Source organism: Empidonax traillii, unplaced genomic scaffold (assembly GCF_003031625.1).
Source record: "Empidonax traillii isolate 1590-97213 ecotype Southwest subspecies unplaced genomic scaffold, ASM303162v1 scaffold998:size213616, whole genome shotgun sequence".
NCBI lineage: Eukaryota > Metazoa > Chordata > Aves > Passeriformes > Tyrannidae > Empidonax > Empidonax traillii.
The window spans coordinates 5,118-145,611 of NW_020956191.1; the positions used below are offsets into that span (position 1 = coordinate 5,118).

Sequence of the window (140,494 nt, forward strand, 5' to 3'; positions counted from 1 at the left end):
AAAAGCTGAACTGAAACTGCCAAACGATTCTTCCTCAAATTCAGAAAAGTTGGAATCCTGATGTTTGTGAATGCCTTGGGGTCACGTCAGCTCTCTAAACCAACATGTAACTTTGTCTCTGAGGGAATGAATGTTCAAACTTTTCAACTGTAACAAGATTGGTGAGCCTTTCTGTTCAATTTTCAAGCCAGTTCCTTAAATATTTCACCCTATGGCCTGGAGAACACTCTCAGTTCAGGAACTCCAGGCACAAAGGATTTTAAGGCCAAGAAACCTGTCCTTGTGAAATGCCTTGTTACACAAAGGGCTCTTTTAGCACTATAAGTGTCCCTGTGAAAGTGTTGAAGACCTGGGGGGGGGGTTGTGTTCATGGACTGACAAGAAATATGTACTAGAAAATCACACTGCTTTGGTGGCATAGAACCAGGAAATGTCTCCCTTGGGAGTTTCCTGCAATGAACGACATGATCGAGGTGGTGGGTTTTTCAGGAGAAAATTTTAAATTTTTTTTTTTTTTTAAAAACAAGTTAAGACAAGAAAAGTGTTTAAAATCAGTGCTGTTTGCAACTCCTTGCAAGTGAAGAGATACTTGATTTGTGGCTGATGTAATAATAATCCTTTTTTTAATAAGAGCTCCTCACTAATACATTTATTTAGAGTAAACAGTACCTTTGAACCTTCTATTAATGTGTGAATAATGGCTGAAGTAAAGCCTAAAATCAACCTGTAGTAGAATCAGAGTACTAAAGTCTGGCTAAATGTCTTACCACCTTTCGTATTGTTTCTTACAAACTTTCCAAGAGCAATAAACAAAACAAAAATCTGGATTATGGAATCCTTGCCTATATATTCTACTTAGAGCTACCATTTGGTGTAGGGAGCACTGCAGAGCTTTGCCTTATGGTAGTCACCAACAGACAAGGGCAGATGCAGTTTTACAAAGCTTTTATTTTTCTTTTTTTTTTTTTTTTTTTCAAAGTAAAGGAATTGAAAAGTTTCTGGAAAAGCATGTAGTTTGACAAAAAACAGAAGGTTCATGAAATATTCATTCAGTACCGAAGGATAAAGGGTAAGGGGTGGGAGATGTTACACAGAAGGGATTTTTTTCTTCATATTTTTCCCACTGGCAACCTACATTGGAGAGACAAAAAGGAGTATTTGGTAAAATGGCAGCATACTGGTAGTACTTCAACTTTTTGTGTCCTGTGCAACGGCAGGTGGTAAACACCCATCAGAGAAAGCAAAGGCGGTGGTGAAAGGGAAGCTGGATGCTTTCTGGGGCTAGAGGAGTTAGGTGGGTGGCAGGGTGGGCAGGGAGGGGCAGACAGACAAAGCCAACGTGCATTATTGCTGCCACCTACCTTGGGTTAAGCACCAATTCCCAATATGGCTCTGCTCTGGACTATTAGGGCTGCACCCTAGAGAAAGGAACACACAGTTATGAGAGAGAAATCAAGAGCAGGAACTCCTATAAACTTAAACTTGTGTCTGAATTATGGTTCAAAGGATAATTCTAATGGTACTTCCTGACCCTATAATCTATGTGCTCCTGGATGCTGGGTATCTTTCAGTTTTGCCAAGGTAGAAAAAAACCTTTTGGAGTGGACTAGAAACAAAATAATTCTTTCCTGAGTCTTCCTAATATGTTTACCTATGCAATACTTGGATATAAATAAAAGAGGATTCAATCAATAAGCAGTTTAAGATATTAGTAGTAGAGTTCTATGCCTTACATGACAATGAGGGGTGCTATTGGAAACTGTCACTTATACTTCCTGGGAACACAATATGGCTCCATATAAAACTTTTTCTGTGGCATAATCAGCTGAACTCCCCCTGACAATATATCTGTATTTGCTAAGCAGTTCTGTTAATTGATGCAGATGCACTTTTTACTGGTAATCCCAGAGTTCTGCAAGGATCTGCAGCACAAAAGGAAGTTTACATATGCTAGAGGTCAAGTTTAAATTGAATGGATATTTAAATTTAAAGAGATCTTTTTCAACTGTAGCTTGTAAATACTCAACTCTTCTGACAAGGTCCTGAAGAACTTCATTTAACCTAAGATTTAGATGTGCTTTGAGCAGGTGACTGGACTAGATTACCTTTAGACAACCTTTCCAATGAAATTCTTTAATGACTACAATCTGTGCAGCCAAGATATATGTTGTGCTCTGCACATGCATTGCAAGGGCACATGGATGAGCGACCAGAGCAGTCTGCAGAACTACTTTCCCAGTGCACAGTTTCCAGCTTCCTGTATGTGTTTTTGGGTTGGAGTTTTTTTGTGGTTTGTTTGTTTTTTTTTTTTTTTTAAAAGAAGATAGGAATTACCTCTTCCCCGAGGCATGTGTCAATATCTGCTGCCTTGCAGCACTTGTCCACCATGGCAGTGAAACCCCCAGCAATTGTCTTTATTTGGTCTTCTGTCATCTGGGGCTTGCGCTTGATGAGGTTGACAAGCAATCTGGAAGCAAAGCCACAAGACACAGTTAATGCTGCCTGTTGTAGCTGGGTGCCCCATTTCAAAAGACACCATTCTAACCAGGTACACCTCATTTAGGGGGTTTTTTTTGGTCATGCCTAGAGGAGCCTGTGCCTATTGGTGACTCCAAACTCCCAGTCTTGCACAACCATCTTTTGTGTTGTGTTAAGCCAGTTACAGGTGGGGAAAAACTTAAGGAAATGATCTGTATGTTGTCTTATCTAAGTACATCTTCAGATTTCCCCTGGCAGAGGACCTACCTGAAACTCGCCAGTTAAGAGACTGATTTTATTTGAAGAGAAATGCCTATTTCGTCCCTTCCAAACTGCATGATGTTACACACTGACCAGTCAGTGCAAACACATAGTTCCATCTGCTTTTCTCTGTCACCAGGGGAGCCCCAGCGTGTTTGTAGCTTCCTTCTGCACCCCCCCCAAAGAGCTACGCTTCCCAAGTTTTCCCACAAGCTATTTCTTGGAGCTTACTTCAGCTGGCCTTCTTCCCGCTCGGCAGCAGGAGCGCTGCACAGCTTGTCATCAAAATTGAACATCATTGGGTCAAACGGGGGAGGCACATATTTGGTGTCTACGCCCATGGCAGTGAAACATGGTCTTTTGTAAGAGTACAGCTCGTTGCAGCAGTGTGTAACCTGGTCATTTATGGGTGTGCTCTCCTGCTTCTTGCACATTTTTTCAATCACGATGCTCAGCTGAAAAGAAAAGGACAAAAGCGAGTTACACTTTCTCCAGAAACAGAAAAAGTAGGTGATGTTTGTGTCACAATAGCATCACCGAAAGTGGAAGCTGTCGGATCTAACACCTGCTGGGAAATGGCATTGGTTTAAACTTTAAAATAACTAGATATTCCTGGAGTTGGGCATTTCTTATCTGCAAACAGTCTGGGCATTGGGCTACAACCACTAACTCTGGGGTTTTTAAGAAACTAGCTTTTCCAAATAGAACCTGCCACAGACTCAAGCACGGAGCTCTGAGCAATATGGTCCAGTGGAAGATGCTCCTGCCCATGGCAGGGGGTTGGAACTCGATGATCTTTAAGGTTCCTTTCAACCCAGGCCATTCGATGGGTTCATGTTCTGTGACTCATGATTCTATGATTTTATGAATGTACTTTTGCTTTCTGAGGGAGAGCAAAGTTGAGGTAAAATTTTCCTAAGCTACCATCAGACAGCTATTGAGGCTCTCACATGCATGAAAAATGAACAGACTTGGAATTTGTTAGGTAGATACTTAGTACGGTGCTGATGAAAAATCACTTTGCATTTGCTCTCTCAACCAGAACTCAGTATTTTTGAGAACTGAAATCTCCAAGAGAAGGGAGAAGAATAAATCCATGTACTCACGTAGTGCTCAGAACAAGACAAGCGCTTCTCCTCGGGCAGACTGCAGCACTTGGTGCCCACGGCCGTCATTTTCTTCCCAATTTCAAGCAAGGTGTCCGTTGATACTTGGGGCATTTTCTTAGTGTAGCGGACCAGAATTCTGACGAAGTCAAATCAAAATGACTGTCAGTAGAGCATTCTTCAAATGTGAGCAGAGCTAACCTCTGAAGACAAATCAATTTGCCCAAAGCAGCCAGCATAGTTGATTCCACTCCAGAATATTTATCAGGAAGCGCTCACCCTTTAAGGAAGTCTGCCTCGCCGTGGGTATTGTAGAGGTCACAGTTTGTCTTCACAAGCTCCTGAGTTTCCTTGATGTGCTTGTTCAGTTCCTCTTCCTGCAAACAAGCACAAATACATCAGTAACACTGGAGCAGGACTTGTTGGTAAAAGTCACACAAACACCTCTTCTAAACCTTATTAACTACAAAATACTCATTTTGCATGGTTGATCACTTCTGTATAGCCAGGATAGTGTAGGAAGGACTTGATTCCCTTAGGGGTTCTTAAGTTCTAACAGAACTTCCCTTCAAGAAGGCAGACACATTTTTGAAATTTAATTTACATAATCATCTGTTGGACTTACTTTCTAAGCAGTGGGGTTTTATGCTTGTTTAAATCAAGATAACATGTTTCAAGTACAGGATTATCAGCCATGAGGGGAACTCTTTCTATCTGTTAGCCAAAGTTGTCAGGGGCTCAACTTGTGCTGTGTCTTGTGTGTGATTGAGTTGAAGATTAGGAGACCAGCTCTGTGTGAGCTGGCCCTGCACATTCCCATCACAATCCATGAGCAGCCATGTATAAGCACTACAGGCCATGGAGCCCATAGAATAATTCAGCTATCAGTTGTTGCCTTCATGACCAGTAGAATCACTTTTGAGAGACAGAGGCATCATGTTACTCTGTGATTTGAGAAAAACCCTGGGTTCTTGCCACTGGCCCTGGTCCGCTTCATGTCCTATCAGAGCACTTAACTTCCCCTGGGATTAGACACTCCAAAGCTTTCTGTCTGCTCTTCCATACGAGCTTCTCAACCCCAGTGTTCCATGGCAGGTACCAAGCGAGCATTCTAGTAATCTGCAAACAAAGCTTTGCACTTACAGCATTTGCGTAGCACTCAGCAGGGTTGTCTGTCTTGCAGCACTTGTCCAGGAGTGTTTCATAGCCCTTAGCAACCCTCAGAATCACTGTTGTGGAGAGCTCAGGGTGTCTCCGTGAATATTCATAGACAAACCTGCAAGGCACACGAGCAAACAGAATTAGAGCTCCTGAATAACAGGGTGCTTTCATCAAGCACGACGCAGTAATGACAGGGACAGCTCCTCAGCTGAGATCCACTCGGGTGGACAGTGAGCTTGGAATGCTCTTGGCACTACTTACTCTGACAGGAATGCATCGTGGCCTGCCTCATAGCTTTTACACACTTCCTTATCCTGAATGTATTTTTCAACCAGTGAAGGAAGATTGTCAGGCTTTTCATCAAAATCTGCTTCCATGATGCACTTGGTCCGTTCCACGACTGGCTTCTCGCAGCAGGGTTTGAGTTTACTTGAGAAAACATCTTGTTTAGAGCACAAAGATTTCACGAGCTCTGACTGTAAAATTAAAACATAGTATCAGACAAGCTATAAAATAAAAAATTTAAAGACAGATTAATTAATCAATCAATCTCCTCTCTCTGCTTTGGACTCTTCCATTTTCATTCAGGTCACCTATTTACTTGGCACTTTCCTAAAGAAGTGCTGTCTCTGTACAAGAGGGATGAGCGTGTCCTGTTTATGCTGAACACGATGTTCACAGGCTCCAGGTGAATGGTTCCATCCCTGATCCTAGAAACTCTGAGAATCCAAACTCTGGAAAGCCAAGGCAAGTCACTGAGTGCTCTGGCACAAGGATGCCTGATGGATCTTGTTGGTCCTGTCAGATGCCTAGCTCTGACAGAAGACAAAACCTGATAAAACCCCAGAGCACTGGACCCCACCTGGTTCAAGTGTGCCCAAGTTTCAGTCAGCCAGGATATATTGAAATCATGTCACTATTGCACAGATTTATTAATCTGTTCTCTAGTATTCATTGGCACTACAGGAAAGCTGGATTAATGGCAGTGCATTTGACAGGATAGGAAAAAAAATTGTGGCCCTTTTGCCTCTGTTGCCTTTTCTTTTGCTTATGATTGATTTAAAGGGAGTAACTACCATCAAACAACCTCCCTGATAAATGTTTTGATTTCTGCCAAACACATTTGCAGCATGCAACAGCTCCTTGCCCTCGTGATCCTTAAGAGCTAGATCCAGAACTGGGCCAAAAACCTACTTCCAGCAACAGCTGAGTTGACCCTGAGTTTTTCAGTGCCTGAGGAACCTTCCAGTAGCACTGAGTACAAGTGTGAGTTCCCTGCACTGTGAGTGCCTGCACAACTAACTATCTTTCTGAACATTTTTCAAGTACGTAAGCATTTGTCTGAATTAGTGAGCTTACCCAGTCATCCACGCACTCGATCATGTCCCCTTCGCAGCACTCTTTGTAGACATCCTTCACATCGTGGACCATCTTGACGAGTTCTGCAAATGGAGACTGGGGGTACTTCTGGCTCAAGCGAGCAAGTTTGCTGGGTAGAAAAGGAGAAAAATACCCTTGTTTTAAAGCAGTGAGGGGAACAGAAACCTTGGAAGTGGATTGTTCCAGTGAAATATTCATTCTTCTTATCTAATTTCTGGTGGCTAAAAAAAAGGGGATTGACAGCTGCACCAGTAAACCAGAGCTCCCTTAAAATAGCCAGAAAGAAACAGGTTTCTGGTGGTTCTTGCCTATGTAAGAATCATACCCTAGAATTCCCCACCACTCTTGAGTGATTGGAAAGCACTCCAGATTACTTGGCATGGATGGATATAGTCCTGATTAAACCTTTATATCAAAGCTGACTACATCTGCAAGGTAATCCTAGTCAATGTTAGTGTATCAGGCTGGTCACAGAAGCAGTTCTCTGTGCTCAGGCAGGGGATCTACTTCTTAATTGTAAAAGCTTTTCTTAATCTTTTAACAACTGTGATTCTGCCAAGCTTGACTTTTTCATTGCTTTAAGATTCAAACTAGCAGCCTACTTTGCTGATTAGCGATGTGCCCATCACTAAAAGCTGTGGGCACTGGATTGGGGCATAGCTTTGGAACAAATATGGATTAAACACACTGGAATCTCTGGCTCAGAGTGACATTCCAACATTCAACACTGCCTCTCCTGGATTCATTCCAGAGACCATTTCATTACTCTGCAACTCCCAGAGTTGAGCTTTTTACTAGTCCTCTCTCTCAGGCTGACTCTTTATAAAGAGCTGAAAAGTGACTTGAACTTACTTTGCCTGGAAGGTTCTCTCGCCGTACTTCTCGAGGATGCGGCACCCGTGCTGCTGCTGCACCCCTATCAGCTTGGCTCTCTCCTTGATGACAGATGCCTGTGGTGACAGGGGGCACATTGTCACATTCAACTGATTGCATCCATCGCACGGGATCACTCCTGACCCGCCTCTGCAACTTCTTCATGCCAAGATGTGCATGAATAGCAAAATCCTGCCTGTCTCTCACTCAGTTGCTTAGTGTTCATTCATGGAGACAAATTTGCCGTACCTTTTCATCCAAGCAAGCACCAACATCGCTCTCTGGGCAGCAGCTTTTAAGGGCATTTTCATACTCAGCAGCCAGACCCAGGATTGCTGGGGCGTGCAGGAAGGGGTTTCTCCTTGCAACAGTGTAGACGAAACTAGAAGGAAAAGGAAAACCTAAGTTCCATGTTCCAATGACAACAGCAAACAGCCTTACATCTCATGCAGCTTCTCTAACTTTTTTTTCCAGTGTAGAAATGCAATCTACTTTCCTGACATAAAACCTACAGAAATGCTCTGCTAAAACCCACAGGACTCAGTAACAGTGAGGGAAGGGTGAACTCCTGATGTTGTCTGCCACCTGGCTTGAGGTACGTCTGCTTTTTAAAAAAATGCATTGCCAAATATTTGAGAATTCTGATTTTCACTGTGAAAAATTCATCTATGGCCCTTTCACCAAGATTTTACTGCCAATTGTTATTCTATGTACTGTTATCTTTCTTCATTCTTGCCAATTACAACAAGGTTAGTGGGAAGCTGGAGCAGCTAAGTTAGCAAATTAATGTTGAAAGGCTGTGGGCTTTCAGGTGTTTGGGGGAAGAAAAGTCACCCAAGATGTATAAAATGTGATCCCTTAACCCCCACTCTGAATGGAAAAGCTTGCATGCAATGAGAAAATGTGGTAAGTGTAAGGAAGCAGAAGTGGCCATTTTCCTTACTTTCCCAGCAGTGCCACCCGGTTGTCCTGGTACTGGGTGCAAATCACATCGGCAGCAGGTCTCTCGTATGGAGGAATGAAGTCTGGCTGGTGAACTTTGAAGGACAGGAAGCACTGGTTTCTCTCGGGATCAGCCTTCTCACAGCAGTCAGCCATGTTACCGTAGGAGTCACGGAGCTGCTCAACTTGGCAGATTCTGTCCAGGAAGATGGTGGGCTGTAAGGGAGATGCCAAGGGTCAGAATTAGTGTTTACAGACAGGGGGTTGCATTTGCTATTTATCTGCATAAGAAAACCCAGGCTGGATAGCAAATATGTTTTTACTGTTTAAGATTCAGACCATAAATCAAAATAATCTACTGTTTTTCACACAATCTTATAAAGCTTTATTTTATGTGATCTGCTGTCAAAACTGTTCCAAGGCTTTACTGAAAAAACATTAATTATAATTTAAAATACTCTGTGCAAGATGATGATCTCCTTTTACTCATAATCCTACTAAAAAGAATTTTCAGATTAATCAAAGAAAGATTTGATATTCTACATAATGAGCAGCTTGGGAAGCCTTTAGGGAGAACTAATGTCTAGGTGAGCCCCACACTTGGGTCACTTTAATACCTAGAATTAGGCCTGTACTTTACAGCTGGGATTTTGTACTTACTGCCAACACTTCCTTCCAGGCAGAGCTAAAGTTAATGTGCCAAAGTGTGGTGTTTGGTCTCCAATATAAAGTCCCACAGATCATTTAGGCACTTCTGAAAGGCAGAGTTTCGGGACCCGACAAAACCAAGCTCTTTGTTTGAGCACTAAAAGCTGAGCGCTGGCTGATGACAGCAGCCACACCTGGAAGGTTCAGGTGTAAATCCTCAGCAAGGGGGATCCCGGCAGCTGCACAGAGCGAGGAGAAACACAGCATCAAAGGATTCAGAGCCTACCAGTGGCTTTGTGCACTCGGGAGCATCCTCGTTGGCCACACACTTGTGTGCCAAATCGACAACATCCTTCACCAGCTTAGACAGTCCATCGTAGGAACACTTCTGCAGGTACTGGGCAAATGTGATCATGGCACTGAAATACAAAACACAGTTATGAATATGAAGCTGAGAAACATCTCAGTCAGTATTTTCAAAGGTGCTTCGATTGAAACTTGTTTTTTGAATGGCATGCACAAAGGTTAAGCAGGGTACCAGGAAGAACATCCTGCCAGATCCCACATCCTTCCTCTTCTCACCTCCCTTCTGAACATGTTTTTAACCTTACTTCCCAAAACCAGAATCCTGAATAATAGACTAGGAATAAACCAGAAAAGACAGTTGATTGGAGTCTTCTGCCACTTTTGCCAGCATATTCAAAAAAAACATCATGTGAACTGGATTTGGCCACTGCTACAAATTACAATCTTCAGGCTGCCTTCTCTCACTACTTATGTTCCTGTCAGAGCCCTCTGCCTTTCCCAAATCCAGTTTGAAACAAAAATCACAGAACTGTCTCAGAAAACCCATTGCAGGTTTGGTTGTTGAGGCTGGTGGTTTGTTTGTGGCAATGTCTCAATCCAGCATAATTTCTCTTCATTCTAAGGATATCAAACCTGTATTCCTCATGCCTATTTTATTTTCACATAAGGAACAGAGGTTTTTTCCCAAGGTTTGCAGGGAGTTCTTTTCCCAGAGAGCAAGAAAGTCATTATGACTTGTGCAGGTCTTAGAATATTCACAGGCTTTGCACAGTAACAGTAAGAGGCTAACTCAGTGTTTGAGTGAGACATCCACACTCCTCACGAGTTCATACTGTGTCTTAGTTTCCCTTTTCAGTACAATATCAACAGAGACAAAAAACCAAGCAGAAAATGGAAGCTGAACATTCACTTACACTGCCTTAAACGTCTCTTCCTTCAGGTCATTGTAGCGATGGGCAATGTGACTCTTGTGGTCTAGGAAGGAAAGCAAAGAGGACAGTGATGCTCTGCCACTCAGGCTGTGCTGCACATTCTGGGCACCACGGGCCAGACTTTCACAACAGTTCAGCATTCACCCAACTTTTACACTTAAGAGCAAAAGAACTTCCACTCTGAGGCGACCTTTCTTGTCTGTCTGCAGATACCCAACTCTTATTTGTGAAACTACATTAAAGGCATTAAATTGATAGGACAAAGACTCCCAAGACAACTAATTAGTCCTATCTTACCTGCATCTCGTGCAGCTCTGTGCAGATTCCTGGATGTGGCAGAATTTAGGAGGAAAATAAATGAAATCAACGCTAACCACTTCATGGTTACGGATTATGACGTGAGCAAAACTGCTCAAAACTGCTAGGAAGATTGAAGGGAGAGCATGAGCTTATATACCCTTTACTAGCTGTGCCTGTAAAATATTAACCCTCGAGCTGGCATTTGTACATTTCCACTTGGCCTGAAGAAGATTACAAAACCTGGGCTGCCCTTGCCAAAAATGAATTTGATATTAGTTATTTATTATGTGTTGTTGCTTTGGGCCTTTTCAACCTTTCAGCACCCAAACAGATAAAGTTTTGCGTAAATTTCCTTATCAAATGACAAACAAGGAGTTCAAGGCATCAGACAAAAAAGTCATCAGGGCTAATACTATAGGCTTTTTTTTTTTTTTGCTGGTATTTGTTCAGAAGCAAAGCAGGTTGGTATTGTACAGTAACAACTCACTCAGATAGGACTTTGTCCACTTGAAATTAGAGAATTTTAATTTAAAATCACTTTACAAAGATGAGATGGTTCATCTAGACATCTAGGGCTGATCTGAGCCCCTGATTTGTTAGGTCATGTTCTGGTTTTCTGTGGGTACTGCTGCTCACCCGGGTCCATGAAAATAGCCAGACACATGGGTAAACATGTGCAAGGGCTGTCATTTCAGAATTTCTGCAATTCCTCATTTGTACTGACATCCTCCCGAGAGTAATCTCTTAATTAAGCCCCACTCTCCTCTCTGAAGATGTCCTATTGATCAGTCAGTAACTTAGGAGATCAGACACAGGAAGAATTGTGCCGTTTGCACAGAGCCCCAGGATGTGGAATAAAACTGAAATGATTTTTCTAAAACACTCAGTGAGAGGCTTCAAAAAACCCCAGCAGGTATAAGGTTGGATCCTCACTGAGTGTGAAGTGATGCAGTTCTGCAGTGAGGAACACTAGGATTTATTTTAATGAATTGAGCTCCCCAGTGTCTGGATGTCAACCCACACAACTGGAGGTTGTGTTCTGCCTTGCAGCTCCTTGCTTTGTCCTTAAGGTTCCCTTTTCTACTCTGTTTCTCTCCTCAGATGGGCATTTTTGCTGTAACCCTGTTTTATTCCCAATGGAAGTAGCAAGAACAAATCAATTTTCAGTTTTCTGGAAATTTGAAAAAGTAAATTAAAAAAAATACTTCACTTTGTTCCTGAGAGCAAGCTTTTAAACACGCCTGAAATAAATCAACTGACATGTCTAAGCATAAAATACCTGAAGGCAACTTTCACTGAGGAAAATGCCAGGGCAATGCATCTTGTGTCTCAGAAAGGCCGTCCTGTTCTCCAGGAATAACCGCATGAACGTTAGATGAGTTCACGGAACAGCCTGATCCACTGAAATTTCTACTGGCTGCTGCTGTTCCAAAAGAGGTTTGTATTTTCCCAAGTCTGCTCCTGAGATTTTTGCAGGGAAAGGACAGCATTCCTGTTCGTGGTTTAAAGGAACAAGGCTCTGTTTTGGGAAGTAAAGGTTATCTGGATACCTCTTCCATGAAGGATGGTGGAGGGAAAGCCAGGTTGGCAGAAAAGCAATGTTAAAAATGTCATAAGACATTGGGATTACTTTCAGGTAGTTGTAGCAAAATCCCACATTTCTGCAGAATGATGGGAATTATGATGAACAATTTGGACTTTTCAGGCCTATGCTGGTTTAACCTAACAAAAACCCCCTGAAAAAGCTGGTTAAATGATTCAGTCTGTAATTATTTTATTGGTCATATATCAAAGAACCATCTCCTTTCATACCTTAACAGAGCACTCAGTGGGGCAGAAACACACGTTTAGGAGTCTTTTGGATACCTGTGAAGTGACACAAAACTGTGGCAGTGGCAAGTGATTACTTAGAACAGCTCTTGAGATGCTCTCGGGCTGCACCAAAGCACTCTCCAGAAAACTACAGTCAAGGGCTGGAGGGGAAAGCTGAAATTCAGGACAAGAAAAAGCCTCAATATGAAATGTTGCATCTTGAAAGCTCTCTGGAATTTTCCCCTGCAGCATTATGCAGTGTTAGCAAGAACACTCCTGGTCCCCTAGAGTTAATATGTAAGTTTGGAATACAGGGTCCATGTTTATTTCTAGATATCTTCTGTTGTCTGTCCTGTACTTCATGCCAATGGTTCATATAACTGCTGAGAGGGAGCTGAACTCCACTGCTCATGTTTGTTTAACAATATTAAATATTCTACTGAGCTTCCTGTTACACAATTCTTCCATACTGTGTGGTGTACGCTCCACCAAAGCTGTCCAGACAGTAGAGAAAGGAATATATCAATGGCATTTTAAGATGACTCCATTTTCACACACATTTATGTCTAAAGTTACAGGTGGTAACTAGTGCTATTCCAGGTGTGGGGGATCAAAGAACGGCAATTCCAAGAGTATGTGACCTGGGACAAAAAAGGATGCACAGTTTTTAAACATTCCATCATACCAGCCTGTGCTAAGTGAATGAGTAGATAAGAAGTGGACCAAAATGTACTAAAATGGCTCAAGTTACAAATGTGATATATCATCATAGGAACAAGTGCCAGAGCCCTTTTGAAAATTAAGTCCTTTTTAAAGTGATGTCTCAAAACCAAAGGAATGTCAAGTAACCTCGATTTTATTTACTGCTGTTTCTTCTTTGTTTTCAAGCCCAAAGTTTTGTTTGTGGGAGTGGGCCACGAGACACACAGCAAACCCAGAGGCACTCCAGACGTACTGTGCCAGTAACCACAGCTCTGTTTTGGAGGGGGGTTTGTTCCTTGCTTTGCTTTTTACATATCTCATGATAACAAGGAAGGCAGCCAGCTAGTGATCTTTTATCTTCCTCAAAATGTAAAACTTTCTTCTGCCAAAGCAGAAGGAACCAGCAAAAACGAATGTTCCTTTTCACCTGTCTGCAGGTGGAGGTGAGGGAATGCTGAAAAAGGTGTTGCCAGCTCACATCTCCAGCTCTGTGCCTACAGACATGTGGCTTGCCTGTTTCCTTTTTTCCACTGGACAGTAGCTCATTTTTTCTTAACTTTTTTGTAATGATCAGCATTTTCTAAAGAAATGCCTGTAGCTCTGGACACCTGGACAGGTATCAGGTATCATGTTTTCTCCCTGCTCTGGTGCATGATGTCTGCTATTCTTATCACCGATGTGCGACTCCCACGCAGAATGAGTCAGAGATCTCAGATGTATGGCTTTTATTTGAACAGAGGTGGACTCAGCAATGTAAAACAAGCAAAGAGAAAGATGGAAAGGGTTTGATCACTGTGGCAGAACACAAAGAGCCCTGCTCAGGTGTAGCTAACAGCCCTCCAGGACAGGTGTATCTCCTGGGCACATCCTCAGTCCTGATGCTAAACTGTTCATCTTGGGGCATCAGCCACTCATCTGCAGTTTTACAGAGCTCTTGGTCACTAAAATAAGGATTTTTGAATCAAGCAGAACGACTGCTCTCGCTAATCCTATACATTTGATCCCTAGGGAGTTCTACCATCCCTACCCATTTGTCTCACGAGTCAACAGTGTGGTGATGTGGCTTTTTCCTTACCAAGTACCAGATGCCAACATCATCCTTTGGCAGCAGGTACAAGTACAGCTTTGCTTTGCCTACTGAGCACCCGCTTGCTTGAATCTACCCGAATTTAGAGTCTTTGGTGCTCTGGGAGGGTGTCAGCTGGCATGTTCTGGGACTTGTCAGAATATCTCTCTTCTTTCCATGTCCCCATGACTCCTTTTCTGTCAGTACAAGTAAGAATTCTGCAAAGTAGGTGAGTACTGACTTGAATCTTTTTCTCCATCTCTAGTTACAGAGCCCCTCAAACAAAACTAGTGTGATGTCTTGGTATGGGTGTATCCAAATACCGCATCTAAACACAGAGCAGGAGAGGCAAAGAAACCTCCAAGGTGCAGCTTTGCTCAGTTCAGCAGGTCCTCCTCAGGGAGGCCTTCTGCTCCAGAGTTCCTTCTGAAGCCTTTGATCTGCTCTCTGGAACAGAAATGGCTGTGCTGCTGTGACTGATGTTTGGTTCATGATACCACTGGTGCTGGGGATCTTTTTTTTTCCTCTTACATAATTGCCCAGAGGCCTTTGGAGTCCAGTGCATTCACTTGTGCCCTAGAAACTTTTTGGCACTCGGTTTCCAATTTCTTTGCTGCTCTGCTGTGCTGCCTGATGGCCTTTGGCAGGAGAGAAGAGCCACGGGACGTGGTTCAGTCAAGAGCCAAGGCTGAAAGCTTTTGTTTGGCAGGAGATTGTTAATATTTCTTCCCTAGGTCCGAAGCACTTCAGGTTTAACAATAAAGGAGATACTGGAAACTTTTGAGGAACAGCAGGAAATGTTGGGAGGTTTGGTTTTTTTTTTTTTTTTTTTGGAATAGTTTTAAGTCATTTATCCAGGATCTCCAATCTATTTAAAAACATGGCTACAAACTTTTCCTCTAAGTGTGGGTATTTGCTAAAATCAGAAGCAAAGCAGGTTGAAAATGAACCAACGGTTTTGGGAGCCCCACTGGGTTTGCTCCCAACTTGAAACACTTGAAGAGTAGAAAACATCGCTGTATGTCTAGAGGGGCTGTAGGACTTATGGAAAATTTGTGCTACTGCGCAGCTGCCCCCCTGGTGTTACTGCATCACTGACAGTGCTGACACTCTTATTTTGTCCTATTTTTCACTTACTTTCATTGTAAACTCTCAGTTTTCCCACTCTGGCCTAAAAACTGCCAAGCTAAATAAATATTTTCTCTTTCATGTCCATCTCCATAGAAACAGAATCTGTGTTACTGCTATAATTGTTCTCTTGTGCTGGTTTTTTCTGTTATGGCCTTGGGTTTTTTAATATTGCTTTCTTTCTTGGGAAGAGACCAGTTCATCTATTTAAGACAACTTGTAAATGCTCAAGCATTAAGGAGAAAAGAGAGTGATTCTTTTCTTATTCTTTCCTCTCTTCCTGAGCAAACAATTCCTGAAGATAAAGCCCTCACAACTTTGAAAAATGGAAAGATAGTTATTTTAAATGAAGTCCTGGAGCAAGAATAACATTTTCTACCTCAAATATTCCCTAATGCCTTCAGTATTTCTTTAGCTGAGAGTCACGGACTCAAGTGGCACCTTAGCAGGAGAATAGAAGTTTGTAAAGCCACTTTAAGTTCTTGTTACTGGAGCAGGAGATTAAGACATTTTAAAATTGGCACTGTCATTCACTTATACCGAGATAGAAAGATAATTAGAAGAGAACTGGACTTGCAGCAGCAGCAGCAAAATGTTCTCTTTCTTCCAGTTGCTGTTTTCCTTCCTATGCTCTCCTTTACCTGCATTTGTTACACTATGACATGTCACACCGGAAGCCTGGGATTCCCAGAGTTAGGGAAATGACTAAAAATAGCACAAAACAGGGGAAATGTTGCTCGGTTAGTTAGTTTGTTTTTCTTTAGAGTAGTGCTTGCAAACTCTGGTTTTCAAAGGAGACAAGTGATCAGGATTTGAAATTCAAGCTCTCTGAATTTGAAAGCCTCCAGGAAGACCTGATTTAAAAAGATGAGTTCCTCAGTACGTTCCCAGAATCAGGACCCATCCGAGACCAAAAGCTGTGACTGAGGTTAGCAATGATCTGTATGGTCCCTGTGGTTCTCTTAAATAAGCAATAGAAACACGGGCCCACACATGCAGGGAACTATGAAGAGGCAGCAGGCACAGTGGCTGTGCAGAGCCTGGCCAGCTGTGATGTTTGGTTTTTAAAATTTGAACACTAACCTGAGAATCCTTCTCAAGCCATGCAAAGAAATATTAACAAGCTCTTTGCCCACGCAGCTTTTGGTGTTGTCTCTCGGATCAATTAGGCCGAGGCCATTCCTCTGTAGTGCCCTCCAACCCCACTGCCTGTCCTTGACATCTGCTCTCTGCCCAAAGGTGTCCCCTGCTCATACCAGCTGCACTGCAATTCTGCCAGCCAGGCATATCCACAACCTGTCCTCAGGCCTCAGAAACAACTCAGGAAATTCAACTGCATCAATTCATTTGGAACTGCCCTTATCTGGCACCTTCACTTTTGAGTGAACTCAGGTTTCTGACTTTTCTCCTTGACTCTGAGTGCAGGAAACACAGAGTAGGGGTCTACAGTACAGGTACAGGAGCTATTCCACGAAAACGGGATTGAGACTTCCCTTAAAACCTAGGCAGGTTGTCTAGGACTGCCAGACTCCTGGCTCCCTGGGCAGGGAAGTTGGAAGTTGTGCGAATTATGCATTGAACCAAATTTCTCACTGGCAGAAGGGAGAGCCCAGCACTGTGCTAAGAGTCAGGACTCTGTTCCCGGTCAATCCAGCAAGGCTGAAGATGCTGAAAGCCTGACCTGAACACAAGTCTCAGTCACCAAGGCCCTGCTGCACAACTGGGTACTGCAACCTCATTGCTATTAGCACTGAAAGAGTTTTGGGATGGATCCTTTGACATTCCAGAACACAGATGTTCTAGGATCACTTGACAGAATTCCCTAAAGCAGAGGGCCTGTTTCCCTGGGGGTTTGTCAGAGCCAATATGGAAATATAACCATGGATTTCATCAAAGTTTATCAGAACTCTAATGTTTTCAGTGAAACATTTTGGATACAGCTAACTGACATGGTTTATTGGTATAACTGCCAGTCAGTTAATGGTTGGACTTGATTTTAAAGAGACCAGGCTAGTCAGGTACGATTTGCCCTTAGCTAAAGCCATGTTGGCTGTCCCAGATCACCTCCTTGTCTCACATATGCCTTAACATTACTTCCATGAGGATCCACTCCACGATCTTCCCCAGCACAGAGGAGAGGCCCACTGGCCTGTAGTTCCCTGGCTCTTCCCTTCTTTCCTTTTTATAAACTAGAGTGATGTTTCCCTTTTTCCAGTCACTGGGGCTTTCCCCTGATGGCTGTGACTTTTCCAGTCTGATGGAGAGTGGCTCAGAGACCACACCAGCCAGTTCCCTCAGAACCTTGGGATGCATGTCATCAGGCCCCAGAGACTTGTGGCTATAGAATGTTCCATGCCATTCCCAGTATCACAAAAGAGAACCTCCACTGACACGGGCTCAGGTTATTTTATCTGGTCACCCACCACAGGAAAACTTCACATTTAAGATGGTCACAAATTTCAATCCAGAACGATGCAACATCAGAACTAAAAATTATTGTGTGGAGGTGGTGAAACTGAGACTCGGCTTCAGGTCCTCGGTGTAGGATTCTGAAATACATTCAGCATTGGCCTAATTCTGTTCACGTCAAAGTCAGTGCCAAAACTCGCCTGATGTCACTGGAAAGCGAGCTCAGTAAAAGGGAGGTTGGATCTTGGTTTTTTTCATAAGGATTTTTAACCCTCTCTACAGTATTTTAAGGAAGTTATTTCTCACCAAATCACGCAAATCTTTTTAGACTGGTGAGTGGAAGAGTAGAAATGTACCTGCTAAAAGCAGATCTAGCTCAGGTTATACTGAGATGACTCTAAAACTGATGTTCAAGCCTAATCCTTTCCTAAAAGAGAGCTCTAGCAGGGAAAGCTGGGGCCTGTCCTGAGTAAACAGGTACCAGCATTCCATAAGAACTAGCCTGATGGAGCCTTTTCCAAGCTCTCACGTGGGATATGTCTGCCACCTACTGTTAACAAAACTATCTGCACAGGGAGGCCGTGGACCTCGAAACTGAAAAAAATTTCATGTTCCTGTGGGCAAAGAAAGAGCCAGTTTTGGAGAATTTGCCATAATGATGTGTCTAAAAACGAGACCAGCTCTTGCTGGGGTTTGATTAATGATGGGAGAGAAAACTTGACTTGTTGATTAACAACAATTAATGTGTCATTTATTTGATGCTCCTGTTGCAAAGTATTTGTGTAAGGCTTTTAGAAGTACTCTTGTTGAGAAACATTTTCATTGTCCCTACATGGGTCTTTTTAAATTAACGAAAGATATTTGAAACAGAGAAGGTGAGAAGTTCCTTAAGATACTAGGTAATGCTGATAAAGAATTCCAGAAATTCTCAACAGCTCTTTTCTGGCTAGTGACCGTCACTGTTTAACAAAGAGGTCTGCAGGATTTGGAATTAAGATGCCTAAAGGCTACATGTGAAGTGCTTTGCCGAATCCAAGGTGGTTTAAAACTCACTGAAGTTAAGTGGCACTTCAGAGCTTTGGTGAACATGGAGAGACTGTAGCAATGTCTGAAGATAAACTTGGGAATTTGTGTTCAAACCGAGCTCTGGAACACAATGTTAAGTACTGGAAATTAATACCTTGTCTATAATTGCAAATGACACACTTGAGAAAACAAATCAGATGTTTCAGGCTGAGTCTGTGCATCAGAATTTGTGAATGAGAATAAAAGATCCAGACCTACCTTTCAACATACTCACAGGTTCACTCACCAGACAGCTACAGGTAAATGCAGATCTGGCTGACTTTTAGAAATATAAATGAATTCATATTCATGAAGGAGAAGACAAGTGACAAAAAGGAAAATTCACCCCACCAGCATTTTTTCTCCTTATTGAAAAGGTCACTCATTCAGGAACACAAAGCTATTCAAGGCAGCTCCTAACTTTGCAATTATCTTGCATTAAAGTCAATGGCATTGTAAATGTCACACAAGAAAAAATATCTGTGTATAGGCTGCTGAAATAAATCACACGAGAAGAATCGCTTTATTTTTACTGTAGAATGAAAAAATCCATATCTATTTTAGGACACATATGTTTAAGACTCAAATGCTTTAGTAAAATTTCTTTTCCATAGTGTTGGGAAGGGACACTAGTTTTAGCTGCGGGTGGATTGCCGGCTCCTAGCTCCATCTACTGAGTCCAACTGAAATAACAGAAACGCCGAGCTTTCATCTTTCTCTGCAAAAATGTATCCCAAGTGCCCCCTAACAGAGATCAGGAACCAGCAATATGGAGCATGAGCCAATAAGTAGCACAGCACACGGTAAACAAGGCAGGGCAGGCTCTGTTCGAAAACCAGAGGCTCCGTGGGACCCTGGGGGTTATGGAATTATGGACCACTGAAAGCTTGTAGACAGTTTTTCTAGTTCTAATTTGAACTCTGCAAAAAAATGTTCTTATTTCCACTTGATGTGCCTTTTTGAGATACCACAGGCATTTCTTACGTTGCTTTCCCTGAATTCAAGGTCTTACCATGTTTTACATGAAGATTCTCACTCCCTTCCTTGTCCAGAGATAAACTACTCTGGGAGGATAAATATTTTCAAGGCACACTTTATATGAAGATAGTAAAAAACAGCTTGAACCTCGTTGTTCTGCATGTCAGCAGAAGCCTGCTTGCACTGAGATCTCCCAGGCTGATCCAAGAGAAGCCATTTCAAGGACTAATTTCAGAACTAATCAATTGTTTACTTAAAAAGTGGTTACTATAGAAATTATCATTATGGACTGGTAGAACTCGGGCAAACCACGAAGTGTAAGAAATGTTTAACTTCCTAGCTGACTCCTGTGCAGTCCACAGTTGATGCTGCCTTAAATGCCAGTAATAAAACAAACTTCAAAGAGCAAAATATTAATTTGACACATAAACTTTGATATTCAAATACAGGCAAGGTGGCTTTGGCTTGAGAGGTCTCATTTACACTTTTGGATTACAGACCCATTATGCATAAAATGCACCAAAAAAATCACTTTATCTTACGATTTGTCTTGTCTTTACTTTTACCTCTGATGGCATTTGAAGAGAATAAGAATCCAGAAGCTCACCCACATGCCCTTTGCCTCAATTTGACATGGTGTTTTTCAATTTTATACTCACAAAGGATAAACATTTTGAAACCTCTGTAGCAAATTAGGAGCCTGAAGTACACTTTGAAAAATCATTTGTGCATGTTAAAATACAAGTCTCACTGAACACTAATGCATTTTAGGATTTCAAGTGCTCGAGCCCCTTCTTAACTAAGACTACTAAAGAACTAAATATATTACAGAACAAATGCTTTATTTTTTAAAACAGCACTTGCAAATATCTTCAGCGAATCAATTGTTAAAAGTGTTGATTTCTGGACTTGTTTTTGCTATCCCAGTTCTCCCCGTGAGGAAGTGGTCAAAGCTGGCATGATGTTTTAAGGGCAACTATCAGAACATGTAAACCTGGTGTCTGAGATGGAATACAAATGGTTCTCAAGACACTGGAGCAGGACATTTACGGCTATTTCCAAGTGGCATTTATGATGGATAAGTACAACAAAAGGCAGTTCACCTGGTTTACCACACCGAACTGCAGGCAGAGGTGATCCAGAAGTGGCTTTTAGACTGGGAGTGTTTGAGCATTACTTGGAATGTAAATGCACATTTTGAGTGGTAACAGTGATGTAAATTTACCTGTAATTCCAGGCACTTCTCCCCAGTCAGCACCACTGTTCTTAAATTCTCAGTCTGTCTGGATTGTCTTCATTTTCTTTACTCTCAAGGCCACGCCACTTGAGACATTCACAGGAACCTTGATGTAATGCAGAATTAGAGATGATTACAAAATGGAATTTAAAGCAAATGTCATGGCTACATAAAATCAGCTTTTAATCATTCTTTTCCACATGTAATTTACAGGTATTAGAACAGAGTGTTTTAGACAAATCTTAAAACATACATCACAGAAAACAGTACTTTTCTGAAGTAGAGACATTTGTGCTTTTTTCCTTCTTTCTCCCTTTGCCTTGGACAGCAGTCCATTATTGCTAAACAACTTGGATTTTATTATGTCCATTCAAAATAATTCAGGATGGTCTAACTTTAGTTTATTTTGCCTCCCATTTCAGATGGATCTCCCTTTTTTATTTTTTTTTTTGGAGACAATGCTATGCACCAAGGAGGTGCAGCGAGCCTGTTGCTTTGGTATGCGTGCTGAAACAATACAGTCTGGGCTTCACAATTCCCAGAGCGAGATGAACAAAAACAACAGCTGCAAAACAGTACGTATCAAAGATAACCAACGCATTTACTCATTCCATCACTAGTGAGAAAGGCAGGCTTTAGGTCTTGCAATAATTTTATAGCTCATTTGATTAATAATCTTGGTAGCCTTGTGGCAGATGTAGCAGCCATGAGTTTGGGTTAAAAATGCTAGAAGTTACAAACTTTTTTCAGTTCCTATATTAACTGCAAACAAATTCACTCCCCCTGCTTCCTGACCTTGATGATGACACTGCTTCCAGCAGCTATAAACGAAACTGAAAGCAGATCCGTACGGATAATTACACCACAGAGGAGGTTTTCAGTGTGTCGGCTGTTCCACAGAGCCTTTTTTACAGGCTGAGCTCCCCCAGCTCCCTCAGCCACTCCTCATGACTTATGTTCTAGACCCTTCCTCAGGCCCTTCTCTGGACACATTCCAGCACAGAAGGCTCAAAGGAGAGTGGCAAGGAGAGCAGGGATAAACTTATAAAAACGGAGGAAAAGGCCTTGCTCTGCAGTGCAGGGTGAGGAGGTGCCACTCTTTGAACGGGACAGAGGTCACCCCATAAAAGAAACTGAACAAACAGCCTCCGACGGGCCACGCTGCCCGTGCCAACACAGGTGGTGCTGGTAATAACTCCTCCATCTCATCCGGGGCTTGGGAGTACCCCGCGGAGAGATCAAATACTACCCTTGCTTTCATTAGCAAGAAACTGGACCCTTTCCAAGCCTCACACCTTGAAGGGATACCTGCAATCAGGCGCCAATGTCCCCAGTATGAAAGGCACATTTGTGATACAGCGTAACAGAGCTTAACGCGGCACAAGGACCTTCAGCCATTTCCACCTTACCCTACCCTGCAAACACACACAGAGGGCAACTAACAGCTCAAAGGGTAAAACCCAGCCCTGCAACCGCCCTCCCCAAATCCAGCTGGCTCAACTTGGTGCATTTGGACAACTTGTTTGGCTGCTTGTACAGCCAAAGGAATCCAAGCTGTGTGATCTGCTCAAATAAGTCAGTTCACCTCTGAGACTAAACAAGGAGGACGAGGTCACTTTTCCGGGCTCATCCTTATCACACCACATGGTGAATCTCAGCTGCTAGGGCTGAGTTACCTATACCCACTCACACTACAACATAATTCATGTACCTCTATGTACAACATAAATGCTAAATAACATATAATGTCTTACATATAATGATACCAAATCTGTGCTTGTACCTCAATAGAAGCCAGTAAATATCAATGCATTTACATTATTTTTAATGGGAAAAAAAAAAAAAAGAGTGGTGCTCTCCAACACCAGCCAAATAAAAAAGGTAACAAGTAATCAAATAACTACAATCTCTATGCATTTCTGTAAATTAGAACTGGAATAGTTATAATATAACTGGAATTGGTGTTTCTGGCTTGAAACACTGATTCCAAACCATCTGTAGTGTAACACTGCATTGGAGCTATGACTGACCTTTCCAACATGTTTGTGCTTAGCATAATTTTTATTTCCGATAGGTCTAAAAAAAATAAATTGGAAAAAAGCTCATTTCTCCAATGAGCATGCATAAACTGCCCAAATTTAAATACCTGATGTATTTAAATTAACTATATATTATATATATGTATTTAACTTACATTTATACTTAACACATTTAACTTTCATATTGTAGAACTTGATATGCCCCAATGGAGGTGATGGCATTAACATTCCGAGGACATCTTAGGGATGGAAAGTCTGGGGTGGGGGCCTGAGGGAGGAAATGGGATGTAGCGATACAGTTAACAGGTGTCATTAAAGGAACACGGTCTAATTGACACAGGAATCTTGATGTTTCTGCCATTTTCAGTGGTGTTGTTTTAAAACAACAGTGGGTTTGGGGGTTACCTTTGAATGCACAGTCTCCAGTGAGAACGAACTGTATGGAAGAGCACAGAACCCCCGAATTATTTAGGTTGGAAAAGACCTCAAAGATCATCAAATCCAACCTTTGACCGACCACCACCTTGCCAGCTACAGCAGGGCACGAAGTGCCACGTTCGGTCATTCCCTGAACATCACCTTTAACTGGAATTCCACACGTCGCGGTTTCAGCACCTCACTCGGACTAATTTATTTTACAACATTTTCAGCGACGCCCCAACAGTTTCTTTTTTTAAAAAAGGGGTTGGGAGGTTATCTTTTAATGCATATTGGCCGCACTGTGTGAGGGAACACCGCTTTTAACCGCAATTGTGCGTGTTGTGGGGTGTCCCTGCCGGCCGCTCCCTCAGGAGGGCTTCCCGCCCTGGGCGCGCGCTCCCTCCCTCACGCCCGGGGGACAGCGCTGGCCCCACAGACCGCTCTGACCGGGCAGCTCGGCACCGCCGCACCCACGGAAGCCTCCCGGGGGACACTCCCGGGGGCGGTGGGGTTCCCGGGGTGGGTGGCTTAGCTGGGGGTCCCGTTCCCCTCACCGAGGCGTGGCAGGCTGAAGGCTGAAGGCTGAGGGGTGAGGGCTGAGGGTGATGACGCGCGCGGCGGTTCCGGCGCCGGGGCGGTGACCGAGGCGGCGGCGCGGGCGGAAGGAAAGGAAGGAAGCGGAGGGTGGTCTCGCCGCCGCCGCCGCCGCGCTCCGGTTGCCTGGAAGGGGAGAGGGGCGTGAGGGGCCTGAGGGGCGCGAGCGCGCGGCCTGAGGGCAGAGCGGGAGCACGAGCGGCGAGCGCGCGCGGCGAGCGGGAGCGGCGCGAGCGGCCGCCTCAGGAAGTATCGCGAGAGTTGGCGCGGCGGCGGCGCCGGCGCTAGAGGTGACCGAGGCAGCGGCGGCCGCGGGCGCCTCCTCCTCCTTCTCCTCCTCCTTCTCCTCCTCCTTTTCCTTCCTCTCCGGCCATGGAGAAGGCGGTCGGCGCGGTGGTAGCGGCGGCGGTGACGGCGGAGGAGGGAGGCGGTGAGGGCGGCGGCGGTGAGGCCGGCAGCGCCACGGCGGGGCCCGGTCCCCCGGAGGGGCCGAGCGGCCCCGCCGCGCCCCCCTCGCCGTGTGGGCCCGGGGCGGCGGGGCTGGTGCGGGTGTGCGATCTCCTGCTGAAGAAGAAGGCGGCGCCGGGCAAGGCGAAGCGCGGCGGGCGGGCGGCCCGGCCGGCCAGCAGCAGCGAGAGCGGCGGCGGCGGCAGCGAGAGCAGCAACAACGGCAGCGACGACGACGACGACGACGAGGAGGAGGAAGACGAGGAGGAGGAGGAGGAGGAGGAAGAGGAGGTTTCCGAGGTACGGCGGGGGGGAGGCCCCGGGGGTTTCCCCGATGATCCGGTTTCATAATTCCAGCCCGCTGCCGGCTCCCCCCGCCCGCGGCCCTGCGGCACCGCCGGGGAGAAGGGGCAGCACCTCGTGGCCAGGGCACGGCCGATGCCGGCCCCCGGGCACCCCCGCCGCGGGGAGCGGCCCCCCCTGTCCCTCACGGTTTTCCTCAGGGGTTGGAGGCTTCCCGGGAGCGGCAGCCAGCGGCCGCCTTCCAGCCTGGTGTGGCTTTATCCCGAAGGGAAAGGCCCGGGAGCTGCAGCAGGTGCCCTCTGCCGCCGTGCTGCGTGCCATGTGCCATATCGCGATGGGTACGGGAGCCCGGAGAGCGAGGGCTGGGCGATGGAAATGCTGCTGGCACGCCCGGGATGGGGCTCCGGGGATAGGCCGGAGCACTGGCTGCGTGTCTGGGAAGGTGTAGGTGCTCCCAGCCGTGGGAATAGGTCGTCTTGGAGAGAGCGTGCAGGGAAAGCGGGTGAAGGTGCAGGGAAAGCGGGTGAAGGTGCAGCCGAGGCGAAGGCTGTTGGACAGTCCGGCGTGTCCCGCTGTCGTTCAACGCCCTGTCCAGAGCTGCCAGCAGCCCTGATTCCGTGTAAAGCAGAGCCGAGCCCAGAGAAACATTAATAACTGGGTTTTGTCTAATGTTCGGTTTTTCAGGTAGGTGTCTCCGGGGAAGGCCAGGCGAGGCTGGAAGGTCCTGATTTACATCCGTGCTCGCACACAGATCTTTGCTGGGTGGTTTTAATTCTGTAACCCCCTCAGCTGGACCTGCACTTCCGCCTTTCTTTTTTTTTTTTCCTTTTTTTTTTTTTTTTTTAAGTAACGTCCTCAAAAAACGTCCACTTGAAGTTTGTTGGCTTTTCTTTGAACTCGGTTTCGGAGGGGTTTGACTTTCAAGTGGTACATCTGCATTTCTGTTAGAAATTGAGCAGGAAGGAAGAGTCTGATAGGTTCGAGGAAGGGCTGGGTCAAGATGCTGATAGGTTTTTCCCTGGTCAAGCAGCACTCTGCATTTTATCCCTGCTAAAGTTGATACAAGAAGCATTTTATCCACGTGCTCCGAGATAAACTGCACACAAGAAACGCGTCACAACAAGTCCTCACACCCGGCATTTTGTTTCTGTAGTGCTGAGTTTCAGGAAGGTGAACATCATTGTGTAGGTAGAAGTTTTTGAGGTGTAAAACTTGTAGGATGACTGTCCTGGTGCCAAACCGTGGTGTCCAGCAGTCCTACAGATGCTTGGAGAGCTCTCTCTTGAGCAGAATCCTCTGAGCTTTGCTGTGGTGGTGTGTGGCCCTTCAGTGACTTCGATGTATCAGTTGACAAGCCCTGAGATTAGCTGTGTGTGATGGAAGCAGAATTTGTGTCGAGTGAGACTTACTGGTAAAATCATAAGTTTGTGTAGTGGTCCGTGGCTGTTCTTCCCACTGGCTCCTTATCCTGGGAGCTTTCAGGTGCAATCGTGTGTGCAGCATGACCAGGGCAGAGACAGCCAAGGGGTACAGGTAGTTGCTGAGGAATTCCCTACATGAGGTGAGCCTCTGTCTACCTTACAGAACCTTAGGCACCTACTTCACATGCTTTGAGACCTGCAGAGAGACGGAAAAAAGCAAATTATTAAATATCATGAGGCAGAATGCTTGGCTCTATTTTTGTTTCATTTTGACAGTATGACATGTGCTATAGGTGCTGATAGCTGGAAAGGCAGTTGGGGCGTCTGGAAGCTTCCCTGATGGTTTCATCATACAGTAAGTGGAGGCTCTGCCAGACTGGGTGGTCTGGGATGAAATATTAAGCAGTGCTAAGGAAGCAAGTGGGTAATGCTGAGTTTATGAAGTTCAGGATTCATGGCAAAGTGTACGCCATCGGCGTCATTTGTAATCGTTCCTTTTCTTGATCGTGCAGGTTGCTTGCAAAAATTTGTTCTAGTCTTTCTCCCACTGACTTCAGGATAAAATGGTGCAGCTTGCAGAACATGCACAGCTGGAGTCACAGTTTTTGGGATTGTGAACATGGGGATGGCCTGATTAATGGAGCTGAGCATCCAACTTCAAAGTCATTCCCAGCAGCTCCTGGGGAGGAAATGTGTTTTGGAGTGTTCTCAGCAAAAGGGAGGTTTCCTTGTCTGAAAGAAACCTCATGGTTGGTTTTGGCTTTTAGAAGCCTAAAAAAAAAAACCCACAGTAGAGACAAAGAGTTTTTTAGTTGTTTGGGGGTTAATTTTTTTCTTAATTTCAGATTTCCTTGAGTTGTGCCCAGCTCTGCAGTTGGATTGTGGTCTTCTGACCACTGTCCGTCTGGAAGGCACATGGAATGAAAAACACAAAAGAAATATAAGTTTCTGGTTTTGCCGTAACTGGAAACTACTGTGGGAACACTGCAGACGCTGGTGTTCCCTCCCAGCCGTTCCCTTCATTATCTCTGTAAACTTAAGACAGTTTGTCTTAGGCTATTTTTTGCCCTTCCCATGCCTAATACATTAAGACTTCTCTAATCTCTGAAGCAAAGTGCTTCTAGATTTGACTGCTAGCGAGGCAGCTTCAAAAAATCAGGAGTAGCAACAAGTACGAGGTTTTCTGAGGGGAAACCTGGCAGATCTGAAGTCCCAGAAACCCCAGGAGTGGGAAGACATTGTTTGGCTCACGTGTTGCTGGGCTGATGGAACGGAATAAGGAGTTGTAACTGGATGTTTTCAGCTGTGTGTCTGAACTCTGTCGGATCTCCATGTGGAAGCACAGGCACTGGAGAGAGCTTTGGCACAAGTGAAATGGAAATTTAGAACCAGCAACGTAATGAGCTCCTACGACGCTGTTCACGGCCACCCTCAAGGTTGATTTTTCTTTTTAAACTGCAGCAAATTACTGCAAAACCCCAAGATCTTAGGTAGCGTGGTCTGGTGCTGTCTGCAAATGGCAAATTGCCTTTTCCCTAAAAATGAGTTAGTAAAAAATGGCAGCTTTTCTCAGCACACGGGAGAAGGAATCTTTAGGTACAGGAAAAATGGCAGTAGGAGTTACACAGCAGGGGAGGTCAAGGTGCAGGTTCCTTGAAAGTGTTCTTGTGTGTAGTGATTTTGTTCCATATTTGTCTTCAACAAATAGTGAAAAATATTAATAATTTCTGGTAGCAAGTTGCTGCTTGAAAATGTGATGTCCAGAGCGCGTTAGGGCTTCTCTTGTTTAAGACAGAAAGGTTGGGTTGTATAATAAAAACTGTTCCCAAGCTGATTTCTAGTCTTTGAACTTAGAGGTTTGCTGCTGGCAGTCAGGTTTCTAATTGCTCTTCCCAATATTTTATCCATCTCAAGAATTTGTAAGTTCGGTTTTCTCCCTGAGTTTCATGATGATCCAAGGTGTAGCTCCATCTTGGGTTTGTGTTTGTTTCTGTACTCTCTTCCATTTTTTTCCTGTCACTGGATCCTTCCATGAAGTGCAAATTAGCTTCCCAGGACACAGTCCTCCATTATCTGTACCTCGAAGTGCTGTCCTAGGCAAAGGCTGCTTTTTGAGATGCTGTGGCAGTTTTTTAAGCATTCTTGGTTTCACTTGGGCCTGCTGTAAAAACGAGTTCATGCAATCGAATTAGTAATTGAACTGAGCTAGTAAGATGAAGTGAGTAGAACAGCAAAACAGCACAGGTCCTCTAAAACTTTTTCATACAGGAGAAACTACTGTTAATCCTTTGGGTTCAGATGTGAGGTGTTAATCTGAAAACTCGGCCTTCCTGGTGTGGTTTGAGGAGCGTTACCCGCACAGGGGTGTCATACTCACATTGCAAAAGGCTCGCAGAGCACAAGTGCTCAAGTGAGCTGGTTGGAAACACAGAACTCATTTTACAAATCCAGCTGTCTTAGTCCTGGAATAAGGCCTTTGGGTGGTGCAGGGCCTGGCTGAGCTGGGCCATGTGCTCGCTCTGCTGCCGTTACTTTGGTGTCCTTGGGTGTCGGGGACGTGACGGAGAGTGTGGCTGGTGTGGCCCTGGCCTTGGGAGTGGGTGACATCCCGAGCTGCGCCTCAGCCTTGGGCTCTGCCACGCTGTTTACAGTGCAATTCTCTTTTTTTCTCTCTGTTTTGGCTGGTTTTGCCGGCACTGCTTTGTTTCCTCCCTTCAAAAGCAGTGAAATAATGGTGAAATCCCTTAGGATGGTTCTTAAAAATCCGTGAAGTATCAGGGCTGTGGAAAGGTGAATGCCACTGACCCCGGGAAGCATTAGGCAAAAATGGTTAGCATGCCTTCCTGTTCAGGCTGCAGCCCAATCAGTGTGATTACACCTAGCACATAAGTTTTTGAAGAAATCATAAATATTATTCATTTTCTTTTGTCTGCTCTACTTAATTGAAGTAATTAACTGAATATCTGGGTTGAAAGAGAAGCCCCTACATAAAGTGACCACTTCAGAAGGTGGAGTTCAGTATTGGTGGCACCATGTGAATTTGTTTACTTCCTTGGATATTTCTGCAGGAAATGTCCCTATAAACATAATTCTACTGTGCAGGCTGGAGCCAAACACCCCATATTTTAAACCAGTAATTCAGTTCTTTAAAGAGAATAGTTTCTCTGGAAGAGATTTAGCTGAGAGAATTTCCTCATCTGTCAAGGTTGAAAGCAAATGGGATTATGTGTGTTTGGTTTTCCCCCCCTCTGTCTGTGTTTTAAAACCGAAACTGTTGGTGCTTATTTAGAATATAGCTGATTTGGCAGTTAGATTTGGGAATTGAAAAATCAATGCTGCAGATCTAAGGCAAGTAAGAAGCCTTTGTTTCTGGGGTTGAAGGCAACAAGCCCTTTTAACTTGGTGTCAAATAAAAATTGCCCAAACTCGATACTAGTGGTTTTAGGCTATTTGAGCAGAATCCTTGCTGGGTTCTGCCTTGGTGTTTTTTTTTTTTTTTTCTGAAATGGTGTTCTCCTGGTTTGGTGATGGGGGGTCTTTGTAGGTGACTAAACTGCAAGTGCTGTGTCTGTAGAGCTTCTGCACCAATGTGCAGCTTTGTTGTGTCCGTAACCTTTGGTCTGTTAAGAAAGGAAACTCTGTTAACAGAAGAAATCCTGGGGAAGGATTAATGCTGGCAAATGTTTGGGGCAGGGGCATTTAGCTAACACGTGTACTTAGGGAAAAAGTCTTCCTTAACGTGAGGTTACCTTTGCCAGGGAATATCAGTATGTCCTGGTGTTTGTGTGGGAATTCTGGTGACCTCCTTCCAGTCGTTTTGCAGCATCCACAGGACTTCTGGGGGGAAAAAAATCCCATCTTGACCAATGAAGGGCAGCATTTCCTCTCTGTTTTCACCAAGCAGTGCTTTGTGGAACTGCTTAAAGAGGTTATTGACGTATTCCAGATGTTTGTCAGCCACATTTACCCCCCTATGCCATCCAAAGCCTCGGGAAGGTGTTACTTAAGTGTTGTGTCACCTCATTTTCACATGAGGTAATAGCTGGACACCGGGCTAAAAATCAGCCATTGAGCCAGGCATTCCTTTAATACATCTTTGGGTGTGCTTGTCGTGTTTTCTTCTAGGCTGCACGTTGTCATTAGGGTGATTTTGTTGGCGTTGCCCAAAGCAGCTTTTGACAAATGCACATTACCGGTGTTTGATGTACAACTGGTTTTCCTCTGCTCTGCTTCAGCTGCATCCTCAAGTCTTAGGAGTATAATGGTGTATTCTAGGAAATGAGCTGAAATGAACCTTGATTTTATGTCTTCCCTGCCCCACCCCAATAGTTTATGTGGTGTTAATCATCAAGAATGGGGAATATGTGCAAATAGGCAGCTGCTCAGATGCTAGAAAAATGTTAGAATATTAAAAAATATGATGAAATATTGCTATTTAGAATATCAGTTTGGGGTTTTGGCCTCCATTCTCCTCAAGTGCAAGTTGCAACAGTCAAAAAGTAAGTGTCTAGGTTTTTTTTTTTTTTGCTTCTTTTTTAAGTAAAAAAAGAAGGCATCCTGCACACAGTGATATGAGTTCTTACTGCTGCTAGGGGGGCTGCCTTGTGTTTGGGCTCAGGTTGGATTGCCCTTGCCCTGATAAACAAGGAATGCTTATTTCTAAGCCTGCACATCTGTCCAGCTGTGCGGGAGCAGTCGTGGGGGTTGCAGCCCCAGCAGTGGGAATATCTGAAAGCTCTCTGGAGGGCAGGGAGTGATTCAGAGATAAGAGGAGGAAGGTCATTTTTATCCTGCCGGCTTTTCCTCCCAGTTCTTCCCACACATGGGAGCAGAACTTAACACTTTAGGGAGAAGCTCCCTCGTGCATCTGTGTCTGGCAGGTGACTCACATGTTTTGCTGTCCCTCAGCTTTATCATTCCCAAAACTTCAGCTGTTTCTTGCCTTTGGTTCAGTCTTGTCCTGAAGTGCTTTGCCAGTGGAATTTTCCTCTGGATGCTGCTCTGCAGGTGTGAGTTGTTCTCCTCCACAGAGTGGGGAACAATGCTTTCATGAAGTTGAACATTTCAAGTCATGATGTGATTTTAGTGGGGTTTTTTCCCTGAAGTGCTCAGCGTTGTTCAGCCCCTGTGTCAGCGTGGGTACTAATCCCACTGAAGTTGGGGGAGTTGAGCTTGAAGGAAGGGAGGAAAAAAAAAAAAAAGGCATTCATTGCTCCTCCCAACCCCTTGGGAAATGATCTCGTTTAAAAAAAAAAAAAAACCCTCAGCAACAGAAAAACCACGTTTCCAGTTGATCAGTTCCTGGATCCAGTTTGTCAGGCACAAGAGCTTGTGCTGACACAGCGAAGAGCCAGGAACAGGCAGGGAGGAGGATGAGCACAGCCTCTTTCGGGGGATAATTCATTTAAAGGCCTGTCAGAGGAACACTTGCATTGTCTCCGAGGGCTCCAGTTGGTAAGAACGGAACAGATCAGGGAGAATTTTTGTCTTCAAGGGCAAACTAGTACTCTTGATGCTTCCTCTGGATCTTCTGTTTGGAAGTGGCTGGCACAGATAAATCACACAGAATTCTTTTGCACGTAGCTCAAAAACTTAAAGCTTCATGAGATAAAATCAGCACTGACTTTTTGTCTCTGGTATTTGTTCAAGTTCTTGAAGGCAGTGCATTAAGAACAGGGAGAAAGGGAAGAACAAAGCAGGATTTTGTTCAAATGTTGCAGCATTTTGGTTTATGGCCATCACTTAGTGCAGTGCAGCAAAGGAGTCACTTTGGACACTGACTGAAAAAGTCACAAAGCGCAATTGCGATGGTAACCGTAAGACAAGAAACAAGCTGGTTTAGAGGGAAAAAGCACTTTGAACATAGCAGTCTGCTCCCTGGATGAACATATGCCTTCTGTCCATCTCTGCCACTAACAGAAGTGAAAGTTGGCATAACAGCGCTCTGGTATTTTTGTGAAGCATCATCTTGATCCAGGATCTCCTCAGGGATAAATATAGTGGCCAACTTTCTGTGCTGAACTCGGGAAGAGAGCTTTTCTGGAGCTCGTGTGCAGGGGAAACGCCTGCAGTTCTGTGGAAAATCACTCCGTAAATGCACTTGTGTCCTGGAGTTGAGAAACTTGTGTCTTTGAGTTGGGGTGGGTTTGAGAAACATTGCAGTCCCTGCAGCACCACTGGGTTCTGCAGAATTGCTAAGGATAGGGGATGGATGGCACGATGTGCCGAGTCGATGGAACAGCTTCCTCTGTGCCTCTTCAGCCGAGCGCTGGCCGAACAGCTGTGCCAAGTGTGGCGTTTGTTATGAAAGCTGATATGGATGCTAATTCCTGCCTGCTCTGGAACACTTGTGGTGTGTCCCAGCACCGCTTACTTATGTCAGAGTATGGCCAAGGCCTCCCCTGTGCCTCCAGTGATTTGGCTGTTTTGGAGAAGCGTGTGAAGCTGTGGCACCCAGTGACATGCACTCACTCGGCTCTTCCTGGAGTGAGAATCACACTTGAAGTAAGGTGGCTAGTAGAACTCTAAATTAATTTAAAATATATATTTTACATTGAAATCCCCCCCCCCCTAAAAAGGATTTCAAGAAAGGGCTATGTCTTAGGTGGTGGCTTTTGTTGTAATCCAGAGTTGGCTGTTATGGATTATGCAGCCTTCACAAACCATTGGAATACTTGTCAATAGAAGTAACTGAAGCAATTGATTTGTAACCAAAGTATTGTGCACCCACTCTCATTTTTCTTTACTGTTTGTGAACTTCCAAAGCATTTCTGAAGTTTTGTCATAGTGCAGTAATTGTTTAGGCTCTGTGTGTGTGATGTGATTTAAATGTGGTGGAGGGGAAGAGGTGCTGCTGTGGGAAGGGGGTGCACATGTGTTGGGTGACAGGGGACCTCAGCCTCACCTGAGGGCACTGAGGGGGTTAGTTATGCCTTTGAAGACCCCTGGAGATTTTTTTGGGTTCAGACTCTGGAAAGTCTTTAGGATTGGTCTTGGAAAAAAAACAGGCTCTTGCTGCAAGCACATCTTGGATTGAGGGCAGACTTTTGCAGGGTAATTGTTGTATCTGCTGGTAATCTGAGATAAACCAAACCTGTGATTTTTATTTCTGAGGACCCAACACGGAAGAGATGGGGGAACAGGAGGTGTTGAACTCCAGTGTTCAACTGGGAGCGTTTCCATCTGGCAGCTGGTGCAGCTACACCGACAGGAAATGCTGGGAGTTGTGCTGTGGTCCCCAGGTAACCTCAGATGAAACCAAAGTGAACAACCATATTAAAAGAAAATAGAGATCACAGTAGTATCTCCTTTTTTTTTATTCAGTTTCTGTATTTTTCCTTCTTTAGCCTTATCTAACGGCATGCTCTCTGTTAAAGCCCAGGCTTGGTATTACTGCCAGTGAATGGAGTAAGGTTTCCAGCCATTTTAGTCAGGGAAGTTGAAGATGCCAGCCAAGTAACTCTGATTATTGAGTGCTTTGGAAAGGAAGGAAACATAAAGTATGTTGTTAGGGGTCTTGCCTTGGGGACAGGTTTCAAAATCTGGTATTAACCAAGTGTGAATTCATTGCAGACAGCATATCTGAATGTAGAGCTGCTGAAACAACCACCCGGTTCACAGCCAGGAGAAGGAAGGCAGAGACATCCCAATCCAGCAGATCTTGGATTAGAATTTGACATGGGAATACTTGATACAATGTTCACTTTGTTGGAATTCATGCATAGAAGTAAATTATGGACGAGGGCGCTTGAAGAGGAGGAGGAGGAGACTTTGTTCTAAAAAGTGGCTTTTTCTGATTGAAGGGGTTTTTAACTCTTAGCAAGGAATGTGTCTGCACTTAAACTACTCGAGAGCTTGCACTCCAATTTCCACGTGCTAATGTGGAGATCTCTTGGGTTGGTACCTGCCCTAGGATTGCAGAGGTGTTACTGTGAATGTTTCTGAGCTGTACGTGGTGCTTACATTGTACACGACTTTTCTGTCACCAGTATTTCATGTGTGGAATGAGAAAGGGATATATATTCATTTGTTTGAAGAAGGATTTTCCCTGTCCCAGGTTGGTTTTTCTGAACGTGTTTCCAGTCTTTCTTGTGTTTTGCCCAAGCCCAGAGTTCTTTAGTGTGTTCAGAGTCCTTGGACTAAAGACTTGTGCATGGATTACTTAAAGGAAGATCTCTTACAGAAACCTCCCCTTAGACAAAAATTTGTGGCAGTAATCTCACGCTTCTGCAAATGCTTATATAATTTTGTCTCCCTTTTTCACCTTTGTGCCAGGCACGTTTGGATTTGCATTGGGCAGTTGCTCTGTACAGCAAAATTGTAGGGGCTCCTTGAAGAGGAGAGAGAAGCCACTGGACAGATGGGAACCACAGGAATGTATCTTCACACGGTTGCTTTTTCATGATGTTCTAGTCCAGTTCATCTTCAGGGCAGTGCAATGGATGAGTAGAGATATTTTGTTTCCTCCTTTTTCCACGCTTTGATTTTTCTTTGGGAATTGAAATCCGAAAGAGTAGGGCTGATCCAAGCACTGAGGAAGGGTCTGGCTGATGAGCATGGCCTGTTTCTCTCTGGGCCAGCGTACTGCTTGCCTGCTGGGCTATAAAACTGCTCAGGTGTCAGCTCCATTTAGGCACAGATAAACACTTATTTCAGCACTGGCTTTGTGTTGTGCATCCAGCCTCTGTTTGGAGATGGATGGTGTAAGAATAAGAGGCTGCTGATAGAATTGAAGATGATTAGCTTATGACTCTTGACTGGAGTGTTGCAATCTCAGTCCAGACAGAGCTTGCTTTTGACGTTCCTTGTCTTCCAGTTCCTGGGAAAAGTGCTGTAAGCTGAGTGCTTTTGTTTTGAGCTTGTATAATCCGCTGGTGAATCCCTACATTTCCCTTCACTTCCTGCCATGATGGTGCTGACTCTTAATTCAGTTGTGGAATGGGTCACCTTTTTTTACTGAAACCTGAATGAGAAGTCTTCTGTGAAATGGTAATGCAGTTTGGATGCTGAAATTCCCAGTTCTCCAGCTATTATTGGAAGGACATAACAGCTATCTGAGAAGACTTCTCTGAACATGAAGTCCTCACCTTCCCCAGTCCCACCACAACCAGGCAGTGCGTGCCAGCTTTGCTAGTGTAGCGCTTTGTCAGGGGAGAACAGATCTGTGGGGGGGTTTATGAAGGGAATTGGGCAGGTTGTTCCATCAGACAGGTCACGATCATACAAGTGCCTTGTAAACAGTCAGTGTGAAACCTTTGTAGTGCTTTGCAGTCTTTCAAATGGACACAAGAACCCCAGGATGTGTTAATCCTGGCACTTTCGAAGCTGGTTAAGTCAGACACATTTCAAAGATCCTACTTTTCCCTGGAGCTGTGGAAAACCTAGATCTCAAGGATACCATAAGGAATAGAATTTCATCCTCTCCAGCTTTGTCTCCTTCTTGAAATGAGTAACAGCAACTGAACAGAAAACACGGAATGTGTCTGAAGGGTCTGGAATGCCTTGCTGCTGCCCTAGGCCAAGGGAAGAATAGGCTGGAGAGAAATGAAAGATCTGTCTTGGCAGAGAAATGTGGTTTTGAGTGGGAAATCGTCTTGGATGGTCAAAAAAGTTGTTACATGGTTGTTAGAGAAGGAAAAGTATGTGGATCTGTTATCGGAGTTTCCTTGTCTGTGGGAGGTAACGGAGCTGAAGCCAGCGTGGTGTGATAGTGAGAATGGGCAGCAAGGATCATCTCGTGACTGGGAAACTCACGTGAAAGCTCTGCTGCAGCTTCTGGCAGGGAAGTCAGAATGGCTCAGAAAGAGCTACAAGGATAAGGGAATAAAAAGAAAACAGAATAAAAGTATGTGTTAAAGGGGGTACATTTTGATCAGGTCAAAGCCCATCATCCCCGTACACCCCCCACCCCACTAATGAAAATAAAGGAAGAAAGTAGGTTTCTTTTATTTGAAATTCACTGAATAGAAAAAACAGATGAGGGTCGTGACTTCAGACTTGAGCTGACTGGTTTTTATATAGTCACTAAGCACTGAGGATCTAGAGGAAGGAGCTGGGTGAATCTCTCTGCAGAGGGGAGCTGGAACAGTAGGTTTAAAGCTCTTTTTGGTTTGTGTTGACAGAGAACTAAGCGACCTTACAAACTGCACAAGTGGTGACTGATGCAAACTTCTACAAAGCAGAGGTCATACTTTTGGGGTGTCACGTGATTTTTCTACTTAAAAAAGAAAAGATGATCCGAGAAGTAGCAGAGAAGAACGTTTACAGTGTCTTAGTGGTTACAGTGATAGAATGGAGTGCTGAAAGCTCTAGGCTGTAGTTCCTAATGAAGGCTGATAAATCCTAGTGCGTTTATCTGGAGCAGTGAGTACCCTTAGGGGGGTGTGTTTGGGAAAACATTCAGTTCTGACTTAGTTGCAGAGGGTTTTGAAAAACTGTTTTTATTCTAGGAGCAGATAGGAAGAACTGGTCTTGGTCCAGCAAAATGAGCGTGGGTGGGAGTATCATCACTCTAAAAAGGGAAGAACTGGGCCCAGCACAAGATTGAAGCAGCCTTTGAAAAATATCTCTGGATATTCCTTGCACCATCCAGCGTTTTCTTGCATATAAACAACTGTTCCCGTATCTTTTAATGGGTTTTTATTTCATGTTCGAAGAAGAAATTTGGTCATTTGAACGTTTTAATGATGGAAATGTCCCCTTTAGGGATTAATAATTTCAAGGGTATTTCTAATCCGTGTGAAATGTCAGTCTTCTCTTCGCAAGTGTTTCCCGCCTGGGGTTTTTATGGTGATAGGTACCTGAGTTCTCAAGGTATTCCACATGACAGTGGTGGGAAGTTTGCCTCTTTGTGCTCTACACTTAGCAGATAAACAGAATGTCACAAAATTGGGGCTGGAAACCCACCCTGATTTTTGGTCTCAACTGCCTCGGGAACTTTTGGATTCTATGTGGACTTCCTGCCTGCTGCTGGAAAGGGAAATACTTGGAAAAGCCATGCTGGAGGGGATAACTGAGTGATAATTTGTCCTCTATTGAAGGGCTGCTTCCAACTCTTTATGTTTTCCATCTTAAAATGATTTGTTTTTTTAGTAATTAATGCACTTCATGATTTTGCTGAATAAGGTGTTACCAGCTGTGTGGGGCAGGGTTTAAACATCTCAACCTTGACAGTGTGCTCTGTGGCTCTGAAAACACACAAAAAAGTGTGTTTATATGCTTTGGGACAGTTGGTGACCAGTACTGCTCAATCAGCTGGAAATAGATAACAATGTGCTTTTGTGATATAAGAGTGGGAATTGTCTGATCAATTGTTCAATGCTCACATTTCTGGGTGCCAGAATCTGTCTCGGATCAATGGTTGAAATGCTTGTGCTTCAGGGTGACGTGATGCCAGTTCAGAATTCCTGGTGGCCTGTGTGGTACTGGAAGATGGAATGAAGATTCCGTTTAAAAACTGTCTGAGCTGTTGAGCACATACAGCTCCACTCTGCCTAAACAACTGTGTCCTTCTGGAGGTTTTTATTCTCCCTTTGGTCAAATACTGTGCTTTTCATTTTATTTTAGTTTCCAGTGCTGTTTGGGTAGTTCAGAGTAAACTCACCTTAATTTGTACCCATCCCTGGCTTTGCCTTTCCCAGAACACTCTCAGGATTCCCTCTGGTCTAACACTTCAGTGTAGCGTGAAATGGGACTTCCTTCCCTCTCTTTTTAAGGCTAAGATTGGCTCCTCAAGCTGCACTTCAGATGTTGCCTCTGCCACCTTCTGCATGGAGAACAGAAGGGTTTGTGTGGTTTAGGCTCACAGGCTGTAGGGGACATGATGGACGGGCACAGCTCAGACAGCTGTGTGGGTTTGAGGTACCTCTTGGTCGGGAGAAAAGGCTGATTTTTGGTAGTGGATGGTAATAAATGAGGGCACAGGCTGGATCACGCCCTTCAGAGTAAAGCTGAGATGGTTCAGACAGATAGTGTGTTTTATCTTTTCTAATCATACACTTCAAGTAATTCCTAGAGCTGGACTCGAAAGTGAGGAAGAAATGGGTTTGTGTTTACCTGTGCAGAACTTGGAGATGTATTTCCTGGCCTGTGTGTAAAACCCAGAAGCACACAATAGATACAGGAAAGAACTTAATCACAGACATCTAAATATGTTTTGGTTTTTCCTCTACAATGTTCTTTTTTTGTTTCACCTCTTTATTTTTCAGGAACAGAATGGAAGCCTGCATTAAAGGCTTTACTTAGCACCACTGTGAGTTGTTCAGTAGAACACGGCGTTGGGAATGGGCTTTTTTTGGAATTCGGTATTCCATACTGTAAATATTTTTATGGAAGCACAAGGGGAAGTACGAGGAGTCATTTGGCAAACAAATGCTTCTCTAAACCAGGACCAGAGAGCTGCGGGTTAAGGTGGGCCAGGAGAGGGGGATGAGGTGAGGGAACAACAGGGTCACAGAGTGGGTTGGGGCACGGGGCATTTGGAGTGTGGAATGTGGAGTGCTTTGTTTGCTGCCCTCAAGCAGACACTGAGGCTGCCGTGCCCTCATGGCTGGCGTGTAGAACCGGAGTGCCCGTGGTGTTTGTCACGGTGTGAGACAAGGTCTGAGCTCTTCCCTGGGCTAGGGGCTTGTTAGGTGATGCTAGGTTAGGTGATGCTGCTGCAAACAGGACTCTAGTTATCCACGTGGGATGGGAACTGGCTCAGCTCTTGAGGGGAGCTTGTTCCTCCTCCTCCTCCTGAAAGTCTTGGGTTGTTTTGTGGAGCTGAAGGAGCCCGTGCCATCAGCTGGCCCTGTGCGGAGCAGACAGCTGCTTTTGTTCCTGTCTTATGCTGTCTTTGCATCTGAAAGTGTTTTCAGTGGTGTCCTGTGAAGTGGCTCAATTTCAGCACTAAGATTATGCTTTTTTTCGGTGTGATATAAGGTATCTGTTAATTCTTTCTGAGGCTCAGAAGACTGAATAACTAGTCTTTTGAGACATGAGTGTTATGTGGGAGGTGGTGGCTGGTTTTTCTCTTTTCTTTTTTTTATATAGATACAAAGAAACCCTTCAGGCTGGCAGGGACAGCTTTGTGCTTGGGCTAACGTTGGTGTGTAATTGCTGGGTTTTGTGTACACAGGAGCTGTTTCAAGGGGCTGCTGGGGATATTAGAAATGCTGCCCTAAAAGCAGGACTCCAGGAGGAATCACAAAATATTATCTTGTGATTCTTCCTTGAATTAATTCTAGTAAACAGGGACAAATCTGGGGTGTTCCTTAAAGTGGAAAAACAGTATGAGCAGCCTGAGCAGGTGCTGAATTTGTATAAAATGAGGTACTTTGTGATGGGTCAATAGGATGTAATTCCCATTTTAGATGATTAAATAACATTTTTTAACAGAAGAACGTGTCTATGCCTAAAATTTAGGCTGATAACTAGAATTTCTCTTTAGGATGTTACTAGCCAATCTGGTCAGCTTTCTAGGAATTAGGTAAGAATATTCTTGTTGTTCAGGGAGTGTTTGTTGAAATTAGAATGTTTTTTGGGAAAAGATGATGTTGATTAAACCAAGTGATTACTATGAGCATTTCTTCAAGTCAGAATGTGAATTTAATTCCTGTGGCCATTAGACCCCTTAGTGCTCTGCTAAAATGAGATCACAAGAGAGGAGATTTTTGTGGGGTTGATAAGATTTTTTGCGCTGCATGTTTTGAACTGGAAAATGAATTACTTTGACAGCCGCAAATCTGATCGCTCAGTGATTTTGACCTGCTGTGTGCAAAATGGGTATCACTGTCACCTCTGTTGATGGAACGTGTAAAATTTCATTTTTTTGGTCCAGTTGATGTTTTGGGTGAAGCAGAGACATGTGTCACTAAGAAGCGGATGCCCATCTTGCTGGATAGATGATGGTCCTCAAAGCTACACTGTGGAGATGGGGTCAGTACCTTTAATATTGGCGTCACGGCCTGCTTCTGGAATTCCTGCCACCCTGGAGCAGCAAAGGCGGAAAGCACGGGGCGGTTGGAAGCGCAGCACTTGGTGGAGCCGCATGTAAAAAAGCAGGTTAGTTAGATTAGGTTTTGCTGTATTGGGAAGGCGGGTGGTAGCACAGAAATAGATGTGCCACGGCACGGATCTGCTTCATCCGAGGGCCGGGGTTTCTGCGAGTTCACGGCGGGGAGGGAGGTGAAGTGGTCCGTGATCAACGCGAAAGGGCTCCGGTCCCGTTCCGGTTCTGGCCGCCTGGGGTGTATTTGGCCGTGGCCGAGGCGGCGGCGGAGGGGCGCGGGGCGGCCGTTGTGGCGCGGGGCCGAGCGGAGCGGAGCGGAGCGCGGTCCCCCCCGCGCGCGGGTGGTACGCGCCGGGCGCGCACGGGGTGGAACGGTCCATTTCCTGTTCCCGTGCCGCCGCCGGGGGGGGGCCGGCCGTGAGGGAGGGGGCGGCGGGGCATGGCGGCGGCGCGCTGAGGCGGGGCGGCCGCGATGGAGGCGTACGTGCTGGAGGACATCCTGGAGGTACGGCCGGGCCGCGAACAAAGGGGCGCGGGGGGCCCGGGGCCGCCCCCCGGCCGTTGGGGCTGCGGCGCTCGCTGGGGCCCGGGCGGGAACGCGGCCGAACGGGGCCGAGCACCGGCGCTGCCCCCGGGAGGGCTCCGGGGCGCGCACCCCCGGCGGTGACATTGTGGGCACGGTACCGGGGATTTCAGCCGCTGCCTGCCGTAACTCGCGCTTTTTTAATCTTCGTTTGTGCCAGCGTTTCATTTTCACGGACTGGAGTCTGGGAATGGTTTGGGTGGGAAGGGACCTTCCAGATCATCTAGTTCCAGATACCTGCCATGGGCAGGGACACCTTCCACTAGCCCAACTTGCTCCAAGCATCGTCCAACCTGGCCTTGGACACTTCCAGGGATGGGGCAGCCACAGCTTCTCTGGGCAACCTGTGCCAGGGCCTGCCCACCCTCACAGGGAAGGATTCCTTCCTAATATTTAATCTAAACCTCCCCTTTTTCAATTTAAAGCTTTTCCCCCTTGTCCTGTCGCTCCGGGTCCTTGTAAATAGTCTTGCCCCATCATTCCTATAAGTTTCCTTCAGGGATTGGAAGGCCGCAGTTATGTCATACTGAAGCCTTTTCTTTTCCAGGCTGAACAATCTCAATTCTCTCAGCTTTTCCTCACAGCAGAGCTGCTCAATTCCTCTGATCATCTGGGTGGCCTTCTCTGGACTCACTCCAACAGGTCCGTGTCCTTTCTATGCTGGGACCCCAGAGCTGGATGTAACACTGCAGGTGGGGTCTCACCAGAGCAGAGGGGCACATTTTTGCACCATGTAATTTCTCTTACTGCATTTCCAGTTGTCTAAAGCATAGCCTGCTCTTGCTTCCCCTGCAGAAGCAGATCTCCTGCTGCAGCAGTGATTTATTATGAAATAAATGACATTATCCCTTCCTGTGAGGCTGAGTTAGAAATGCCCTTTCAGCCAAATGGAGAGACCAGCCTAGAAATCATAAAGTGAAACGCCTATTCCAATTGACACAAGTCTCTATTCCAGGTTATATTCACTGTAATAGTTCAAATAAGTGTTCACTGGCACAGGCTGCCCAGAGGAGCTGTGGCTGCCCCATCCCTTGCAGTGTCCAAGGCCAGGTTGGACCGGGCTTGGAGCAACCTGGGCTAGTGGGAGGTGTCCCTGCCCATGGGAGTTGTAACTAAAATGAGCTTTAAGGTCCCTTCCAACCCAGACTATTCTATGAAATACCTTTTTCTTGTTCCTGTGGTTTTTCAGGTTTTGCAAGCAAAAACATGATTTCTTTGCCAGGCGACTTGTCAAAATATTTGCATATATTCTCTATTATAACAAGAAGCTACTACCTTATTGACTGCTGTCAGAATTTACACAAAGCAGTTCTTCCAGTGATGCTTAGCTTGTAGGCTTTTTCTCTTAGTGGCCACACTTAGGTTGCTCTAAAATTTTAAATCAGCAGGAATGCTTGGTGTTAACTTCCGTATGACCCTTGGAACTGTTTGACATAATTGCATCCAGAATATTAACTCAGCTGTTCACTTTGTGCTGAGGAAACCAGCGCAGGTGTATGAGCAAGGCATTTCCACCAGTGTCTGTTGGTGTGGCTGGGCTCGTGTGGGGAGGTAGGAAGAGCAAGAGTGAACTGGGCTTTGTGCCACCAAACAAATATTTCAGTACTTCACTTGTCTCATTGCACGCTGAAAGCTTTTTTTTTTTTTTTTTGTTCTTTGTTTTAACCACAATTGTCATGTGCAGCTTCATTGTATGTCAGATTAATAAGGTACGTGGTGCTTATTAATAGTCCTGTTTGGAAAGGCAGCTGGGAAGTTAATTTTGTCAGTACAGCAGAATTTTGGGGTTGTTGTGTGACTCGAACAATTCCGTCTTGCTTCTCAGAGTGGATGTGGTGGCTTTTCTTTTGAGAATTTCGTCACATTCTCTTCCTGGTCACAAGACCAACCGGATCCAGGTAAAACGTCCTCAGGAATCAAGCATGGCTTGTCTGGCCTTGGTTGTGTGGGAACGAATGGTTGAATCAGTCCATGAATCCCTGGTAGCAGTGGAAGCTGTTCATCATTTCTTAGCACATCAGTGAGGCAAAGTAATTGTCCTGCATTCCAGGACGTGTCCAGAAGTACAACTGCATTCCCTCAGAACTTGTTTCTGTTGTAACTTAGAGCAACGTGTTTAAGGTGTGTGTCTTATTTTCCCATTTCAGGGCTTTTTATCTCCCGTGGAGCAGTTTCTGGTGCTCATTCCAAGAGAGCAGCGTGAAGGTTGAGAGAACTGCTCTTGCTTATGCAGCAGGACCTGTCACCTCTGTTGCATTGAACATATCAGGAACTACGTAGTATGTGTTTAAATTTGGAGTGATCAGACCTTGCCTCCGCACAAAATCTTCAAGAATGGTTTCCCTCTAAGTTGGCTGTAATTTAAAATGAGGAAAAAAGATGTTTTCTGTAGAGTGCTAGTTCTGTTGAGTTAGTGCAGAGACTGAGGTTTGAATGTTGTTGAGGTCCTTACTGCAAGAGGGGTGTGAGTGCTTCTGGGGCCAAAATCCCTTCTGAGTGATGAAACAGAACTAAGTCTTCAGCAAATTTAATGCAGCTGCAGGCAGGCATGGCTGTCAGCCCAGAGGGTTTCATGCAGCGTCCTGGCCACCCTGTGCTTGGGCCACCTTCAGAGAAGGTGCACTTGGTACAGAACTGGAGCTGGCTTTGCTGCTCTCAACTGAAGGTGAACATTGTCTCGGCTCTGGCACTCGAATCTGGCATTGAAAACTTTGTGTGGGAATACAGCTGATTAAAATGACAGCACCGTGGGGTAAATGTGCAGTCAGCTTCTGTTCACTTGGTTCTTCTGCTCCTGTATCTTGGCCACTACTTGTTTGTTGGGGTGTGACCTTACTGACACAAGGCTTTTTTTGTTAGCGTAACCTTTCAGGTTTTGGCTGCTGTGTGCCAGTGAAGGAATAATTACGTTACTGGAGACCTCAGTATGGTATGCAGAGTAGGTGTAAACCCGTAGTTGTGCTTTTGCTGCTTGAGTTAGTCAGCAGAAACGTTTTCTGGGCTGGGATAAAAGGTTCTATCCTGACAGATGAGGATGTGCTCTGCATTGTTGTGTGCTGAACTTGGGCCGCCAGCTCAGAAACCCACTTAGGAAGCTTAGGACGGTGGAGGCGTAAATTTACATTTGCTGTGTTGATTTGAGACTTGTCAAGAGAGCGGCCACGTGCTCTGACCTTCAGGTTCTTTGCAAGCTGCTTTGGGCTCGGCTTTAGGCAGGCAGACTGGAGTCCAGCGCAAGCCCGTATGTGGCACTTCCTTTGTGTCCTTACTAACTGCTTTTATGTCCTTCAGCTTTGGAGTGTAAGGTAAATACCTTCCACCTGCCTTGAACTGAAACACAAAATCAGAGCAAAAAAAATCTTCATTTGTTACGGTCATATTGGGAGTATTTCCTGACTGCTCCATGGAACGCTGATGGAAGGGAGAGCAAACATGGAATAGCAGAGTCATGACTACAGTGCACGTTCAGAGATCAGGGAGGCCTCTGCAATGCAATTTTTCTTTTCTTTAACAGGCCAAGGCTTTTAATATTTATAAACATTGTAGTCTCTTAGTCTGAAGATTAAAATCAGCATTATATTGCAGTATTTGGGCATTAGTAGCTTTCCCACGTTCCAGCTCTTAAACAGGCTAATCCTTTCCCTGTTTTCTTTCTCACAGTTTCTCATGGTAATCTTGTCTGGTTTACTTTTTACCTGTTTTCCTGTCTGGTTAAAGAGTTTGCCCCTATGAGGTTGGTATCAGCCGCTAATGTGCTCCAGCGTTCCCCGATGATCTCAGTCATAGAATATCCCGAGTGATTCCCTGTCCCTTGGAGCTGTTCTCCTCCTCACACTGCCTCATCTGCCCATTTCTGCTGTGATGTGAGACACGGGGCTTGGCACGAGCATGCGTTGAATCTTCTGGAAAACCAGATCCTCTCTTGGATTTCTGTGACTTGCCCCCTCGCAGCTGATCTGCTCAGGGCAGGGAGTGGGAGCTGGGTTCCCTTGTACAGCAAACGGGAAGTGAAATCTGGGAGATGCAGTTTCTCTGGGTCTTAAGCTGTTTCCCCTTGACTCGCAGGGAAAGGACACAAGCTTGATGGTGTAATTTGGAACCATCCTTGTTATTTATGCTTTATTGCTTTATCTTTTTCGGTAATGGTTTGTTCTTGGTGCAGTAGTGTGAAAAGGCAATTATTGTGCGAGAAACCTCTAAGGCGGTAAGGCAACTTCATACTTGGTAACTGCTGTTGAAAGGTCAGTGTTATTCACTGGTTGTGTCTGCCAGGGAGGGCCTTGCTAATTGGGAAAGCTTAACCAAGGCCTAGACAAGTGGGTGGGTCTACGTGATTTGCAAAGGTCTCTTTGCACCCAGGCTGTTCATCTTTTAAGCTGTTTGTTCAGATTGAGTCGTTAGTGCAAAACATGAAGAGAATTGAGAGAGGTGTTTCAGGCAGGTCGATTTATTTAGGGATTTTTTTCCCATTTTTTACACCCTCTGTATATCCTGTCTTTAAACTTCCATGGAAATGGGTAAAAAGGTTATTTTCAAGGCTAAGGTACTCATTCCTTTTTTCCTGCATGTGCCTGAAATCTCTTCAGATCTTTGCCTTGCTGGAATTTGCTGGCTGTGTTGACTGATAGGAAGTCACATGCTCTAAAGCTGGAACCCACACTCAAAACAACCTGTTGTACTGCCTCAGCATCAAAATCCTGTGGGAAGGAAACCCAGGGAACTGCCTGGTGTAAATAGTGCTTCTCTGTCACTTTATGGCCGTGTAAACATGGAATAAATATGGGAAAATACCTTTGTGGAACAGATGTGATTGGGAGCAGTAAGAGGAGCGTAGAAATCAAAATTGTGGTGATTTGAAGGAACTTGGCACATGATGTTTATATCTAACATGGGAAACCAACAGTGAAAAGGAAGGACTCTACTTAAATTACTATCTTTGCCCTAAACCTTGACTTACTTTTTTTTAGTAGAGCCTGCTTTTGATATGATGGGGAAAATAGGTACATTTGGACTTTGTCGTACTTGTGCCTTGCTTTAGCTACCTTCACAAGTCTGTTCATTTACCAGATGTAAAAACTGTTCAAATCTATTTAATATGCAGCAGCTTTCAGTTGGGTGTGCCAAATAGAGAAAAAAAAAAAATTAATTTATTAGGTATGCCTAACAGTAGTTTGTATTGGTGGAAGAATTCAATGACTGTCAGGCTTGTCAGAATTTTAACCAAATGAGTCGAAATTATTAGAAATAATTCCTTTTGTGCTGGGTTCCCCGGTGGTAACAATAGGAATTCTAATCAGATACTGAATCCAACTGTCTCCTGCTGTAACCTTATCCTCTTGCTTCTCTTCGGAAGAGGAGGTTGGTGAACTAGGCCATACTGGTTCCGTCATTGAAAAAAATCCTTCCTTTGTAAACGCCAAAAAAGGGAAGGAAATGCGCGTTCCGTTTCAGCTGGTTCATTGCACTGCTTTGCTGGGCTCCGTTCGGGGCAGTGGCAGTGTGGTCTGTGGTTTGGGACGGTGGCACAGCTGTTTATCCGGTGAACTTTATGGGGCAGGAAGAAATACCAATGAATTAAATGGGAATTACTCGAGCTAACGTCAAACTCTTGGCCTAACGAGTCATGTCTTCCCAAACTGCTTTTGGTTAACTTTATAAATACCTCTGCATAATACTTTGACTTGGTTATGCTGCATGAGGAGAGATACCAGCAATTATTACTAACAGTGATTATTTCAGCAGGAGAATTACATGGAGAAATGTTGATGTCCTCTAAGGACCTCTGGTTTCTGCTGTCCCCTCCATGGTCCTGGTGGAGGAAATGGAATGTGGGCTGCAGAACTTCTGGAGGCAGGATACAAGCAAATTCTTGTCATCTGCACGGGGGGGATGGATAAAAGGATTTCTATAGCTTGCTCTGCAGTTGGCACTTGGCATTTGGTTTTCTTAGGATGAACCTTTTTTCTGATCTTCATTTAAAACACTTTCCTTACGGAACCAGTCTTGAATCTCCAGGCTCCACTGCATGGTGAATTTTGGGCAGTAGCAGCTTTGCTGGGGTCTTTGCTGTTTCCTGCCTTGGGAAGTTAAGGTGAGGGGAATGGGAACTAAACCTGCATGAACTAAACAGTATGGCCATCTCACTTACAATTTGGGCAGGCTGGAAGCAAAATGCACATCTGTTGAGTCTCCATCTTTTTTTTATCAGTAGAGAAATGTTTGATATCTCTGTCCTTCCAGGAACAATCATTTCCTCTGCATTGTGTAGTTTTTCTTGTTTCTGATGTGCTTTAATGTCCACATCTCCTGTCCATCGGTCACTTAGTGTAGCATGGCTCGGGTACGGGAGGTACCACCTGCCATCAAGAAAGACGAGTTGTGGGACAAAGAAACCGCATTTCTTTGGTTCGTCGGGACCCTGGAATAGTGTTTTGCACTGGGACTGTGAAGAGAGGGGTGGAGTTGTCTCGTGGGGTGCCGTGTCAGTGGACTGACTGATGCTCTAATTGCTCTGGTGGTGGGAAGGCAAAACTGTGACTAAGCCAAACTACTCATGGCATTGCTTGAAGACAAAATTTGTTCTCACACTGCTGCTTTTTGCTCTACATATGTGCTCCCCAGTAGATCCTGTATTGCTGTGAAGAAGCCCGTGCACATGTCAGTGTTCCATTCATGCCAGAGGGAATTCTGAGTTGGACTGGAACAGAGTAGCTGTTTGTGTGTTCATCCTGTCCCTCCTCCACATGTCCTCCTTCCCTTCTGCTGCCTCATCCCTCAGTGCAGAGCACTTGCTGTTGCGAAGAGCAGCCGACCAAAACTACTTACAGAAGGGAAAGATTTCCTGCCAAATTTGTGTAAGAAAACATGTGGGCAGCTTAAAACTATTTCTGATTCGAGCCCAGCTGCTGGTGTGCAGTTCAGGCCACTCACTCACTACATTTTCTGCTCAGTAGCCGCAGTGAGTGAATGAGTAAATTCGTGTGTCCTTTGGGTGACTGCTGCCTGAAATGCACGTGGCAGAGTATGGACAAGAGTGGTCAGAACTGAGAGTCTGAGAGGATTTCCTTTTAGCAGGAACACTGAGGAAGAAATAGGCAGCTTAGGTGCATTTTAAGTCATTTTTTTCAAGACTTTTATTCTGCAGTGTTGTCTTGGAGGAGAGAAATGGTTCTGGAGGGAGATTGGTTATACATAGTGGGCAAAACAGGCAGACCGGAGTGGGAGGAGAACAGCTTTTCTTCCTTGCAGCGGTGGGAGAGATGGATGTCTGTCAGGGACGTGTCTTTCCCTCCAGAGTAGATCTCCACTTTGCTGAGCACAGGCAAAGAGGCAGTGTGCTGCCATGGAGGGGACAGGGGAGGGCTGAGGGTTGGGTGCCAACACCTTTTGTAGAGCACAGCAAGGTTACTTCAATCCCTGCTGCTATTTTGGACTCTGTTTTGGTTCGTACCCTTCCCAACAAGGTGGTGGAGAGGGCTGGGAGGTGCAGTGGGGTGCATGTGTTGCACCACAGCTGGGTTATTCCCTCAGTGCTCTGAGGAAAACTCTCCAGGTGTTTTTTGGACGTGAGAAGGTGTTGGAGGTGCTGCTGCAGCAGTAAAGGTGGAGTTGTTTGTGCAACAGGGAAATTGGTTTCCCTTAGTTTTGCTGGTAACTGAAGGGCTTTGTGGTTGGGAAGGGGAAGTCCCCTAAGCATCAGGTTTGTGTGCGGCCCAGATGCAGTTGAGCAGTAAATTGGTGGGATGCACAGAGCCTTTCAAGCAGCTGTTGGATTCACAAAGGTTGATCGTGTTTCCACGGAATGGTGGCATTGTGGGCTCCTTTTCCCACGACAGGAATGCGTGGGAGCCGTCATCGCTGCGGAGCCGAGGACAGCTGGTCCTGCTGGGTGGGTGGCTGTGGGTGCTGGTGGTGGGTTCCGGTTCCTACAGACACTGTCGTGGGGGCTGCACTCCAGGAAAAAAACAGAGCTGTTATCTGGAAAGCTTTGGGTAAGGCAAGGAGTTTCCTAGAGACAGGGGACGTGGTGTTTGAGTCAAAGGAGAGCATTAGGAATTAGAGTAACTTGTGACATAATACAGGGTTTTTAATCCTTTATTTCTGTTCCCATTATTTCTCCTGTCCAGTCTGTATATCTCAGCATCTGCATTTGGGGATGAAAATATGTGGACAAACGTGGACCACTTACCTTCTGATATTGTTGAAGGAAATTACTGTTGGCTTGGTAGCTTGTCTGCATGCCAAAACTTCCATGGAATTGAGGTCTGTCTACTGCTGGGAAGCTCTGGGATGTAAATGAGCACGTGAGCTGCCCTCTGTTTTGGAGGCAAATTTGGCTTTTATATCAGAGTTGGGAAACAGAGAAATAAGTCATTTGACAACAGTTAGGGCCAAGGAGTATGCTCCTGGTGGGAATCCTAGCTGCTGTCCCACTGCTGTAGTCATTGCAGCCGCAGGAGGAACGTGGCCAAGCTGACTAGGCTGATTGCTGAAAGTGTGCTGGCTGAGAAATGCTTTCTGGCACATGTAGTGTAAAAATCTAAAGCATCTCTTGGTGGAGACTGGGAAAATCCGTGGTTTGTCTCTGCTTAACCTTAGAAATGTCAGGGAAAATGCACCGCATGGAGGCTTCCTTCGGGGAAATGTATTCGGAATGGAGAGAGGGGATTCTGATTGAAGGCTAGGGGGGTGGTCTTGCCTGTGACTGACACGATGAGCTAGAAATCCTCTGGATCTGCGTGGTTTGCAGAGTTCAGCAGCTTCCTTGGCATGGACTCCCAGGCAGAGGAGCTGCTCTGGGTCATCTGAGGGCTGGCTGCACCGCGAGGAGTGAGCGAGGAGTGAGCATGCCGTGGGGTGGGAGTGCTCCTGCATGGACACACTGCAGCTCTCTCTTAGGCAGTCTGGGGGAGGGCAAGGCCCCGCAGCTCTCTCTGCCCGGGGCTTTATTGCTGCTGGCTTTGTCCACAGACAAGTTCGGATGTCGTGTTCCCATTGTTCAGCTGGGCTGAGCTACAATCCTTAGAAAAACAACTTGTTTCAACTGGAAATGGATGGGTGTGCACAGTTCTGAGCTCAAACTTCAGCACAGTGTGTCGGGCCAGGGAAAGGGAAGAAGGGAAAAATACTCCAGAAAAAACCATTTGTGAGAAGCTGGGCCGCCTTTAGTTGGGCAAAACTGCTGTAAACTCCCTTCTCGAAGGATTAGTGAAGGGTCTTGGTGTGTTACAGCAAAGCCCGAGAGTGACAGAGAAATGGCTGCTTATTGAGCTGTGAAAAGAAAGCTCAAGGTACTTCTCCTTGAAGAATCCACAGGCAACCAATGTGTAGACAAGCTCCCTGAAGTTAATCAGTGATAAAGATAATAGATTATCATTGGGATTTCACCCTTGGCTCCTGTAGAGATAGCACTGAAACAATGCATTTGTGCTTTTAACAGCGCAGGGGTTTGGGGGTTTTTCTTAGGTCTTCACCCTTGGCTTAGTTGTCACTTTAAAGGAAGATACTCCAAGGATCCAAGTCAGTCGCTGTGGATCTGTCAGTGCAGCAAGGTGCTTCACTGCAGGCTTAGAAGTGCTTGTATTGAGAATTAATTAAATCTATCCTTGGAATATACAGTCAAGGCAAAAGGTGAGTCCGGTGGAAAAGGAACGTGACCAACTGTTAGAGAAGGATTTTCTCTTTCTTGGGAGCTCACCTTCCTTAAACAAGGCTTAAGAGAATAATTAGTCCCTTGAAAGTAGGGCAGTGAGGAATAGGATGTAGCAGTGCACAGCAGGACTCCTCAGTCCCTTTTTAGCAGTGCACTCGCTGTGTGGAGATGCCGGTGTTGCTGTAAACCAGGTGTGCTCTGGGTGGACGCCCAAAATCTTCCCTTAGGAGCAGAGTCATGCTGAATGTACTTCCCAGTTTTGTGTTCTTTACAGCCCTTAGTTCTTACTGTCCATCAGAGCTGGCTGTGTCATGATTAAGGATCTGTCTGAGTCTGTGGTGGTGGGTCCTCAGGATGTGCTTATCCAGGGAGGTTGAGAGTCCTTGAGCTGTCCTTCAGGAAAACTCTAAAATGCCGTTTCTGTAGCTGTTATTACCAAGCCCATGGCACAGCCCGGGGGGTCAGAGGGAGCGTAACCCCCCTAAGCTTTTCACACCTGTGGTGAGGAGACTGGGTGGAGTGGCCCTATAAGTAACTTGGTAAGTAGCTTAAGTGATGCTTAACTCAGGTACTTGAGAGAGAGTCTTAGGGGGCTGCAGTTGCTGTTCAGGTGTGACATTGGAGGATTTTGGCGTGGAAGGGAGGGGCTGACTCTGGGAAGCTCGGTTGGGCCATCTCCTTCATGGTTCTGTGCTCCCTTTGCTTTGTCTCTGCTGAAGACACTTAGCAGTGAGGAAGATGTGACAGGTGACTTGCTAAGGGTGGCAAAAACTGCCTGCATAGCTCAAGCTGTCCCTTGAGTATCCCTCAGTTGTCAGGGGTACTTTGCAGAGAGCAGTTTCCGTTCTGGTTCTGCACCAGCATGGGCAGAGCCTTTATTCAAGGTGTTAACCTGTTTGTCTGTGGCTCTGAGGCACGGCACCACATCTCGGCTGGTATATATAGTTGTGTAGGAGTTATTTATACACTGTCAGAGCTTTGCTGCTCTGCTCACTTCTTTCCAAACCCCCTCCAAAAGAGATGGTTTCTCTCAAAAGTTCAGCTTTCGTGGGGTTTGGAGGGAGAGGGAAGGTGCAAACCTGTGTTGGTGGGGTTGGATCGGTAATGTGGCAGCTTTTTCTTTTTGATGTAACAGTGTTGCCTGAAGCTGAGCTTTCGGAAGCACGAGTATGTGTTTCAATGGGTTTTTTAATTGTGATTTTTGTATCTCCTTGTTCATGTCAGACACTAAAACGTGTATATTCCCCTCCCCATCGATGTGAAATTGGGGCAGGGAACTTGAAACCGTGGTGAGACGAGGTGTTGTTATTTTTACATTGGCATGAAATTTTTCTCGCACGAATGGTTGCAGCTGAATACCAGCTAATGCATGAATTTGCTTGATGTGGAAGTGTGCCAAGTGCTTGGAATTAGGATTTGAGACGGAAAAAAGAATATTATTGCTTGTAGTTTCACAGCCTTCTCACAGCCACAGCTTTCAGCCTGCCTGCCTCTGTTTTCCTGGCTGTGTGTGCTGCCGGGGATGCAGCGTGCAGAGGAGAGAGGGAATTTTCCTGTGAATACCTCAGCACCTGTCTCGTCATCAGAAGCACACTGCAGTCCTAATGCAGGTGTCCCTGCAGCAGAGACTCCGCTGGTGCCAGTCTGGGGACTCTGTTATGCCATTTCAGCATCAAGGACTGTTACTCCTCTCACCTCCCTCCTCCTCGCTATTTTTTTTTGGCAGCACCGAGAGAAATGGAACGTATAGTCGAAGGAATAAAATGAAAGAAGATACTGTTGAGATGTTCCAGCTGCCAGACTTCAATTTCTGCTGAACGAGGCGTTTTGGTTTGGGGAGGGTCAGTCCACATTGGGAAGACAACAGATGTGATTGTGCATCCCAGATAAATGGGAGTGATCCTCACTGTGCAGGGAAGAGATGGTGCTGTCAGACGGAGTCTGTGGTGACAGTGCTGCTGTAGTAGCAGGGTAGGGCAAGTGAGAACCACACAGCTTGTTCCTCATGGAAAAGAGATTGGAGGAAAACCCACATAATCTGCAAGGCTGAAATAGAGCGGGCAGGATGATCTGCTACACTTGGCTTCTGTGTCTGCTTTCCCTTGCAGTGACCAGGGAGCTGGACTTTAGATAAAGAAAATGGTGTCTTAAGGAGCCAGGAAACCATCCCTTTCATTTCAGAGCTATGTCATCTAAATTGGCTGGTGGCGATGCTCTCGTTTGATCCACAGAAATAGCAGGCACTGCCAGAGCCTTGGCTTCAGTAAAGCTTGGATGGAATTTTTTCTATAATACATTATTAATGCTGGGAAGATCTGCGTCTTAAAATGCCTTGAAACCTGTGTGGCTAAGTGGTAATTTCACCTGGAAACATGTAGGTGAAAAGGCACAGCCATAGCCTTTGCCTTGATATTTAGTTTGAGAAAGCCCAAATACATCCCCGCTGTTTTATTGGAAGACATGTTAAGTTGATTTCTCTGTCCTGATGTTTCAAATCGGAGTATTTTTTTCTGCTGAGCTGTGTTGAGACTGAGATGGGTTCATGTATTTTGAAAGCATCAGAGGTGATATTCTGAGGGCTTAAAGGTAGCAGGCCGAGGGAGAGCAGGCATGAGGTTCTTGCTTTTAGTATGGTGTCTTACACATCACAATTTGCAGGTTTTGGGTTGCCTATTTGCCTGATGGGTTTTGGATCCTGAGGGGAAAAATGCTTGGCCCGGTTTGCCATGTTCCAGATATATCATAGCTCTGTTTTAATCCACTTTTGCCTCAGGAATCCCTTGATGTGCATCAAATGGTTAGACATAAGACATTAAAAATACTTAGCAGTGTTGTGCAAAAGGAGCTTCGTTATCAGTCAGAGCTGGACTTTGTTCTTGCTCTGGGAAGGGGTTTATTTCCTCCTGTGTGTTCTCGTTGCAGGGTAATAGTATAAACGTTGCTTTTTCTGGGTGAAACAGTCACAGGGTGCATTCATGAACAGCGAAAAATATGTTGTTGTAAAGAAATGCTCAGCAAAGTTGTATGAAAGACTGAAATATATATAAGTACTTTTTTTGGTGCAGTGTCTTGGAGGTGTGAGAGCTAAAACTGTTCCGGAGTGAAAGCTGAGATTGTCTTGGCCAGGAGCTGCTGGAGCACCAGGGAAAGCAGTGTGGCTGGGGGTCAGGCATGAGGAGTTCCTCATGGAAATCAGGATTAAAGCTGCTCACCCTAAGGGAGTCACTATTAGCTCTATTAGTAAGGGAAGAATCTGGAGTGGGACTAAAGTCAGTGTAGGAGGGCTAAAGTTTATGAACTGACCTGGCAGTGGTGGTGGTTTTGGTCTGAGGTGGCTTTGCAACACCTGCCAGACTCAAAATCCTTACTAAATTTCATGTTTTCTTTAAAAACCTTTTAGTGCTCTACAAAAATTTGGGAGCTGGGAAAAATCGACTGTTCCAGCCCTTGCTAACTGGCAGTAAGTACCTCATGAAGAACTAATCCAAAAGCAGTGTCAAGTAGGGTGCATTTGGGGGGGTGCAGTTAGCTACCTGGCAATAACCACTGGCTGTTCCTTGTCCACAAGGTTGTTTGGAAAGGCTTTGTACTGGTGCTTGTAGAATCCATTTGGCACCCTGTGGGTGTCAAACACCAAAGGCCTGAGAGCCAAGGTAAAAATTTAGCAAATTCTGCATTGTATTCAGTGTCTAATATAAGGCAGAAGTTATGGGAGTCATCTGAGTTGGATTGTAAACCTGGAAAATAGGGACCAGCCCCAGGAATAAGGATAAAACCTGCAGAGAAAAAAAATGTTCATGAAAGCTGGGGTTTTTTGTCTTTTAAAATACTCTGTCTGGGCTAGTGTGATTCCTCCAAATGGAGTTTCAGTGTCCTTGTATGTTATGGTGCTTAAAAACACTGAAGGTTAAAAAATAAATCCTGTTATGTTAATGAACCCGAGTTGCTGTTTCACAGCCTGTGGAGAGCTGTTGGGAGCCTGACTGCCAGACACCTCACTGCAGTGCTCTGCTGCCGTGGGGCTGCCTCAGCAACTGCTTAGTGCTGCTGTGGAGCATGTCTGCAAGACAGAAAAATATTACCTTGTCTTTTTCTTACTACAAATGGCCAAAATCCAGGAAGATGTCGCTGGACGTTTGGCCGGAGGTGCCTTTCAGGTTCTTCAGAGCAAGTGTTTGGGCTGGGTCATGACGCTGTGTGCCCAAATGTACCCTTTAAGCAACTCTTTGCTGCTCTGCACGCGTTCCAGCAAGGTTATTTTAGGGTTTGGAGTTTGTACGTGATGTGGGGCCTTGAAGGATTGCTCTGTGTTCATTTCTGGCTAGGTGCTGGAGAGCAGGAGCACGGCAATACTGGCTGCCTGCAGGATGGACTGAAGGAGAGGAGCAGGAAATGGGACTGGCAAAATGGGCACTTGGAATCAGGCAGGGGGCCTGAGATGGGAAGCAGAAAATGACTTTACAGCTTTGGCTTGATGCCTCTGGGTTGTCCTTATAGCACAGCTGTGATTGAGCAAAACTATAAATCGGTCATAACCTGACACCAGAGATGCTCTGTAAATTAATGAGCAGAGCCATGTGTTTATTAGATGGATAAATAATAGGCTTGTGGCATTTGAAGTGAGAGTGGTGGGTGCTGGAATCCAAGTGTTTTCTGCCATTAGTCATAAAGGACTTGAAAGAGTTGATTTTATTGTTCTTTCCCATCGATAAAGTTCAGCTCATCATAAAGCTCTGTGCTAATGGTGGCAGGTTCTTCTCCTGATAATAAGATTAGAGTTGCTGTCATTTTAAGCTTGAGATGTTAATTTAGGCGTTGTATACCCATTTTGGTATTTAGGAGACTTGCCTAGCTTGATAGCTTAGTTGGTGTGGTTCTGGAGGAGCTGCTTGGTGTTGGGGACTGGATTTCTATCTCCAGTGTGAAGAGAGAGTTGTTGGAGTGTTTCTTCCCTCCTCCCTCCCTGGTGTGATGTAAAATTAGGAAAATGCTAATCCATGTTTAGCATTATAAGTAATAAATTTGGACTCAATAGGTAACTCAGAGGTTTTCTTCAAGTCCTCAGTGCATGGGTGTTCCTGTTGTTGTGTTTGTTTCTGTTTTGGGGGGGGGGGTTGTGTATGGAGTTATTTGGGATTTTGTTGGGGTTTATATTGTGAGGGAAGCTACGGGAGGAAGATTCTTGTTTGACCTTAGTTCACATCTCTGTGAGATGATGTGGAAGCTTCTGTATGGACTTGTGTCCAGGGTGGGATCTGTGCTGATGGCAGTTTTCTCTAACTGGCTTGATGGAGAGAGATGGCTGAGGGTGGAGTTACCATCAGGAACTCAGTTGTGTCCCTGTTGGACTGAGCATTGTGTGGCAAGAGCCACGTCAGAGCAGCTCAGGTGTGCTTTGTCCCTGTGCCCTAACCTGGCATTTCTTAAAGGCACGTTCAGGAGTTTGTATTTGGCAGTCAAAATATAAAATTACTGACCTCTTACAGGGCTGTCTTCAGGGTGTACAGACATGAGTCCTGTTTGAGAGCAGCCAGAACTTGGGAATTTTGTTCTGCTTGATTGTGGAAGCATCGAGTACATTAGAAATGATTATGAGCCAAGTAAACTTATGCAAGCACAGAACATGAGATTTTTATTGCAGGATGAGAGAGGAGGAGAAGTCTTGTAAAAGGGCTTGTGTTGGACCTGTCTGAACAATTGGGTTATGTCAGAGTGTTGTTGGATCGGAGCAATACTGATGGAGAACACAGATGAAACATTCTGATATGTGAGGTGGAGAATTGGTGTGCTAGCCTACCCTTTTTTTTTAGTTAGGGGAAATAAAATACGTCTGAAGCCCTTTAAAGGAAATGTCTGTTTACTTGGCTTGGTACATGGAAATGCTTTGTCTTCAGTCTGTAGCTTCTGTGGAGAAGGCAGGATTTTCTGAGAAACCAAAGAAGAGTTTTCTACCAAAACACATTTATGTTCCCCCACTGTCAGACACTGTGTCTTTTATCTCTATCCCCTGGATGGTATTTGGTGTTGTGTCAAAAAGGTGTAAATGTAATGAAACTCTGAATCTAAATGGCAATTTTGAGACTGCAGGGGAGTGTAACTGGACACTGCGTGAGAAGTCTGCGAGCTGCAGGTTGAAGGTGGATCTCTTCTACCTTGGCAAAGGAAAGATTTTTAATCTATATTTAATATTATAAAATAGTCCAGAGTTTTTTTCAGTAAATAATATCTTGATGTTGTTCTGAAATAGTTTACATGGCAGCACATAATACAGACATTCTCAGAACTTTTCTCCTGGTCCCTCGTGGGTGTCTCAGTGCTGGGTTGTTTGTGGGTGGATTGCTGCTTCTCCCCGTTCTCCTCGGGTTGTTTATTTTTAATCACACCATGCTCACATTCTTAGCTGGAAGGAGGATTGGAAGATTTTTCTGTTCAAAACTTAAACTGCATAAAAGACCTAATTTTGGGGAGAGGATGTGAGTGGGGGAGAGACATTTTCCTATTTTGACTTTGTTCTTAGCAAATATTTCATAGTGTTAAGGAAGAACCGCGGCCAGCTGTTCACTATCTCGCTGGGAGGAGATTTTTTTCAGTTAGTGTGAGCAGTCGGGATGTTGCACCAGTTGGGTGAGCCAAGAATTCCTCCGACGGCTCCGCATCTGCCTTTCCAGCGGTGAAATCCGTCACTTGGCTCCCGAGCAGCACAGCGGTTCCTCTCCCTTGCTGCAGCAGCCCGTCCTCTGGAAGGACACAAATGGCAAGTCCTCAGATGAACCAGAACTGGCCTAAAATTGGTGGTGTGGGTGCAGGGAGCAGTGATGGGAGAAGGGCCCCGGCGAGGCAGCAATGGGAAGTTCTGAGCACTGGGCAGGAGTAGCCTTCACCAGTTAGCCAAACTGGAAAGAGCAGCCTGTGTGGGGATGACGTGGGAAAAGCAGTGCTGAGGAGCGACACGGAATGCTGCAGGACTGTCCCACTGGCACCAGAGCCACTTGGATCTGAAACTGCAACTCCTCCCTTCAGCTCCGTGTTCCCAGGTTTGGAGGAGGAGGAGGGCAGAGAGGCTGCAGAGCAGCAGAAGGAGGTTTCAGAGGTGCCCTTGAGATGGGTATTTGTGTATTGCCAGAGCTGACTAGAGGTTTTGTTTCTTAGTGATGCTGTTGAAGGGATAAAACAAAGAAATTTGGGAAGGAGTTCTCAGCCTGCCTTGTTTAATGGAAAAGGTTGAAGCTGAGCATGTCCTAGGAAGTGTTGAGCAGGAGGCAGAAGGCAAAGTTGTGTGAGCTCTGCCCTTGTGACAAGAGAATGGATGTGAGGTTGGAGAGACCTTCCTGGAGGCCGGAGATGAACCAGTCTCTTCTCTGGTTCCTCTGCCCACACAGATGGATTCTTGGGGCATTTATCTGCAGGAATCTCAACTTGTGATGCTCATGGGACTGCTTTGAAACTTTAGAGACACACATGAAGCTGAAGAAATAAAACAAATTGTATTTCTGTCTCAATGAGCAGTATTCCATGTGGAAATAGATGGCTGCTGTACTACAGACAGTGCAGCTTTTATCCAGAGGTACTGAAGTGTAATCACTTGTGGGGTTGGCTGGCACATGTGGTTTGTCTGTCAGGCTGAGTGGCATTTGGATTGATTGTGATTTTGGATTGGATTGGGTTTCGTTTTTTAATTCCTTTGGAGTTTGAAACTGGGAATTTTGGAAGCTGTTGAGCTTTGTTAGAGGGGTGATAACACTTGGTCTTTATAATTTAATAAGTGTTACAATGACTACCTCACAGGCTTTGAAATGTGTTCGTGGAACTCTTAGAGAAGAGTCTTGTCTACACTGCTTGCCCCCTCTGACAGGCAGGGTAGCACAACTGGGTATTAGAGGCTTTCCTGTCTGATATACCTCCCCCTTCCTTAATTTCTACGTGTTTCACAGCTAAAACAAATGGAGGGCACAGCAAAGTAGAATCTTGAGAAGAACTTGAAGCACTCAGCGTCTGTTTTCTGAAAAAGGCAGATAATAATGGGTTGCATGTTCTGTAGACACAATTCCAAAAGAAAGTTTTCTTGAGCCAGAATCTGTGAAGGTCTCGTGTGCTGTGTTGGAGCTGATGGTATGTGCTAAGTGCTGCTGGTCCTTTTGGCAGTTTTCTTTGGATGTTGCATTAGGAGACATCAGACTTGAAGTGAGATAGCTAAGGCAAACAGAGTACTTAGAAAGCAAACGCTTAAATGGTTATTAAGTCTATTTTGGTCAGTTCTATCATTCTTAAACCAAATCTGTTATTTTCCAGGTGGAATCGTTTATCTTGGATCAGGATGACCTCGAAAACCCCATGTTGGAAACAGCTTCCAAATTGCTGTTGTCGAGTACTGCTGATGGTGCTGACCTGAGAACAGTAGATCCCGAAACCCAGGCAAGATTAGAAGCTTTACTTGAAGCTGCGGGTAAGTCCTCGTGTCCCGTACAGGTTTAACCCCGGAGCCCTTACCCGAGTCCGTCCTGGAATCGCTTGCATAAGGCTAATCCGTGGGAGCATGATACAGCTGCAGCTGTACTGCGGGGGCACTCGCCAAGGGTGTCACAGAGGGCAAAGGACTTGGTTTAGAGCATTTCGAGATGGAGATGCTGGGGGTCAGATTGCTCCAATGTCAGATTGCTAAAAGCCGGTGTCAGAATGAACACCTGACATCTGCTTGCACCGTTTGATCAACCCCTAAATTGCTGAGTGAGGTTTTATTTTGTAACACTTGCTGTATGAAAAGCTTTAGTAGTTGCTTATATTAAGTAGTTGTCAGTAGTTGAAAAGCGTTGCCCTCTGTGGCTTGGAGGGCTTTAATCTTGCGCAGCTTTTACACTAGCGTTGTAAACAGTTAATCCTGTCGTGGTGGAGCCTGGAGTTGGGTGCGCTCAGAATGTTTCTGCCAAGGGATCTCACAGGCTCGATCTGAACTCGTCTGTTCTCTCCCTCTCCCCGTGGGTTGGAATTGCAACGGAAGGAATCGGGAAGCTGTCGACAGCGGACGGCAAGGCCTTCGCAGACCCCGAGGTGCTGCGCAGGCTGACGTCGTCGGTGAGCTGTGCGCTGGACGAAGCCGCCGCGGCGCTGACCCGCATGAGGGCCGAGAGCACGGCCAGCGCCGGCCAGACGGACAAGTAAGGCAGCCCCGGGCCGGGAACCTCGCAGGCCCCACGGCTTGTGCCGCTGCTGCTCACGGGGGGATGAAATACTGCTCAGGCAGGATTGGTGCCAGCTTATCACCTCGGCTTCTCCTGTTAAACATTTCTGGACTGGCAGGTCTCGCAGTGCAGAGGGAAACAATTAATATTGCTTTGAATTCAGGAACCACGCTCCAAGGAATTTATCGTGACCAACTATAAAAGCATTTCTAAGCTCTTCAATAGTACGGGCCTTATAGCTGTACCAAAAAGTTACAAATCCTAGAATGGGTCATTCGGTGGCAGCGTTGAAACTAGCTTTAGGATCAAAAAACACCTTTCAGGGAACTTCAAAAAATACCTTTTTAGTTGAGGAAGGAAAACAGTCTTGAGGAGCTGGGGCTTCTTGGTGATCAGCATCACTTAGGACCCTGGACAGAGCTTCAGACAGGGAGTTGGCTGCTCTTACACTGGACTTTTTGGCTTTACTGTTTGGATTTTGTCTTACTGGGTTGTTTAGGAGGGAAATTAAAAAGTGTTTTCCTTCTGGGCTCTCATTAAGCCTCAATAAAGTGGAAACAGAGTTAGCAGGAAGAACAGGTGCTGATATGCTGGTTGGCAGTTTGTTCCTTCTACACTGAGTAATTCCAAAGGAACATTCCTTGGTGAGGGGACAGGACACAAGAAAAGCAGAATAATTCTGGGCTGTGGCTGCTTCTGTTCTGTGTGCATCCCTCCTTCTCCCCAGCCTCCTCTTTCTTGGGAGCAGTGGCTGTTGCCAAAGTTTTTACTGGGACAGAGGATCTGAGAAATAAAAATAAGCATTGACCCGCTGTGAACATAGATATTGGAGAACTAATTCTCTGTATATTAAAATTGTGTCTGGTTACAAGATTCTGGTGTTTTCAGCACGGGACAGAGGGGAAGTGGTTTATTTTGTTCCAGGAGAAGAGGGATGCAGATGATTTGGTTTAGTTTCATTACCAGTTACAGTGCTGAACAAATAAAGCTTTCCTAAGATGGATAGGTGATTTCCATGTCCTCTGGTCCTGGAGTATACTGCAAATGATTCTCCTGGAAACTTCTGTTAAAAATGAATAACAGGGGTGGATGTGGACATGACTTAGTTCTCAGCCGAGTTAGCTGGGAAACCTCACGTGTAAAACTGGCACCTCTTTAATTAGCAGTTGGCAGGTTTTTAGCTCGCCTTTCCTTTTTTGCTGACTGCGTCCTCACGGCATGTTGGATTGCAGGCATTTCAAGCCCAGTGTGTTCTCACTGCTGAATGCTCTCTGTCTTTAGCCGCAGCTTGGCCGAGGCTTGTTCCGAAGGAGATGTAAATGCCGTGCGGAAGCTGCTCATTGAGGGCCGGAGTGTGAATGAGCACACGGAAGAAGGGGAAAGCCTCCTTTGTCTGGCCTGCTCAGCAGGATATTATGAGCTTGCGCAGGTTGGTTTCCAGGCTCTTTGTAGTACGTGCGTGTCGTACAAGGAGAAGTGTGAAATGAATATATTCCGGTCTTGTGCACCTGGAAGGGGGTGTTAATGGAGCGGGAAATGCCAGTTCACTGGAGTCTCGCGCACAAACTGAACGTTGCTGATGCACTGGGGGTGCTTGCTTTCTGTAGGGGTGTCTCACACGACACTGTGCAGAAGGTGGGGGCCCAGGGTGGTGTTGGAGGCCCCCCGCTTTGTCCCTCGCGTGGTGCTGATCCCTGTGCGTTGGCAGGTTCTCCTGGCAATGCACGCCAATGTGGAGGACCGGGGAATCAAAGGAGACATCACGCCTCTCATGGCCGCTGCCAACGGTGGGCACGTCAAAATTGTCAAGCTGCTGCTAGCTCATGGTGCTGATGTGAACGCACAGTCATCCACAGGTGAGCAGCGTGCTGGGAACCACCGCAAGGCCGGGATTTGCGGTGGGCGGGGAGCTTGACCAGGAAATTTGGGAGGAGTGGCTCTCAGCCAAGCAAGGCGGAGTGCTTCCTTGTGGCTTTACTGTTTCAATTCTTTCTGTTTTTTAAACGAAACTCTAAAATGTTGCTGGGGGTAGAAAAAGCACTATTGGATGCAGACATACAAAGGTGGATCAGGCCAGTTAGTTACTGACAAGTGTTTGAGTACGTAGGATTTGTTGTCACAATTTAAGCGCAGTTTGGTAAGTTTGTGTAATCGTGTACAAGTTATTTGGTGGCAGGTCTAGGAAACCAAGGGGAAAATAGGAAATGTGACAAAATGGCCCCCTTCTCCCTGTTCCCGTGAGAATTTGGTAGGCATTTGTATTGCAGTGACCAAAGTGGGAAATCATCTAAGTTTCTGCAGCCTGGAAGTGGAGAGCTGGTGTGGAGTCAGCAGTGACTGACAAAGGGAGAGATGGCCCTGAGTGAGGAGGAGAGAGGGGTACCAGAAGACACAACTTATGTACTTTTGTTATATTTTTTTCAGTGAAGTAGTCTGAGTAACAGTACTGCCTTGACCTTTAACTTTTTTCAAGGCATCTTTTATAAAGGCTCATTCTCGGACTGTCGTGTTCAGATAGACTTTTTTTTGTGGTTTGTGTAGGGAAATGTGAAGATGATGGGCATTTTGGAACCAGCCCTTTAGAAGTGTTTAAAACTTGATTTAGAAGAAGCAGTTCATTCCGCTCCCTGTTTTGAGCTTTCATTCTTACAGCATAGTGTGTCCCTGCCGATGAAAAGGAAAAAGGATGGGGTTTTGTGATGGAAGCTGGGCTGGCAGTGCAAGGAGAGGTGCATCAGCAGAGGCATAAAGAGATCCTCAGTCTGTCAGCACTCACCTGCTTGGTGCCATTATTTATTTTCCCCTCCCTGTATCCTGAAAAACCCTGCTCCGTCAGGTATCTGGGTAGAAACAGACTGGAGCATCAGGTGAAGTTCCCACTGTAGGAACACGGTGAAACTGTTTCCAACCCTGCTCCTGTCCGGCTTTAGGCAACACGGCCCTGACCTACGCCTGTGCCGGGGGCTACGTGGATGTCGTGAAGGTGCTGCTGGAGTCGGGCGCGAGCATCGAGGACCACAACGAGAACGGCCACACGCCGCTGATGGAGGCCGGCAGCGCCGGGCACGTGGAGGTGGCCAGGGTGCTGCTGGAGAACGGCGCGGGCATCAACACGCATTCCAACGAGTTCAAGGAGAGCGCGCTCACCCTGGCCTGCTACAAAGGTACGGGACGCGGCTGCACAGCTGGCACGGCGCGGAAAGCTCGGCTCCGGCGCGGGGCCGGTCGGCCCTGCTGGCGGGGAACAAGTGCGCTTAAAGGCTCTGAACAGACACTTTGTGGGGCTTTTACCCTGGCTGGGATATCCCACAGCGTGGGTGTGCCGTGGAGCGTTTCAGTGTCCAGATACTACAAACCTTTGGTCTGAGTTATGGTGCTTTAAGGTGCTCTGTGAAATGAACTAGGAGACAAAGAACTGATGTTGTAGAATAAGCATGCTAGACCTTCTGTGTGGTACCTGTATTATAAAGAAAGCTCTGCTTAGATACAGAAATCATTTTTAATTTTATAGGACTTACAGCTTGAAAAACATGCAGAATCAAAGACCTTGCCTTCTTGGTGTCAGTGCTTAGGCAATAGCTCTTTGTTGCCTCCCTTAGAGCATTAGGCAGCAATTTTGCATCACCCAATGAAGGGATGAAGATGTTTAATTAAGAGGCCAAATACGTTCCCTCAGCTCAGCAACTGCTGTTATAGTCACTTAGCACATGTTTTATTAGAGCTATCGGAGTGGCCCTTGGCATCACAGAGTAGTTGATGTTGGTAGCAGAGGCGCTTGTGCAGCACCTGTGTAGAAGTTGGGTCTTAGCATTTCATTCATGTTTTTTATCTGCCTTGATAAATTCTTGGTTCACTGTTGCAGGAGGCTGTCATAAATTGTGGGGACTTTTTGTGGTGGCTCTCAGAGAAAAGGCTGTGTTTGAAAGAGAAGTGAGACCCCAAAACTCTTCCTCTCTGAGGAAGTGTTCTTGGCCTCTGAAGCCTGAAGTGAGGCTGGAAAGCAGAGGTGAAAAGTTAAGACTGTGTGTGGTCCGTGAATTGGATTGTATTTATAGTAACTACACTGTTAAATCCCTGTGCATATTGATTGCAGAGATACAAACACGCCTTTCCAGAGGAAGTGGAGGTTTGTGTTATAGTATGGCCATCCATTGCCTTCATCATGTACTTTTCTGTGAGTTGTGAAATGCACTTTCTCAAGCAGTTTCCCTCTGTGAACTCTGTTCTCCACGCAGGCCACCTGGAAATGGTGAGGTTTCTGCTGGAAGCTGGTGCAGACCAGGAGCACAAGACAGACGAGATGCACACTGCTCTCATGGAGGCTTGCATGGTAAGAGACTGTGGGATTTACAAATGACAGAACTTCAAGTGGGAATTTTCTCAGTATTTGTTGAAATACTTTTAAGGATTCTAATGTGCTAAACATTACGTGCTGTTGAATGTTGAACATTATTTCACATACCTAGACGACGTGGAAGGAATTTGTAAGCTGAGGAATCTAAGTCTCTCAGTGTAGGTGGTTGGTTACCTGTGTAACATGTTTCAGTGTGGTTCACACAGCCACATGCTCCTTGAAAACACCCAATCAGAATCTGATTGGGAAGCAACTGGGAAATGGAAGCAGACATTTTTAACTTCTTACTAATCAGTGCTTTGATGTTGCTGCTTTGTCCATCTGAGGCGGTTGTATTCATCTGAATACATAACTTCACTGTTAAACTGAGAATTCATCTCTTAAACTTCCTTTTTCTCCTCCTCTCCAAACAGATTCCTCGTGGGTTGGATTTTTATGCCATTAGCCTTGTGCAATGTGACACTGTGAACCCATGGCCATGGGAGAGGGCAGTAAATCCCTGTTTAGCCTGCCCTTCCCTGAAACAACTGCAGTGGTTTTAAAATCAGCCAGTTATGTCTGTTCGGGAAAGTTAATGGCTTTGGATGGGGAATCATTAACAGAAACCATTATACTTCTCAAAAGTTGTTGGAAAGAAAGTCACGTAGATAAACAGGACTCCAGCTGTCCTTTATCTCACCCTGAAATCTTACTAGAGCAGCCACATAAATATCCTGGGTGCTGGCCTGGCAGGTGATGATAAAATTCCCTTGTTTGATGTGTCAGTCATGTTCTCATCAGCACGTCTTTTTGGTGCAGCTATGGATCAAGCCTTCCTTTCCTCGCCACTCCTTTGTCCCCTCTTACCTCCATCAAGAGACCAAGAAAAGGCCGTAAGACTCAAAAAGGTTGAGGCCTAATTTTTAATAAGGATTACTGAGCAATAGGAAAAAATTGTTGTCTCGTTTCTGCAGGAAGCTGTTCCTAGGGAGGTATTTCCACACTGCTGCTCAGAGCTGGCAGATAGTTGAGAGTCCCATACCTTCAGCCCTGCTGCAGAGAGGAGGCAGTTTTCTCCAGCAGTATTTAAAGAGCTTGCAGTGTGAAATGAAGCAGAGCAGGGACTTCCATCTCCACATGTTTTTTATGCAGAAGCAGTTACTGCTCTTCACCAGCACAAGGAAACTCCTTCTCCCGAACAGCGTTGAACTTGGCTGTGTGCTGCAGAACTGTTTATCTGTGGCGCAGCAAGGGAGGGTTTAAACCTTGTCCTACAAGGCGTTCAGGAACAGAGTTTTTATAGACTGCAGCTAATATTGATTTAATCCAAATGAGGTGTTGGGCAATGGCACTTGCCTTGTGGGAGCCAAAAGCAGGTTGGTCTAGTTTGCATTTCCTCTCGCTGAAGGACCGATGCCCACAGAGCTCCATCTTTGAAATCAGCTAGTGCTCTTGTGCAGCTCGCTCAGAGACCTTTTCTGCTCTTGCAGCAGCTGGGAGGCTTTTCCTGGCTGTTGTAGGAGAGCTGGACGGCCCCACCCCACTGCAAGGTTTCTGAAAGCGTGGATCCAATTCCCTTGTGTGGTGAAGCACCAGCAGTTCTGCTCCAGGCTGCGTGGCCCACATAGAAAGCTTCGTGCACCAGCCTTGGTGCTGCCGTGTGCCATCCTCCTCGTGGGTCGGGGTGAGCACTGAGCTGTCTTGCCAGAGCCTGATGGCTGAGGCGCCGTCTCTGCAATTCCCTGAGGAAAGATTCTTTATGGAGTCTTGGAGTTTCTCCCTAAAATAGTACTGTCATTTCATGTAAAAGGTGAATATGTCCTAGTTAATGTCCTAGATATTTTTCCGAGAGGAAATCGTGTTTTGCTCCCTGGATATCAGAAGAAGGTATAAAACACTTGGGAAAATGAAGCGGAAAAATGTCAGATGCAGTTTGGTATTTTGTCTGGAAAAGAGCTTTTTTGGAGTTGTGGTTTCCAGCTTGGCAAAGGCGGCAGTGGCTGCGATTTGCTGCCTCTTAGGACTTAATCTGAGATCAAGGTGTACTTACCTTGTTCAGAGACAACCTTGGGATAGCCTTGTGTTCCTGGGGAGCAGCTGTTTGTTCTCTGCAGCCCTCCCCTGTTTGGTGTGTCAGGTTGTGGTTACTCCAGTTTGGAATGGTGGCAATTTCCTCGTGGAGAAAACCAGCTCGGAGGGTTTGTGCTGTTGTTGGAGCACAGCAACCAGGCCGGTCTCCGCTTCTGTCTGAACAGGAGCAGAATGGAATGGCAGTTGGATGCGTCACTGTCAGGCCTCCAGTGTAAACACGGGGCTGTAAAGCCACTTCAAACAGCTCCTGAATTTATGGCATACTGAAAACATGACTGAGATCCTCTGCTCAAATATTTCTGCAGGAAGAAAGGACTTAGGAGCTGCCTTTTGGTAGAACGAGTTTGACAGCATGGTCATGGTACCTGGATACCCTGCCAGGATCCTGCCAAGGGAAGGCTGTTGCTCTGGTGGCTCCTGGGATGTGTGAGAAACCCCTGACAAATGGTTTTGGTTGGGCTTTTCTCTGGGAGGGAGAAAGTAGGTCCTGACTCTGCTGTTAAATTGAGCAGTGAAATAGTTTTGCAGGAGTCAAGAGGCAAGCCAGGTCAGTGTGCACGGCTGCTGCCACAGAATGGAGGGAAGCAGAAAGATTTTAGTGTTCTTGTGGAGGAAGCCAGCTTCTAAAATAGTGGTGAGCTCCCTTGCAACTTTCTGGGCTTTATTTTGGGGTCCCCCCCCTCAAGTAAGTTGATCCCAAACACTTGAGCTTGAGTCTGATGTGAAGAAGTTGCATAAAACTTGCTCCATCGACAGGCAGTTTCGATGTGAGGTTCGTGGCATTTTGGTTTTGAATTGAACCATATTCAGTAAAACATCCCTGAGGTTTCCTCAGGTGCCTGTTTGCTGGGAGATCTTTAGCCTTTATCCGAACGTTGTCCGGTGTGCTGACCTTGGTTTGTGGGTCCCCAGGACGGCCATGTGGAAGTGGCGAGGTTGCTGCTGGACAGCGGTGCGCAGGTGAACATGCCCGCGGACTCGTTCGAGTCCCCGCTCACTCTGGCAGCCTGCGGCGGGCACGTCGAGCTGGCGGCTCTCTTAATCGAGCGGGGGGCCAACCTGGAGGAGGTCAACGACGAGGGGTACACGCCACTCATGGAGGCAGCTCGAGAAGGCCACGAGGAGATGGTGGCGCTGTTACTGGGGCAAGGTAACTACTGGGGGGCCTTCCGTGGGCTGGCATCCAGCAGGCAGCTGGACAGATCTGGGGGGGAAAGCACCAAGGGATGTGATTTGGGTTTGCTTTGGTGATAAGGTGCCTCGTGCCCCAGGAAATGGTTTGTCTGCTGATCCTGCTTATTCTAACTGGAGGGTTTTGTTGTTTTAAGGAGCAAACATCAATGCTCAGACAGAGGAGACTCAAGAAACCGCCTTAACTCTGGCTTGCTGCGGAGGGTTTTTGGAAGTGGCAGATTTCCTCATTAAAGCAGGAGCTGACATAGAACTGGGGTGTTCCACACCTTTGATGGAGGCTGCTCAAGAGGGGCATTTGGAGCTGGTTAAATATTTATTAGCTGCAGGTATGGAGTCAATTTGTTAACGGTTTTGTAAAGGCTTAATCTGACTCTTAAAAGAAAAATATCTTGTTCAATATTTGTTACATTTTCATTAGCATCTTCTTGAAGTTGACTGCAGAGGTCTGTGGAGCCCTAAGTAATTTACTGGATGGACTCTTAATTTAGCTTTTGAGGATTGATGTAAACTTACTTGGAACTGGAGTTACAGTTTATTTCTTTATTCCTATAGAGTATGATCAGGTTAACATTTTATTAGGTGTTGGATTGGAAGGGGGAAGTTTAATTAGCTGGCTGAACTTGTAAAGATTACACAGACTTGCATATTTTCTGTACTGAACTTCAGAAAGCTGACATGCTTTTGCCACTGCTTTTTCAGGGGCTAACGTGCACGCGACGACAGCGACGGGTGACACGGCACTGACATACGCCTGTGAAAACGGCCACACTGATGTAGCAGATGTCTTACTTCAGGCAGGTGCAGATCTGGTAAGTCATTACCTTCTTTAAAAAAATTGCATTAGGAAATAAAATTACCGACACCTAATGATTTGTTAATTTTTTGTTGTTGTTTTTGTGTTCGTTGCTGAAGATTTACACGTTTGCTGTTAATTTGAATACAGCTATAGCAATTATCTTTTAACCTTTTCTTCTAACTAACTGAGAATTGGTGATGGTTCTCTAATCTATTTTTAGGCTGTTTAATTACCTGAAAGTGCTGAGGTTGCTTACACTAACTAGTTACTCTGGTGATTGATGTCTAAAGCATTTCCAAGCCATTCAAGGTTGCCTGGACAGGAAAATAGGGGATTTCGTTCTTTTGTCATGGTATTCAGCTTCGAATTGTTGAGCTGATTCTGGGTTAGTCCTTGCACCTGCAAATTTGTTCTATTCCTTGTGCAACAGACAGTGCTGTTTGGATATGACCTATTTGGTGTACTGTAACAGGAGTAAGATGGTGGAGGTAAATTGATTTATACCTTTCAGTAGGCTTGTACATCAGTGCAGTACCAAAAAGCGAAGTTAAGCATGACAGAAGACATCCCATTTAACTAAAATCCCCACCACGTGCCTGAGTGCTTCTTGTCCTGGAGTCTCACACCTGTACAAAAACAGGTGGTAGACGGCTCATCTGCCTTCAAGATACCCTCAGTTCAAATGTTAGCTGGATGTTTACATCTGAGTTTGTGAAACGCTAAAAAATTACATACCATGTCTAAGAGCTTTCCATTCAGAAAACCCCAGGGCTCACTGGCCTCCTTTCACATGCAGTACTTTGGATTTTGAAGCCTTTCTTTATCTGCTCTAGGAGCATGAATCGGAAGGTGGAAGAACCCCTCTCATGAAAGCTGCCAGGGCAGGTCATGTTTGCACTGTTCAGTTCTTGATTAGCAAAGGTAAGAGCGCGGAAAGGTTTGGCTTCCCCTGACATTAGAAATACTCGGAGTTAAGATCATGTCAGAACTAGTGTAACTTCCTTGGATTTGTTTCAAATGTCTTCACTCAAGTAGGTCATTGATTCTCAAATGAGGCATGTAATGATCACCTCTGTTTCTGCTGAGATTAGTGGGAATGCAACTAGTAATAAAAATAGTGTATTCCAGTCTTTAATTCCTAGTAAAAGCATCAGTACTAGAGGTTACTGGGGTCTCCATGCCCCTTGGAGCACTGTTTTCAGGAGTTTTACCTTCAGGTGCCTGTAGGTTTCCAGGTTTTGACTGTAACTTGTTTGATGCTTTGATACAGAGCCTGGAATTTTTATTTTCTCTCACTTGAACTGATTCTAATGTTTTTATCTTGTCCCTACCCTGTATGGAGCGGGACAGTCAGCAAGATGGAATTTTCCCTGTGTAGGTTGCAGAGCAGTTAAACCCTGTTGCTTTTGGTAGAGATGTTTTGATAGAGCTGTTGAAGTCTTTTTTACGTGATCTTTTTCCCCCGTGTTTTTGCAGGAGCAAATGTGAACAGGACCACAGCTAACAATGATCACACAGTGTTGTCACTGGCCTGTGCTGGAGGTCACTTGGCAGTTGTGGAGTTACTGCTGGCCCATGGTGCTGATCCCACACACAGACTGAAGGTTTGTCCCTCAGCTCCCTCATTCTCCTTTTAGATAATTTATCATCAGTCTTAAAACTAAGGACACCCGAGCGAATTCTCTCCTTTTGTGTTCTGTGCAACTGATGCAGCATGTCATGATTTAAATGGAAATAAGATGCAAGAGCCGGTGTTTCCACAGGCAGGTGTTGTGCTCATGAATATATTTATAGAAGTCGGGGTTAGGAGGAGTGCAGGTCCATTGATCACCATGAATGTAAAGGTTGATCTCCAGTTGCAAGGTCGTAATTGTGGCAAAGGACAGAACATTTTTTTAAGTAATAATTTTTTTTGAAAACAGTTCCTCGATGCCTTAGGTTTAGATGTGAACTTGCTGCAGATGGAGTGAACATTTCTTAAGGCAGAAAGCAGGTAGTGGGTTGTATCTCCCAAAATGCTGCAGTGTTGCTTTGGGGATGTCAGTGTTGTTTTGCTGAAGCTCTTCTCTAACTCTGTGATCTTTCCCTCTCCAGGACGGATCCACTATGCTCATCGAGGCAGCCAAAGGTGGTCACACCAGCGTGGTTTGTTACCTTCTAGATTACCCAAACAATTTGCTTTCTGCTCCTCCACCCGATGCCACTCAGCTGACCCCACCATCCCATGATCTAAATAGGGTAAGATTTCAGGGCTGGTGCTCTCTGGGGCTTTCTCGCAGCTCTTTTTGCAGTTTAAAGATGAGAGAAGAGTCAGTCATGCCATTTCATGAACTGTAGGTGAACACACTGAAAATTATTTTGAGCTGTGATGAAAAGGGGAGAAGTCTTTTGAGCAATTCGTACTTCTTATTGTCTTATTATCTAAAGATTATTAGAAAAAATGTTGAGGGGGGGAAAACCAGCAAGAGTAAAGGTCTGCTTTCATGAGGCTCTTCTGAATTTAATTTGTGGCCTGTTGCTGCTCGGATTTGCTGTACCACAGCATGCTGAGTATGGTTTGGCAAGTAACTTTTTAGGTTAAAAATGCAAAGCGTATCGAGATCAGGTGATCTCCAGTTGTTACTTACTGAACTCGGCATATTAAAAACCATGCTGTTAACTGTTCTTAGTGACCAAGTCTGCTCTTCTGACAGGTTTTGCTTACCTTCTGTTGAATTATGACTAGCATAGAGTATGAGAAAAGTAATCTGTTAGTCTCCGACGTTTTAGGCTCCTCGAGTACCAGTGCAGGCGCTGCCCATGGTCGTCCCACCCCAGGAGCCTGACAAACCCCCTGCTAATGTCGCCACCACCCTTCCCATCAGAAATAAAGGTCAGTCGTAGTTCTGCAGCTTATTTTCTACGTATCCTTCCGAGGCAGAAGGTAGAGACTTGCACTTGTAGCAGGGTAGTTCCTGTGAAGAGTGTTTATGCATTCAGTCAAGGAAACTGCAATTTTGAAAAAATTTTTTTATTTATTTTTTTAAGGATTTGCATATCCACCAAGTATCAGTCACCTAACCCTGTAATCACAAAGCGTCAAGAAATCTGCCTCAGTAAATATGTTAAAGTCTCTATTAGTCTGACGTACTGGACTGATGCAAAATGTCACCCAGCAGCCTATAGCAATTGGATAATGGGAGTTGCAAAAATCATGTTAATCTCCATATTGTAGTTGATTTGATAACTTGTGTTTCCTTAGGATAGCAGTCTCGGAGTGGGTTTGACTAATTGGATTGAAGGCGGAATTTCTTGTGCTATAAAATCTTTAGTCTGATGTGGCTCAGGTCCTCCCAGGACTAAATTTGCATCTATTTTGCTATCGCCATTTTGACACTTAACGCTTTCTGTACTTAAGAATTCTCTTTCAAAACCAATTTTTTTATCAAGGATCAGCAGTAGGAAATACAGGCGTGCATGTCCTAAAATTAATCCTGTGTGTACACTTGTATTGTTCTGGAGATACAGCGAGGATGGCTGGAAGAAGCCGGGCACCTCCACTGCCTCAGATCCTGAGTTTTGATTTGCCTTTCGCCCTTCAAAATTAACCGATTGTTGCTTCTCCACCTGGTATGGCAGAGCATGTCAGCTGTGTTACTGGGGACTTCTGCATAAAAGACCAGTTGGATTAGTCCATCGCTCGTTCTTGCAGGAAGGCTGAAATATTTGCCTTGCTCGGGCAGAGAGCTGAGTTTTGACACAGGCCAAATCACGTGTGCTATGGATAAAATGTAGTGGCTAAACACACCCTGTTAGATCCTGCTAAATCTAAATGACTATCCTGGGTTCTGGCGCTGTTTGTCACCTGAGCAAAGCTGGATACCTGGAGCAAAAGGATTCCCAGTCCTAGAAAGCGTAGCGCTTCCTAAAACGTACCGAGTCAGTCACAAAACCGGTGGCCTAGACCAGTCCCCGAGATGTTTTTGCATCCCTTGGGCTGCGTTCGTCCCTAAGCATATGTTCATGACCTAACAGCACACCAGACGCAGACACCAAGTAAAGAGACAGCACGCCCTTGCTTTTTGCTGCCCGTTTTCTTGTAGCACCGGTGGGTACGAGCGGCTCGAGACAATCGCTTCCTTTGGCAAAAGCAGAACGATTGTTGGAGTAGACGTGTCACCGTAGCGCAGGGCCGTATGTGCAGAAATGTGTCGTGGTAAATTGCAGTCCCGCTGCCGGGTTGCAGCGGGTAGGTGTTCCTGCAGGGCCTGCAGTGCACGCTGAGCTCCTGGCGGTGCTGTGCCTCGGTGCGGAGCCGGCCGGGCAGGGCCCAGCAGTAGCTCTGTGATGAGGGTGCCATTCGTATGCACTTCCTTTGGTTCTGAGGGGGTTTCTTTTTCACACAGCTGCTTCTAAACAAAAGTCCAGCAGTCATTTGCCAGCAAACAACCAGGATGTACAGGGTTACATCACCAATCAGTCTCCAGAGAGCATTGTAGAAGAGGCTCAGGGCAAGTTGACAGAGCTGGAACAGAGGATAAAAGAAGCCATAGAGAAGAACGCTCAGCTGCAGTCCCTGGAATTGGCACACGCTGACCAGCTCACCAAAGAGAAGATTGAGGAGCTGAACAAAACGAGAGAGGAACAAATTCAGAAGAAACAAAAGATTCTGGAGGAACTGCAGAAAGTGGAGCGAGAGCTACAGCTGAAAACTCAGCAGCAGCTAAAAAAGCAATATCTAGAGGTAAAAGCGCAAAGAATTCAGCTCCAGCAGCAGCAGCAGCAACAGTCTTGCCAGCATCTGGGACTACTGACTCCCGTTGGGGTAGGAGAACAACTCTCAGAGGGAGACTATGCACGATTGCAGCAAGTGGACCCCATCTTGCTTAAAGATGACCCCCAGCAAGCTGCTGCGCAGACGGGTTTTGCACCAATTCAGCCTCTGGCCATGCCACAAGCTTTGCCTCTGGCAGCAGGTTCCTTACCTCCAGGGTCCATCGCAAACCTTACAGAACTGCAAGGTGTTATAGTTGGACAGCCAGTGCTGGGCCAAGCACAACTAGCAGGGCTGGGGCAAGGAATACTCACAGAAACACAGCAAGGGTTAATGGTAGCCAGCCCTGCTCAGACGCTCAATGACACGCTGGATGACATCATGGCAGGTGGGTTTGCATTGTTATGAGCAGGTATAATATTTGCTTGACCAGTTGAGGGTATGTCCACTTCTTTATGTGTGTGTGTGTGTGTGTGTGTGTGTGTTTATGTATTCCCACGAGCTCTACGGCAAGTGCCACTCGCCCTGTGATCCCTGTCTTGAGGAGTGGGGAAAACTAGCTTTAACCCTTCAGTTTGCAGGGCTGAGCTAATGGTGCCACTTGGTCAGGTTGGTACGGTGGAGGTGGCAGTTTTAACTCTTAACTTCGGGGGGCCAGTGCTAGGTACAAACATCAGACAAATATTTTAGTCTGATTATAACTCAGAAACAACACCATGACAATGCTGGGTGGTACCTTGGACTAGGGGAGAGCTGGCTGGGAGGAGGCTGTGAGCAACTGCAGTGCCACGCCAAGCCTAGAATGTGTGAGGAGCTTGTCATCTGAATAAGAGTTGCTCTAGTTGGCCTTAAATAGTTTATCTAGGGAAAGCTTTTACTCCTGTTTGGAAAAAAAGGTGATAATCCTATGACTTGTAAAAATATCTACTCATAAAAATGGCTGCTTTGCAGCCAGAAACATGTTTAGCCTGACCAGAGGCTTGTCATCACTTCTGAGAATTCTTTACCCAGTGACATCAGGGGTTTAAGGCCTTGAGTAGTAAAACAAAAGAATGAAGCAGGTTTTATTTGTGAGTTGTCAGTGTTGCTTTACTTCACACCTTCAGTTGTGTTGCACTTGATCCCCTTTCCACGCTAAAGCAGTGGCTGCAGTGCTCACTGTGACTCCTCGGATGAACTGGCAGGACATGGCACTCGATGAAAATGTACCCAGGTGCTCTTGGTTAAGCTGATGCACTTCTGTTTCCCCAAGTGCTGCCTATTTGAACCAAGCCTGCTTTGCAGAGCATGTCAGGGGGAGGGATGTGTGCCAGAGGGCAGCAGGTCTCCAGGAAGGCTTTAGCCCAGACCTGGTCCTGCGTGTGCTGCAAGAGTTGGAGTGTAATGGAGCAGAGGGAATGGAAGGTATGGGAAATGGTTAAACTGCCAGGTGGGAATTGTTTAAAACACTGGGAACAACACTTTTGAAATTAGGCACCTAATGAGTGACCTGGTATCCAGGCAAAGCCTCAGTACAGATGACCGAGAGTCAGAGGAGCTGTGGAGATTCTTCAGTGGAATCCTCATGTTAGAATTGAAGCCTAGACATAGACTGGAAGTGAATAAAAATATGCATGAAAAAGTGTATAAAACTGCATTTATCGTGCTCTGATAGTGAGAATTTCTTTCCTGTGGAGATGCTGGGATACAGGACAACAGCAATTCAAGAGTTGGGATAATTACAGTTCCTGGTAACTTATAAAGAATCTTTGCAGTGCTCTTCAGTTCTGTCTAAATATAACCTAAACCTGGAGTTAGGACATTTGCCATGTGTTTAACTGCATGTGACATGTAGAGAAGGTGTGATTTTGGGTCACCTGCCATGTACCCAAATTCCCGTGTGTGCCTTTTGGAGCATGGCAGGTATTTGCAGTGTGAATTGGAGTGAATGTTTTTGTACTGCTCGGCCCCACCCGTTAGTACGTGTGTGCACATGCACCTGGGAATGAGGGCTCTCATTCTGGGAAGGGGATGATTTTAGGGGGGGTTTAAGTGAGAGCAGACACAGAGCTGAGTACAGAACTTCAGTGCCAGCCTGAGAACACACATCAGAATTCAGTGTGGAGCTGAAGCGGGCTCAGTGTAACACAGAACGTTTAAACAGCAGCCAAGTGTTTCATCGGTAGCTCTGGGTGTGGCTTTAATAGAAGCTTCTAGAGTATTCCCATGGATTTACATTCCTGTTTCTGAGATGCCTTGAGTTTAGTTCCATGGCAGAGCTGTGGTTACAGCACCAGGTACAGAAACCAAGCTTCACCTTGCCTGTGCAAACATGACTTAATGTGCATCTCTGTGCCTAATTAGTCGCAAACAATGAGTAAGTAGTAAATAATCGCTCATTTTTAGTATTAGTTATGTAAGTCTTGAATGAAAACATTTAAGCTGTTGAGGGATATTGTAAAGATACAGAAGAAAAAAAAAGGCCCTATTTTTAAGTGAACTTTTTTCCAGGTAAAAACTATTGAAAGGGTTATATTAAGCCCCAGAGCCTCACAAAGAACTTCAGGAATCTCGAAGCACTTGCTAAGATGAATTCCTGGAATCGACCTTGTGGGATGAGTCAATTCTAAATGCAACTGTCTAAATACATGACAGAGAGTCTGCGTTGACCGTAGGTCCTTATAGCTGTGGAGTGCCAGCATGCCAGGAGGATGAGGCTGTGTGCCAGCTGGGAGCTGAGCAGGAGCCAGTTTGCTGTGGGACTGACGTGCCACAGGGCACCTTGCAGGCTGGAACTAAAAACCAGCCCGGCTGCCCTCGGTGAGGAGGGGTTTGCAGGCGCCATCCCTGCAGCCCTCGGTCACAGCAGCAGTGCTGGCTTGGCACTGCCACTCAGAGCACAGCCGGGGCTGCTGTGAGCCGAGGCATTGGCCTGTTGGACCAGCTTGTATCCATCCACTGCTGGCCTTCCAGGAGATAAGGAATTGGGGCACAGGGACACACACGGCTGTGCCCACAGTCAGCCAGCACTAGTGAGACAGGGAGAGGAAAGGGGAGTGTGAAGTGGAAGACAAACGCTCCTCAGGAGGGGACAAGGGAGCTGCTCTGAGCTGGCCTTTTTGCATTCCAGTTATGAGAAAGTTGAGATGTGCCCAGAAAGGAATCAAGATAAAGAGCAGCTCTAGTGTCAGTTAGCACAAAACTGAGAGTCTGAAATACTGTGCTGCTGAACTAGCTCTGCAGACTTGGTTAGCCCAGGCACGCAGTAATGATGTTTGCGTGGTGGAGTACAGGCCTTGAGTTCAATTTTTCCACTAGTCCATTAGAGTAGGTGGAGGAGCAGAGGGAAAACTCCACTATCACTGTATTTAGATCTGATGATCAAACTAGTTGGCTGCTCTTCCCAGCGCTCAGGGATGTTGTGAAAATCTGGCTTATTGAAAACTTGGAGTTTGGGCACTGTAAAGATTCTGTTCTTTGCCCTTGGCATGATCATTATAAATTGCAACTCTGCACAGGTAATGTTGAAATAAATATGTTAAAATCTCTACCCATAAAATAAATGTTGTGTCCTAGTGAAATGTGCTGCAGGCATATAAACTATATTTGTGAGTTATTGATGAATCACACATGTATCTCTTTTGGGGGGGGGTAGGAGGGGTTGGGTTTTTTTCTCCCCCTCACTGCAAAAGTGAAAAATAGACTTTACCTGAATGAAGGCCTTCCTAACTAAACTTTTTTTTTTTTTTTTAAGTCTAAGAACTTTCTTAGTGTCTCTTGTAACAAAGCAGATGTTCCTCAGACCCCATACTGGGACAGGAACAGGAATTCTTAGCAACTCTTCAAAACACATGTGCTGTTTTTGACCTTACACCAAAATATTTTGGCATAGCTTCTGTATGTCTCTTTTAATCCATAGCAGTGGGATTTCTGAGGTGAGATAAGTTTTCAAAAGGCACTTGAACATAAAGATCAAGGGAGTTTGAATCCTGAATTCTAATTTACCCTTAAATATAAGGTTAATGATACTTTTTGCCTTAGAAGTTGGGGGTTCTTTGTTTCTCACAGTGCCATTTACTAGTTCTTTTGCTGGGATTTTGTGTAGGAAGTACAGAAATTAACAGTAAGTGTAAAACACAGGTACCTTGCAGAGGTGGGAGCACACAACTTGGAGTATTAGGGCGCAGGCTTTGGGACAGCTGGTGGAAAACTTTGTTTGATTTTGCAGTTGAAGGTGCTTTTGTCAACTGGACAGAAGCGAGCAGTGCTTCACTTGCTCCTTTGCTGTCACACCTGAGAAACACCTGGAGAAATGATGGGGAGAAAACCCTTGTGTTCTTCTAAGGAGAAGTAGGAAAATGGGAGTTTTTTCCCCAAAGGCTGTTTGAGATTCAAGTTCGCTCTGTACTTGGAAACCTCCTGTGTATGGAATGATTTTGGGGTGGGGGGGGAGTGTGGCAGTCAATGCTCTCTGTGTCATGTCCATCCACTGTCATCCCTGTAAATGGTGTTACCTTTGCTTACCTAACACCTTGGCCAAAGCCTCTGCAAACTGGCTGTTCTGAAGCTTCCACTTCTCTGGTTTCAGCAGATTCTGCCCTGTGAGCATCCTGACCCTGTTGCTTTTCCTTTCGTGTTTAGGGGGGGTTGGGGGTGAAGGTTGGACAGACCCTTTCTATGAAAATATTTCAAGTGTTTTAAGCAAACTGTGTAGGTACCCGTTGATTGGAGTTGTTCTGCAGCCCTGCTTCTAAAGGTATGGAACTCTGGTCCAAATGATGGCTGATTTGTCGTAGGAAAGATCATCAGGTTAAAAAAAAAAAATATATATAATAATTTTTTTCTTGTGGTGGGCTTCTAGAAAACACATCAAGCTGATACTTAACTCTTTCTTTGATTGAATACAGTAAACCTTTTCCATAGTTAAATTCAAAGAGGTAAATGTTCAAAGACTGGGTTAAATGTGTGGAATATGTATATTGGTGGAAAATAGAGTTTTCAGGGAGCTCTGTCTGTCGGTGGGAGTTCCCTTTATTGTCACGTCAAACTTGGAAGTGTTTTGCTTTGACTAAGTGTGGTTCTTCTGTCCAACAGCAGTGAGTGGAAGAGCATCTGCAATGTCAAACACTCCTACCCACAGCATTGCAACCTCAGTGTCCCAACCTCAGACGCCGACTCCGAGTCCCATCATTTCTCCTTCAGCCATGCTGCCCATCTACCCTGCTATAGATATCGATGCCCAGGTGAGCCTGCTGCCCCACACAGCCACAGAGCTGTTTCCCTCTGCCCCCTGAATAATTCAGCAGTGGGAAACGGCTCTCTTGCATGATGGATTGGGGTCTGGGGACTGGATTTGCTGCTTTTAGAAAGCCCGAACAACTCCCTGGGGAGTTGCAACCCACTTTGCTCTGTGCTCTCGCCAAACAAAAGAGAAGGTCTCTGAATGACTGAACACTTGTATTTCTTATTCCTTTGTTGTCAGGCTTATGAGAAACAGCAAAGTTGTCTACTGACAAATTAAATATGTTTCTGGCCTGATAGGCTAAGACAAAAATAAGCCTTAGAATGTTGCACACTGATTTTTCTGGTTGTGCTTCAAGTTGCTGGCCAGCGATCACAGACCTCTGGAAGTCTTGAAACTAATAATTTCTGTGATTTTTGTTGGGTTTTTTTTTGTTTTTTTTTTTTTTTTTTTTGACAAGAGGAAATAATTCAAGCTCTCATTTCCACTAAAGAAAGGGCTGGTTTGCATTGAAAATAATTGTTAAAAGAGCAACTTTGTGTTGACTTAACAGCTAGCTGGCCATCAGCAGAAAGCATGCACATACTACCTGGCATACATGTGTGCAGAGCTCTGGGCTGTACATAACCTGGCTGAGGTTTGGGCAACGTGCAGTAGAGGAAAGGCGTGGGATCGTGGTGGAGAAAGGGAGAGAAACCTCTGGAACGCCAGTCCTGGGTGCCTCAGCTGCTTGTGGCACTTGGCTTGGTTTGTGCTGTGACCGAGCCTTTGGTTGAACCACAGTGTTAAGAATTAAAGATAGAATTCTTACCTTCATTATACCATCTAAAGGTCACAGTCAAGCAGCGGTAAAGAAGTTAATCTGGTTAGCAGAGCACAGATAACAGCTCAGTTCCTGAAGAATCTCAGTTCTTGTCAGGATTTCTTCTTAAATCTGCCAGCAGAGCTGACTTGAGAGTTGGAATCCTGTTAGGAACTTGCACACAGAAGATAGTTATAGGAGAATCAATAAACACATCTTTAGCTTATAAAATGTTTCTATTGTTATGGCTAACGTGCAGTATAGCATGGGCTGCACTTGAGAAAGCAAATCTTTATCTGGTGTCCGTGGTGTCTGTGTGCTTTAGACCGAAAGCAACCATGACACAGCCCTGACACTGGCCTGTGCTGGAGGCCACGAGGAGCTGGTCCAGACCCTGCTGGAGAGAGGAGCCAACATCGAGCACAGGGACAAGAAAGGTGGGTGTCTCACCATGGCACTGCAGCCCCTCTCTGCTTTTGCAGCCTCTCATTCCAGTTAAACCCCCAGTAAGCCCAGTCCTTGTGTGAAGCCTTTAGGCTTGATTTTCGGGGGGGTTAACTCGCATCACTCGAGCTATGAACGTGGACTCTTCAAATGTCCTTCTCCATTTCAGGGTTTACTCCGCTTATTTTGGCTGCTACAGCCGGTCATGTGGGTGTTGTGGAAATCTTACTGGATAATGGAGCTGATATTGAAGCCCAGTCTGAGAGAACCAAGGACACTCCCTTGTCTTTGGCTTGTTCCGGAGGGAGACAAGAGGTGAAGTAAAACTTAACTCTTCAAAAGCAGTGTGTGAGTTATATGTTGTGTCAGTACAGCAAAGCAACCTTCCACAAAAGTTACAGTCACTTAAGTCAGCACTCTTATTTCAGGATGGTGTGTTTTAGAAGGATGCAAAGAGCTGCACATTGTTCACATTTTCCAATTTATACTTTAAAACACGTCTTCTATAGCTTGCTTTCTCTCCTTAGATTACTGTGCAGGTGTCCTCATGACTGTAGTCATTAGTGCCTCATTACGGGCCTTTTGCTAGCATAATTAGATACGATGGTGAATGTGATGAGTGTTGTTGAGAAGCAGGAATTAGACACAAATGGGTTCCATAAATGAGCCACATCATGGCTTTTGGGAAAGAAAATGGGAAGACACTGGGCTTAGGGCAGTAGAGGTGATGTCAGGATGACCTCCTGCCCCAGTTGTAGTGTTTGATAATTATATTTGTCCTGTGATTTCATGGGAAAACGTTCTGATTGAAAATTATGCAGGTCTCATCTAAACATTTTTTATACTTAAGAACTGAAAGTGGAGCAAATTAGACATTGCATGAGAGATGACACAAGGGGTTTTCACCTTGGTGTACATTGTTATTTGAAGTTGCCAGACAGTTGAGTTTCTTGTCAGGTCCTCTGCAGGAAAGGACAAAAAGCAGGAGTGCTTTGTCTGCTGCACTCACATGGAATCTGTGGGTTTGGCAGTCCTTAAAGACCACAGAAATAATCATAAAAAGGTCTGGTTTCTCTTGCTGTGTTGTGCAATGTGGTATGAATGGTTGAAGCATGCCAATGAGCAATTGATTTTCTACAGCAAGTTTTCCAGGGGCTTTGAGAACACAGTTGCAGCCTCGGCTGTTCGTGGAGGCGAGAAGTGTAGGGAAGCAACTGAGATGGCTTTCTTACCATTGACATCTTCTAACAGTATATTCAGCCTTGAAAACCGCTTGTCCTGGATAGATTTGTAAGTTCTGGAGAAAACCAGATGTTCTTTCTTAACCCCCCTGCAGGTGGTGGAGTTGCTGCTGGCTCGAGGGGCAAACAAGGAGCACAGGAATGTTTCTGATTACACACCTTTGAGCCTCGCCGCCTCGGGTGGCTACGTCAACATTATCAAGATTCTGCTGAATGCTGGGGCAGAAATCAATTCCAGGCAAGTTCCCTCTGCACTCCTCCTCTCCTGGCTGTAGTTGTGAGTTATGTGAAGCAAGTGCGTGTGTTATCCCTTTGTTTTCCCTGCGTAGTTTACTCTGTGTGGGCATGTGGGCGATGCTTTTGCATCCACTGGGAGGTAGAAAACAGCTCAGGTGTGCACTGCACAGGTCTAAGGGAAGGGCTGAGCACAAGCTGTGCTCCTCACGAGAGATTCCCATACATTTAAAGCAATTAAAAAGTGGCACGCGTGGTGTTTCTAAGTGAAAGTACTTGTCCTATATGATGCTACTATGGAGAACCTTGTGTAGGTTCAGTAGTAGTTGGTGTGAAGCTGATTCTTCAATCTTGAATAAGTACTCTGCCCTCACTAGTTAATCATAATCACGTTTATGAAGTTTGGGGGTTTTCTTCTTTCTTCTCTTTCAGAACTGGTAGCAAATTGGGCATTTCCCCGTTGATGCTGGCAGCCATGAACGGGCACACTGCTGCTGTCAAGCTGTTACTGGACATGGGCTCCGATATAAACGCCCAGATCGAGACCAACAGGAACACAGCTCTGACTCTGGCCTGTTTCCAAGGGAGAACTGAGGTGGTCAGCCTGCTGCTCGACAGAAAAGCCAACGTGGAACACAGAGCCAAGGTAAGGGGCAAACACTGCAGAAGTCTCCAAAAAGAGCTGCTTTGTAAGTCATCACGTGGTTGTTGTTACCTGATTTTCTTGGCTTTTTTGTGCAAGTTAATTTTTCTAGTTCAGTTCTCCAGGCCAGTTAACTGAACTGAACCGTATTTTGTGTAGGAAAAAAATGGCTGCACTTAAAGGCGAGGGGTTTTGTGGTTACACAGTTCATCCAAAAGTGTGTTTCTTCTGAAGCCTTAATTCATCTTAAGGTGCTTATAAGCATAATAAACCATTATGTTCCTGGAAGTTGAAATAAATGCTGGCTCTCAAGTGAACCCCACCTCCTGAATAATTTTCTCTTTTTGCTGCCTGCTTGTCCCAGACCGGTCTGACTCCGTTAATGGAAGCGGCCTCGGGGGGATACGCGGAAGTGGGCAGGGTCCTGCTGGACAAAGGTGCAGATGTGAACGCTCCCCCGGTACCTTCCTCCAGAGACACAGCTTTAACCATTGCAGCAGACAAAGGGCACTACAAGTTCTGTGAGCTGCTCATTAGCAGGTACTGTGTTTGTAAATTAACAGCTTAAAGAGAAATGTGGCCTTACTTAGACTGATTTTCCTGATGCACAGTAATATTTCCCAGTATGTGCTACAGGGTGGGCAGCAGGAAGGGTTCTGCGTGTGGGCCCGTTACTGTGAATTTGCCTTTCTCCCAAGTGCTCAGATGCAGTTGTGTTTGGTGTCAGAGTGCTCCCTTTTGCCCAGCTGCAGGGCTGTGAAGGGCTGTGTTTGGCGTTGCAGGGGGGCTCACATCGACGTGCGGAACAAGAAGGGCAATACTCCGCTGTGGCTGGCAGCCAACGGGGGGCACCTCGATGTCGTCCAGCTGCTTGTTCAGGCTGGAGCTGACGTGGATGCAGCTGATAACAGGAAAATAACTCCTCTCATGGCAGCCTTCCGAAAGGTAGGATGTGAAGTTCGGCTTGCCTTTTGTCTGGGATTGTCTTGATCATCCCTACACGGTTGTTGGAAGTTAAATGTAGCTGTCAGACACTGCGTCAGTTCACTTTAATACTGGGCACTGAACCTTCAAAAATAGGGGGGGGTGTCACCTGTGTAATATCTGTGTTAAATTCTAGTAGGGATTTGCTTTATAGGCAGTTTACTGAGGCTGGTTCTGGAGTGTGTGAGGGTGAAAATTGGAGGGTGTTTGTGTGTGGTAGAACCAGGGGGAAACTGGGTTGGTTCATTATGCAAGAGAGGATGATGGTCAAAAAAGTGCAGTTTAGCCTGATTTGAGTTTAGAGATGATTGTTGTTAGCCAGGGAGTGGAGCTGAGGTGCTGCAGTAGTGGGAGAATCGCAGATGAGTGTAGGAGCCCGCAGCTGGGAGAGCTGGGCGTCTGCAGACTACCCAAAAAAAGGCAGAAGTCTGCGGAAGTACAGCTGGAGGAAGGGCAGCCTGATGAAAGGTACTGCAATTGCATGCCTCCTCTGGTGTCAGAAGGGTGCAGCAACATGCCCCGAAAAAACAGTGTTGAGAGAGCATCACATGTCAAGAAGTTGAAAAGAAATATTTCTGGAGGAGTGCTGGGACTGTAGTGTTTGTCAGTGAACTGGGGGCAGCTGGGCCGAGAGAAAGAGCCATCCTTGAAATTTGTTTGCAGGGTCACGTGAAAGTGGTGCGTTATCTGGTGAAGGAGGTGAACCAGTTCCCGTCCGACTCGGAGTGCATGCGATACATAGCAACCATCACTGATAAGGTAAGCTGGGAGGGAAGGGAAGATGGGAGAAGGAACAGTGCTGTTGTGCCTCAGCTTTCCAGGCCATGGAGGGAATTCTCACTGGCGTGCTGGCCACCAGCTTTCAGCCACAGGATGAGTCCCGTGGGAATTCTTGAGAAAAATCATAGCAAAGAAATGGTTACTAAATCACAAGTGGGAGCTGGACATCACACATCCAAACACTTTGGAAAACTGAGGGTCTGTGTACTTCCCCATTTCAGGAGATGCTGAAGAAGTGCCACCTGTGTATGGAGTCAATTGTTCAAGCCAAAGATAGACAGGCTGCAGAAGCCAACAAAAACGCAAGCATTCTGCTGGAGGAACTGGACTTGGAGAAGGCAAGTGGGAAGGGTTTGGAGCTGAGAATGCTTCCTTGGTAAAATTCCAGTTTCATGTTCCTTCAGGATGATAAGATCAGTGTAAGTAGGTTTTGAGCATAGAGGGGTTTGTGTAATTACCATCATTGGAGTGTCTAGAGAGGAGCATCTTGCTGTTCAGGTAATCTTTGATCTTTGCTAATAATCAGAGAAATAGGGTCAGAAAATGCCAATGTAACCTGTTTCCTCTGGAATAATATTGTACCAAAAGAAGGATTTCTGAGTACGTGTTTTTGTCAGGTGCAAGACAGATGGGCATTTTCCAGTCATGTGGATTTTAGGTCTAAGCCCTGTTTTGTGTCTTACACACACTAATTTACTAGAAACCATAATACTGTAGTAGAAAGTTAACAGAAAAACCCAAGTCTAGAGTGCTAGGAAATAGAAAGCATTTGGATTTCTTGAAATGCATGGGAAATCTTGTAATGCTGTTCCATGTGCTTGCCTTGTAGCTGAGGGAAGAAAGCAGGAGACTGGCTTTGGCTGCCAAAAGAGAGAAAAGGAAGGAGAAGAGGAGGAAGAAAAAAGAAGAACAAAGGCGAAAACTAGAAGAAATAGAAGCAAAAAATAAAGAGAATTTTGAACTTCAAGCTGCTCAGGAGAAAGAGAAGTTAAAAGCTGAAGGTGATTTGTTTCGTTGCTACTGCATTTATTCTAAAAAAAGAATGGAATTCCATGTGAGTTGATAGAAAAAGGGGAGAAGCTCCCTGTTATGACATCCCATAATAGTTTTAGGGATGTCTGCACAGTTACTGGTTTTGAGTGGTGTTTGGAGCCTCGTCAAGTTACTCCTGAGTTGTTTGATAGGACAGGTGTGATTTGGAAAGCTAAACCACACAAGCCTCCTCAAGCCAGCTAAATTACTCCTGCTTTTTTATTCTTCCATCAGATGATCCCGAGGTCCCCATGGAGCCTCCCAGTGCTACCACCACCACCACCATAGGTATATCTGCCACCTGGACAACACTAGCGGGATCCCATGGGAAGAGGAATAACACCATCACCACGACGAGCTCCAAGAGGAAAAACAGGAAAAACAAAGTAACCCCTGATAACGTTCAGATTATCTTCGATGATCAGCTCCCAATTTCCTATAGCCAGCCCGAGAAGGTGAACGGGGAATCCAAGAGCAGCAGCACCAGCGAGAGTGGGGACAGTGACAACATGAGGATCTCCAGCTGTAGCGATGAGAGCAGCAATAGCAACAGCAGCCACAAGAGTGACAATCATTCTTCCACGGCCAGCACTAACACCCAGAGCAACAAAAAGCAACCGTCGGTGCTTGTCACTTGTCCAAAGGACGAGAGGAAAGCAGCTCCTGGCAAGTCATCCATCAAGTAAGTCCCTGGGACCCTGCATGCAAAATACAGGTCCTTTTTTTTTTTTTTACCTTCCCCACATAATAACAGCACGTCCTTTCTTTTACAGGTTGTCTGAAGTTATGAATGAAGTGACAAGTAATTCCTTGTCTACTTGCACAAAATCTGCTCCTTCTCCCCTTTCTTCTCCAAATGGAAAGCTAACCATTGCTAGCCCCAAACGTGGTCAGAAAAGGGAAGAAGGGTGGAAGGAAGTTGTGAGAAGGTAAGCAAAATATTCCCCTGTTTCCCCTTGTTGCTGTCCTCTGTGTAGCCATCCCTGGAGATACTGAATAACCTTCTTAGGGGGGTTGAGATTTCCCAGAACTGCTGCTACGTAGCTTGAATCGGGAAATAGAAGATTATTTTGACCAACCTGCCCACAGCTTCTTGCCTTGGAAGCATTGCCCACTAAATAGTGTTTCTTTTTTCTACAGATCCAAGAAGGTTTCTGTGCCATCAACTGTAATTTCCAGAGTCATTGGCAGAGGAGGATGTAACATCAATGCAATCCGGGAGTGCACAGGAGCGCACATAGACATTGACAAACAGAAGGATAAAACTGGAGATCGGATAATCACTATAAGGTGAGCGGGAGCCCTCATTTGCTCCTCCCTGTGGGGGTCTCCTCATTGTAGAACACCTGAATGTATAGCAAAATGAAAAGGCTTGCTTTGGTTGCTTCTTGGAAGATCACTTTGAGACGGGGAAGTGAAGGGGGAAGCACAGGTACAACCACCAGTTCATACCGTGGTGTTGCTTCTAAATACAAGTTGTGAGATGAGGCAAAGCATAAAGGTTGGGATGTGGCTAAATATATGAACTTGTGTAGTGAAGTAAATATTTTAACCATTTGGGGGTTTGGGGAGAGTCAGAGTTTTCAGCTTGAGCTTCTTGAGTAATTGTCAGCAGCAGGAAGCTGCCAAGCTCAGTTTTCAGGTGGAGAGTTGTCCTGTCTGTGTTAGCATGACAGAAGGCAGGCCGGATCGTGGATCGTGGGGTGGAGGTTCTTGGCCATAATGTGTGTAAATGCCTAGATGCGCTTTCCCCTTCCTTCCTTCCTTCTCGTAGGGGTGGCACAGAATCAACCAGGCAGGCCACGCAGTTGATCAATGCTCTGATTAAGGATCCGGATAAGGAAATTGATGAACTTATTCCAAAGAACCGTTTGAAAAGTTCGACCGCAAACTCCAAAATAGGGTCCTCGGCGCCTGCCGCCACTACAGCTGCTAACAGTTCTCTCGTGGGCATCAAAGTGACCACCGTAGCTGCTTCGTCGGCGTCCCAGCCTGCCTCCACCCTCTCCGTGCCTGCCATCTCCTCGGCCTCCACTCACAAGAGCATTAAGAACCCCGTGAACAACGTGCGGCCCGGTTTCCAGGTGTCCCTGCCGCTGGCGTATCCTCCTCCGCAGTTTGCACACGCTTTACTGGCCGCTCAGACCTTCCAGCAGATCCGTCCGCCTCGGCTGCCCATGACGCACTTCGGAGGTACTTTCCCACCGGCCCAGTCCACGTGGGGCCCGTTTCCCGTTCGGCCGCTGAGCCCCGCGAGAGCCACGAACTCGCCGAAACCTCACATGGTGCCTCGCCACAACAGCCAGAACGGCGGCGGTGCTCAGGGGAACCCCGCGAGTTCTCTGACGACGAGTTCCACGGCGACCACGACTTCGGCGGCCTCCACTGTGCCTGGTTCTTCCGCGAGCGGCAGCCCGAGTTCCCCCTCGGTCAGGAGACAGCTCTTCGTCACGGTCGTGAAGACGTCCAACGCCACGACGACCACCGTGACCACCACGGCGAGCAACACGAGCACGGCGCCCACCAACGCCACGTATCCGACTCCTACTGCCAAAGAACACTACCCCGCCTCCTCCCCCTCGTCCCCCTCTCCTCCCGCACAGCCCGCGGGCGTCGCCAGGAGCAGTCCTTCCGACTGCGCGGCCGCGGCCTCTCCCAACAAAGGCGCGCCTTCGGCCGACGCCGACGCGGGCAGCCCGCCCGCGGTGGAAGCGAGCGGCTCGAGCGGCGGCAGGCAGCCCAACCCTGGCACCGGCAGCTCCTCCGTGCATCCCGCTCATCAGCAGCCCCCGGGAGCTCCTCTGCCGGAGGCCAGGCCCCCTCTCCAGCAACCTCAGGTTCCTGCTCCAGATCCTCGGCTGGTCGTGCCTCCCGCTTTAGCAGCGACGAGCTCATCCGCTCCCGTGGCGGGTCCCACCAACGCCCCGATGACCTACCCCGTGTCCCAGGCGTCCGTGGGGTCTGCCCAGCCCGCAGCCAAGATGGAAACCCCGGCCATCAGACCGCCTGTCCACGCAACCGGCAGCGTCCACAAGAATCCGGCTCCTGCGCAGAACTCCTCCGTCGCGGTCCTCAACGTGAACCACATCAAAAGGCCCCACAGCGTTCCTTCTTCAGTGCAGCTTCCTTCTACCTTAGGTACACAAAGTGCTTCTCAGAATTCGGCCCACCCGGCGAACAAGCCCATGGGGAACAACTTCAGTGCTACTCTGCCTTTCGGGCCCTTTAGTACGTTGTTTGAGAACAGCCCCACGTCTGCTCATGCCTTCTGGGGTGGGTCCGTCGTTTCATCTCAGACGCCGCCAGAATCCATGCTCTCCGCAAAGTCCTCATTTTTGCCAAACTCAGATCCGTTACATCAGTCTGACACTTCCAAAGCCCCAGGTTTTAGGCCACCGTTACAGAGGCCAGCTCCAAGTCCCTCAGGTAAGTGCGTTCTGTGTCCACACCTATTTTAATAATGCGGCTTATTCTGGATTTTTTTAAGCCAAGTAGAGCTCATTTTCCTTTTAAGTGCCCCCTCTCAAATCTAACAACTGGGTGGCAGCTGATGAGCTTGATAAAGTCACTCTTTGCCATTGCAGCCCGCTCTGCTCTGATAGCTGAGATAATAAAACACTTCACTGTTGTTTCCACCTCCCTTCCCTGCCACCACCTAATGCCTGTTCTGGTTTGTGGTAACATGTCCTGAGGCTGCAAAAAAATATGCAGTGTCTTCCTAGTGCGAACTTGTAGCTTAAAAGAGATGTGTTCTCTTAATTACTAACTTTGAGCAAAAAAAGTTATTTCCTTGACTGCCTGAATTTTTGTAGGGAAACACTGAGCCCTCTGCCCAAAGCAGAGGCAAGGGGTTGTCACAGAACCTGTTCTGTAGCTTTCAGAAGGTACAGATGTGGTTTGGGCCATCTCTGCCTGTTATGGTAGGACCTCTGAGTTGTTTATAAATTATTACAACAGCAGTTGTTTTCCTGCTTTGTGAATATGATGGCGTTGAATTTTGTCAGCTTAATCTACTTCTCAGCATGTTGGAATATGACTGTGGAACCACAAGATATACAAATATCTAAATCTCAGATCCCTTAGATTTTATTTTCCTCTTTCTTCCTCGAAGAGGACATGAAGGGAGCAGTAAGTCTTGTATTTTGAATATCTTGGCTAATTGCTGTTAATAAAAAAGAGGAATCATTCTTGATTTGTTTGTACAGCACAATTGCCACATACAGTCCAGACTTGCAAAATGGAAAGCTTGAGGCTCCCAGTTTTCTTTGGAAAATAGTAACACATCCCCCCAAAAATGCGTGGGATAAAAGTTTTCCTTCTTTCCATCCTTTTTCCGCAGTGTGGGCAAGCTCTTGAGGGGGGTGCTGGAGTCCTGGGAGTCACTCGTGCCTGTTTCTCTCTTAGGTATTGTCAGTATGGATTCCCCCTACGCTTCTGTAACACCTTCTTCTACACACCTGGGGAACTTTGCCTCCAACCTTTCGGGAGGGCAGATCTACGCGCCCGGGGCACCTCTCGGCGGAGCACCTGCAGCTGCTAATTTTAACAGACAGCATTTTTCCCCTCTTAGTTTATTGCCCCCGTGTTCATCAGCGTCCAGCGGTGAGTTCTGCTCAGCAGGCAGCTGGTGAGAAGCTGCCCTGTAAACACAGGGGTCTCACACGACTGTGTAAGGGATTCCGGGAGAAAATCCTTAGGGCGGATTCTGGTGCCTTCCTCCACCTTTGGCCCCTGCAGTCCTGCCTGTGCAGTGCAGTTTTTTGGGCGAAAAAATAAGAAGCCTCGAGTGTTGGCTTATTCAGAGAATGAGTTAGTCTGATTTATTGGCAAAAATAGTGACAAAAAACCCCACAGGGAACAAATCAGGATTTAAAAAAGGAAATTAAAAAAAAAAAAAAAAGGAGGAAAAAAATAAACCCAACGGCAGCATGGATTTGTTTAAGTTTCTTTCAGCTCTGGTTGTGGCTGTAATCCTCAAATCCTCTGTTTCTGATGGACAGTGATGCTCAGTTAAGGTTTTGTCGTGTGTGTCCAGTGGCTGGGCTGCCAGGGCATGATAAACGTTTTATATAAGGGACTGAATCAATGGTGAATGTGTCTCTGATCTGAAAGTAAGACTTAAATTTATCCTGAAATGTGTGCTGGATGAACCTGGCACCGAGCAGCTCCCCAGTGCCAGTTGCTGGATGTTCAGGGGTGGGTTTGTGGCATCTGGCTATCAGCACTAAGTGCTCCTGTTGCTCTCCTTGCAGAATCTCCCGCCCAGTCTGTGTCCTCTGGAGTACGAGCACCCTCTCCCACCCCTTCAGCAGTGTCCTTGGGATCAGAAAAGCCCAGTAATGTTTCTCAGGACAGAAAAGTTCCTGTTCCCATCGGGACTGAACGGTCTGCACGTATTAGACAAACTGGAACGTCTACTCCTTCTGTTATTGGGAGCAACTTGGCTGCTCCAGTGGGACACAGTGGGATCTGGTCCTTCGAAGGTATAGGTGGCAGTCAAGGTAGGTGGTGTTCATAGCTGCGCTTGAATTGATCACGGTGTTGTGTTCCCAAACTCACCGCAGTGCTGGAGGATGATGCAGGAGTGCCTCAAAATACTGGAGTGCTCTTTCCCAGGGATTTGGAGCAGGGACTTCTGTTTGCCCTCCTGGCCAGCTAGTTGTGTTTTAATGAGGTCTCAGAAAACAGTTCTGAAACGCCATGGCTGCAAAGATCTGGTACTCCAAGTAAGAAGTAACAGGAGAAACCTCAGGGTTTACAAGGGTGAAGTAAGTGGCTGAGGATCATTGGATTTAGGAAGAGGGGAAATTAAGGTGTCTCAATATAACTGTCTGGGGTTTTTCTGTCGATGAAAGACATGGTTTGTACGGTAGGAGATAGTATTTAATTTGTAACCAAGAGAGAGCTTTTTGTGCTGAGGAGGGTGCTTTTATAAAGTGGTAATATGTTCTACATTTTAGTTCTCTTTGTTTTTTCCAGCCACTTGCATTTTACCAGCACAAGCTCTCGGCTCTCCTGGAGTCACATAGAATGTAGTATTTCATAATTTATTAATAACTTCAGCAAACTCACCAGGAGTCTTGGATACAACTTACAGGAGACTGATGAATTTTTGTCATGTTGATGGGGGGTTTTTGGGGTGGATTTTTAGTTTCTGTGGGGGAGATGTGAATCATAAGACCATGTTGGATTGGACCTCTGGAGGTCCTGTCAGCCTCCCGCACAGAATGGGGTTTGCTGTGAGGCTGGACAAGGCTGCTCAGGGCTTTATCCAATCTACCTGGGAAAACCTGCAAGGATGGCAATGGGAACTGCTCACCCCCTCTGAGCAACCTGTTCTGCTGCTTGACTGAGTCCAGACAGCCTAAGGTTTTAACTGAGTGACTGCCCTGGGGTTTATCCCCAAATACAACCCCCACTGTACATCACTAGTGGTCTTTTCCCAGGTAAGGCTTTAGAAATTGAATACTTGTTTCTATTGTCTGGCTGTACAAGTTGTCCTTGTGCCTGTCTTGGCCTTCAGAATGCTTCTTGCTTTCTACTTTTTTCAGTTACTTGAATATTTGATTTTCAGTTCGCAACAGGATTGGCTTTTCTTTTCTTAACTATTGGGATGCCTCAGAAATGTTTTTGTATCCCTTCTCCAAATATAATTTCCTTATGTTTTGTTTTGAAAACGGCTTTTTGAACGTCTGAGGTTTGAACTGTAGCACCAATACCAAGCTCCCCCTGGTGAATTCACCTGATTAGTCCACGAGCACAAGTCTGGAGCCGGTCATTTCGGGTTTTGCTTTGCAAAAGGACTTCTCTGTCTCTTCGAATATTCAGTAATTAATGGGAGAATGGAATTAACGGGAATGAAGTGGGGCAAATAGTCTTCACAGCATACATACCCTTTCCACAGCACCAAAGGCACAAGGCATTGAGGTTTTTGGAGGAGGGGGAGTTAGCCCAAAAGCCAGCTTTGCTGTTGAGTTGGAGGAGAATGGCAGGGGCAGCGCTCTGCTCACAGGTAACTGTTCCCAGCTCCTGGCCCCGCCGCAGGGCTCCGGCCTGGGGGCTGCAGGGGCCGCTTGTGGGGCTCCCCCTGCCACACGGGCCACGGTTTTAGTGGGTGCAGGAGCTGCAGGCTGAGCACAGGGCACAGCTGAGGCCGGGAAGGGCAGGAGGAGGGGGTGTCGTGTGGATAACGCCGTGTCTCTGTGCCGTCAGATAAAGTGGACTGGTGTCACAGCGGGATGGGGAGCCACATGATCCACCGGCCCATGTCTGACCCGGGCGTGTTCTCACACCAAGCCATGGAGAGGGACAGCACGGGAATCGTCACGCCCTCCGGTACATTCCATCAGCCCGTTCCTGCAGGATACATGGACTTCCCAAAAGTCGGGGTAATGACCTTGGGCCTGATAAGGCAGCACAAAGCCCTTTTAGTGCTTCTGTCTGTGCAGGGGTAGCAGCGGCCACAAAAACGTCCTGACTGTCGCTTTTCCTTGCCCTCAGGGAATGCCTTTTTCTGTGTATGGGAACGCCATGATTCCTCCCGTAGCCCCCATCACAGATGGTACTGGAGGCCCCATCTTTAACGGGCCTCATGCTGCTGACCCATCTTGGAACTCGCTGATAAAGATGGTTTCAAATTCCACAGAGAACAACGGGCCTCAGACGGTAATTGTTCCCTTTTTTCACACTGTGTTTTTTTTACCCCAAACCATCACGATTCCTGTCGGGGCTGTCCTGCATTTGGGAAAACAAATTTCTGGGCAAAATTTGATAGGAAAAGCCATTTATTTTTGCTGTTAGTTAAGCTTTCCCTTCCCAAAAATGGAAAACAGCAGGGGGTTGTTGCTGGACTCCTGACTGTGTTAGGAGTGCTCGTAGGAAGGGACTAAAGTAGCTCTGTAGGAAGGGAGTAAGTAGCTCTTTGTCTGCTGCCCTGATCTTGCCTGGCTTGCCCACTATATATAATTTAGGCAGAGGGTTTAATTCTCCTAAACCTCTTGTTCCTACTCAGCAACTAATACTCTAATGGAACATCAGTAGCTCTTGTTAGATTGTATCCTGTGCTTATGTTTAATTAGACAGTGAGCTCTGTTACACTGTTACTAAATAAAGATGTTTCTAGGCTTAATTTGCTTGGGAATGATCCAAGCTCCAGGGAAGGGCTCTCAGCTCTGGCAGACCGCAGGTGTGTGGAAGAGGGGGTTTGGCCACAGCTCCGGTATCGCTCTGAAGTGGCTCCTGACCACAGTGAGGTGGTTTCCGGTTCAGTGAGGAAACTTTGTCCCCCAGTAAAAGCTTTACTTGGTTAGACTTGGGTTTCCCCAGAGCTGAGGGTGTTGGGGGGAGATGAAGTGCCAGAAATGAAGTTATTGATTGATACCAAGTGTGAACGGGAAGAGGAGGGTGAGTCTCTTGCTCTGGGACTGGAGGGATTGAGGCACTGCCCTTGCAAGTACCTTGGCACATGCACAGAGTCCCGTTAGTCCCCTTGGGCCCCGCAGTGTCCCTGGGACTAGTGCCCTGCTCTGAGCACGGAGTTAACGCGGGTGTCTCTTTGCAGGTGTGGACTGGAACTTGGACACCTCACATGAACAGTGTGCATATGAACCAACTGGGCTGAGTGGGATCAACGTGCTGGCCTTGAGATTCCTTGTTTTGCAGAGGAAACCACAAATGGCAGAAACAGTTTATGTGCTCCCAGATCATTCTACTGATGTGCTTGACTGAAGTGTGTAGGCTTTTTGCAGAAGAACTTACTAACTGACCTTTTTCTGTGAACATTGTGACCACCCATTCCCCACCATCATATGTTTCAACTTAGTTAGACTTTCTTCTTTCCTTTCCTCCTCTTTTTTTTTTTTTTTTTTTTTTTTTTTTTTTTTTTTTTTTTTTTTTTTTTTTTTTTTTTTTTTTTTTTTTTTTTTTTTTTTTTCTGACATAACTTTCTGTTGAAGCTGTTCTTTGGCTGGTTGGTTTTAGTACTGTAAACTGCTTCTGAGCAAACACAGAAATTTAGCAAAATTATGTAAACTTGATCCTGAAGTTTTAGAATGGCAAATAAATGTACAATTGTTTACATAACAAATGGCTAAGCAGAAAGTAAATTTCAATATGTCAGTTATAGAGGCTCTACTTTATGTAGACTTAAATTAATGTGAGATATGTACCTTCATATTCAGAAATCTGGATGTTTCCTTCATACATTAAACTATTAATAAGCATAACTTTTCTACTTGTGTAATTTAAGTACATTATAAAAACAAAACAAAAAAAAAAAAACAACAGGCATTATCAGAGGGCTTTTCCCAAATAAATGTGTGTTGGATTGTTTTGAGAATACCTAACTTCTCTTTGTGAAATGAGAGCTTCCCTGCTGAAAGCTCCAAAGGCAGGTTTATTCCAGAATAAGCCCTGTGAAGGTTTATTTGGAGAAGTCCAAGTGGGAATAATTCCCTTACAGCCACTGGCAGGAGCTGTCACCTGTGAACAGCAGTACCAGGAGGTAAAGTCTGGGGGGTCCTTTGAGGCCAGGCTGGGTGAGCAGTGGCACAGATCCAGTCAAGATCCCCCTGCAGTTCCTGCACTTAGTGTTTAAAGGAGATGTACAACTCAAATTAAAGAAGTACTATTTGTTTTTATTATGGTGCTCCCTTGAAAGCCAGAAAAAACACCCCTCTTGCCTTTTACATACTGTGCTATTTGAAGTGGGCACATGCCTTGTACGTACCCATGTCCCTTTGGTGCTCTAAATAAAAGCAAACCTTTTTCCAGCTGCAAATACCTCCTGTGAAGATCTGGTGGGAGCAACCTGGATCCTGAAGCGAAGAACTGCTCAGGAAAAGGATTGAAACTCCATCTCTCACCTTACTGTGGTCGTAGTGTGTCCTTCCCCTCTGCTATGTGACCGGCAGCTTTCTGCTACGTCATTTGCTGACGGCTTTAGGTTTGAGGTTATTAATCCTACTCAGAAACAGTAGTCAGTATTGATTAACACCATGAATTGCAGAGGATTTGTTAACCTGACAGCTCAATCCATGCTTGGGCCACTACAGGCTTGATGCCATCACTGTGGCTGGACAGTGGGAAATCCTGGGTGGAGGGAATTGGACCTTTTTTTTTTTTTTTTTTTTTCTCAGATACCATTTTTTAATTCTCCCACAGTATAATGTTTTTTATCTGTCCAATAAACCAAGGAACATGCTCTTCTGGGAGCGGGCAGGTGCTCTTTATTTGAGAAAAGGGAACAGACCCAGGGTTAGGATGAACAGGGAGAGGAAAACATGGTGCAGAGGTATTTAGGCCTCTCCTTGCCACACAAGAGGGGAGGAGACACAGTTCAGAACCTGGCTGGGCAGGAGAACACCGCTCATGGGGAACGAATAATTAATCATAATTAATGATTAATCGCTCGGGAATGCAGTTTCCAGGCTGAGAAAGCTGGGGCTGCTCAGACTGGGGAACCTCGCAGCACCTTTCAGTACCTGAAGGGGCCTGCAGGGTAGCCGGAGAGGGACCCCCCCTGGGGAATTGCGGTGCCAGGACAAGGGGTAAACGTGTACAAACCGCGAGAGGGGCAATGTCGGTCAGGTCCGGGGCAGCCAGACTTTGCGGGGAGGGTGGGGGCACACCGGCTGGGGCTGCCCTTCCCTTTGCCCTCAGCCGCCATGGCGGCCGCGGCCTCGCGCGCTCCGCCCCCGGGTGGGCGGCGCACGCGCACATTTGGGTGGGTGGGTGGCCATGTGGCGGCTCGCGCGGGTCCCGCGGGCGGCGGTGGCAGCAGCGGCGGCGGGAGCGGGGACGGGGCCGGGGCCGGGGCCGGGCGGAGGCGGCGGGGGCTGGTACGAGTGGGCGGCGAGCTCCCAGCCCGTGCACTGGGCCGAGGGCGGGCTGGCGGCGCTGCAGGCGGCCACCGGGCTGCCCTGGTGGGCCGCCATCGCCGGCGGGGCCGCCCTGCTGCGAACCACAGTCACCCTGCCGCTGGCCGCGCACCAGGGACAACTGCTCGCCAAGGTGGGGGCGCTGGGAGATGGGGGGGCGAGGAATAAGCGTCTTAATAACAATTCGTTTATTGCACAGGGTCTTGTGAGTTTGGGGTGTTTTGGTTTTGGGGGGGGGGGCTCTCAGGGGCGGGGGAAGCTGTGAGGGAGGGGCTGATGGGAGCGAGGAATAAACGTACCCATTCTTTTATTGCAGCGGAGTTTTTAAAGTACTTTTGTTAATTATCATCGAGGTGGCACTGAAGTTGGTGGGGTTTTTAAGTAGAGTAGCCAGTCACAAGTCCTGAATAAAGGCAAAAAGATGCTTGTTAAGAATTGCTCTGATTTCAGCTGGGATAGAAACAATTTTCTTCTTAAAAATAAAATTTTATCTTCATGTAGCAGTATCTTAGATTGTTACTGTAAATACTTGTCACTGTTACACTTGCCACTGTTATTTACACTTGGTTATATTGTTTAAAGATAAAAGGTGTTCACTTGCCTTGTCTGCAAGACATTCACGAGATGCTGCTCTGTCCTTCGCGGCCGTGAGTAATACCTGTACAGGGATTAAATTACACAGTGATAATTAATATGTTTAATATCTGTACAGTTGTTCAGTTATATTATACAGTGACAATGAATATGGTTAATGTCTGTACAGGTTTTTAATTGCACAGGGATAATTAATAACAGAGGAGGGAAGAGGAAGTGGTTGTTGCCTGCAACTGTGCCCAAACATTTCTCCTTTTCTTTAGCTAGCTGGAAAACTTGCAGCCCGAGATTAAAGGACTCGCCGAGCGCCTTCGCTATGAAGTTTCAGTGCGAGGAAAGCAGCTGGGCTGGTCTGAAAAGGTGGCCAGGTATGAGGGGCATTGTACACGCCTCACAAATCCATTCCGGAGGGAGGGGTGGCAGGAGGGAACAGCCCACAAAGGTTCTGCCCAAAGCTTAGATTTTCTTTCCCCTCCTATAATTTATTTTCTCTCTCCCCTTTCCTACTTTATCCCCTTTAAAGCTCTGAAGTGTTGTTTTTGTCTCTCCCAGGTTCCACTTCAAGAAGAACCTGCGGAGGGTTGTTACGGAGCTGTACATTCGGGACAACTGCCACCCCTTCAAAGCCACCTTGCTGGTGTGGGTGCAGATCCCCGTGTGGGTCTGCGTGTCCCTGGCTCTGCGCAACTGCAGCGTCGGGGCCCTGGGCTCAGAAGGTGAATAACGTGGACAAGTGTTAATTAGGGTGTTAAACACTCTTTCATTGGCGCTTTTTACTCACTTACTGTTTTCACAGGCCCTCTGTTGGTTACAGAACACAATCTCTTGAACTGGATGTATAAGCTGATATAAAAAGTCAGCTACTGAGTTTTTAAACTTAATACAGTTTGAACTTAGTTTTAAACTTAACATAGTCTGATAATCCTATTTAGCAAGTAACATTGCCCATGCCATGGAACACTCGGTATTAATCTGTGTGATTTTTTTTTCCTTGTGAAATACTATAGACAAGGTGAATGAGTGATGGTTTTTAAATTAAAAAAAATTATATATTTTTTTTAAAGGTGAGTTTATAGTTTGTTCTTCTAAACAAAAATGTCACTAATTACACAGTTATTAATAAAAGTGTAATTATTTCAAAAACATGAAAGGAACACCCTAAGCTACTGCATTCTTATTTTCCTCATTGACTTGTAAAGTGGTGGTTGAAATCAAAGTAGTTTTTACTGCAGGTTTACCTGTCAGTGGCTGTTGATTGCTAAGCTGGCTCTCAGCTTGTATCTCCCACCTGTTTACTTGTATTGATAGCAGACAGTTAAAATCTGTTAAACCAAAGATTTTTGCTGTTACAGCATTTATCACATCGATAGAATGTACCTAGAAGGTTGTATGGTTGCACCGTAATGCATGGGACAGTTCTGGCTCGCTTGAGGCAGCGAATCCTACTGAATTCTGTACTTCCCTTAAATTATTCTTCTAGTTCAAGAGCAGTTTTCATCAGGAGGAGCACTGTGGTTTACAGACCTCACGGCACCTGATTCCACGTGGATTTTGCCCGTTTTCCTGGGGCTGGTGAATCTGCTGATAGTGGAGGTACGCTGGTGGAATAAACAGGGGGATTGCAAAGGGTTAATTCTTTTCACAGAATTTTTAGGCACTATTACCCACTTATAAGGGTGGTTCCACATTATCACTGCTTTAAAAGCACTGGGCAGGACTGAAAAATAGCCTTTGTTCTGTGCATTTGAATGTGTTGGTGTCTTGTTCAGAGCTGACAGACTGTCCTGTGACGTGTCTCAGATTTACTTGAGCCTCAGTAAAATTCAGTTTTCACTGAAATTTCTCTTAGAATGATGTTCTGAGGAGCTTTCTGGGAGTTAACCCTCACTTTGGTCATTTCAAAAAGAACCTGTTTATAAGCGTGTCTCCTCTTTCAGATGTTTGCTTCACAGAAAAAAATGCCAGTCTCCAGGTTCCAGAAGCTCGTGACGAATTTGTTCCGCGTGGTGTCCGTGGTGATGATCCCTGTGGCTGCCACAGTGCCCTCCGTAAGTACTGAGGTGACTTTCATGGCTCTTCACCCGGGCCTGGTATGTTGTGGTGCCTAAAGGGCAGCCCAGATGCCTCATGGGGTTCGTATTTCTGCTGCTGTTTGCCTGAAAACAAATCAGATGTTTTGTCTACGAGTGTGTTTAAATTCTTCATGCCTTTGGATTATTTTTGTCCAAGAGGGAAGAATCTGCAAGCTTGGAGGGACGTTCGGAGCAAGTTAATGTCCTTTGTGCGGTCTCAGAACTAAGAGGAAAACTTTATGTGAAGTCATATAGGCAAGGGTTTGTTAAGTGAAAGAGGAAACCAGCCTAGTTTTAAATGGGGAAATTTTCCAGAGTTTTCTTCAAACATTTCTCATTTTTACCAGGTGTTTTACTGCAGAATGTTCTTAGCAAAAAACAAACTGTCTGGTTGTTTTCTCATCAGTTTATAGTCTGGAATACAGAAGTTGAAACAAGTTTAACATGCCTTAATTTATGAACTGCAAGCCTCAGTGTAGATGACACTTTTCCCTAGAAGAGTTCAGAGACCCAGACAATTACATTTGATCCAGCAGCTCTAATTGTTATTGAGAGGAGGAGCGTTTGAGGTGGGTTATTCCTGTCAATAAGTGGGGGTATCCCACGGCTGTGGTTTGGGAAGAGCTGCCCAAAGCTGGTGTTTTCCTGGCCTCCAGGGAGCCGAGCCAGCTCTGTTTGTCTCCTTGCAGTCCATGGCGCTGTACTGGCTGTCCTCGAGCCTCGTGGGGCTCTCCCACAACCTCCTGCTGCGCTCTCCCGCCTTCCGACGCCTGTGCCGCATTCCAAGGACCAAATCCGACTCGGCTACTCCTTACAGGGACATGGCAGCTGCCCTGGCTGCCAAGTACGGCTTTAGGAAATGACATCCCTGAGCTGCAGGAAGAGCTGGCTCAGGAGCGAAGCAGTGCTGTTTAAATGAGCTGTACTTATGTGCCGTGTATTTATTTTCCAAATAAAGCCCTGAAGGCCAGAGAGAGGGACTGGTCTGCATTGGGAAACTTTGTTTCAGGGGCCCTTGTTTTGCAACTCCAGCAGTCCGGTAATCCAGGTTTGTCTCCTGAATTACTGTTAAGGAGCTGTGCGGGTGAGTGTTGAATAAAACTGTGAGTCATATAAGTCTGCCTCTTTTTTACTATAAGTCCTAAAGGTAAAGAGGTTGTTTTGGGGGTTTGGGTGTTTTTTTTTTGGTTAAAGTGGTCATGAAATACTTATTTATAAGTTTTTTAAATATTCCAAGTTAATATTTTGATGTAAACTAACAAAAAATTGGGAGCAGAATTTTTAATGCAGAATTGGAAGCATTTATTTGAATTGTGGTGATGGCTTAGTGGAAGTGTGCATATAGGGCCGAGATACAGTTTCTGACTAAAAACAGCAGTTTTGGAGAAAACGTGCAGATGTCATTGTGCTAATAATGCTGTCCTTTACCTGTGGGCACGTTTCCCCATAAAGCCCTTTCCAGGTCTACATCACAGGTAGGAAATTGTCTCTAAATTTTTAAAGGGTGTTACATAGGAATGTCATCCTGTGATTTTGCATCAGCTGAAGGTGTTGGGAAAAGACGGTGCAAAGGCGGAGTGAATTTTTATCTGGGGAAGTGTCGGTAGAGGGAGCTGGTGCTCCGTGCAGCTCTGAGGGAAGTCCCCTGCCTTCCTCAGCGTGGTTCGTGTTCCCAGTCTGGGAACAGGGCACGCAGAAACAAGATACAGCTTTTTTTGTAGGAAAAAAAATAACTGAGACTTCTCGGGAAGAACGAGGAGGGCTGTGAAACTGGTAGCTGAAAATACAGCTCTGCCAGGACAGCAAACGTTCAGTGCAGGACATGGTGTTAGATTTGCAGTTCTCCGTTTATTTATGTTGGTTTTGCACCCTTTTTATCTTACAAAACCACACCTGAGATCTGCCAGTGCCAGTTAGAAGGGAATAAGATTCCTCCAGTGAGTGTATTTGGAAGTGGATTTCTTACAGCATTATTTGAGGTGAACCCTGAAGCTGGAAGAGGGTTGTTGGAATACTGCAGGTACTTAGGAGGGAGCATGGACTCGGGGAACTGAAGTGAGTGAAGTACAAGTTCCCTGAATGGGTTCTGTTGTGGCAGAACTCAAAATTGCTGAAATATCCTGGCTGGGTTCCCTTTATATAGCTGGGAGAGCACACACTGCACACTTAATTTACAATTAATGATCAAAGAAAAATGTAATGAGCTGTCTCAGGTTGAATGAGCTTGGCTGTGGAAGGTTTCTGGAGGAGACATCAGCAAAAACCTGTTGCTGTGTTGTCTGAGAAACACACTCTTGAAAAAGCCTGTGCAGTATTCTTTGTGAATGGTACCGTATTACTGAAGCAACGTGATCTACAGCTCAGTTTGGCTTAACTGTGTCACCACCTCTTCCCTTTGCTTCCTGTTCTGGCTTTGCTAAAAACAAAGAAATGGTAAGTAATGACCCAAACCCAGTGGTAATAAAAGAACTGAGATTTTAGAAAGGAGGTCCATTTCCTTCCTGACTTCCCTCTGCTTATTAGCCTGAAACACTGTAGAAAAGAGGAGTTGGGTAGTGAGATGTCACTGTGATCCAGCAGCTTTTCCAGGGTGCTGGAGGGGAGTGCTGCTGCCTGCCAGGGAACCTGGCACCTTGCCAGTCCACCTGCTTGTCCTGTGGAGGTGTTTTACTGGGGAATCCAAAGCTGAGTTACTGGGGTGGATTCCTTGAAGCGCAAGAATTTTTTTTCGAGGGCAAGGTGTGGGTTTTGGCACAGTTCCACGGTTTGTGGAAAGGAAAACTGTGCTGAAGTACTGTTCAGTGTGCTGCTGTACATGGGGGGGGTGCTCCAGCCCCTGTCAGCTGTGGGGCTGCCAGGTTCTAAAATCCAGGGCAAGCAGGCATGGGATTAAAACATTTTTCTTTCCCTATCTTTCATCCTGATGCTGTTTCAGAACTTAATCAGCCTGTCCCTCACAGTGTACACTGCTTTTCCACCTCGCTGCTGTGCCCCTTTGAAGTAACCCAGTGTTCAACAGTGCTGAGCTGGAAAACACTGGACAGAACTTGCTGGCTCTTTGTGGCTGAGGATGCCAAAGGGAAGCAGGCAGGTGTCAGGACAATCCCTGGTTGTCTTTGCAAAGCCCCCCGTTTGTGCAGCCCTGTGGCCAGCTGGCAGCAGGACTCCTCCTTTATTCCCTTGATGTATATTAGTATATTAGACTACCTGCTCTTAATTGATCTGCTTTCTAGCAGTACATAAAGTACCTTGTTCCTCTGAAGCTCAGTGTTTAGCACACTAAGCAACAGCAGCTGCTGTTCCTGAGTGAGGGGTTTCGCTCTGTTTTTCAAGTTCGAGGGATCACCAAAAAAATTGAGAATAAGGGATTGGGGCTTTTCATCAATGGCACTGTGATGGGTTTGATCAATTTTTGGTGCACACATCTATCCTCTGAGGCTGTGGGCTTTGGGTCTGGGTAAGAAGGCTGTATAAACTTGGTTCATGATTAAGGTGAGTGCACACATCCATATGTCCCTTTACTTAAGGAGCTGAGCTTCGTGGACTCATCTGTCAAGCTGCCAGCTCATAATTTGACTGCCTAATTAACTTTGCAGTTAGAGTAATGGTAAGTAACATTTTTTTAACCTGCTCTACTTAATATAATCCCCTAGTTCTGTTTCAAGGAAGAAAGGAAAAGACTGCTGCTGCCTTATTTTATAGGAATTTGGCTTTGGAATGAAATCTTCCAGTCCCCAGAACCCCTGGTACTCAAATCCTTATGAAAATGTGGAGTATTGTACTATGTGCTCTGAGGCTTAATAATACCTGGTCTTTTTAGGCTTGAGGGGTAAGGAAGGAAAACACCTTTCCCCGTGCCAAGCACCCTGTCTTCCTGCAGGGAAACCACACTTTTGTATGCACACCTGAGCAGTAAAAAAGATGGGTTTGGTACTTGTTACTGAGTCCAGCTGAGAACCTGGGATGCTGTCACAACCTTGATTTTTGGCTTTACAACTCCAAGGCTCAAGGGAGTGAAATGGAGAGGCCAGAGAGGTGGGAAAGCCACGTGGAATGTCAATGGGTACCACACACGCTGTAGCGGGAACGGGAGAGTGTTGTTAATTGGAAACAAATGCCAGCATCAGCATCAGCCAGGCCTGCCGGATCCAGCAGTTTGGGCCTGGCTGTGCGTGTTTGGAATTGGCTGCGGGACTGTCGGTCAGGGGCGTGCAGTTGTCCTGCAGGGGGTACAGTGCAAACCCATGGTGAATGATGGGGATGGACCCTCGGCAGGGCGAGGGGGCGAGAAGATCTCTGGATTGTACTTGAAATGTACTTGAAACGCTCTTGTGTTTAAGATGGCCTGAGGTGGGCCAGGAATCTTCAGGCAGAGACATGGTCAATTTGGAAATACTTAAACTTGAGCAGGGGAGATCATCTGCCTGGCTTTAGTCCTCCTTCCTGCTGGAGGGCTGTGATGGATTCTCATTTGTCCCTGTGTGTGCATTTTACTTTGGGAGCGTGTCTCAGAAAACACTGAACCCTGAACTTTTTCTGATAGGATAACGTTTTAAAAATGGATTTCCTGGAAATTTTGAAAGGCTGGAGTGGATTTGAGAGGTCTAGTGGAGGTATCAGAGCACTTAAGTGCAGTGGTTTTCTTTCAGCACCTCAGTTTGAACAGAAAACTGACCCCTGTCCTGCTGGGGCTGCTGGCAGAGGCTTTTCAAACATACCTTAATGGCAGCTGCTGCAGGCAGAGAACACGTTCTTCTGGATGAATTCCTGACCTCGAGCCCCTTCTGCCTAGAAAACAAACAATAAACTCTCTTACTGGGGGAAATCAGTTGCTTAGAAATTTATCTAATAAAACACAAATAGTGCAAGTACTCTCTAGGCATGTTATTTCTGCTTTGAGGAAGAGCTGGAAATTGAAAGTTGGCAAAGAGGAACTTTTTAGAGGTTCCATATCGATGTAGCCTAAACCCTGTGGGTACTAAACTACGGGGGATTTTAGTTTAGATTTAGTTCAGAACTCGGGTTCTTGGTGCATTTTGTTAAAGTCCAGCTGGCCATATAAAGAAACAAGATACTTTTTTTGAAGGTTCTGTAAAGCAGAGGTATTTAATACTCACTCAGCTGTTTGGAAATATTTCTGTTCCTTATTTTAAGGAATTTCTTTAATGCACGGCCAGAATTACAGTTGAGCACTAGGTCCTTATCAGCTTTTGTAAGTGGAGAAGGTGCAGCTTTGTCAGAAGGAAAATGGGAAGGGAGGGACTGGAAGTGGGCCCATTGATTCCCAAGTGGGGGCATTTGCCAAGAATCCCTGATTTTCCTCTGTAATTGCTGTGCATTTCATGGTTTTTATTTCATTACTGCCTAAGTGCTTGCTCCGGAGTGCAACCAATAATTCTCTTGTATTTTACAACATAAACAAGCTCAGATTAATTTGCTAATAAAAGCTTTGCTAGGCTTGCATTTTTCCACTTTAAATGCTGTTGCTGGAAGGCTGAGAGATAAGCTTTGTTTGGAGACCTTTAGAGTAATGGTTTCTGCAATAAGTCCCCAGAGACTGACTGTGCACACGACTGCAATTTTTTAAAATATATACGGTGGCCTTTCCCCTTTCTGATGCAGATTGTTTGGAGTGAACTAATGCTGGGAGTCAGGAGGAAATGGGAGCAATGATGCTTTGAACTGCTTTAATGCAGCATAACCAGTCCCTAACTGCTGGTGCTGCAGTAATTCCCATTCCCAGTGCTGTGTTTTTGTTATTTCCCGATGTTTGCCCGTGCTGCAGCGTGGGGGTGTTGACATGAGCACGGCAAAGTGGAACAGAGTGCAGCTGAGGGATGGGAGAGCCTGGAGTGAAGCTCCAAGTGTGTTTGCTTTTCCAGCTCCCCAAGGACTGGATCCCAAATAAGAGCAGTCTGGCTCAGGAGTGACACAGATTTGTGGGCTGAGCAAAGAAGCTGTTGTGTTCCTGTGCTCTCAGAATCCCTGGGTTTGGAATGGGGTTTGTTTTTCCTCATTGCCCTTTGGATGAGCATCACTTGGACCTGTTATGGGCCAAAGTTTTTCCTAATTTTGGCCAAGTGTGTTGATTTTTATGCTTCACTTGACCGAATTAATCTAAATTCATCCTTCCAAAGAGTCTGAAATCTTGAACCTGCTGCTGCCAGCAGGAATTCTGTGACTGATTTCAGTGGGATAAAGCTTTCATTTATCTTTTCTCCTTTTACTCAATTTTTTTCCTCCAAAGAGTAGAGTTATATTGTTTCTTTTTTATCCCTTCGATTATGCCACGATTTGGAAGCCCTGTAGGGCAAAGAAGCATTTCCCCTGCTCCATGTGTAAAATGACTGCCAGAAACATTGACGTGATTTAACAACAAACACTTGTTTTTCCCTGTAACTTAAGGTTTAGGGATAAGCATTCCAGCATGCTTGGCAGAATCCTTTCTTCCTGTTTCCATCTAAATATTTCTGGTTTATGGGAGGAAGTTATGCATATAAACCGCTCCTCAGAGCTGCTCTCTCAAAGTTTAGAATACCCCTCAAGCTGCAGAACAAAAGCTCTGAGAGGTCAACTGTGTGAGCTGTCTGAAGTTTATCACTGATTAAATGCCCACAGCTTATTTTAGGAAGACTTTTTGCTTTGTTTTGGGAACAAACTCAATTGCTGCTCCAAGCTTGCAGCCCGTGTTACCTTTTATTGCTGAAATGTGATGTTGGGATGCTGAGTATCTCTGCAAACCCGAGGGGACACCACCCCAAAGCCATGTCAAAGGCCTGATTCTGGTGCCATAAAAGCTCTGTGTAGGGGAGTATAAGCAAAACTAATTAAGGAATTTGGAAATGCAGGTTTTGTTTGCTGTTGCACAGCCATAAGACAGGTTTTTCTGCTGCATGTCACAGTAGTTCACTGGATCCTGGAAACAGGACCTGACTTCTAAGAGCTGTTTTCCTGAGTGCAGATGACAGTTTAGCTCAAAGGAATTTACTCAGGGAAGTTCATTAATGTTCCCTGTGACATGAATTCACCTCTTGAGGTGTGTAATCATCACCCTGGATAGGTGCATCTGGGTGACTGCAAAATTTTTTTAAAATATCCGCATTCGGGTTGGTTTTCATTGAATTTTATTTTTTACTTAATAGACTATATGTCGATATATATTTTACCCCAGACCCAAAGAGGAAATGTGCCCTGAGGGTGCACATCTATTTGCCAAACGCTGCTAAAGGTCCCTTGGTTTGCAGAGCTGAGTATTTAAATGGCAGGACTGAAGCTGTGGGTGCAGTTTCCTTCCTCCCTGTGTACCCGTGTCCCGGGGCAGTGGTAAATGGCCACAGGCTGTGTCACTGCTGGCAGCCCTGCCTCGGTGCACACAGTAATGGATGCTCAGGGGTGTATGGCCTGCACGAGGCTCTGGGCCATGCTGTGGGGAATGGAGCTGGAATGAGAGTGCCGGTTGGGGTTGTAGGATGGTTTTCCTAGTGCTCTCTGCCCCCCTGCCCTGAGGAGCAAGAGGTACTTTAGCAGCAACCTGGACCTCAGGCATTCCACACTTGCCTTAAACTGCTCCCATCAGCTTTAGCTGCCTCCTCCTGGAGGATTAGTGTGGTGTATTCCAGTTTTACTATCTAGACGCTGGCAGCTGCTCACCGCGAGTTTATTGAGCTCATTTAGACCCAAGCAGGAAACACTAACTTGCCATTTGGAGTTTCCTTTGTGCTGCTCCGAGAAAAACCCGATGCACTCAGCTAAATGTTTCATTTGCTTTGGGAATTTGCTTTGGCTAATGCAGTTTTTAAGACCTGTTGGTTCATTCAGAGGTCGAGGAACATTTATGTAAGAGAGTCCTCAACAACGTTCCTTTAACTTGGCAAGCTGAAAAAGCACAGCACCAATTTTTTTTCCTCCTTGGAGTATCAAATTTTTTGCATGGATCTTTTTGACTTCCATCCAAAGGGAGAAATTGCTTTAAAGCATCGTGTAAAGGCAGAGATAGGAATTATGGATTAGTTTCCATTGATTTCCCCCTCTTCCTGTTAATGAGGATTAACCCAAACCCCAGCACTCTTGAGTTTTCAGGAAGAAAAAGAGAAGATTTAGCTAAGCTTCCATACTCCAGCTTTCTGCTCTCAGGATTTTTCAAGCACCCAAACATTCTGGAGATGCCAGATGTGAGGGAAGACCCTGTATTCTATGTGTAGGTGCTTCTCTTCACTGAAAAATCTGCAGTATTTTAGTGTTTTCTGTGTTTCCCTCACACTTGCTAGGTGAAGAAATGCTCAAAAGCATTTGTCTTCTCTCAAATCTATTACCCCCACCCACACTTTTTGGTAAAGTCCAGGTTAAAAGCATCAGTTTAGGAAACATTTGTAATGATTTTGTTCCCTAGAAAGACAGACAGACCTCTGCCAGATGCTGCAAGGTGAGTTGAGAAGCAGTGATATGCATTTGACATAGCCAGAAAATAGCCAGTTCTATCCTTTATCCCAGGAGAATTAACTGCTGAAACCTGCTGCATTTTGCGAACAAAAAAAAAACCAAAAACAAACAAACACACAAACCAGAAAAAAAGCCAGCAGCTGTATTTTCATGTAAGAGCTCTGTGTGGTGGAAAAAGTTGACACGCTCAGAACCAACCTGCACTGACCTTGAAACGTGTTTGGCCTCTTTTTCTCTTATTATTGCAGTTATACCTGGGGTGAATTAATCCCTTCGTTAGCCAAGCCTGAGCGCTCAGGGATATGGATCCCTCGGCGCTGAGCATTCCAGCATTGTTTTTATGCAAAGAGGTGTCACCACTTTTAATAGCACATCCCGGGGGCGGCTAAAGCTCCTCCCTGCTGCGAGAGACATGGCTGGGCTTTAAATGAAGTTGGAAAACACTCGTGTAGTAGGTGTATTCTACTGCTTAAATATGTACGCACACCCCTCTGTCTGGGTCTGTATGTGGGAGCTTTAAGATGATCTGCAGTTGTGCTGCTGATGTAGCAAAGTGATTTCCTGTTGTAACAGGAAAAATTGGGATTTTTAACTGGGCTGTAGTAGGAACTCATGTTTTTATTCAGAATTTTTTTATCCAGAATTCCAAGGGAAAACTCTATTGTAGAGACAGGTAAATTGCAGCTTCAAAACAATTAATACATTTATGACCTTTTTTTCATTCTAAAATTCAATTTTTTGATAGTTAACCTTTTTCTTGGGGCTTTCTTGGAATGACTATGAAGTGGCTTCTCAGATTTATTTTCAGGATGCTCATCTTGTAAGCAACACTTGATCCAAGTATTTCACTGTCTAGAACAAACAAATCTAGGTTTTCAATAATCAAAAAGCATTCCCGAATTATACTTCTCCCCAGATTTTCCATAGTGCTAGTGTATTGGGGAAAAAATGCAGTTCTCGTGGTCCTTTTTGATTTTAGGCCCTAATATAATACTCTAGAAAAAAAAAATTCGTTTCTAGCTAAGACCTTTCTGTGCTTGACTTCCAAATTTCAGGCAGTTCTTTGCTGAAGTTGAACCCAGCCCGGGCAGAGTATTTTGGGCAGGGATGGGTTATCCATACCGGGCTCTGTCACACTTCCAGGGGTTAGCAGCTTTCCAAATATTTTGTGGTACCCCAAAACCACTTTTTCCTTCTATATCAGTGTTTTCTAACAGTGTTTTTTTCCCCAAAAACCTTTGATTTTTTTTTTCCTTCGCAAACATTGATAGAATGAAGTACCTTTTACTCTTTCATAGACTTTTCTGTGCCAGCTGCAAGTAACTGACCTTTTTTATTATTATTTATTTTTTTTTAATTATTATTTTTTTTCCCCCCCAAGCTCGTTTTGGGGAGGTTTCCTAGCAGAGGAGAGCTGGGTGGGAAGCGCGGAGTCAGCGCCCAGGAGAGGGCACCCCTGCCCTGAGGAGCCTGAAGGTGCGGTCCCCAGGAATACATCGAGGTATGTTTCTTTTGTCATGGAAATAGAGTCTTTAAGGTTGGAAAAGCCCTCCAGGATCGGCACTGCCCAAGGCCACACCCGTGTCCCCCCCCCCCCGGTGCCACATCCCCACGGCTCTTAAGTACCTCACGCCACAGGGGAGCCAGGAACGGTGCACCTGGGAACACCGGAGTGGGATAAAAAGCAGTTTTTCATCAAGAACCTGATATCCTTTTGGTGAGACCTGGGTTTGGTTTGGTTGGTTGGTGGGTTGTTTTGTTTTTTTTTTGTTTGTTTTTTAAGAACTAATTTAGAATTAAAGATCGTTAAGCCCGGGTCCCTGGGCCGGTTTAGGGGAAGGTAATGTGATTTACTATGGGCAGTGTGTGGGAGAAACAACAGAATTCTCAGGAGATTCGGTAACACACTTGCAAACTGTAGAACATTAAGGTAGAATAAGGTACTCGGCAAAGTTTAAAACAACATCCAGGCAAAGTAGGGGCACTATTCAAACTTTAACTTATGCAGACACAACAAGGCACTTCCTGAGGCATTGACTGGAATTTTTGGTCTGGGAATATTTTGGGAAGAAGTTATGAGAGGAAAGAAAGACAGAAATATAAAGGAAAAGGAGAGAGAAATGTATATATTTACCCCCTTGGGATCCAGAGTGGGCTCAGGTGCTTTTAAAATCTGTTTTATCCACGAAGGTCGCCATTTTGGGCCGGACTGTTGGTCAGCTGCCGCCATTTTGGGGCAGCCCCTGCGTCATTTCCCGCCGTTTTGGGGCTCTCAGCAGCCTAGGGTTCAGTGCCCGCCATTTTGGGACAGGCTATCAGGTCAGTCCGCCATTTTGGGGCAGCCCCTGGGTCAGTGCCCGCCATTTTGGGGCAGCCCCTCAGTCAGTTTCCGCCATTTTGGGGCAGCCCCTCAGTCAGTTTCCGCCATTTTGGGGCCCTCAGCAGCCCATTTTGGGGCAGGTTGCACAGGAGGACTCTGCAGGAGCAGGGAGGTGTGTATAATACTTAGGAAAGAAAAGATCCACCTGAAAGTGGATATTAAAGTGGAATTTTCCAGAACTTGCCCAGTTGTCTAAATTATAACCCAGAACTCTCGAACCTTCATGCTGAGGTAAGGAGAGAACAGACTGGTTCCACAAGGCTTCAGTGCTGTCTGCTCTGGAGCTGCAAAAGCAGCACCGTGATTTATAGTCTTTCTTTGGAGATACTTTGGTGCATCCAAAATCAACTTCCTGCCTGAGTTGCACTAGACAAGTAGAGAAGTCGGTAGATACTCTGACACTTTGCAAAATGGAAATAACCTGTGTTTGTTCAGGTGGAAAAGGGATGGACTCGAAGGTGCAGCAGAAGGAGTAAAAGGCCATGGCGAGGCTGTCTCAGGTGGGAGGGAGCCAGAAGACGAGGCAAGAGGTGAGGAGTGACAGAAACACTTGGAGGGGGAAGTGCTGGCACATCCAGGCTGTTCTCTTCTGCGTGTCACCTGACTGTGAATGATGCACTAAAAATGGACGGGCTCTTACAGTCACGTGAGTAAATTAGTTTTAAATTGCGCCTTTTTTTTTTTTTTTTTCCTCACCAGGTAACACTCTTAAGTATTCAGAATGTAAGCATTTTTCTGATTGTCATGCAACTGTTTTCTGTACCAATTGTCTCTTAATTCAAGAGCAGTTTCCAAGCCGTTCCAAGCAATTTTCTAACCTCTGCTAGAACGTTTAGTAAATGTATTCTACAGCGGCACTTAGCTCAGCCAGACAAGTTATTTACATCCCCAGCTCCAAGGTTTTACCACTCTCCAGAAAGGACACAGCAAGTAAATCTTGTTGTGAGTATGCAAAACTATCCCAGCCAAGGTTTTGCCTCTTTGTCTGGCTGATGTGTCTCCAGTAACAATTATTTAAAGCACCAATACTTCAGTGTCAAAGGCTGTAATTCACAGGTCTTTGTAAACAAATGGGTATCTTGGGGAGAGAGCTGTGGCAGCTAATGGGGAAAGAGAAACTTGGAAAGGGCCTTTTAGTCGGTGTATTTATCTGATTTCAGTTCAGCAGGACATAGGATCTACCTGAGGATGAGATGTACAGACTGTAGGAGAAAAAATCTCTGGCCAGAGGAGGAAAAAAAAGAGGGGAGACAGATAAATTTGGAAGTGAATAACAGTTTGATATACATTAAAAGGGGAGTGGACAGACACAAGGTGTTCCATAGTTCTCTAGTATGGTATGAAGCTTAAACAATTGACCTGTCTCAAAATGGTTCAGAATAAAGTTCAAGATTTAAAATTATCACCACAAATTCTGAACCTATTCCAGACTTTTATTAAGCTTCGAATAGAAATAGTTTAGCCATTTTTGTCTGGTAGGCATAAGCCCGTTAGTCAAGTGAATATTTCAGAAAGAGATTTTCTTTATGTATTCTTTATATTTATATTCTATATATAAATATTCTTTTTTAATAGCAGTAATTTTCTATAGAAAATAATCCAATTCTTAAGGTCATAGGATAGTCTGGGTTGGAAGGGACCATAGGGATGATTTAGTACCTGTGGGTGACAAGTGAATGCCAGATGTCAGTGAAGAGTCAGGAATTTCCCCTTGCTGTGAAAGGAAAGTTATGATGTAGCAGAGAGAGAAGGTTTGGCTTCAAAACTGCATGTGTCATCAAGTGCAGTTTTATATTAGATCTGCCTGAACTCGGGATCTGGAATAACCTGGGAAGTGGATAAGAGACAGAATTCTTCTTTCCACCCTGGGGAGCTGGCTTGATTGCTGGAGCTCTCGCCAATGATAGCACATGATTTTTAATGGCCACACCTCTTTAGCATTTGTTATTTTTTTTTGTCTCATCCAATAAAGGGTAGAAGTGTTGTTCTGTTCCTGAAAAATACAATGTGCGTGGGAAACGCTTCCAAAACTAACAAGTCTTTAGAAAAATAACTGTGTTCTGGGGAATAGCAGGCTCAAGTTATTTATTAGTCTAATGTTAGCATAACAGGACCATTATTAATTTCAGTAGTATTTATTGTGCTGCCCCGATTATAAAACATATACCATCTTCTTATGGTTTTTAGCAAGTCCCAAGGAAATGTAAGCAGTAAATTTTATTATGGAATCGCAGAATGGTTTGGGTTGGAAGGGACCTTGAAGGTCATCTCATTCCTACCCTCTGCCAGGGGCAGGGACACCTTCCACTAGTCCAGGTTTCTCCAAGCCCTGTCCAGCCTGGCCTCGAGCACTTCCAGGGAAAGTGTTTCTGCAGTTTATAATATTGCATAACTGAAAGTTTGGATTTAGATGTATTGAATTCACAGGTTTACTGTATTAACTTGCACCATGGAGTTTTCTGGGGTAGCTTCCAGCCTTTGCCACAGGATTGTGCTGGCATTCCTAATCCTTGAGAGAGCTTGAATTCAGACTGGCACACAGGGTGTTAATGAAAACATTCTTGATTTTTAAGATTGTGTGTGTGTGTGTGAAAGGGTTTTTGTTTTAGAACGTGGTTAGAGGCTCCTTGGTGCCCTCACTAGAGCAGCCTCTTAACCAGCCCACTGGCTCATTTAGAGCCTCCAGAATTATTGCTGTCCCCAAAGTGCAGCCAGCATCAGGAAACCGCAAGAATCAGACAGACAATAGGGTTTGTTTGGTAAAAAAGATTTTTTTCCTAACCCTGCAAGATGTCATTTGTTGTACATCAGGGATTAATGGGGAGGGAGTAGAATTCCACTGCTTTGAGCCCAGTCCCGAGGGAATGTCCGAGCACGTCTTTGTTCCTGTGAAGAACTTGTGAACTGCTTTAGGGAAGGCACAAGCAGTTTAGGGACTGGTCAGGGCAGCTCCCCCAAGAGCTGAGGAAGTTGAGTGCAGCTCAAGTGTGACGTGACTTCCTCTCTTCAGCTTCTGACATGAATTTTGCTTGTCCTGTGCTCATCCAGCTAACGTGATCTCTTTCCCAGTACTGTATATATTTCACAGCCTGCTGTAGGCTGTGTAACCCACAACAGCTTGGAACTCTCCAAAACTTCCAGGATATGCTGGTGAAGTTTTTCATTACGTGACATGATTTGAATATTTCCCAAGCGTGTTTCTGAAAACATTTTGTTGAGTAAAATAGCACTGAGCAGATATTTCTTCTGTCCTAAGGAAAAGAAAATAATTTTCCTAGAAGCAAATGTAGCTTGGAAACTCTTGTCCCATTTTATACAGAATTAAAGAAAAACAGAGTTCTAATGAATATAGTTTTAGTACCATTCAAAACCCTAGAATACTAAAAAATAATGGTAAAACACTGAAAACATACCTTGCAGAGTTGTAGAGGAAAAGTAATTGGCAGGACGTTCTCTCTGCCTATAAAAACCTTGAAAATTTAAGGGGAACAATAAAATCTTTAGAAAATGAAAAGGAAAAAAGAAAAGGTTGGCCTAGGAGTCTGGTGTGGGACCAGCAGCTCTTGGCTGTGTACAAATTCGTTCAAAGAAACATTTGGAAAAGTCCTTTTCAGCATTTTTATTGTGTTTTTCTTCATCGGTTTCGTTGCCAAAATAATTTGATGTGGGCTGAATACTTGCTGTCTCTTTTCCTCTCTAAGTTCTTTGACGTGAGCATCTCATCTCCAAGAGTAGGCGACAGTTCTGTGTCAGACAGCTGCAGCCCTGGCTTCGGAGCAGAATGGCAGCAGCGTGCTCTTATCCAGCCGCAGCTCAGGAGGCCTCGGACCACGGCTCTGCATCCTGGGGCCTCCGGAATCTGGTTATGGCTTCGCCGTGGAAGTCAGAGGTGGCTGCTCCCTGATTTGCAGTGGTGATTAGTGAGGTTGGCAGGAGAGATCCTGACTTAGAGATGTCCCAGGAGCCACTGACTGTAGTAACACCGCTGCTATGTCAGTGGTTCAAGTGGTTGGTGAATCATATGGCACCACCAAACCCAGGAATAGTTGGGAATTTCTGTTGAGCAATGGTGTATTTTTTTTAAGAGTAGAAGAGTTGCATTAGTAGAACAGATAATTGACCATCTGGCCTAATATCCCACTTCTGGATGCTTTTAAGCAAGGTGTTAATCTGCCTTTCCTCAATATCCTGTTAATTATCCAAAACTATAGCCATGGTGGGCTTGGAGCAGAGGGGATTTCTTCCTGATCCCAGCTGGTGAGCAGCTTATCCCTTGATGATACGGATTGATAGCCCCAATAATTCTTATATAAGCCAGCAGCAGTTTGATATTTATTGCTTCTCATAATGGAAATTGCATTTATGTTTTACAGGCATCAACCAGACGAGGTGGAATCTTAAATATTCCAGCAGCTTTTGGAAATTTGCTGTCTAGTTTGTCTCGGTAGCTTCATTCACCCTCTTGTGAGTTTGGTTAAACCACAGCTGCACTGATCCTCTCATACAATGGTAAGAGCTGAATCTTTTCACCCATAATGAATGAAGTCCTATTATGTCTAATAAGATTGACCCCAATTCTCCCCCACACGACAGGCAACGTTCCATCTGTACAAATTTCAGTCACCAATATTCCTCCTCACTCCAAAAAGTCTCTAATTTTGTGGATAACACGAGCAGTCATCAGGAGCACGAGCACTCCTGTTATTTGCTGGCTCAGTTCAAGGACACACAGAACTTGTGGTGGGGCTTTGCTGCTCTGCAGAGACTCCAGGTGTTCTTCCACTGGTCTGGAAGAGTCATCGGTGGTTGGGATTAAATATTTTGGATTTCTAAGCTGAGATTTCTTTACAGAAGCCAGCTCTTGATCTCCCCTTCTAATTTCCTAATGCTCCCACTTCCTCCTGGTGTTTGGATTCCTTCCAGTCTAGTCCGAGCAGCAGCTGTGACCCAATGCGTATCTTCATTAAGCTCATTTTGTAAATCATTTGTGCTGTGTCCCTGCTTGAATGCTGAAATAATGCTCAGGTCACAGTTTTCTGTTCCAGGTTAATAGGCAGTGTGTCTGGATAGGGAGTTTTCCAGTGCAGGGGTGTGAATGGACAAACAGAACTCGGTTCTGTCTCGTTTGTGCTCTCTTGGCTGAAGCATCTGGGCAGTTCCATCTGTATATTCTCAGCCAAAGTCAATGCCTTCCTTATCTCCCAGGGAATGTAGGGTTGGACAAGGCCCCATGCCTTTGGAATCTAGCATTGCCCTGACTTTGTAAGAGAAAAACAGGATCAAAACGTTGTTTGTGGCATTGGCAGCACCCACTTCAGTCTTGCCTTAGGTCACCAAGATCAAAAGAGAGAACTGTCGGTGACAAGCGTATCTCACATGTCATTGCACTTCACAGGCAGGTTCCAGCTGTCTGAAGGAGATCAAAGATGGAAGAGAGAAGCCTGGCTGCCTCCAGCCTGGAAATTCAATGCAGTCGAGTCGATGTGGCTGTGGTGTCCGTGAGCCTTTGTGGTAAAGTATTCACCTTTTTTTAAAAACTGATGTAATGGAATGAGAATGTCCATATCAACAGTTATCATGTCTCACCTGCAGGCAAGAGCTTCTTGGGCTGTCCTCATAAAGGTCCTTGTCCCTACGCAGGAATCCCTTCAAACTTGTGTCCATGAAACTTAGATTTATAAATAGTCGCAAATGGCCCTAATTTCAGTTCCTGGCAATGTTGACAAACTCCTGTGGCAGGCATTGGTTGGCTTTCCGAGAGAAAACACATACCGTTTCTCACACCTGGATTTTATTTTCTGTTGTTTGCTTTCACATGTTGCAAACACAGGGAACCTGTTCCAATCTGTAGCAGGATGTCCTTCAGGACCCAGGTGCTTGTTGTGTTCTTCTCTTTCCGTGTTTTCTGGTGCAATCAGTGTTCAACAGGAACTGTAAATCCATTGTGAATTTGGACTATGTCTCTCACTCAAAATGGGGCCCAGCACTGTTTGTACCTACTTTTTCAATCCTCTGCCTTCCCTTCTATCTTTCCAAACGAGATCCACATGGGAGGCCTCTAATTTTCTGCCTCAGACCCAGGGATGGGATCAAATGTCAATTGTTTGCCTTTTTCCAGCATGTGTTGCATTCACAGACCATGAAGAAGTCTCAGTCCCAGGGCCATGGGATCCATTGCCAGCTTTGGACTTGATGGACCCATTTTCATTTTCACTGCTATTATCGGAGTGAAAAACAATCCTTTTAGATGCCAAACCTGGCCCTCCCTCGGATTGCTACTAGGATTGGCAAACATTCCATGAATCTCATGTTCTGACTTAATTCCAGCGTTCCCCAGTGCCTCAGTTATTTCTTAGACAAATATGTTCCATTTGAAATGAAACGCTGGCCATGGTAGTGTGCCTTTGTGTAGCAGATTTCACCCCAAAAGCTCCCACCTGGGATATTCCTGACTGTATATCCGGGATGGCGTCCTCATGGGCACAGCAGGAATGATGTGACTGGTGGCACTACCCCTTGTGCTGCCCGCTCTCAGCAAGCCCTTCTTTGGGGCAGTTGTTGGGACTGGAAGCCAGCAGCAAAGTGGGACTGCACAGTGCTTTGGGAGAGGAAGTAGGAGTCTGCTGGAAAAACAGACGGGAGAGCGCAGGGGGGACCTCTCCCTCCCCTCTCTGTTTGGTAAGTGCAAGATGTTCTTTGGCAATTAAACGTGATGAAAAGCAGTGTTATCTCACTCTGGGTCAGCCATCTTCCCCCTCTTCCATAGGATGCATGGTTGCTTTAAACACTGTTTAAAATAAAAATCCCTAAGCTTCCTGAACCTCCTCAACTCCAGTCAAGCCCACAAGATCAGTCAACCTGAAGTTCAAGGTTTGTTGGGAATGTGACCTTTAGAGGGTGAAGGAATAAGACATTCTGCTAATACTAGGTACTGTGGGGCTGGTCTTTATTTCTTCCTATTGATTTCTCTCAGGTATACAGGAAAAATGCCTCTTATTTTATAAAGAGTAGTTTCTTTGTCACAGCCTTTGGCTGTGAAAAAAATGGAAGCTTCTTTCATGCAAATTACTTGTATATTTATTTGTTTCTTGTTATTTATGTATCTGTTATTTATGTATCTGTTTATCCTGAGAGTGACACCAGTCTGAGGCACAACATTAAAAGGTCTATAGCAAATGATTCCTTTCTTCTCAGAATGACTCTCATCACTTAAACACTCCTGCTCTCAGATGTACCATTTGCAAGGACTGGCAGGATACAACGAAAAAGTGCCATTTGCTTTATGTGGAAACTTTGCTGCTCTTGGGATCAGCTGGAATGAAGCTGGAAAATGTGATCCTGCTATTTTCCTAGCCCAGTGCACACTGGGCCAGCCCAGGTGGCACCGTGCAGCCAAGCACAGCCAGATTGTGTGGAGCCTCATCCTGGCTGCTGGAATGGGAGGAAAACTGGGGCAGAGCTGATTCCTGCTCCGTGTGTGTGTGTCTGTGGCCTGTGCACGCACCCCAGTGCTCTTGCTTGGGATACATGATGGAGGTGAGACAGAGCTGGGAGCTGGGGAGGACCTGCAAAAGTGCTTTACAATCACACATTATACCCTTAAGGGAGAAATGGAATTACATATAAATTAATACAAATTCTTGGGTTTTCTGCTACATTAGAATTTCAGCATTATTCACCAAACCAGGTAATAATTTGCCATAAAGCCCCAGAGTGACATTTGTAGATTTTGCATCTTCATGTTCCTTACACAGGACACCGTCCCTTCCTGATATCTCAAGTCTCTGGGGGTGTTGTTGTGCTTGGGAGACATTTCTACACAGAATCCCTTTATTTGTATTTTATTTGGACTGTTTTTTTTATCAAAATGACGGCAAACATGCAAGCTGCCTGCAGTTTTGATTTTCTCTGGCATTCTTCCCATTGGTCCCGGGGAAGCAGGAGCTGGGATGGCAGATCAGATGTGGGCAAAGTGTTGTCTACCCCTCAGGAGTGTGTCCTTAGACCCTCATGGCTGTAGGCTATTTGCAAAGATGCTCTGAAACATCATACAGTACATTTACAATCTTACCCTCCCTGAAAAACGGCTTCCCCTCAGTTTAGAACATATTCCCTTGTGGTTTCTCATTTGAGAAAGGTTTTAGCATTCAGAGACATTGATAACCTTTCCTGCACGTGGTCGTTGCTAGGGCAAATTTAATAGGAAAGGGCATCCTTAGGAGAGGCTTTGGTGGGATGTTGTTCAAACCTGGCACGATCTGAGCAATTGTTTGATTTGTCAAGGTTTTGTAATTTCTACAGAGCCTTTTTAAACCCCATGAACAACATCTTGCTTTCATTCCTCGTAGACTACACAGGTCTGTTGAAAAAGTCTCTTGTCCTCTTGTGCATTTCTACTGAGGATAAAATGAGTTGATCTGTTACAACTGCTGCACTTAACAGACAATTTACATTGATTTTGGCATTTAAAGGTGACAGAAAGTGATAAAACCCAAATACAACAAAAATCTTGGTATTTTGCAGTTTAAGCAACAGATTTTCAGATTTTTAGCCTATTTTTTTGTACATTTTACTACATTTTGCTATTGATGAGAAGCTTGTTTCAATAGAAAGTTGGTTAAAAATAGGTGTACTAGATGGAGCAGGAATATCTAATGTCAGGTGAGTGAGGGCAGAGTTTGTATCCCATTATATTTACGTGTTTTGGTGATGGGCAGACTTCAAATTGTGTGGATTGAGGCTGGTTTTGGACTCTGTTCCCTGCCATTTGGCTGCCTGAGCAGCATGATGTGGATTGAAATACCCAGGGATCTGTCTTAGGCAGAGCAGAACTGTGTTGCCTGGAGATTAAAACATACCCAGGAAACACAAGGTTTTTAGGTGACTTCATAAAAAAATACACAGAGTAGGTTTTTCAAGTTGTTTTTTAAATGCATTCAGCCCTCTGCATCCTCCCCAGCAGTGACACTGGAACATTCCTTTAGCTATTACATGAGGCAGAATCTCCTTTCCAGAGTGCTGGAATGTGCAGTCAGTCCAGACATCTGATGGCTGGAAAAAAAAAAATAGCAGGGGCACTGTGCAAATTTTATTATTTTTATTAAAATCAAAATGCTCTGGGTTTGTAGCCTCCAAAGCACTTGGACTCCCTGCAATGAGCAGATAATTTGTAATTAGGGAAAGATATTAATGCAGATTCCATTGGAATGAAAACACACAAATGTTTTGATGTAGATTGCAAGAACACTTCACAGCCCATATAAAATTCTTGTGAAATACTGAAGTAAAAACCCTTTCCCTCGTGCTCTTTGAGCATGTCAGCCATCGAGGGGTTGATATAATATAAAGTAATATGTTAACACAGTGAAACCCAGTTATTAAAAGAGGATTAAAGATACTCTGCTTGAAGACTGAAGTGTTCTGCTTTGGTTTTTTTTGGTCACTGGACAATTCCAGGATTTCAGAGTTAATTCCAAATGTCATATTTTGCCACTACTCATTGACGGTTGCAAATAGCTATGCTAAAAAAAAAAAAGGAGAAAGAGAACAAAAGAGGTTTCAGATATCCTAGTCCATTCCAGGAAAGGCTGCCAAGTCTCCAGAAAACTGAACTTAGTAACTGAGGCTATTAAAATCACAACTTTTTATAGAATTTTCATTTTATTACACTTTCATCCTCAGGTATTTAATAGAAAACATTGCACATAGGCTGTTGTTCACTTTCCAGGCTTTATCTGCAAGGTCCCTGTTGGTGTGACTACAACAATTTCAGTGGGATCCCCCTGTCGAGGAGCAGCACTGCATCCCTTTGGAACGATCTGTGCCACTCGGGAACGTGTCAGCAGCCAGGTGTGGGTGAGCACATCTCCACCCCAGGGTAGCCGTGGGCTGTTCCTCATGGCACAGAATGGGGGGGGAAGGCAACAGTAAACCCGAGGGTTGCACCCCGAGTGTGCCACACGCTGTTCCAATAGCGCTGAAACAAAGGGAATGGAACAGTTCTGGAAAACGTTACTCCTGCTCTGACTGCTGGGGCTGCAATTAATGCTTTCCTTTTGGGGGAGAGGAGCGTGGCACAGGAAAGGAAACTGCCTCCTTAGGTACAGGAAATTGTGCCCATTAGTCATTATCTCTGCAAGTTAAAGGAATAGGTATTATTCCATAAGAAATCCCAGAGCAGCAGTGTAAGAATAAAATGATTCCCGAGAGGAGGGAGAGGGTGAGTGATCAGAGCATTGGACAGGCACTCCAATTTCTTGGATTCTCTCCTTCCTCTCAGTACATCAGTTAGTCCCAGAGCTTCCCTTGCCTGTTGAGTGCCTCAGGTGAGGCGTGATTCCCTTACGGCTCCAGGCAATCCTGAAAATGTGGGACCCGTTCCCCCTGGAGTTATGAAATGGGGACGGGCTCCTCTTTTTTACAGAGGAAAAGCATGAAATCACAGCCACATTGGCTGGAGTTGTTCCCCATTGAACACTTACACTTCCATGATGTTTTACTGTTTGCTCCATCCCATTTTTACAGGCTCCAGCCTTATGGATTTGGCAGTTAACTATTTGAAAGGAGGCAGAAGTGATTTCCCAGGAGTGGACCTTTCTCCCACTAATGCTGGGATGATGTTTGTTTCATAGTGCATGTGGGCATAGTGGGAAATGTAAATGTGTTAAGTTTTACTGTCTTAACTAAAAAGAAGATTAAAATAACCATATTCTGATGCTTGTCGTTCTTTGCAGTAAAAGCTCACATTTCTGTTCACTTCGTTCACCTCGGTCTGTGCCCGTAACGTTCGACTTACTCGTGACAAAAGCTTTCCTGAATCTGCTTTGCTCTACCTTAACTGGAAAATTTGTTTGATTTTGCAGAGGTTCTGCACGGTGAAGTTCTTCTCTGAGCAGCCCCTTTTCTCAAGGAAGCTCCAAGGAAGCAGGTGGGTGTGACAGCATTGCTTTGTTTGAGGCTTGCTCTGATGGAAGGTTCCCTGTCCAAGGCAGCTGGGTAAAACTATCCTGAGAGTCCCACCCCAGACCATTCCATGATTCTGGGATTATATTTAAATATTCCCTGTCCTTTGCCCACCACCTTTCCTTTATGCTTTGAAACCCAGTCGGTGTGTAACAAACTCCACACTGGGTGACAGCTCTAATCTGCAGTTCAGGACAATCCTGGGTGCAAAAAATCCAGTGGAGACCACGAATGTCCTGGGGCACCACTAAGTAAGTTATTCCAAGGGCAGCCAGTCAACCGTTTGTCCAGTGGGAATGAAGGGAGGGAGCGGGAAGCTGGGCAGTTTTGATTTAAATGTCAGATTGTTTTGAAGCGCCGTGTGTGCAGTATGTAGGTCAGGGCTGAAGGGACAGACTGGATCTGCAGAGGTGCTGAGAATGATTAATTTCCCTGGGCAGAATTCCCCGGGTTTTTTTTTCCCTGTGTGCTCAAGTCAAGCTGCACATTCTCATGGATGATGGGCTCAGGTTTCGGACCGTCTGCCCAAAGGGGAAATTTATCCTGGCAGCTGCTGAAAGGGGAACTCTTGTGGATTGGCACCAGTTTGTGCGTTAAAAGAATGATTTTTTTTTTAATTTTTTTTTTTTTTTTTTTGCTGCGTTTTGGGGAGCTTTTCAAGGATGGTTTGTTTACATTGCTGCTGTGTTCTCTGGCCATTTGCAGCAGCCAGAGGTGATACTGGGGTGCTTTCCAGCAGCTGCCCGGCACCATGGAAGGTGTGGATCAGGCTCCTTTCACTGCCCTGAATAAGCAGTACCTGCATTCCTGTGGAAAGCTGTGCCCACAGTGCTAGAGAGGGCCTGGTTCCCTGGGGATGGGCTGACTGTCCACTTGGTCTGAAGTGTTTTCAGTCATCAGCCCTTTGTTTGCTGCCCAGCCCCAGTCTATATTGCCAAACGAGAGGCTAATGGATAGCATTGTTTTAAACACAATAAAATGCAGCCTCGGGGAATACTTAGGGAAGACTTAAAATCTCACTAACGCTCTTTTATATGAGCACTGGCCCTTCTGTCTTGTGATCCCAAGCAGTCTGCACTTTTCTCCCCAAAAAGACATTTAAAAACTCGCCTGACAGGAAGTCTTAAATGACAGTAGAACAAAGTCTAGAGAAATGAAATTATGTTCTAAAATACTTACCTTAAATATTCTAAACTAAGGACTTTAATTAGCAATTTAGTGTTTACTTTTTTGGCACTTTGGTGTTCCCTTACACGGGAGTAGATTTTTCCAATGGGTTCTGCGACAATTGCACAGTCCATCTTGTCCTGCTTTACACAGATTATAGTGGTCCTGAAATTGTCCAGAGAAAGGTGTCTGAGGGCCTGGATTTTGCTGGGATTGCTGAGATGCCTCACTGCAAGCCCTGCCTTCGCTCCTGCTCACTCTTTCTGTTGTCACATTCTCAGAGGCCCCGAGAGAAGAGAAGCAGGTGGAGGGATTATGCCCAGGATGTGCATTATACCCTGGATGTTCTGTGCTGCAAGGGGGGTTAAAAGATGGCTGTTATAATTAAATAATGGTGTCAGCCATATTTCCTATTTCCTAACACAACTTGGCACGTTCCTCCAGCGCTTCTCCTGGTAAGTGCACATGTAACTTGTAGGTATCCTCGGAGCAGAGCTCCATCGGTGCAAAGGAGGCTTGCAGACAGTGCTGTTTACTGAATCAAATGTGTTTTCCTGGAATCCCGATGGATTGATTTCTTCCCTCTGCAGTTTTTTCTGGAAACTGCCCCACGGTGGAGTTGTGCCTTCTGGGTCAGAGATGAAAGGAGCTGGCCTGTAACCTCGTGAAACCGAAGCCCTTTTTTTCCGAAGGTACAGTAAAATTTTAGCTGTTGTGTTGAAATGCAGTTTTGCCTGCTCAGGAAAGCCTATTAATTCATATTTTTGCCACAAAGAGACTACTCGGATTCTTCATTGCTGGACACCCTAGGTTGCTGCTGGATTTTTGAGGAGTCTAAGTCAAAAATACCCTGTTTTGGTTTTGACCTCTTTTCCATACATCATGAAAAAACCATGATCTGGGATTCTGTTTGTGTATAACTGTATGATTTCCAAATAATTTCTTCTGACCCAGTGCAATCCTGTATATGGGAAAAAACCTGTTAAAGATACCTAAAGAGGTTTACATTGAGAACTGTCAGTTTTTTTCAGACCTACCCTTAAAATGCTGTCACTCTGCTGACAGGTCTTGGGGTCTGACACATTTCCAGTATTTATGGTGGGAAATGGCATCATAGCATTAAGATAAATTCTTCCCTCCTGAAGCAGAGCTTGGAAGCAAAGTGACAGGGAAAAATACTGGGAAATGGCTGCGCTTTGTATGTTTTTGTCACCGCTCAAATCACAGCCCAATCCAAGTGCTTTCTGATTCTCGAGCAGAAATTTCAAAAGCCTGCAATATGCTTTTAAAATTCCAGATTTCAGCTGAAACTCAAACTGTTAAACCAGTGTAAAAGAATCTGTGCTGGAGAGATTTCCAGCCAACTTGAGACACAACCAATACTGGAATTTTTGAAAAATCTGATCTTGGCAAAACTGCTCCATGTGTTTCCAGGCCATTAAAGTCTGGACAATCTAAGATAAGCAGCTAAACTCCACGGATTTCTTGCAGCTAAATCTGGCTTGCAGGGAGTTACACCACAGACAAACCTCCCATCTTAGAGGCTTGTAGAGACAAAAACTCCACAAACCCCAAAGTTGTTTGAAAGCACCTCATCTGATTTGAAATGATTGGTGTTTTTCCATTGAGCATTTCCCTTTGTTTTCCCTGTCATATGGATGGAGGAATTTTGTTGTTCTTAGTTGTATGTGTACATAAATTTAACAGCTATAAATTAAGACTTTTTTTTTTTTTCTTCTTTTTTTAGAAACCACAAAACAAATGCTACTTGGTTATTTTCAGAAATACCACAATTTCTGGAACTATATTCAGAAATACAAAACTGGTTCATTTTTCTGGGATTTGAGTCTCCTCCTACCAAATTAAAAGGGAAAGAATTCTCCCAGAAAGTATGGGCATATCCATTTTCCAGGCAGATCTGTAATCACTTTAATCACCTCAGGCTTCAACTGCAGGTTATCAGGGAGGAAATGACTTTTTCTCAGCAGTGACTGACATTCCCCAAAATGTCCAGGGTTTTTTCTGTATTTAGGAGAAGAGGCTGAAAGGCAACATTGTGATAATCTTTTCTGATCTGCTGTTCCATTAAAAGAGGTAAAAGTGGTCATGGATCTCACAGTGTGGGAGATGGGAGTCTTCCGAGAACAGGATGTGATAGGCCGGCTGCTTCCTTATGGAATTGTCAGGAGAAGCAGAAGGAGGGCTCTTTTATTGTGCTAGGTGGTTGGCTGAGGTGGGTTTTTTTTATTAGTTGGTTGGGTTTTTCATTCATCCAGGTTTTTCCTTTGTCTCCTTCTATTACAACACGCTGGAGTTCCTGGAGGCAAAGCGTGGAGGCAAACCTGATGAAAAACTGCTTTCATTTGTCAACTTTCCAGTGTCCTTTAGTCTCTCCATACAGAAACTTAAACATTTTACTGTTACACTTGCCCATCTTTTGGGGTTTGAATGGCAACATGCAGCATATCCTCTGAATGAACACCATGAGCTGGAAATGTCCCAGTTTTAGGGAGGTGAGTGCTTCTGCAGGTGTGCCGGCATTTTTGTCTGCCAGCAGCCGTACCAGCAAATCAAACCAGTTTAAATCTGACTCTTCTCTTGCTTTGAGCTCAGAAGGCATTCCCTGAAATGCTTGAGGAGCTTTATCCTGACCAGTCTAGGAGCTTTGGCTCCAAGGCTGTGGATAGTGCTGCTGCTGCTGGGAGAATCCTTGTGAACCCTCAGCTGGCCCCGCTCTGAGCACCTTGTTTGCTCGAGTCCTTCTGAAGTTCACAGTCACAGGACCAATACACAACAGCAGTTTATCATGCCCACCTAAATTAAGGACTGGAGGAATTAGCAGGGTCTAATATTTCTGCTAATTTTGACAACATATATCAGGACTTCAGGAGTTCAATTCCAACTCTAAATTTGATTAACCATTTTTCTCACTTCTTTCCACAAGGGAATACAGAGCATCCTGATTTCATCTGAACTGGCTTGTTATAAATTAAATTCTCCTTCCGCAGGGAATCCGCATCCTAAGTTCCCCTGTGTGACATAAATGTTTCTCAGGAAACAAAGCCCTTTTTTTAATTCTTGCCCCCAGGATAGGTAATCAGGTTGTCTTCAGGACTGCAGCAAAGGTGTGTGAGCACAGTGGGCTGCCTCTGAGGCAAGGTGTGCCAGGGTTAGTATGGAGTGGCAGACACAGATTCAGAAATGTGCTGGTGAACACAGGGAATCCTGCAAATAATGAGGTTATTAAGTCCAACAGATATTAAGCATTTATTTTGCATTTTTTGCTTTAAAAGGAGAAAAAAAGTCAGCATGAAAGCAATGTCATTTTAAAGGATGGATCTTGTAGTCCTCAAAAGAGTAACCACTTCAGTTTAGCCAGAAAAAAGTAAATATTTCCTCCTAAGGACTGGATTCTTGAGATACTCATCAGTGTGTGCAAGAATATTACATCACTGTCCTCTGGGAATATCCATTTCCATCTTTTTCTGCCCCATTCTGTAAAACACTCTGTGAGAATGAATCAGTTCCCTGAATGAAATCTCATTTTCTCTGACCTTTTCCACTATATACAGGGAACAGAATTAAGCAGAACAGAGGAAATGAAGTTATCCTTTCATATTTTAGAAATTATTAAGGCTTCTGCATCTGGGGGTGTTATTCCCGGTCTGGAGAGCGGTGCTGGATTTTGGAGGGACTGTGTCCCAGGTTTCCATGTGTGTGGCAGTTGGATGGCAGACAGGAAGGGGCTTTATGTTTTGGTACCTTAAATGACAGGCTTGTCCTTGTCCTTGGGAAGCCCAAGGCCTCGATGGCAGAGATTCCTGTTGGATCCTGTTGTGTGTTCTTTTGGAGTTGCTCAGCATCCCTAGCCAAAGTTTGGCTTGGAATAAACTCCCTGAACTCATTCCCCTGTTGATCCCAGGGCTGTTAGTGATGCCAAGGGTGTGTTTCTGGTGCTGTTTATCCCTTTTAGTTGGAATCTTCATTTTCCAAAGGAAATCTATCCAGAATCTGTTGAAAGGAAATCTGATGTGGTCGGGAATGGTCATTCCTTCCTACAGCTTCCAATTCACCGTTCCCTCTGATGGATTTATCCCTGGTGGAGGACATGGAGAGCAAGGCAGTGAGGTTTCACCTGCTGTAGGTGGTCAGAAAGAACTGCTGCTGGGTTTGCCTAAAGCCAGGCTGCTTCAAGTCATAGAACCTGAAATGATTTGAGTTGGGAGGGACCTTAAAGCCCTTCTTGTTCAAGGCCCTGCCCGGGGGGGGGGACACCTTCCACTAGACCAGGTTGCTCCAAGTCAAAATTCAAGGGCTTATAGCATGGGTCTGCTTGGAGAATTTAGGACCTCCATAATCCCCATGGAACTGGCAGCACTGCCACAGTGTTCACTCCTTTCCTGCACTGCTGGCACAAAACCTCACTTTATAAAAAGCAGATGTTTCTGCTATTAAGATGCCCCTTTTCACCATGTTTAGCATTCAGATGTTCCTGTGGTTGGAGTCAGATAATGGCTCTTTATTTGTTGGGGTTTTTTTCAAGTCTGTAAGGACTGACCTTTAACCAAACCTCTCTGCAAGAATGTTTCTGTACTGGATGAAGAGAGGAGTAAGTCAGGCTCTTTGTCTACTTTGGGAAGTATGATTGGAATATGATATTTACAGAGGTTCAAACAGAAACTACCACGGCCCATCCCTTCTGTAGGACTCTGGATTTTGGTAACATGACGTGTCATTCCTGATATTACTGCAGAGATGCAGCAAATCCCAAACCTTGGCTGAAGGATGTGTGGCCAACCTTTAATCCACTTTGTAGACACTCCACAAGAAAGTGTACTCATGCTGTTCCAGACGTTCCAGCTGCTCCATGGAAAATGTATTTGTAAAGCTTATGGCAGATTTTAAGCTGTTTTTATGTTTGTTACAGATGTTTTATCAAGCTGTAATTTAGGAACTGCCTCTGGATTAAATTTATTCGGTGAGAAATCATGCTAGAAATTGCTGGTGAACAAGATTTCTCCCAGCTCCTGGTTTTGACAGCCTTGGAAGCATAACAGGAGCAGCCTTTCTGGTTTCCTACATTCCTTCAGGCTTCAAAGGGGCTTTTTGTCATTTTGGTTTGGCTTTTCAGGAGAACATAAACTCAGGTTCTTAATTCATTTGAACTTTGTGTACATCCTCAGAATGGGTTCTGTTGGACAGAGCTTGGAGAATTTCGATTCCATGAGACCTCTTTTCTCTCTCTTTTTAAGTTCAGACAGGAATAATGCTGAATAATGCTCAGTTCTGTGTTCATGGAGCAGGCTCCAAGGGGCCCTCTGAACTTGCATTATTTCTAGAGCTTTAAGGTACAAGATATTCTCTGAAGGTCATATGGGGAGGGTAGGTGTGAGCAGAGGCCAGGGCAAGGCAGTGTATCCCAAAAACGGGAGAGCAGCCGGCCTATGGAAGCTGTTCTGGCCTAAAGTGAGAGGATAAACCTGTAAAGCCCAAGAAAACTAGGCACTGTTTCCTTAGGAAAGTTTGTTTAACTGATAGACTTCATTTGCCAATGGTTATCTTTAAATTAGAATTACAGTCATTTGCCTGATTGCTTCAAGATGTACTCTTTTTTTTTTTTTTTTTTTTCCCCTGAAAGGACTCTTAAATCCCAGGAGAATCTCTGTAATAAACATCTGTTCTGGCTACACCAGGCATAGCAATGGGTGGCTGCTGTGATCCTGTGTGTGTTTAGAGGGGGCTCCTCGATTAACCACAATTCCTGGGCCACCTGGTGACACCTTTTAATGGAAGCAGGTACGTGCATCCGGTAAGTGAAATAAATGAGTCCATGGTGTGCTGAAATGGGAGTCAGGGTTTGTTTTCCCAGCAAATTTTGTCACTCATCAAAGTCTCAATTTGGAAAGCTTGGAACGCACTTACAGGTATTGGACTTTTCATAAGCAGGCAAACATTGTCTTTGGGGCAAAGCATAGTAAAGGTATAGCATAAAAGCAAATAAAAATATTTAATATATATTATTTGTTTGATTTATTATCTACATATTATGGGCATTTATATATTTCTATACCATATATATATTATCTATATAACTATCTAACTTCTTCCATGTGTAATCTTGTGAAATCATCACAGATTAAATTCATGGTGGGGTGTAACTGCAATGAATTATGTGCATCCAGTGAACATTATTTTAACTACTTTTTTTTTTTTTTATTCCCAAATCCTCAGTCATGGTCTAATCCTGCTCTATCAAAGGTGACAGCCTGTTTGCCACTAGTTTGAGTGACAGATGTTGAGAATTTGTGTGACCTTTTGTATTCTTCCTTACACCTTCTACAAGAAGGTTCTGCCCATTTTGTTAAGCGCATGGTCCTGCTGCTGTGTAAAATGTCAGCCTGGCATTATTTAGCAGACTGAGCTCTTGTTGGAATTTAGTGGAAAAACAGGATTCTGAGTCCTGGACCGTTGTGGATGAGAGCTGGATGTAACAGCCCACCTCTGGACAGGCAGGTCAGGTCTCAGCCCCCTCAGTTCCTGTGGCTCAATCTACAGGTTAATGTAAATGTCTGTCACTTTTCTGCTGTGCTAGAGGAATGGGTGCAGCTCTCTGGATTCCAGGGAAGTACCAGGTTATCTCTGCCAATGCCAGTGGCCAATTTCTAGTATAAAAAAAAGAAAAATAATACCACAGTCTTACTTGATTGTGATGATGGGATGGTGACAAAGGAGTCCGTGAGTCGGTGGCTTCCTTTTCTGTTGGAGATGCCGTTTAGGATTGAGTTTGGGAAAGGAGGGAATTCTTAACTAGTGGCTGCATCCTCTGTGCGGGGAAGCTGGGCTTGGAGATGAAACACCGAGTTCATATTCCAGCCCACTCACTGATCATTAAATACACAGGAGGAGCTGGGACAGATGGGCCACATTCCACATTTTCAGAGCATATTGCAGAATTAATTGTGCTGACAATGTTTAAGAAAGAGCAGCTCCAGACTCTTTTCTCTTTGGCAGCAGTGGCTTCTGGCTGCTGTCAGGGAGATGGACATGTTTCTCTGGGTTTATTGTTTTGGGTTTGGCTCATATGCTCATTGTACAGATGACTGGGGGAGCATTACCTACAGTCATTAACCAGGCGTCCAATACTTGCAGCAGTCAACAGCTTTTTACCTGAGCGCCTGTGGATTTGGGAGGGGGAACTGCACTAGGACTAGATAAGGAGAGGTAGGAGGGAAGGCTGGAGTGGGATCCAGGCTGTGTTGTTGTTTGTGGCCAGCAGAGATGGCTGTCAGGGATCCAGAGGCCTGAGGTCTGGTCTGCAGAGGATTCCAGCGTGGTTTAGTCTAGACTAAACATTTTTGGATGCACTGAGTCTATCACTCTTGCTCACGTTCCCCTGCCAGGGACTAATTGGAGCTGATGATTGCCTGCCCATGAGACTTGCGAATTCCATTTGGAAGGTGCTTTTTTTTTGTTCTTTTCCTTGTTTCAAAAGCATTTTACGGGTTTTGGCAAGAGGCTATTTTTGGCTCTAAAATGACAAGAATATTTTCAGCACAGATTTAGGCATAACTGTTAATATTCTCCAGATTCCTTCATTGAAAAATTATGCCAATTACAAAGAAACAAAAATCCACCCCTCTCTCCAATTTAGCTAGCCAAATTTACTTTCTGTTCCTTTCTTTTCAGCCCATAAAAAGCTCTTTCCTTCAGACCTGGAAATGCAGAATGCATTCCTTCATCCTGGTTTTGATGGAGGTCCGTTATATGTTTGTCACCCAAAATCTGCACGTTGTGGTAGGATTTCCAAAGCATTTCTCCTCAGCCTCATGTTTCTGGAGTTGGAGTCAGTGGGACCAGTGTTAGGCTGACTCTGGGCACCCAGGAAATCTCATTCTTGCTCAGACAGTTTGGTTTTTGTTCATTCACATCTTATGAAACACTTTACCTGGATGGGCCTTGAATGCTTCTACTTCATTCTGAGTTTTCAACATATAATTCTTGCCAGTGAGAACAAACGCAAGGTGATACATAGTGTAATATAGTGGTGATATATAGTGTCATATAATTAATTTTAGGGATTTCTTTGAAATCTTATGAGCAGTTTTGAAGCGTCTCCTCACCCCATGTTCAGCCTTGTCAGTTATAGGAAGAAACCTTAAGGGCAGGCATTATAATGGTGGCAAATCAAACAAAGAGCTTTTTGGAGAGGAGATACCAAAAGCCAATAATTATTGAAATTGAGAGGGGTTTTTTTATAAGCTCTTTTGTGTTTGTTTCCATAATGCTAATTCAGAAACAAAGGGATTTTGTAAAAGCCATGAAGTTCTTAATAATGCAGTTTTACTCCATGTACGTTTCCATATTCTTTTAAAATCAAAACCAGATCTAGAAGTAGCAGCAAGGGATCCGCAGAACTGGTGAAAAGCAGAAACTCTGCAAAGGAAGGCGACTTTATCACATGAGGATCTTCAGGCTGCTGCCCCATGAGGTGGTGTTTATAAGCATAAAGTAGGGATTGGGATCAGCATAAGGCTGTGATTGGGATGAGATGAAAAGCTGCTGCTTCTCAAAAATCCGCCTGAAGCGGGTCAGAGTTTGAGGGTCTGGAGTTAAAGGATCCAGTAATTCCCCTTGCATATGCTACTGTAAGAATCAGATAATTATCGTCTTCTCTGTGTGTGGTGAAGGTAATTTCAATATTCTGGAAGTCCTAGCTCAGCTGTCTGGCTGGATGGGAAGAAATGCAGACTCCCAGAAAAGTTCTCCCCACTTACTCATGGTTTTATAATTTCTATGGTAAAGCCTGTTTTGTGATGAGTCAGGCAGTTCTGGCTCCTGTTTTGTGGGATAAAACTCCTGACATCCTGTATTTCTGCTGTTGCAGTAGCAGCCCTTGAAATCTTGAGAACTTCCAAGCTCATTCCAGCTCTCCTGTAGAGATTCCTGCAGAATCTTTGGAGCAGCCTGGCTCTTGCAAAGAAATCTTCTCCTGGAGGGTCATATTCCTGCTTTACTCCTGCCTTGTCTGTGCCCTCTCATTCCTTGGAAAGACTTCTGAGGAAGTGGCAGCTGACCGACCCTAACAGGATCATAGGGATTGCACTCCTTGATGTTCCTCCTGTAGATGAAGGCAATTGCTGAATGTAGGTACACACAAAGGAGAAATAAGATGCTGTGAGAAATTCTAATCCCACTTCTAGGGGTCACCTCTCAGTCCAGGTGAAAGTCAAGGTAAAAGGCATTCGTAATTAAACTTTTTTTTTTTTTAAGAGTCCAAGGCTGATCTTTAAATAAAGCATTTGCACTCACTTGTAGGAAGGAGCTTAAGCCAGTTGTGTGCCCTCTAATTACATCAGCCCAGGACTGGGGTTGTGGGAACAGCACCAAGTACTACAGGAGCTGCCAAGAGTGATTTCTTCCAAGCATCCATGCGGAATCTGAGCCTGTGCTGAAGTCAGGGGGTATTTCAGCAGCAATGCTTTCACTCTCTGCCGTGGGGTTAGTTCAGTCGAGGCCTTGTCACAGGCAAAGTGGAAAATGCCGGAGAAATGCCACTTTAAAATACATAATGCCAGGATGGGAAATATTGGGCTCTTACACTGTTGTAAAAATGAGGATATGAAAGACCTAAAGCCAGGGCACAGTGACCCATTTCATCTCAAATAGTAGAAACCATGAGACAAATAATATATATTAGCATCACTCCCTTAAATCAGTGAATTTGTCTTGATTTAGACCAGCTCAGTGTCACAGCACATTTCTTATACTAAGGCAAACTGTACTTGAGAGATGTGCAAAGGATTTTCTCTTAAAGGAACCTGGGATTGAAAAGAAGCAATAAAAAGTATAAGAGGCCTTGTCACATAGTTTGAATTTACCTGGCTGGTAGCCAGCAGCCCTAGGTCTGATTTGAATCCCAGCAGGTCACTGCAGACCAGAGCATTTGTGTTAAAATGTGCTTAAATTTGTGAAAAGGCAGCACAGACAGTGTGGGATCAGTTATCAGTTTTAAGAGAATTGCCCAAAATTGTCAAGAAAACTGCTGCGTGCATCCAAATGGCCTCTTTTGCTCTTTCTCCTAATATCTTTTTTTGCTTTTACTGTAATTAAATGCATTACCTAGTCTTAATTCTTTCCAAATGGCAAAAAGAGCATTTTGCATCATCGTGCTAAAAGCTGAAATGCATTGTAACAGAATTAGTCCATTTATTACAAAAAGGGTTTAAAAAGCAATCAATATAGTTATTTTAACCAAGTCCATAAAGGATAAACACTGTTCCTTGGCTCAGGTGATGCGGGTGGTGAACAGTCTTACAAACCTATAACAGGCTTCATCTGTTACCTCAGAATAAGTCCGTGAGTAATCTCTCTTTTTTTTTTTTTTCCAGTTGTTTATTGTTATTTCTTGGTTTATCTCTGTCTTTAGTGTTACAGTTCCTTCAGAGTTTTGCCCTGGTTTCCACAGGAGCAGTATTAAACCTGCTAAAAGCCAGCAGTGGTATGAAAAAAAGAATATCAGGCAGGCATTAGCCTCTTGGGAAGAGGAATTCTCAGAGTATCCTAAAGCCTGCCTTGAAATTGGAAAGTTGTAATTTCAAACTGCTGGAACTGATGAAGGTCTTGGCGCTGTCTCAGATGATCAGCTCCCCACAGGCTCTTCATCCTTCCTGGCTGTGACTTGATTAAATGGATGGATTCTGAAGGGAAACCTCAGCAAACCACCTTCTTAGCTGTCTTTATAGCATGGTGTTTTTCCAGAAACCAATTGATGATAATTAACAGATAGCAGCAGCAACGTGCTTCATTTTCACAGAGCAATAATTCCTCTCAGAAGCAGCCCAAATTTCAGGCTGATGACAGCATTATTGTGTGGCAAATGGAGGTGTGGGTTCTGTCCCACCTCTCAGACTGGGAGAGAAATCATTTGGTGCTCACAGCAATTAGGAGTCATTAGCATAGTAATAGAGAAATAATATTTGCCTGTCTCTATCCCTGGCTGAGCTCTGATGCTCAGCCCGCCCAGGCTCTGGTGATTGCTGCAGCCAAAGTCAAAATTCAGTCCCAAAGCATGGCTGGGGGGTGTAAGAGTGACAAAGTGAGTCAGAAAAATCAAAAAACCAGTGCAACCTGAAGAGGATACTGCAGTTCTGTTTTCCCGTGCTGCAGGCTTCAAACACGGAGGGAGAGGAGTGAAGGAAAGGAGAAAGCTCAGGTTTAGCTGCCAGTGTGGGAAGGATGAATGAAGGGGATGTGATGAGGTATAAAGTGAGCAATGCTCCCTTTTGGATTCTTTCACCCTCTCACAGGTGATGAGAACAAAGACGTACCTGAGGGAGTACAGGGGGCTTTGATCAGCTGCTGACTAAAGCCATGTGGGATGGTGGGGAGCTGACCTCAGCATGGTGGAATGAAAGGAAACGCTGAGGTTGGGGTTTCTCCGGGAATGTTTGGTGGTTACTGCCCATGTCTGCACCACTGCCATGTGGGGGACAGTTCAGTCTCTGCTGCAGGGAATGTCTCAGTCACTTGAGCGGTGTCTGGATGAAGGGTGGGTGCTGCCTTTGCTCCATTTCACCAGCAGCCAGCATGGGCAGAGGACGAGGAAAATCCTTTCTGTGAGTCAGCTCGGTCAGTTCTGAGTTTGTGTTAATCAGGGATACAAATTGTTGAATAAAAGTGATTTTGTGTTAATAGTGGAATGGGAGTTAATGTGTGGGATACGTGAGGCCTTTAGGAGAGGCGTGGAGATATGTCCCCTTGGGGCAGAAGTCCCCTTCCATGTTATGCTGCAGGATATTTATGTCACATGTGGGACAGTATGAGTACGTTAATCTTCACCCCTTTCCATCCTCAGTCCTTGCAAAGGGAGACAGCTCTTGGTATCACTCTGGGCTCTATGCAGGGGGACTGTCTTGTGTCCTTCCCCAGCAGAAAACATCCATCTTAAGCTTTGTGCCTTTCTTGGGGAGAGAACAAATTGTGGGACTGTCACTAATTCCCTTTGTTCTGGCTTGATTGGGGGGAGGACAGGACAGGGAAGGATGACTTTTCTTTTAGATGACTAACCTAAGAGAAACTACCGTTGCTGGCACCAGAAAGGAGAGGAAATCAATGACTGACTGGTGTAAAGGAAGAGGCAGGAGCAGCAAAGCTGCCTCAGCAGCTCTGTCCCACCTCAGTCTCCAGTGCAGTGTGTATTGATTGGGCTGTCTGCCTTTGGAACACTCACTTGGCAATGCTTATGTGGTAAATGGAGCTCAGTGGACGTAGAGGAGGTCAATGGATTTGAAAAAAATCCAGAACTTACTGAAGTTTGCTGGATTGAGGCCACCAGATGGATCTGTCAGTGTGTCAGGGATGAATTTTGCATTCAGTGGTCCGTTTACACTGGATAAATGGCAGCTAAACACAACCCAATGTCTCCAAGAGCAAACCTCCTCCAGTTTAATGAGTGGAAGTCTGCTATTCCCATCCACAGTCCAACCTCCCAGGAGTTTGATATTGCCCTAAGTGTACCGTGAGAGGAGTGTCCCATTTTTCAGGTCTTCATCATGGTACAGGAGCACCTAAGTTGGTTCTGCCACCTCTGTTTTCTTTTGGTGTGAAGATGCTGAGGGAATATCTTTGTTTAAGGGAAATGAAGTCAGAGTTAAGAAAATCCCAGCCCTCAGAGCTGTTCAGACATTTGAATATATTCACTTTTATATAATTTCAGTAGGAGAACTTTGGGAAATACCAGCTGTTTCTCTCTTAATTTTCTTTGTGTATGGACTCTTTCTTTTCATTTTGCATTTAGGTACTCTCCTTCAAGGAAGTATCCCAGCCTTTTTTATAATTCACTCTCTGCTTTGCTAATTCTGTTTCCCCTGCCATTCTCTGCTTATACTCCCTTCCTAGGGAAGTAGGAAAATCCAGGTGTTCCTTCCAGAGTAATTCTTAATGCTGTAGTTTCAGCTCTGAAATTTGCAGCGTTCCCTTGCTTTCCTTGAGCTGATGGAATCTTCTGTGTGGGAGCAGTTGCACGGATTTTCTGCGTAGGTCACAGGGTAAGCAATTATTCTTCATACATGCAGAGTAAAATCCACACTTGTATCGTTTCAGCACATCTCCCTGTCATTCCAGTAGGAACACCCAGCTGAAACGGATGGTGCTTTGCCAGGATGTAAAAGGAATCTTCCTTAGGACAACCCTTCTCCTTCTTCATCTGAAGTTGTGCCCTTTGTCTTTGTATTAGTACTGCTTTTTCAGCTTGTTGTTCTAACTCTTTTTTTCTGAAGATTAGGAAGATTTCTGCAAGGAGTGTTTATTGAAAATATTTTAAGATGTAAGACATACAGATCCAACTTGAGCCTCATTAAAAGATGTTTGCCAAAAGTGGAAGGCCTTCGGAGGCCTATTAGAGTGAATTATCCTAATTAGAAGCATGAATTCTGTCTAACAGCTCAAACTGCTTCAGTGGATCTGGATTTTTTCCTAAAACCTGCCAAAATTTAAGGACCAATGTCTGTGTGGCTTCCCTGTGCCTTGTAGCCAGGACAGAGAGCAGCCAAGTGCTGTCTCTGCCAGCTGTATATTCAGAGAATCATTTAAACAAAACGCTGAAGTAACAGCAGACACTGCTTGGCTTTGCTGAGCATGTGTAAGATGTTTTTAGGTAAGAATTCTCATTATTGTTGTTTACAGAAAGGACCTGCTTTTCTCCCTGTAATAATTGTACCCAGGTGAGCAGTGGGAATTAAAACCCACATCTAGTCTCTGCTGTGAGCCGTTTGGGAGAATGAGTCACATGGAAAGGCAGGTCTGGAGCACTCACATTTGTCATTTGTACGTAGTCTCCCCACCGTTCCTGGCCCAAGGTTTTAGGTAAATGTTCCCCCCCCCCCCAAAAAAAAAAAATCACTTTGTGTAAACTATCTATCTCTACGTTGTCTGCTCTAATTATAAAAGCATCAAGGGCAGTTTCCTTCCCCATAAAATTCCCTGGCCTTACACTGCCAGATGTGACCGTAAGTCACACAGCTGTAAATCAGGCCAGTCCCTTTCTTCCTCGTTCTGAAACCTGCCATTCTCAGCTGCTCTTTGCTTTTACTTCCCCCTCACAATTTGAAGGTATTGTCACAATATGAACTGTAAACTTCATCTCCAGTTCTTAGTGAATTTTTCTGACACCGGTAAGCAGTTTGGAATGGTGATGTGTTACTGGCAGTGCTCATTTGGGGTTGGAGCTGCCTGGAATGGTGCCCTGGAGCCGATTCCGGTGCAGGGGAACCCTGGCCCCGGCCATGTGTGGAAGTGTCCTGGCACCTCCTCCCTTGCAAAATGAGGGAGGGTTTTGCCTCTCTGTTTTATGCTATTTTACGGACTGCACATGCTGATGGCATCCAGCTGCTGAGTTACTGTGATCCTGAGACCCATAAAGAGCTGGATATAAAAGCTGGGAAGGTAACTAATCCTTTTGAAACCAGGCACCCACTTCCAAGTTCGAGTGACTTTCCATGTAGGGTTGTTGGACAGAGCAATTTTTCAATTCCAAATTTGACATGGAAGCCTCATTTCTTATTCTCTAAATTAGTTTTACTTCTTGATTAGCTCATTCTGTGCAGAATATCCTTCTTTCTTGCTGCCTCTTTGTGTTATCTCCTGGGTAGCAATTTGCAAAGTGCTCATCTTAGAACTCATTTTCACCTCTGAGTTGCTGGAGTCTTCAGGGAACACCCATCTCCTCCCAAGGCATAAGTCAATGCAGGTTTTCTCTTGAATTCCACCCATGCCAACTGAGAATATTTGGATACTCGGTCCCTCCTGAAGAGAACAATACTGGCAGCTACTTTAAACTTTTTATGCATTAGCCACAAGTTGTGTTTGAATCTGGGATCATGTAGGAGACGTTTTTTGTAGGATACTCCCTTAGTTCCATTTCTTTTGCCATAGGATTTTTGCTAATAACCAGTATTATTCCTGCCTAGTAGCTATGCTATAGTAAATTATTATTGATATTTCCTCTGGGACTGACATTTCCAGCAAAATATGTCTGTTGCATTTTCTGTAAATGCTGTTTTGTACAGAAGTCATTTATTTATTAAACCAGAAGGAGCTGATGGAGGGGTTTCTTCAGTTCTATTTCATGCAGGAAATGCTGTTTGAAGAAATGGTGTCTCTGGAAGGGATGGAATCAAGTGATGTACAGGGAGGAGCAAAGGTGCTGATAACTGTAACAATGCCTTTAGATGGCTGTTTGAATGCAGCAGCTGCCAAGTAGGTTAAATAGCAGCATTTTGCAATGCAGAAGCTGCTTGAAGCTGATAATTATCGTGCCTTTGAGAAAGCCAAGTCCTCTCATTATAAATACGTAATGAACTATGAATCTCCATCTCGGGCAGAACTATCTGAGATGAAATCTTTTTCCAGTTTGCATTGTTGGAATAATTATATCTGGCTGGGGTCAGGGTTGGGATAATGCATTCCCAGCCCCCGGGTTTATTGGCTGGCTCCAGGACCAGCCCGCAGTGTCAAACAGCCCCCAGAGGTTTCTCATTGTCTCTGTTTTGGCTGTTCTCAGCCGGGCTGCTCCTTCCTGCCGCACTGTGATCCCTGCTGCCGTCGAAGTGCTTCTCCAGGCTGTGCCCTGCCTTGTTTCCTGAAGCTTTGCTTTCCAAACAGAAACATCCACTTAAAATGCAGAGGCTTGGTTGGAGCCGCATTCCTGGGAGTGATCCTCTTCCCAGTGCCGAGCAGCAACCGCAGTTAGAGCAGTAGCAGAGAGCTGGTGTGCGCAGCGCAGCGAGGCCCAGCTCCCAGAGCAACAGCTGCATCTGTTAGCATGAGCTGCAGGCTTTGGGAGCAGCATTTTCTGTCTGGTGGGCGTTTTGGTCAGCCTGTGGACGTGCTTTATCCTGTGCCTGGAGATGGGATGGCTGGGAGAGCAGGGTGGGATGATAAGGGAGCTGAAATATGGGGAGGGAGTAAAAAGGGCCTTTGCAAATGCAAATCCATGTCATTCCCAGCACCCTGAAGGTGCCCGAGGCAGTCGCCTCATTGTTAAGTCAAATGGGCTGCATGAAATGCCGGATGGTTTCAGTTTGTGTGAGCCATTGAGAGGATGGAAAGCATGGAAATGAAGGTCCAGAGCAGTTGGATTTGTCATTTTGATTGTAGTCTCCCCACTGTTCCTGGAGTGAGGTTCCCACATAACACAGTCCCTTGGTGTGAACTATCTCTACGTTGCTTGCTCTAATTATAAAAGCATCAAGGGGTGTTTCCTTCCCCATTAAAAAAAAAAAAAAGTTTCATTTGAAGGCCTCTTCCTCAAAGAAATAGGTGGAAGTTTTAAAAGAAATGTCCTCAGTCGTTTCGCTTGGGGAGAGGCTGTTTTCCTCCACAGCTGTGCAGGGATGGCCCCCACAGCACTGCTCTCCTTATCCCTGCTGGCAGTCAGAGCTCTAAAGGCAGGCAGAACAAGGATGGGGCAGCAGTTCCTTCACTCCGAGTTTCCATGGGCATTAAATCCCTCAGGGAACTGGAGTGATCTCCTCAGTGACCCTGAGGTGCTGTGATGCTGCATAAATGTGAGATGTCACCTGGTGCTGCTTGTACTGGAGATAGCTCAGTTCTTCCCAGACCTGCACTGCCAATGCATTGTGTGTAGCTACAGACAAATGAGTTGCCTCTGTGTTCCTGCAGCTCAAAGTGACCCGCATGGCATTTGCTTTTATTCATCAGCTTGTGCAGGTGAACTCCCAATGACTGTTCTCTTAAAAAAAAAAAAAAGGGAACAGCAGCTGGCAAACTGCCTGGCACTGGAGGACACTTACATCCTGTGCTTCTTTATTACCATTTCCTTTTCGTGTCTTTTGCCTTTAAATTCTGCAGGGTTGTCTCTTGTCCTGTGTTATCACACAGCACCTTGCACAGCAGAGGCATTTTGTGGGCTTGCAGCTCTCACCTCAGTGCTGGTTTTTAGGATGGAGAATCACCTGTTACCTTCCTCAGGTGAGGTTAAATGTCACTTCAAGTATGTTTGAGATGTTAAAGTAGATTTCTGATGAGGACAAGTTGATTCTCTCTCTTGTGCTGTATACACTGGAGCTTTTATGTGTCTGGAAGCAAGCATGTTTCCTCTTCCTAGAACACAGAGTTCACAGATTACATCACTGAGTGACATTTTTCAAAGCTGATTTTGGTGTTAAACAGTTTGTTTCTTTTCTCTGTAGCTCGAGGAAAGGACGTGAAATGAGCCAAGAGCATCGTGTGAGTCAAGAGGTGCAGAAGCGCTGCCAAGCAGCGGCTCCCACAGTGGCAGGAAAGGTGAATTCCAAAGAAATGGCTCTGTGGTGCAGCTGGCACGGGCTGCTGCAGCAGGGTCACCCACGGGAGGGAGCCGGGCAGCAGGTAAGAGTCTCAGTGTCTCACTCGTCCATCCAGACACTTCGTGGTTTTCCACTCTGTGGTGTGGGGAGCACTTCAGCAGCTCACCCTTGGAACACTCGGGATGCTGAGCAAAGCAGGGAGGAGGTGAGAGTGAGGAACAGGGAGAGAGGGAGTTATTGATTTGGGACTGCAGCAGTGAGAAGGGAGCCAGCACTCTGACTGCAAGGTTTTAGCCTCGTTCACAGAAATAAGTAACCTGAGATACAAGATTTTTAACACTTTGGCCAGATATTTCTTTGTCCTCTGTTGGCTTCTTCCAGTTTTAGACAGCTATGCCTATCTAATTCCAAAGTGATTCCAGCAGCACTGCTGCCGTATTGGCACTGTTCCAACCTACCTATGGCTGTGTGTGCCCTGATAATTCAGTGCTTGTCCAGCCCCAACGTGCAGATGCAGCTGCAGCACCTCCCCATTTGAAATTAGGTACTTGAAATAATCTTTACTTGGTGAGAAATGAAGAATATTGCCCAATAAAGGCAGGCTCTGACTTTCTGGTTATTTTTTTAACACAGTACCAGCCTAATATCTTTCTGTGTTTATTGAAATGGGAAAAGTTTAATCTTCAAAAAGCGGGGCCTACTGAGACTCCCTCAGTCACAACCATTAGTTACTTTGCAAAAAACAGTGTTTTCAGCTCAGACTTTTCATGTCACGGTCTTGGCCCCAAATATCTTGTGGTAAATCTAATTTCATAGCTTGGACTGCACCCAGCGTTGGGATTATACCTTGAGTATCCTATTTGAAAAGGCAGAGCACATTGTACTGAGTACAGGTGCAGAAACAGCCAGCCAGCTTTGCTCTGAAGTGATGAAAACCAATTTCCTGGGAAGGTAGCTGGATATTTTCTCACAACTTTAGGCAGCAGAATATTAAAATGTGTCAGTTCTGGACATGCAGGTTTAGATTTCATTTTGTTTCAGTTCCTTCTTGCTCGATTGCAATCCTAAAATAGGATTTAATTCCAATAAAAGATTTCACACCAGTATTGAAACTGAAAAAAAAATCCAAGCCTGGATATTTTGAAGCCTCATTATTATTAGGAAATCCCCAGTTCAGGATTTAAAATCAGTAAGACTCTGATGGGTCTTTTTCCATATTTTTGCTCCTAGGCTAACTCCTAGGAAAATGTAAAATCTTTTCAAATGGTCAGCAGTTAAATCATTAGTTTTTCTCATTTCCTGCTTTTACACTTTGAATTCAAATTATACGTACACACATCCCCTGGCAAAGCACTCAGGAAGCTAAAAAAATAAGAGCACTTATATGGGATTATAGATATTTCCTGTTCTTCACGTGCTTAAGTGTTTAACTGTAGCACAGGACTTAATGGATCCCTAAGGAAAAGCTCTGACAAGTATTTTAGGGGTAATCTGGTTTATCTACATCACACTGAGTACTTTTGGCATTTAATCCAGAATTATTATTCAACAGCTACCTGTGCAGTCAAACCCAAATCCTTCTATTTTCCATTTAGGAACTGTTTCTGTGCATGTGATGGTATTGCTTCAGTAAAGTATAAACACTTCCATTGTATCACGGAAGAAGTAATTCATGTATTTCCTTGATCTGTTTTGAAGGGCTTTTCTCCCTTGGAGGTTGATGCTGCAGCTTTTCTTTAAAGTCACTTGGACTCCTTCACCCTCCTGCTTAGATTGCAAAATTAGCAGGAACAGTCTCCTTGACAAGGACACTGTCCTGGAGATCTCCACCATTTGCCAAATTTTGTTAAATTGGACAGTAAAACCCAACCGTGTTAAGGAAGCACATATGTGCACACAACCACAAAAGAGTCTTCTTTATATAGTTAAGTAGAAAAAAAAAAAAGAATTATTTGCACGTTTCCAGCACGAAGCTTCAACTTAATCCATTTTCAAGACGTCTTATTAACCCTGTATGTTGATTTCTAATAAATGGCAGCAGTCACAAAGATGAAGAACTTGAAAATTTAGCCCATACTGACAGTTCTTCACTCCCTTGATTGTTAGATAAATCTGTGAAGTAGGAGAGTGAGACGAAAGATCTTTTTCCACTAAATTTAGACTTCAGTGTTGATAATGGTTTATGGGAAGAGGTTAACTGGAACGCCCTTAATGGGAAAAAAACGCCTCCCCCATGGAAAATAATGTACCCTGTGTTGTATCCTCACTGGCAGGAAAGGTGTTTACTTTAAAAAGAGATTCTTTGAAATGAGAAGTGAAAGGTTGCTCACTTATCAGCCAGACTGAGAAGGCCCAGGGTCCTTTGATAAGGAGTTTTAGACCAGCAGGAGGGTTTCCAGAGGTGTTAGCTTGGGCTCTTTTTTAACTGTCCAAAAAGTTCTTTCCTAACATACTACTTCTTTTCACTCTGTGCCTCTTCCTTTTGTTTCTTCCTGCTGCAACAATATCCTTTATTAATATGCATTTTGGGCTGAAATGCTGTAATCCCTTGGATGTCCTGACCTTTTGGTGAGGCCAGGTACTTACTTACCTGGTGGCAATCCAGTGTTTTCTAAGGAACTACATCAGTTTGTGCTAACTGAGGATCTCTCCTTCTGTATCACTGTATAGAAAACATGAGTGCTCTGCTATAGGGCGAGTGGGATTGATGTCAATGACTATTCTGATATTTGGAAAAGGA

At 45.2% G+C, this 140,494-nt stretch overlaps 3 protein-coding genes and 2 long non-coding RNA genes across 16 annotated transcripts; 4 read left to right on the forward strand and 1 right to left on the reverse strand.

Moving 5' to 3' along the window:
* Positions 1 to 939: 939 nt before the first annotated feature.
* Positions 940 to 10,525, reverse strand: LOC114068039 (serum albumin-like). Its single transcript, XM_027903886.1, has 15 exons — positions 10,385 to 10,525; positions 10,070 to 10,130; positions 9,136 to 9,268; positions 8,203 to 8,417; positions 7,509 to 7,641; positions 7,239 to 7,336; positions 6,366 to 6,495; positions 5,268 to 5,482; positions 4,989 to 5,121; positions 4,125 to 4,222; positions 3,846 to 3,984; positions 2,971 to 3,194; positions 2,335 to 2,467; positions 1,362 to 1,418; positions 940 to 1,136 (listed from the first exon to the last, which is right to left on the reverse strand). Exons 1-14 carry the CDS (start codon positions 10,467 to 10,469, stop codon positions 1,368 to 1,370), a joined length of 1,848 nt encoding a protein of 615 aa, XP_027759687.1. The 5' UTR covers positions 10,470 to 10,525; the 3' UTR covers positions 940 to 1,136; positions 1,362 to 1,367.
* Positions 10,526 to 24,303: 13,778 nt separating this feature from the next.
* ANKRD17 (ankyrin repeat domain 17) lies at positions 24,304 to 92,849 on the forward strand. Of its 11 annotated transcripts, XM_027903894.1 has the most exons (36): positions 40,471 to 40,503; positions 55,875 to 56,005; positions 58,523 to 58,676; positions 59,229 to 59,385; positions 60,691 to 60,838; positions 61,118 to 61,265; positions 62,340 to 62,573; positions 63,645 to 63,739; positions 66,746 to 66,983; positions 67,162 to 67,353; positions 67,727 to 67,836; positions 68,657 to 68,744; positions 69,300 to 69,427; positions 69,918 to 70,061; positions 70,593 to 70,695; positions 72,209 to 72,964; positions 77,650 to 77,798; positions 78,925 to 79,036; positions 79,213 to 79,358; positions 80,380 to 80,522; positions 80,951 to 81,164; positions 81,526 to 81,701; positions 81,944 to 82,106; positions 82,809 to 82,904; positions 83,147 to 83,263; positions 83,755 to 83,926; positions 84,192 to 84,639; positions 84,731 to 84,886; positions 85,098 to 85,247; positions 85,732 to 87,383; positions 88,362 to 88,559; positions 89,210 to 89,458; positions 90,862 to 90,969; positions 91,170 to 91,345; positions 91,458 to 91,622; positions 92,518 to 92,849. In XM_027903894.1, the coding sequence occupies exons 3-36, from the start codon at positions 58,565 to 58,567 to the stop codon at positions 92,575 to 92,577; spliced, it is 7,503 nt and encodes a 2,500-aa protein (XP_027759695.1). In that variant the 5' UTR covers positions 40,471 to 40,503; positions 55,875 to 56,005; positions 58,523 to 58,564; the 3' UTR covers positions 92,578 to 92,849. The 11 variants fall into 11 exon arrangements, with proteins under 11 accessions (XP_027759697.1, XP_027759699.1, XP_027759693.1 ...); XM_027903896.1 differs by lacking the exons at positions 40,471 to 40,503; positions 55,875 to 56,005 and adding an exon at positions 24,304 to 24,584; XM_027903892.1 differs by lacking the exon at positions 55,875 to 56,005 and having other exon boundaries at positions 40,411 to 40,503.
* A 1,845-nt stretch (positions 92,850 to 94,694) lies between these two features.
* Positions 94,695 to 98,476, forward strand: LOC114068038 (cytochrome c oxidase assembly protein COX18, mitochondrial). The gene is made up of 6 exons (XM_027903885.1): positions 94,695 to 94,967; positions 95,696 to 95,796; positions 95,981 to 96,144; positions 96,909 to 97,021; positions 97,366 to 97,476; positions 98,190 to 98,476. The coding sequence occupies exons 1-6, from the start codon at positions 94,695 to 94,697 to the stop codon at positions 98,361 to 98,363; spliced, it is 936 nt and encodes a 311-aa protein (XP_027759686.1). The 3' UTR covers positions 98,364 to 98,476.
* Positions 98,477 to 108,434: 9,958 nt separating this feature from the next.
* LOC114068043 lies at positions 108,435 to 113,825 on the forward strand. 2 transcript variants are annotated; one of them, XR_003573508.1, is made up of 4 exons: positions 108,435 to 108,550; positions 108,755 to 108,965; positions 112,693 to 112,828; positions 113,715 to 113,825. It is a non-coding gene; the product is annotated as an uncharacterized LOC114068043 (long non-coding RNA). The 2 variants fall into 2 exon arrangements; XR_003573507.1 differs by lacking the exon at positions 108,435 to 108,550 and having other exon boundaries at positions 108,567 to 108,965.
* A 4,282-nt stretch (positions 113,826 to 118,107) lies between these two features.
* LOC114068042 lies at positions 118,108 to 126,239 on the forward strand. The gene is made up of 4 exons (XR_003573506.1): positions 118,108 to 118,174; positions 119,182 to 119,246; positions 121,039 to 121,140; positions 126,087 to 126,239. It is a non-coding gene; the product is annotated as an uncharacterized LOC114068042 (long non-coding RNA).
* Positions 126,240 to 140,494: the final 14,255 nt, after the last annotated feature.

Coding starts and splice junctions, on each gene's coding strand:
- LOC114068038 (XM_027903885.1), top strand. CDS start 94,695: ATGTGGCGGCTCGCGCGGGTCCCGCGGGCGGCGGTGGCAGCAGCGGCG. Junction 94,968..95,695: donor AGGGACAACTGCTCGCCAAG/GTGGGGGCGCTG, acceptor TTCTTTAGCTAG/CTGGAAAACTTGCAGCCCGA. Junction 97,477..98,189: donor TGGCTGCCACAGTGCCCTCC/GTAAGTACTGAG, acceptor GTCTCCTTGCAG/TCCATGGCGCTGTACTGGCT.
- ANKRD17 (XM_027903890.1), top strand. CDS start 57,732: ATGAGCAGTATTCCATGTGGAAATAGATGGCTGCTGTACTACAGACAG. Junction 77,799..78,924: donor CTATAGATATCGATGCCCAG/GTGAGCCTGCTG, acceptor TGTGTGCTTTAG/ACCGAAAGCAACCATGACAC. Junction 83,927..84,191: donor AGAGAAGTTAAAAGCTGAAG/GTGATTTGTTTC, acceptor TTCTTCCATCAG/ATGATCCCGAGGTCCCCATG.
- LOC114068039 (XM_027903886.1), bottom strand. CDS start 10,469: ATGAAGTGGTTAGCGTTGATTTCATTTATTTTCCTCCTAAATTCTGCC. Junction 5,483..6,365: donor TCGAGTGCGTGGATGACTGG/GTAAGCTCACTA, acceptor TTAATTTTACAG/TCAGAGCTCGTGAAATCTTT. Junction 5,122..5,267: donor CACGATGCATTCCTGTCAGA/GTAAGTAGTGCC, acceptor TGTGCCTTGCAG/GTTTGTCTATGAATATTCAC.